At 38.6% G+C, this 144,179-nt stretch overlaps 2 protein-coding genes across 2 annotated transcripts in view; both read right to left on the reverse strand.

Moving 5' to 3' along the window:
* Positions 1-2,864: 2,864 nt before the first annotated feature.
* TMPRSS11D (transmembrane serine protease 11D) lies at positions 2,865-64,614 on the reverse strand. The gene is made up of 10 exons (XM_055434572.2): positions 64,495-64,614; positions 37,024-37,145; positions 35,057-35,175; positions 20,852-20,919; positions 17,148-17,302; positions 14,014-14,052; positions 10,865-11,042; positions 7,723-7,982; positions 6,434-6,576; positions 2,865-4,410 (listed from the first exon to the last, which is right to left on the reverse strand). Exons 1-10 carry the CDS (start codon positions 64,500-64,502, stop codon positions 4,249-4,251), a joined length of 1,254 nt encoding a protein of 417 aa, XP_055290547.2. The 5' UTR covers positions 64,503-64,614; the 3' UTR covers positions 2,865-4,248.
* A 20,715-nt stretch (positions 64,615-85,329) lies between these two features.
* Positions 85,330-144,179, reverse strand: part of TMPRSS11A (transmembrane serine protease 11A) — a 63,809-nt gene continuing 4,959 nt past the window's right edge. The window contains exons 2-9 of the mRNA XM_055434504.2: positions 135,653-135,774; positions 133,840-133,958; positions 107,796-107,863; positions 105,694-105,854; positions 98,262-98,433; positions 93,898-94,157; positions 89,662-89,804; positions 85,330-87,818 (exon numbers count right to left, since the gene is read on the reverse strand). Coding sequence (XP_055290479.2) covers positions 87,657-87,818; positions 89,662-89,804; positions 93,898-94,157; positions 98,262-98,433; positions 105,694-105,854; positions 107,796-107,863; positions 133,840-133,958; positions 135,653-135,774 — 1,207 coding nt within the window. The 3' untranslated portion in view covers positions 85,330-87,656. The remainder of the gene's footprint in view (positions 87,819-89,661; positions 89,805-93,897; positions 94,158-98,261; positions 98,434-105,693; positions 105,855-107,795; positions 107,864-133,839; positions 133,959-135,652; positions 135,775-144,179) is intronic.

Below are 144,179 nucleotides of genomic sequence, written 5' to 3' on the forward strand. Positions count from 1 at the left end.
AGGCAAACTTAAGGGGAGGGCTGCAGGATGCATGACTTTCTTCTGATTGGTTGGTAGTGAGGTTATAGGGTGGTGGTCCAGGAATCCTAATCAGCAGCCTTCTGGTTCCAACCAATCTGAGGTCTACATGCTTGTTCTCAGCCTGAAGTTACCATCCTTTACCTGGGTCAGGGCCTTACTTCCTGTCAAAGTACTCAAAGAAAAGTATCAGATTGTTATGTATATAATTTAGAAAGGAACTAATATTCTTATTTATCATTACATTATTGTTTCTTGGCTGCTTTTCCTTTGTTTTTGCTTTCCCTCACATTCCTAATTATTAGCAGTTTAAATGTGCTCTTTGGAACTCAGGGAAAGTCTTTGAGCAAGAAACAGAGGGGACAAGGAAGTGCTTTTGTTCCCAGGAGGACACCACAGGGTCCTGCTCAATATCAGTCTCCTCTTTTCATTGAAATTCCATAATAGGTATGGGGCAAGAAAGGAAAAATAGTTTTGGATAGAGAGGTTAATCATAAATTTGGCAGAGGAACTCAGCTTCAGGGGGACTTTGTTTCATATTCATGAGATGGCCAAGTGAGGAGATGGGAGAACAAAATATCAAATTGGACTTCTCAAAGGGAGGGATTTGGGATAAGCAAACAGGGTGGTCTGAAGTGTGGGGCAAATGGGGAAAGATAATTGGAAATAAGGAAAAGATAAGGTAATTGTGGTTCTGCACAGATGTAACTAAGCTACAGCCTTCATCATAGAACTCATGGTCATAAAATGGTGGTGTTGGCATGTTCTGAGGGTGGAGCACCTGGCCCTCTGACATCAAAATGTCACTAAGTGGTCACTCAGGCATTCCAGGTTGGTGGGTCTGCCGTCTCCACCAGTCTTAAGCAATTGGAGCTTGAACTGGACACAACTTGGGGAAACATTATATGTTTTAGGTTACATGCCATGTGGAGGACACACAAGTTTTGTAGTAGCAATTAAAGGGAGTTGGATCAGTGAAGGTAGGTTCCAGGTTTAATGGATCCAACTGATGATTAACCTCAGTTTCACCAGTGTAGACTTCAGAAAATAGAAAAATTTTAAAGACTTTTTTGATGTGGACCATTTTAAAGTCTATTGAATTTGTTTTAATATTGCTTTTGTTTTATATTTTCTGGCCTCAATGCATATGGGATTTAGCTCCTTGACCAGGGATCAAACCCATGCCCCCCACATTGAAAGGTGAAATCTTAACCATTGGACTGCCAGGGAAGTCTAGAAAGTAAAAAAAATAATAATCTTCATCATCAAATTTCCCTTCAGAATTTTGCCTTTGCGTTTATTTCTTCAACCTCCCCTAACACCAGTCTTTATTAGTTTCGCTCCAGTCATGCTGACTTTTTGTGTGTTAGTTGCTTAGTCATATCTGACTCTTTGTGATCCCATGGACTGTAACTGGCAAGGCTTCTCTGTCCATGGGATTTTCCAGGCAAGAATACTGGAGTGGGTTGCCAAACCTCCTCCAGGGGATCTTCCCAACCCAGGGATCAAACCCACGTCTCTTAGGTCTCCTGCATTGGCTGGTGGGTTCTTTACTACTAGTGCCACCTGGGAAACCCCTTCAATTCAGTTCAGTTCAGTCACTCAGTCGTGTCCAACTCTTCGAGACCCCGTGAATCACAGCACGCCAGGCCTCCCTGTCCATCACCAACTCCCGGAATTCACTCAAACTCATGTCCATTGAGTCAGTGATGCCATCCAGCCATCTCATTCTCTGTGGTCCCCTTCTCCTCCCGCCCCCAATCCCTCCCAGCATCAGAGTCTTTTCCAGTGAGTCAACTCGTCGCATGAGGTGGCCAAAGTATTGGAGTTTCAGCTTTAGCATCAGTCCTTCAATGAACACCCAGGATTCATCTCCTTTAGAATGGATTTGTTGGATCTCCTTGCAGTCCAAGGGACTCCTTAGTGTTCCTCAAACCCATAAACTTGTAATCACCTCAGGACTTTTGCATCTTCTGCTGCTTACCTTATTCTTTCCTTGAAGTTGACTCAGCTGGCCAACAATTTTCCTGGCAAATTGGAAATGCTCAAAATCTATTGGTAAACAAATAGATGAGTAAAAAAATGAATGACTTGTTAGATGGATGAATTTTGCAAGGAAAAAAATCATTTATTAATACTTAATCAACAGATTTTTATTGCATAAGTAATTCCAGTCTAACTTATATGATTGGAGGTAGGAAAATGCCTGAGCTTTGTTTGCTTTTTAAATTAATTTCTCATTTAGTTCAGTTCTCTTTTTCATCAGAATGGCTTTCTACTTAATTTGAATTCTAATCAGCTTGATTTCTTTGCTCTGGATAATTTGTTTTGTTTCTGGTGAATTTAAAGTTTTTGCTTCATCATGAGAGAATTTGGAGATGAAGTGATATGTGAGAGGCAGATTTATTCAAATGTCTCTTCATGAAGATATGAATATTTGCTAAATATTTTAAAGAAATAATCGAATCTGCTAAAGAAGTACTTTCCTTTATAAGTTTCAATAAATAGAAACTATTATGTTTATGATTATGTGAAGGCACACACACAAACATGAAAACACACCAACATTCTTGCACAAGCACATTCCCTTGAGACTTACTCTAAATGACCAGTTTAATATTGTCCTCATTGGGAGCAGCCAGGAAGTGTCAAGCTAGATGCTTGCTTAGTTATAGAGCTTGATTATAAGGCAGTTGAAAGTGCCAAGACTCTAGAGTCTAATTGTCAGTTCTCTTGTTGGAGAACCAATTAAATAAATTGTTTTGGATTGTCCTTCCTAAACCATAACTTCCAATAAATACTTAGGCAGAGAAATGATTTTAAAATAGTTTATTTGGAATAACGTGTACCAGTGCTTATTTGTACATTTCACTGAGAGTCAGTTAAATTTTCAGTTTCTATAAAGTAAATGATTTCAGTGGAGGTCTCTTCACAATTTTACATGAATAAATACAAGACATTTTCATCACAATGCATGTAGTTGTTCTGACATCCAGGTGTCATAAATTTTAAAAGGTCGAAGCTCTGACACATAGATGATCATGCTAGAATCCCATAAAAATTCAGTAACATTCATAATTCATATTACATAAATTGCTGTGCCATTAAATGTTATTACATTTATGCATGTTCTTTGGGTGTACATGTATTAAAAGAGGGAGGGAAGGAGATGGGGAGAGAGAAGGAGGGAGGGATGGAGGGAGGGGGAGAAAGAGGGAGGAAAAAGGAGAAAGAGAAAAGTTTCTTCACTAAGATAATTGTATTGAAATAAAACTATTTACCCTTTTTATTTTTTGCAAACCAATCCTTCCCATTTTTTCCCCTCATGACTTTCAGTTCGTTACTTGAGTTTAGCTACAGAGGATCCCTAAACTTTCAAAAATAACTGCCACTGGTGATCTTCAGATCTTAAAGTTACTCATATTTAGTTGTTAAAAAGCAATGTGTATGTACACAGTTGTAAGTTACCTGAGAATGTTGTATAGGTATATTTACTCAGTTTCTCTGTGGAGGAGACGAATTCTCTCTTTCACATAGATGAAGGTATTTTAAAGAATAGTTATGAAAATTATAATTCTTTGGTTCTCTGATGAGGAGTGAATATTCTAGTTTGGATTGTTAAGTGCCTGAAATTCATTGGTTAGTTCTCATGGGAGCATGTTCCTACAGGATCATTAAGATTGCTGTATGACTCTACAGTGACTTCATACATAACTTTTGGATTCACATCTCATATAAAATATTAAGTAACCAGGAATTTAAAAAACTAGTACTTTTCTCGCCTCACGGTATTCTGTCCTGAATGTTATCTACAAGTTTTTCCTTTGCAAGTTTCTATACTTTGCCCCTTTCTCAGCTTCAGTGAGACTTCCTTAGAGGAAACTCCTCTGACCCTGGAGACTTGTGCGGTTGCCTCTAGTTTCCACTCTCCGGGTACCTGCTTTTCTCACTAGTAATATTTAGGTTATCAGAAGTATAGCATAATTGTTACCTCTGTAACTAGTTTACTATTTTTCCCCCCGGCACATAGCCCTAGTACTATGCAACATTCATGAAATTTTCTTGAGAAAATATAAACCCATAGTAACAGAGAAAGATTAAATAGTGTGAAACGTATTTATGTAACAATGTTAAAATAGGACACTTAGTTTCTTTTGCAGCTGGAAAGTTTTAGAATTGTAGACAGGCATGTCTGCTTTCAGACTCTTGAACCAAGATGTATTTATTGCACTAGATCCCAGTTTGTTGGGTTATCCAGTCACGGTAGGCTGTCACTCGAGTGTACACTCCTGGCTTATCTGGCAGACCACACTGATACCCCCAGCTTACTATCCCCATGATGAACCAGTGTTGCCGTGAGTCTTCTTGTACTAGAGGGCCACCAGAGTCACCCTGAAGGAAAGAGAATGATAGATTATTTAAGCTTGAAGACAGCCCCAAGTATGAAGAAGTTTATTTCTATGATAGTAGAAATCACATACATAATGACAGAAAATTTAGTCTTACATTTCCTGTTGAAATACTGTATACTAAGTCTTGCAAAAATTAAAAAAAATCCTCCAAGTACACATGTTGTTCCTTCAGCAAGTGTGAGAAGATGAGAAGCACCTCTCCTAGACTTCACCAGCCTGCTGCCCCGACCAGACTCCCCTCCTTCAGGGGCTTACCCCTGACTTCCACCTTTCCTCCCCGGTGTCACCCCTTCTAGCTTTGGGCTAGATTATTTTAACTGCCAGTGCTCCCACACCCTGTGTATATCTCCTTCATTGCTACTTCATTATTTTATACAAGCACATTTGCATGCCTTTTGAATTTATTCCCACTGAGTCAGCTCCCCTCATAGCAGTTGCACATCTCTGCAACCCTCACTGCACTTATGGTACTTGTTCAGTGTCTCTTTTTCAGGCTATACTGTAAGGTTCATCAGGGAAGGTGGGCATACATGTTCTGGACACTGCTATGCTCTAAGCTTCTCGCCCAAAGGAGATGCTAAGAAGATATTTATTGAATGAACATATTTTTAGAAATGTCGTGTATCTTCCTATTCATAGCATAATGCATGGTGTTTCATGTATAGTATTGATATATCAAAAATATCCTTTTGGTGAATAATAGAAAAGAAATTTATATGGCAATGAGTAAAGCATTCCTTAGGAAATGTTTATGAGCCACTTATAACATTGATAATAAATCAACCAACTAAATATTTGTACATGAAATAGTCCATATGGAGAGAAAAATTGGTATTTCTTCCATGTTGCATGATGGGTTAAGTCTGAAGTTCTTGAATGGGTCTAGGTTTTAATCCTCTACTTAATAGCTATATGATTTCCAGTAAGCCACATAACAGCCCTCTGTATTTCAGCTTCTTCCTCTGTAAATAATAATTTTTTGTGTTTAATAGAGTTTAACACACCTAGTACTCTGAGTACATCCTGCTAAATGGTCAGTACTAATAAACGTCAGCTATTATTACCTAGCATGCTTCTACAATAGTTTGGTATTCATTGACTGCTCTTAGTAGTTAGTTCTTCCATGAGTGCTTAATCACTGGTTTATATGGGGAGGAGGGTTTATTGTCTGAATCATTAGCTTGCATGACAATCCCTGTGTGGAGCCGATTGGCTCCTGGCTCCTTTAGATAATGCATATGTGCTCCAGTTTGCCAGTTCTCATCACTTTCCCATCACTGTGTTTTTCTGCTATTTCTTGTATAGTAAGAGATTTCTTTGCAAAACATGTTACCAAGAGAGGGCGAGCAAATATTAAACTAAGAGGGACTTAGTTTAATAGATGCAATGTTTCCTATATTTGACCAGCTCTACTGCCTCACTGAACAGACATTTAGGCCTGTGTTCTCTCTTCTAGACCATAGACCTGCTGAGCTCAAGTGATATTGTATAAGTACAAAGTCTGGCACATAGAAATTAAGTGATACAATTAAAAAAAATGAATGAATGAACAAAAACAAATAGGATCTCATAAATTCTTGTGTAAAGTGCTATTTTGAGACATAAACTCTAGGCATTATAGTATTTTAGCTGAAAATCAGTGAGGCCCAGAGTGGGAACATGCAGGAAAATTTCGTAAACGAATCTGTAAAATCTAGATATTTAGGGTAAAATTATGTTGTAGCTCAGATGGTAAAGAATCTGCCTGCAATGCAGGAGACCTGGGTTTAATCCCTGGGTTGGAAAGATCCCCTAGAGAAGGGAATGGCAATCCACTCCAGCATTCTTGCCTGGAGAATCCCGTGGACAAAAGGATCCTGGCAGGCTACAGTCCATGGGGTCACAAAGAGTTGCACATGACAGCAACTAACACTGCTACTACTACTATGTCTATCATGGTAAGACATGCTGGTAAGTGCTTATAAACTTGAACAATGACATGGATAAGGTTGTCTTGAACTTACCTGGCATGCGTCCACTCCACCTTGAGGTAGTCCAGCACACAGCATTCCAGACAGGACGGCTCCGTTATAACCAGCTGGTGTGTTGCATATATTATTACTTATTATATTGACCCGTGCTTGTTCTAGATCTGAAACCGTGCTGCCTGTTAAGTATAAAGGGGGAAAGAAAATGGACTTCAGGGTAGATGAATTAATGAAGCTACGGTGAATATAGAAAAGAATATTTGTACTCCAAATATATCTCTTATTCAGCAAAGAAGGCTACTGAAGATGTCCTAAGAGTGTTTTCCTTAGCAATGATTTCTTCATTAGAGATGGATAACCCCTTTACATACATATCTTTGTTTTATTTGTTTTATTTGAGCTTTGTGATATAGTGCCCCTTAGTCCATAAGGGAAAAGCATCTGCTTCCTTAAAATAGATTAGTAGAATCTGAAATATCCACTGAGTGACTCTGAATTAGAAAATTACATGTTGAGTAACCTTTAATCTAGTAACAAAAGAGTAACCAATCTGGTTTCAAGGCTCAAAAATGAATTTATTGCATATTGATGTTCCTTCACAATGGCATTGCCATTTTTTCTCATTGGCACAAATTTTATCTATTATACCAAATTGCTTTGGATCATGAAAATACAATGCAGTTGTTTTTTAGGACAATGAGGCTTTTGTTTTATTCCTTGGAGAGATGGTCTACAGCATGGATGGAAACATGCACATATTGTTAATTCTGTCCTTCCACTCCCTAGCTGATACTCTTGTTTTCCCTTGGTCATATTTGCTCTTTCATGTCATCCTTATTTTTTGTCTGATTTTATTCACTTCAAAAACAAGTGTGAAAACACTTATGCACATACAGAATTTCTTGCTGTAAAGGCAAAATTTTATTTCATTTCAGAATAATTTAAATGGCTGGTAATACCTTAAAGGTTGTTAAAACCCTTAGAGGATACCTATCTAAATTCTATCTTAAATTTAAAAAATTTTCTTTTTGGGGGAGCCACTTGAGTCCTTATAGAGTCTCTGGATCATTGAAGAACTCATATTTCTTCGTCACTTCCTTTCACATTTCCCTATTACTATATTTGAGAATTTCCTGTAGTTTCTAAGGATAGCACTTTCCTTTGCTGAGGGAACTCCTGTTAGAGCTTAGGATGATCAAACTGTAGGATGGTTCTCTTTGTAGAACCTGCCTTTAAGGTGTCCCTTGATTAGAAAAAAATGCATAGTGGCAAGTACCAGGAGATATTGCTGTTATCTTTGTTTTTATTTTTCCTGAGATACTTACCGCTATAACTCCGAGATCCCCATCCTGTTACATAAGCAGTGGAACCGGGTGAAATGGCCTGGTTAACCTCTGGGAGACACACTGTATGAATATATCTGTTATAGGTGACTTCTCTATCAAGTTGTACAAGTGCAATATCGTTTTCATGAGTATCAGGTTTATAATTGTCATGGATTAAAATACTCCTTACTCCTACTCTCTGTTGAGGAAATGTTGTGGAAATACCAAAGGTGGCAATCCATTGACGAGGATCAGAGTAGCTAGAAAATATGAAAACATGCTATTTGAATAGAGAACTTGTGAGAATTTCCAATGTTTGGATTTTGCGTTTGTCATCCAGCCCTCCCCCCCGCCCCCAATCTAGGAACTATTTGATCGACATTTCTTTGAGATCTATTTCTGTAACTCTTCACTGGCACAATGATCATTGGTCTAAAGAAATACAGAAATGCTTTAGCAAACATATCCTGGGGTGATGAACATCCTGGTGTTCTGTTATTCCAATGAGGATATCCTGGTACTTTGATGAACACTAGTATAGCAAGACTTTTCTTTGATTTCTCCCTTTTCTACATCCTTCCATTCAAGCAACTAAGAAGTCTGAAACAATGTTCACTTTAGTTTTAACTGATTCCTTCTGTTATTTTTTTTCCTTTCCTTTAGGCAGAAGCTCCATTTAAATAGTAGTGATGAATGTGCTCCTTATCAATGGATAAATGATTTTTCTGTACTAAATATGTTGCTTGTTGAAGATTTTTGTGCATATGTTTGTGTGTATGAATACAGGGAGAGACAAAGAACTAATATATACAAAATGTAAGGCATTATCTTTATGATCTAGGAATAGGGACTTTTTGCCAAACTCCCAAAATACAAACTGGACAGTTAAGAAAAATGAATTTCATGAATCAATATTAAGTGTGCCGTACATAGAGCGCAAACTAATGGTTACTAGGGGGAGAAAGAGAGGGAGGCACAAGATAGGGCAGGGGATTAAGAACTGTAAACTGTTATGTATAAGATAAATAAACTATAAGGATATATTGTACAACACAGGGAATGTAGCCAATATTTCATAATGAATGGAGTATAACCTTTAAAAACTGTGAATTACTATGTTGTGCACCTATAACTTATATGATATTGTACATCATCTATACTTCAATAAAAAGGTCTGTAACATTAAAAAAGAAAGTCAATTAAATGATATATAAAACTAAAAACACAATTAACTGTACCATAGACATATTTATCAGATGAATGAAAAACCATGAGAAAATACTTGCAATGTTTAACACCTAAAATTTTTGTAGAATAAACAGAATTCTATAAACCAACAATAAATGGAAAGAGAACCATTATAAAATGAACAAAAAATATTAATAGGCATTTATAGGAGGAGAAGGCCAAATGTCAGCCCGTAGATATGAAAAATACTCAAACTCACTAGTAAGTGGAGAAGTGAAAATTATAAGGTAATGAGCATCTAATATATATTCATATGAATGGAAAAAATTGAAAAATAATAATATTGTGTTGGTTAGAAAGAAGTTCAAACTCTTTTGCATTAAATTTGAAGATACAAAATTCTGGAAAGCACTGCAGTGTATTTAACACACTGTATATACACTTCTGGGTGCATGTGTCAGAGAAATTCTTGAAGGTTTATTTGTTGTTGTTCAGTCTCTCAGTCATGTCTGACTCTTTGCGACTCCATGAACTGCAGCATGCCAGACTTCCCTGTCCTTCACTATCTCTTGGACTTTGCTCAAACTCATGTCCATTGAGTTGGTGCTGCCATCCAACCATCTCATCCTCTGTCATCTCCCTCTCCTTCTGCATTCAGCCTTTCCTAGCATCAGTCTTTTCCAGTGAGTCGGCTCTTTGCATAAGGTGGCCAGAGTATTGGGGAGCTTCAGCTGCAGCATCAGTCCTTTCAGTGAAAATTCAGGGTTGATTTCCTTGACTAGTGTGATCTCTTTGCAGTCCAAAGGACTATCAAGAGCCCTCTCCAACACCACAGTTCGAAAGCATCAATTCTTTGGCACTCAGTCTTCTTTATGGTCCAACTCTCACATCCATACATGACTACTGGAAAAACCATAGCTTTGACTATATGGACCTTTTTTGGCAAAGTGATGTCTCTGATTTTTAATATGCTGTTTAGGTTTGTCATAGCTTTCCTTCCAAGGAGCAAGTGTCTTTTAATTTCATTGCTGCAGTCACCATATGCAGTGATGTGATGAAGGTTTATAGAGAGGCACATATGCAGGCATGAGAAAGAGTTGTATGTGCTGCAATCTGTGGCTGTGGGAAGTTGGCACAGCCTAGCTGGATGAAGGGATATGGTGGATGCAGTTGTGGACCAGATTAAAATTGCCAGGGTTGAGCAAAAACATTAACGAACAATTTGAGACTTATACACAGTTTTACTTATATAAATTAAAGAAGCACACACACAAACTAAAGGTTTTACAGGTAATTGCATATTTAAAGACATGTCGAGTATATGGGTGAGGCCTATGGGGGCAGAGAAGGCACTAGAATTGGAATTCAGTTATGACAGGAGAAAATAAAATGAGAGAAAAGTCTTATACAAACTGATGAAAATAAGGTTCTGTGAATTGGAAGCTGATAATTTCAACATGCTCTTAAGGTTGAATGAAAACAAAATGTAACCAAATAATTTGAGTGTTTTGTGGAGTTTTGCTAGTGGAGATACATGAAAAATAGAAAGTATATATATTGTCCAGGAGATACTTTTGTGAGGTATAGCAATTTGCAAAACAGTAAGTGCTAGTTAGAAATTCTAAAGAAAAAATATTTGACAACAAACAAATACATGGATTTTTTTTTTACACTAAACTTCTTTTACTCAGGTCGTTTTAGTGAAGATGCCGAAAGGCACTCTTCTTCTCTGTCTGTCTCTCTCCCACCCTTCTTTTCCTTTCTTTCAGCAGGTTTTGGAACCAGTTGAATTTATATATGAACCTTACCTGTGTTGCACATTGGCAGTGTTATTCTGGGCAAGTTACTTAATATCTGTAGTACTATGTGATTGACTGATACCCTCTAACACAGACGTAAGTATTCACGGAAACAACTAGGGCAAGCTAAGATGGATAGGGAACTGCAATCTTACCTTCTGAAACAGTGAGCTGCTGACAGGATCCACCTGTTACTGATCAAGGCTCCTCCGCAGCGGTGAGAACTACTCCATTGTAGACTGACTTGCCATGGCCAGTCTCCTTCCTCAGCTTTAGTGCCTCCCATGATTCTCTCCTCAGACAAGGTTATCAGGTCTGAGCGGACCCCACATTCTAATGGGAAAGGGAAGTAATGTGCTAGGAAGATCATGACACTTACATCTGGGAGATGCTGTAAGAGTTTCACCATAATTTATGATTTTTATGTCTTTTATGTATTCTTTCTCAGGTTATGCTAGGCTTTCCAAAAGCATGATCAATATGTTATACTTTTAGAGTACTTATCTGACTGTTACCTATAGACTTCATTTTAGAGAATATTTCTGAACTTGATTGTCATGGAGGCTTCAAATTGTGGAGCAGATTCAGAGTTCTTTGGAATTCATCATGAGTGGGGGTTAAGGTAGGTCAGTGCTAGAAGAACTAGCTGAGGCCACAGGTTCCCTGGGGATTATCCATCTTCTCAATAGCCTTGCTACTCAAAGTGTGGTCTGTGGACCTGCAATGTGAGTGTCCCCAAAAAGCTTGATAGAAATGTTGGCTCTGTGTGGAAACAACCTAAGTGTTATCAGTAGATGCGTGGATTAAGAAATAGTGTGGTATATATGCACATAGAAACATGCACATACACTGGAATGTTTTTCAGCCTTAAAAAGGAAGGAAATCCTGTCACTTGCAACAACATGGATGAAACTGTAGGGTATTGTCCTAAGGAAATAAGCCAGACAAAGGCAAATACTGCATGGTATCACTTCTATGCAGAAATAAAAAAAAAGTCAAACTCCTAGAAACAGTAGAAAGTGGTTGCCAGGGTGTAGGGGAAATAGGAAGAATTTGGTTAAAGGACATAAACTTTCAGATATAAACTGAATAAGGTCTGAGAATCAAATGTGTAACATTGTGACTATGTCTGACAGCACTGTATTATATAATTGAAATTTGCTAGACAGTAGAACTTAAATGTTCTTGCCAAAAAAAGGGAGGGAGGTAATAAATACATGAGTTGATCAATGTGTTAATTAGCTAGATGAGGGAACTCTTTTCATAATATATACATATATCAAATCATGACATTGTACACTTTAAATATATTACAATTTTCTTTGTCAGCTGTACCACAATTAAGGTGAACAACAACAAAAAGAAATGTTGACTCTCAGACACACATTAGGGAACAAATAAAAAATTGCATTTTTCCTCCAGCTTTACTAAGGAATTGACAAAATTGTATATATTTAAAGTGTACAATGTGATGATATGATATATAAATACACTGCAGAATGATTACCAAGTTCAAGATAGTTAACACATCTGACACCTCACACATGCATGCATGGGTATGTCACTTAGTTGTGTCCAACTCTTTGAGACCCTATGGACTGTAGCCCGCCAGACTCCTCTGTTCATGGGATTCTCCAGGCAAGAATACTGGTGTAGGTTGTCATTTCCTCCTCCAGGGGATCTTCCTGACCCAGGGATTGAACTCAGGTCTCCTGCATCTTTGCGCTGGCAGGTGGATTCTTTACCACTGAGTCACTTGGGAAGACCACAATACCTAACACAGTTAACTCATTTTTGTGTGTATATTTGGTGAGAATACTTATGACCTCCTCTCAGCAGCTTTCAAATGTATAATATCATATTACTAACTAGAGTCACCAAGCCATATGTTAGGTTCCCAGAACTTCTTAGCAGCTGTATTTAACAAGTGATTCATGTGCATAGTGACGTTAGAGGGAAACTGCTCTTATCATGAAGACTGTAGTGGTAATGCAGTTCATCATGGATAACACAGTCCACATCCATAACTGACTCTATCTTACCAAATGGGCCCTAGAAAAGGAATTACTTTAGGTCCACAGAATATTCTCGAGGGTGATTGAGGGTTTTTAAGTATCTAGATTAGGTTTATTTAAACACCTTAAGAAAGCCCATGACACTCCAGTGGCCAAAGCTGAAATGAGCTGGAGTGGGCTTGATCACTCAACTCGTACCTTCATGGTTTATTTCCTCTTGGTTAGTATGTTGCTAATAAATTAGCGGTAAATCAACATGAAAAATTTAGCAACAGAAATATTACTTCAATAGTATGCCATCCAAAGGCATTTATTTTCTAACAGATCTCCCAGATAGAGGGGAGGAATAGACTTCTATTAAGAATATAAATGGCATATAGGTTCCTTTGCTGCATATTCCAAGGAAGTTCTCTAATAAATTATTTTGTCCATGGGATTCTGCAGGCAAGAATACTGGAGTGGGTTGCCATCCCCTTCTCCAGGAGATCTTCTCGACCCAGAGATTGAACCTGGGTCTCCCAGTTGCAAGCTGATTCTTTACCATCTGAGACACCAGGGAGGCCCCTAGTAAATTATTTAAGCACATTCTAATAAAAAAGAAGCATTAATTATTAAAATAAATATACCTGAAGTTGAAAAACACCCATAGAGGAAGTATTAACTTATAATATCATTTAAATATCTGAGATAGGCCAGCTATCAAGATATATTAAACTAATTTCTAACTACATGTTATCAATCCAAGGAGCAAACTACTCTTTTCTAGGGGCTATTTGTCTGCTATTCTAGCCTGAGAGTATATATAATTACATTGGAAAGCCCTGACTTTTCTGTTATAGAAATAAAACTCATAATGCTTTTTGTAATTTTTTTATTATACTTTATGATTAACTTAAATCTATCACAAAGAAAACTATTCTGGTAGTTAGTAAAAGCTATATAAATGGTGCTGCCAAATGTAATTTGCAAGTCTGCTAAAATGCTACCATAGAATCAGGGCTGGAGAAACTTCCCAAAGCTGCCAAACTTTAATGAGACCAAACTTGATACAGAGTGGGTGGAATGGCGCTAATACTTCTTCCTCCTTCTAAAAATAGAAGAAAACCTAAACATCACTTCATAGCCCAATGAGGTCAGCAGTGTCTAATCTCAACAACAACCTACATGAGTAAACTAAGAATACCGATACCATCTCAATAGATCCTTCCTTGGCAAAGAGTACAAATCACTTGAACATTTACCCTTGTTATTTTGGTAAACCACATTTACAAAGTAATTTAAAATCTTACCTCGAGTGAACAATTGTACTGTATCTTGGCCAGTTATTGCTAGTGTTAAAAAAGAGGTGGAGTCAGATCAATACAAAAAAGACTGTATATCATTTCACATTAATCTCTTAAAGTGTAGTCCTCAGACAACCATAATCAGAATCATTTGCAGGACTGCTAAATTTAGATTCCTAGGCTCCACCCCAGACCTGCTGAAAGAATCTGAATCACAGGCTCCAAAAAACTACGTTTATTATCTTGCCCAATTTGTCATTAATCACACTAAAGTTTGTGTATTAACTTCTCATCAAACAGTTAAAAGATAGTTAAAAGATATGTCTGTTCTCAAGTCACTCAGTTTACTTGGGAATACAGAAACATAGTCATTGAGATACAAAGTGATAAATTCTCTAAGATAAATTAATTTTCACTTATTCTAATACATATATATACATATAACTATATCTGTATTCCTCGACTGATGTTATTTGTAGTACTGCAGGTATAATAAAACATGGGTTTGCTCTCACATAATTTATAGAAAGAAATTAATTAAGGAATCATTCAAATAAATTTAAATGCAAAGTAGAGAGGCGAAAGGAGAGCGTTACTAATGCTGTCTGATTCACGGATGTTATCATGGTGAAAATAATCTTTGAGTTGTATTTTGAATACCTAAAAGCAATTTTTTCAGGCAGCCAAGAGGTGAAAGGCATTCCAGGTGAAAGGTGTAGTGACACAAATGCATGAAGATATAAGATGTTTGTGGAGCAATGAAGTCAGTAGAGATAATACACATGTTGCATGTAGGAAAGTGATGGGAGAGCACAGAAAGAAACTATGTTGGTACCAGACACTGAAGGCCTATCTATTCCAGTTCAATTTCTGCTTACAGAGCAGTTTCCTCTGAATGTCCTACAGCCATCTCAAACTCAGTGTCACCAAATTGTAGCCCCAATTTACTACTTCCCTGGTGGCTCAGATGATAGAGAATCTGCGTGCAATGCAGGAGACCTAGGTTCGATCCCTGGATTGGAAAGATCCCCTGGAGAAGAGAATGACAACCCACTCTGATATCCTTGCCTGGAAAATTCCATGAGGTCTCAAAGAGTTGCACACGACTGAGCCGTTGCACACGACTGATCCACTACACACACACACACACACACACACACACACACACACTTAGTAAATAACATCACTTCCACCAATAGCTAGAAATCTGAAATGGTCTCTAACTCCTTTCTCATTATTTCCCACATCTTATTGGCTTCTGGATTTTGTACCTTCTAGAATCTAACTCTCCTTTGAATTAGCCCCATCTTTCCCATCCCTTTAGCTACTACTTGAGCACATGCTTTCATCATTCGACACCTATATTCTTTTTTTTTTTTTGACACCTTTGCTTTTAACAATAGCCTTCATCCTGCCTATATATATGCCCTGGACAATTATCTAACTTTTCTGAGTGGGGACAATAGAAAGATCTATAGTATGTGGTTGTTGTGGGAATTAAACAAACTTGAATAAGCATCAGCAAAGTCAGGCAGGAGACAACCACCCACAGAGCTGGAGCAGTGTCGTGGAGGTCCTTTCTGTGCTAAGCATCAACTCTGTAGTTTCAGGGTCAGGAGCTGGGAGTCCAGGATAGGGATAGGAGAATTTGGAGGGGTTAGAGAGGCAACTTTGTGGGCCTGCTGTAGTGGTTATTTGCCAACAGATAGGAAAGAATTTCATTGTTTTAACAACTGGTAAAATGATAAAAGTGAGCTTATTATGAGGTGAATCATGGTTTCTTAAGATAGTAGTACATGACAAAGTTGGAGGTGTGTCTATACATGAACTGAGTAATTTCTTTTTTAAAGGTTATGTGACAAATATTAATAGAGTACTTATTGTGTACTAGATACTGAGTAAGAGAAGTAAGGAGGATTAACAAGGCAGACTGGTTCTTGCCTTCAGAAAACTTAGAGTAGGATGAAGACAATACAAACTCATGGGAACAAGTTTGTAGTTTCGATTATGATAAATGCTGTGAAGGAAAATGAAGATGTCTGTGACAGAGGTAAACAGTTTAGTAGTGGAAGTCAGAAAAGGCTTATGTTAGAAAGAAATGATCCAGATGATACTTGACAGATGCAAAGGAGTGATCTAGCAAGTGTTATAAGAAACTGGACCAGTGTATGCAAAGGCTTGGGGCAGGAAGGAGAGAATCTGTGCAGATGGAGATGGTAAAGGTGTGGCCAGATTGTGGTAAATGAAGAAGAGAATAGCATAATAAATGGCTGCAGGGGTAAGCATGAATGAGATCATACAGTGCTTTAGATGAGATCACCATATCATTTATTGTCCAAATCAGAGCATGTAAGGGGTAATATTAATAATGGTTCTTAGACAATTGACATGGTCCCCATTACTGTCCTGAGTAAACCAGGAAATACAGTATTCTGCTTACAGGTGGTGTTTTTGTTTCATTTTGTGGGAATACATGGGAGACTTTTAAGCAAGACTGTATTTATATTTTAAAATATTTCCTTGATCAATATGTGGACAATACATTGGAAGAGCTGTGAAAGTAAAGAAGGGTGTAGCTTGGAGGCTAGTGTAATAGTTCAAGTAAGAAATGATGTTGGCTTGAACCACTGTGATCGCAATAGGGATGGAAAACAATGGAAAATAGAATTCCATTCCAGGCAGAAGTAGTGTGGATTTTCAGAGAGGAGATAGAGATGTTGATAAATCTAATTTCCTTCTTTATTCTACAAGTATTTACCAGACACCTTCCAATTACATACTCTTTTCTCAGTGAGGTGGATCCTAAATTAAACTGTTCTCTGACCTTGAACAGCTATTTACCATTCTTATAACATACCTACAAATTGAACATCTGACAGCAATGTCCCTCATAAAGAGCATTGAGAGGGAAAAAAATAATAAAGAATTTTTAGCAAATAAAAGTTATGATATGAATATGATTATTTAAAACATCAGAATATTTCATATTAGAGAACTATATATTACATTTAACTTCATAGTAAGTTGTTTTCACAAAATTTAATTCAGGAAAAAGGAGTCCCTCATTAAGTAAAAACATGAAATAGAACTTGTGGAGGGATACACTGAAATGAAATGGTATATAAAAAAGTGATACTTGCATATTAACTGAGTTGGATTCATTGTCAAGTCTTCAGAGTTATTCGGCATTTGGTGCAAAATAGACTCAATTCTGCTTTTCATTGATGCTTCATTGTTTCTTCTGGTGAATGTAAATTTCATGATAATATCTGCTATCACATCATTGCCACTTTGCCTGAATAGCCATAAAAATATTTTTAAGTGTACAATTATGATAATTTTCTGTTCTTTTTACATTTTCTTCTTGATTAAGCATTTCAAAAATTACTTAAGAAATTTAACTTTAGAACAGATTCACACACAGTGTTTGTATATGTAATGGTATATCACAATAGTATCCTACAAACACTTGATTTCAGTGCATAGGACACTGTACCCACCATTCAGGATAGCTTGTTTTTGAAGGCAGAATGCCAGAGTTTGCACACCAACTCTACCATTTACTGCTGGACTTTAAGGTGGGTTTTTTTTTCCTCTTTAACCTATGTCTGTCTCCTCACATTAAAATGGGTTATCAAGAAGGTTATATGAGTTAATATATGTAAAACTTTTGGGAAGATTACATAGCATACAGTTGGAGTCCAAAAATAGACTCATAGACATATATAACAATATATTATAGAAGTAGTATCACAAATCTGAAGGAAAATAACTCATGCAAGAAATCTCTGCTTATACCACACATAAACAAAGCATTTGAATATGAACAGCACAAATTTAAAACTTACAAGCAGGTATGAGAGAATGTCTTTACATATAAGAGAAGGAAGGGATTCATAAATAAGAAACAGTGTCAGACTTCATTTTTGGGGGCTCCAAAATCACTGCATATGGTGATTGCAGCCATGAAATTAAAAGACACTTACTCCTTGGAAGGAAAATTATGACCAACCTAGATAGCATATTAAAAAGCAGAAACATTACTTTGCCAACCAAGGTCCGTCTAGTCAAGGCTATGATTTTTCCAGTGGTCATGTATGGATGTGAGAGTTGGACTGTGAAGAAAGCTGATCGCTGAAGAATTGATGCTTTTGAACTGTGGTGTTGGAGAAGACTCCTGAGAGTCCCTTGGACTGCAAGGAGATCCTACCAGTCCATTCTAAAGCAGATCAGTCCTGGTGTTCATTGGAAGGACTGATGCTAAACCTGAAACTCCCATACTTTGGCCACCTCATGTGAAGAGGTGACTCACTGGAAAGGACTCTGATTCTGGGAAAGATTGAGGGCAGGAGGAGAAGGGGACAACAGAGGATGAGATGATAGGATGTCATCACCAACTCAATGGACATAAGTTTGGGTAAACTCCGGGAGTTGGTGATGGACAGGGAGGCCTGGTGTGCTGTGGTTCATGGGGTCTCAAAGAGTCGTACACCACTGAGCAACTGAACTGACTGAACTGATGTTGTTCTTTACTCACCAGTCCCACTAGATTGCTTTCAGTTTTTCACTCTTTTTAACCTCAGAAACTTTCTACATAATGTATTCTTTCTGCCTGAAATACAGATAAACACACTCACACCACTTTTCCCCTTCCTCTTCTATTTTAAAATATACTGTTACACATGTACATATATGCACATATAATGTTATACCTACAGACATAATATATATTTATATATCGTAGGGGTAAGGAGTGGCAGTTAGAAGAACTTTAAGCAAATACTATGTTTAGTTTTATCATTTCAAAGAAATCTTACTGGCTGCTATGTAAAATGTGGAGTGGAGCAAGACTAGAGGAGAGGAGATTCATTAGGAGGTGGTGCAAGTCCAGAAGAGAGATGTCTGAGGACAGTGTGTTTGAAGATACGGATCTTAAACATTTTAAGAAACAGAACTGTGAAGGTTAGATGATTGTATGTATGGGTTGAGGGAGATACAGGAATTAAAGGTAACTCTCATATTTCTTTCTTGAGCAACTAGGTTGAAGGTGACACCACTGACAGAGGTTCAGTTCAGTTCAGTTCAGTTCAGTTCAGTTCAGTCGCTCAGTCGTGTCCGACTCTCTGCGACCCCATGAATCACAGCACGCCAGGCCTCCCTGTCCAGAGGTAGGCAGCACTAAATAACATATTTGATTGGGGAGAGAGGATAGGTTCAGGTCTAGATGTATTAAAAGTTGTGTTATCAAGATAGCCATATTATGATATCAAGTAGATGGCTGTATATGTTCACATCTAGAGATGAGAAAAGAGGTCTGGCTCCAGAGATACAACTTTGATAATAATTAGTATATAGGGGGTAGTTCAGTCGCTCAGTTGTGTCCAACTCTTTGTGACCCCATGGAGTGCAGCACACCAGGCCTCCCTGTCCATCACCAACTCCAGGAGTTTACTCAAACTCATGTCCATTGAGTTGGAGATGCCATCCAACCATCTCATCCTGTTGTCCTGTTCTCCTCCTGCCTTCAATCTTTCCCAGCATAGGGTGCAGGGGAGCCCCTAAAAAGAGCTTCAGTGTGATGAGAGGCTTACTGCACAGTCAGACATTTGAGGAATGTAAAAAGAAAGAATAAGAGCTAACAAAGAAAACTGAGAAGAAATAACTGAAAAGTGAAAGGAAAATCAGAGTGTAGAGGGTCATGGAAACCAAGGGATGGCACTATTTCAAAAAAGAATAAAAGCTCAACAGTGCTAAATTCTGTTGAGAGGTTCAAGAATAGGACTGATACGATTTTTTTGGAATTTGTGGTTCAAATGTCATTGTTGAACTTGGGAAGAACAACTAGTATTTTGTGGTGAGATCAGAAGCCAGAGGGCAGTGGATTGAGCAGTAAGTGGGAAGTGAACAAAAGGAAAATACAGATTCAGTTCTACAAGTATTGCCAGCTAGTGGCTAGTACGAGACTTGCTCAAGAAAGTACTGAGGTGAATGTGCACTGAACTGACTGAAATACATTTTGAAACAAACTCTTCCCATGAATTCTTCTTACTTCTCGAGTTCCTCAGCAAAACTGACCAGAGTGGCATGCTTGTACTTAACTAGGTGACTCTACCAAGAATAAGAAAAATTAATCTTTTTGTGGTGTTAGTATTTGAGAAAGAATTAGTATAATTTCTCTTTCTTCTGAAGAATTTTTTTATGTTATTTTAAGGACTGAGCAGTGTGGACCTTTGAGACATTTGTAGTAGGGCCAGTCACTTTTACTTTCACTTCAGTAAGGGTAACTATTTTAGTTGGGAGAGATATCACATCACATCACATCACAAGAATAGGTCTGTATTCCATTCAGGTAGGAATGGAAAATAATAAATATGCATGCTGCTACTTCCCCTATTACTGATTCATCACAGACATGTCTGTATCTGGCCACAGCATCCTTTAAAACATTCCAGGGAGATATAAACTGAAAAGCCACTTTTGATGCTGGTTTAGCATTCTGATCTTGGATGAATATGCCCAGGATCACAGCATTCCACATCTCAAGGCAGTGTTTACACAGACTGCATTGTGAATAGTATCCCCTGAATTTATAAATAGCCTTGGTACCGTACCGTCACCCAACTGTCTTCCTTTTCCCATGAAGGATTGAAGTAACAGTAATTCATATTACTAGATATATAGACCATATGTGATAATTTGACATTGTTTTTTAAGTTGCCCATGATACTATTTTCATGACATTGCAACACATTGTATGAATGTTTCTTTCATTATCTATGCTATGAACAAAGTCAAATGAAGCAATTTGTATCTAGGCTTATATATATATTGTAGTTCCACTTACCTCAGTTTGACAACATGAGCTTTGATGAACTGATTTTTTAAATCTGACTCTTTGAATGTTTTAGTAATCTGTAGAAAGGGAAAAAAAAAACCTTTCTGTAATTACAGTTCTTTCTCTCCTTCCTCTGTTCAACACTGATACATGGGACTATGTTAATGAGGAATATATACTGGAGTTTTTTTAGTTCAATTTAGTTGAGTTCCACTTCAGAACACCTGGGATCGATTTAGACAGGCTAAAAACCTTCTCAAGCAGTGTCTGTTCATCATCTATTACACAAAGATAATAATGGACAGGATGCATCTTCACTAGAAGCCATTCTAAACACAGCAGACATTTTGCTCAGTGAGAGCCCATGTTATGTGATTTTGTGGCTGTTTCTAAAGAGGCTGGGGCATGAGCCAACCCAACACTATACAACTTACACTGTGATCCTGCAGCAGCGGTTCTTAATAGGTTAAAACCAGATTAAAATGAATAGCAGTGGAGAGCCTAATGAAAAGGAGGAAGAGAAATAAAGGACAATCTTTTCCTTATTGTTTCTGATTAATGCTTAAACATCCTAAGTTATTTTTAACATCAGTTGTTATTTCCTGACCTAACTTTAACCTTCCCCCTGAATCACTGCTCAGTGCCAGCATGGATGGTTCTCTTGCGGTATAAGGTTTAGCTTCACAGAGAACTAGTAGTGATTCTGTGACTGGAACAGTTCTACCAAGATACACGGTGAGACGTACTAAGCCATCATATTGTGGAGTGGATTCTGTTGGCTAATAATGTGAGGTTGGACCAAGGTTGAGGTGAACGTGAAGAAGTTCAAATCGGGAAATTAAGTAGCATGCTGAATATTATATTAAGCCAGGATTTGAAGTCAATTCTCGAGACTGTAAAGTTTACATAATCTCTGTCACACCATATTAAAAATCTTGTTTTTTCAGTATCCATTTCTTTAGGCTGATATTGGACCAACCAGTTGTTAGAAAATATGATAACTTTTTTTCTTTCTAGAAGTCTTGAACATTTTTAAGAATTATGAGGTTTTTAGTTTTATCAAAATAATTTCCTTTTTAAAAAATTCAAGAATTACTAATAAGTGTTAAGAAGAAAGCAAAAAGTCACTCAAAATTCTATGATCTAGAATTATAGGATGCTACCATTTGGTCAGCCATATTCTAGTTAACTTTGTAGAAGGATGGATTTTAATGTGTTTGTTTATATGGTATATTGTAGGAGGTAGTTTAGTAAACTGATTTAAGTTTAATATTACTTGATTTTAACAGAAGTAGAAAGAACTGACCTAAAACTGAAGGAATTGCTAAAATTTAAGTAAATGTTTCTTTTAATTATATTTCATGATTTAGTATTGTACCAGCACAGGCTAGACTTGACCAAAGGGTTAAAAACCCACTTTAATTGTTACATTTTTGCTATATGGAAAATACTGAGGTAATTCGGTGAAGATAATAAGCAACATAAAGAAAGTTGATTAATTGGCTGATATCCATATACGAGGATAAAAGAAGAAGCCTATGGATAAGATTCTGTACTTCATAGAGAACATGAAAATTTTGTCGACTTTTTCATTAGAACTTATCAAATGCTTGGTAGAAAATCAGTGAGCAGATGTTTGAATAGGAAGACAGTAGGCTAGGTGTATACACAGGGCTATGCTCCATATACACAGGGTATATGGAGAGAAGTTAGCTTGCTCTGGGAACTTGAATGAATCTTGTAGCTTTTCTTCCTCTCATTATCTTCATCTGTAAGAGGAGAACAGATCAAAGTGTGTTTAAAAAATCGATCTGTGCACAGTTGGCTGCTGCAACTCCTAGAGGCTATGCATCTACTTTCAGTGAAGTTTATATACAACCTTTTGTCCTTTTCCCCTCCCTTCAAAATTTTTATTTGTTTAATGGGTCAGATGAGTTTGTTTTCACACTTCTTTGATTTTGGAACATGTATTATTGGCCCTTTTATTACAACAGGCAAAAATTAAGTAAACAATGAAAAAAGAACTATTTTATGTTTCTCTCCTAGTTGACAATACTAACTTTGAAATATAGAATAGCCTTGGATCCTTAAACCTCAGTAATATTCATAATTGATAAGAATTGAAGTGAGATATGGATTATTGAGGTAAATTCTTGCAAAGTACCATCATTAACCTGTTAACAGATGAAGTCATATGAAGGATAAAACATTATACATATTATGCCTACAACTGTTACATATTTTTCACCTTGATGGGGAAAAGATCTTGTTAGCTATTCCAAAAAGGTAAATTACTATCTCATTTTCAATACCTCCTAATTTGATGGAGCTTTTGTTTTCTTTTCTCTTTTGCTCTTCTAAGAAGTATATTGATTTAGTTAAGACATTGCTTTACCTGGCAGTGTGGCTGTAGCCAGGAATAGAAGAGTGTCAGTTCTTGTACTACCTAACTAACTGTTCATTTACTTGTTCATTATTGTGCATGCATGTTAATTAAGATCTTAAAGAAAAATCAGAGTGAGCTGGTTGAAGAGGAAGGAAACAGCTATGCAGGTAGAGTGAATGGCACATGAAAAACCCTTACGTGGGAACAAACACTTTGTGTTTAAGGAATGAAAGGGCAAGGCGATTGTAGCATAGAAAGCAAGGAGGCTAGAGTGATGGAAAGACCAGACCGTGAAAGTGTTGTTAGAGTGTGAAGCATTCAGTCTTTATCTTAAATAATGGGAAGTCTCTGAAGTGTTTTAAACAAAAGAGTAATAAAATCAGATTTGGAATTGGAGAACAATTTCTCTGGCTGCATCTGGATAAACAATTTGAGGTACAAAATAAGACATTAGTTATGGTGCTATTTTGGTACTTCATTGTAGAGGTGATGGCTTGGATAGATATGATGGTAGTAGATATAGAGGGAAATGAATGGATCTGAGGGGAAGAATAGGGGATGAAACCTATAGACTGGGTATTTGGAATGATAGAGAGCAGTATATCAAAGATGAGTTTTAGGGTTTTGGTTTGGAAAACAACAAATGGCATTTTAATTAATGGGGATAGAATTATTGGAAGAAGGCTAGTGTGGCATGGGATGATCATGAGTTTGATTTTGAGACAAAATATATTTGAGGTGTTTTTACATGAGCCAAGTAGAGCTATTAGAATGGCAGTTGGGTGTAAAGGTCTGAGGTACAGAAGAAAAGTTTGGGCTGGAGACAGAATGAGACATTAGTATATAAGTGTTGGTAGAAGTTGGTCAGGGTTGAGATCATCTAGAGACAGAAAATAGTGAGAGAAGAGGAGGGCATAGGTCAAAGAGTTGGGGAATTCTAACATTTAACGTCAGTGTAGAGGAGGATGAGACTATAACAGGTACAGAGGAAGAATGGCGAGAGAAGCAGCATGAGAAAAACAGGTGAATGGGAAGCATGGTATCTTGTGCAAAAATCACATAATCATGGGCTTTTTGAGTTAGGATGTATTATTAAAATCATCTAGTCAAATGATTTTATTTTACTAATGAATGAACTGAGAACCAGGAAAGAGTAGTGACTTATTTGATATAATAGAAAGTTCTGAGGTTATTCCACTGCTCATTAAGTATAACACTACTGACTATGGAATAAGAATAATGATGTGACTCATATTAATTACCACTGGTGAATGCTATGATTCTTATATTCAAAATCAGAAGACCTTGGTTTGAATTTTTTTTCTAGCACTTTCTAGTTGAATGGCCTTTGACATGTTTCTTAAAATAATATACCTATTATGAACTGAAGGTTAGATGATATATGTAAAAGTACTTTATAAACTATAAAGCACTATATTAGAGTATTATTCAAAGTGTTTCTACAGAAGTATCAATAAGTGAGATTAACTATGGAAATCACATGTCAAAAGAATTTCAAGGGGAATTTTTCTCTGCCAGATGTTCAATTATAAAGCCACAGTAAATAGTTTGGTACTGGTACAGGAACAGATGAGTCAGTGAAAGAGGGGAATACAGAAAAATAAAGGGAGAATTTAGTGTTTGATAAAAGTGGTACAACAAGTAAATCCATTACGCTGTTTAATATACTTTTTTGGTTCTACCACCTAGTTATTTTTTTGGGAAAAAGCTAGATTTATATCTTATTACAAATAAATTACAGATGGATTGATAATTTTGGCTTCATAAAAAATGAAATCTATTTGGCATTAAAAAAATCCTAGATTATAAATGGGGTTGAAAGTCAAATCACAAGTTAGAGAAATATATGCACATGAAAAACGCAAATTCTGATGTTCTAACAAGGAAATAATTTTTTTCCAGATTTATATGAAAATACAAATGCTCCAGTAAGAAAGTGGGCAAGGTCATGACCAGGAAATGCACAAATGAAATTGTAAAAATGACCTTTTAATATATGGAGACAGATTAAATCTTACTAGTAAATCAAAGAAATGCAAACCAAAATAGTAGTGACATATCACTTCTTTCTGTTTGATTAGCAGCAATGAATAAGAATTACAATGTATAGTATTAATGCTCTGGGAAAATAAACATACCTACTCCAGTCCCAGAAAACTAACCAGTCTAATCACATGGACCACAGTCTTCTCTAATTCAATGAAACTATGAGCCATGTTGTGTAGGGCCACCCAAGACAGATGGGTCATGGAGGAGAGTTCTGACAAAATGTGGTCCACTGGAGAAGGAAATGGCAAACCACTTCAGTATTCTTGCCTTGAGAACCCCGTGAACAGTATGAAAAGGCAAAGAGATAGGACACTGAAAGATGAACTTGCCAGGTCAGTAGGTGCCCAATATGCTACTGGAGATCAGTGGAGAAATAACTCCAGAAAGAATAAAGAGACAGATCCAAAGCAAAAAAAACCCACCCAGTTGTGGATGTGACTGGTGATGGAAACAAGGTCTGATGCTGTAAAGAGCAATATTGCATAGGAACCTGGAATGTTGGGTCCATGAATCAAGGCCAGTTGGAAGTCATCAAACAGGAGATAGGAAGAGTCAACATCAACATTTTAGGAATCAGTGAACTAAAATGGACTGGGATGGGTGAATTTAACTCAGATGACCATTATATCTACTACTGTGGTCAGGAATCCCTTAGAAGAAATGGAGTAGCCATCATGGTCAACAAAAGAGTCAGAAATGCAGTACTTGGATGCAATCTCAAAAACGACAGAATGATCTCTGTTCATTTCCAAGGCAAACCATTCAATATTACAGTAATCCAAGTCTATGCCCCGAACAGTAATACTGAAGAAGCTGAAGTTGAATGGTTCTATGAAGATCTACAAGACCTTCTAGAACTAATACCCAAAAAAGATGTCCTTTTCATCATAGGGGACTGAAATGCAAAAGTAGGAAGTCAAGAAACCCCTGGAGTAACAGCAAATTTGGCCTTGGAGTACAGAATGAAGCAGGGCAAAGGCTCATAGATTTTTGCAAAGAGAATGCACTGTTCATGGAAAACATCCTCTTCCAACAACACAAGAGAAGACTCTACACATGAACATCACCAGATGGTCAACATCGAAATCATATTGATTATATTCTTTGCAGCCAAAGATGGAGAAGCTGTATACAATCAGCAGAAACAAGACCAGGAGCTGACTGTGGCTCAGATCATGAACACCATATTACCAAATTCAGAGTTAAATTGAAGAAAGTAGGGAAAACCACTGGACCTTTAAGATAACACCTAAATCAAATCCCTTAAAATTACACAGTGGAAGTGAGAAATAGATTTAAGGGACTAGATCTGATAGAATGCCTGGTGAACTATGGACAGAGGTTCGTGACATTGTACAGGAGACAGGGATTAAAAACATCCCCAAGAGAAAGAAATGCAAAAAAGCAAAATGGTTGTCTGAGGAGGCCTTACAAATAGCTGTGAAAGAAGAGAAGCCAAAAGCAAAGGAGAAAAGGAAAGATATACCCATTTGAATGCAGAGTTCCAAAGAATAGCAAGGAAAGATAAGAAAGCCTTCCTCAGCGATCAATGCAAAGATATAGAGGAAAACAATAGAATGGGAAAGACTACAGATCTCTTCAAAAAAATTAGAAATACCAAGGGAACATTTCACGCAAAGATGGGCTCAATAAAGGACAGAAATGGTATGGACCAAACAGAAGCAGAAGATATTAAGAAGAGGTGGCAAGAATACACAGAAGAACTGTACAAAAAAGAACTTCACGACCCAGATAATCATGATGGTGTGATCACTCACCTAGAGCCAGACATTCTGGAATGTGAAGTCAAGTGGGCCTTAGGAAGCATCCCTATGAACAAAACTAGTGGAGGTGATGGAATTCCAATTGAGCTATTTCAAATCCTGAAAGATGATGCTGTGAAAGTGCTGCACTCAATATGCCAGCAAATTTGGAAAACTCAGCAGTGGCCACAGGATGGCAAAAGTTCAGTTTTCATTCCAATCCCAAAGAAAGGCAATGCCAAAGAATGTTCAAACTACTGCAAAATTGCACTCTTTGCACATGCTAGTAAAATAATGCTGAAAATTCTCCAAGCCAGGCTTCAGCAATATGTGAACTGTAAACTTCCAGATGTTCAAGCTGGTTTTAGAAAAGACAGAAGAACCAGAGGTCAAATTGCCAACATCCGCTGGATCAATAAAAAAGCAAGAGCGTTCCAGAAAGGCATCTACTTCTTCTTTGTTGACTATGCCAAAGCCTTTGACTGTGTGGATCACAATAAACTGTGGAAAATTCTGAAAGAGATGGGAATACCAGACCACCTGATCTGCCTCTTGAGAAATCTGTTTGCAGGTCAGGAAGCAACAGTTAGAACTGGACATGGAACAACAGACTGGTTCCAAATAGGAAAAGGAGTACGTCAAAGCTGTATATTGTTACCCTGCTTATTTAACTCATATGCAGAGTACATCATGGAAAATGCCAGGCTGGAAGAAGCACAAGCTGGAATCAAGATTTCCGGGAGAAATATCAATAACCTCAGATATGCAGGTGACACCACCCTTATGGCAGAAAGCGAAGAACAATTAAAAAGCCTCTTGATGAAAGTGAAAGAGGAGAGTGAAAAAGTTGGCTTAAAGCTCAACATTCAGAAAACAAAGATCATGGCATCTGTCCCATCACCTCATGGCAAATAAATGGGGAAACAGTTGCTGACTTTATTTTTTTGGGCTCCAAAATCACTGCAGATGGTGATTGCAGCCATGAAATTAAAAGACGCTTACTCCTTGGGAGAAAAGTTATGAAAAACCTAGACAGCATATTAAAAAGCAGAGAGATTACTTTGTCAACAAATGTCCGACTAGTCAAAGTTTTTCCAGTAGTCATGTATGGATGTGAGAGTTGGACTGTGAAGAAAGCTGATTGCCAAAGAATTAATGTTTTGAACTGTGGTGTTGGAGACGACTCTTGAGAGTCGCTTGGACTGCAAGGAGATCCAACCAGTCCATCCTAAAGAAAATTAGTCCTGAATGTTCATCGGAAGGATTGATGTTGAAGCTGAAACTGCAATACTTTGGCCACCTTATGTGAAGAACTGACTCATTGAAAAATACCCTGTTGCTGGGAAAGATTGACAGTGTGTGAGAAGAGGAAAACAGAGGATGAGATTGTTGGATGGCATCACCGACACAATTGACATGAGTTTGAGTAAACTACAGGAGTTGGTGATGGATAAGGAGGCCTGGCGTGCTGCATTCATGGGGTTGCAAAGAGTCGTACACGACTGAGCAACTGAACTGAACTGAATGCATACCTATATACTGATGGTAAGAATGTAAGGTGGGGCACTTGAGTGCTATCTATTAATTAAAATAATTGTTAAAAATGATTAGGCTACTATATTGATCTAAACAAATGGTTGAACAAATACATGGAGAGACTAGACAAATAGAAGAATTTCAAATATACTTTAAATATTCAAAGCATGACTTTTCACTCTATTTCTTGGGTGTGGCCTGTACATAGTGTTTTTTTCTTTCCAAGAGTATAGTATGGAAAAGGGAGGAACTTTAGTGTATTAATAGAAATCTGACAAACACTACTTAAGCCAAGTGATCAAGGTCAACAGTGATAAATCATGTTGATATTATGTACCCCTACTTCATACAGTGTAAAGAAAGTGAAATTTTTCCTCTATAGTTTTCCTCCCTAAATCCCCATGCCCCAGTCTAGTCATAAGCAAAAACATCAGAAAACCCCTAGTTGTGGGATATTTCTATAAAATACCTCACTAGTATGCCTCAATGTCAAGATTATCACCAACAAGGAAAATCTGAGGAACTTTCAGAGCCTAAAAAGACATGACAGTTATTTAATTTGCTATCCTGGATGGGATCAGGAAACAGAAAAGAACATTAAGTAAAAGAAGAGGAATTCTGAATAAAATATGAAATTTGGGTAATAACAATGTATTAACATTAGAGTTAATACATTAAAAGCAAGAGAATTCCAGAAAAACATCTATGTCTGCTTTGTTGATTACTCCAAAGCCTTTGACTGTGTGGATCACAGCAAACACTGAGCCATTCTTCAAGAGATGGGAATACCAGACCTCCTGACCTGACTCCTGAGAAATCTGTATGCAGGTCAAGAAGGAACAGTTAAAACAACAGCCTGGTTCAAAATCAGGAAATGAGTACGTCAAGGCTGTATATTGTCACCCTGTTTATTTAACTAATATGCAGAATACATCATGAAAAATACCTGGCTGGATGAAGCACAAGATTGGAGAAATATCAATAACCTCAGATATGCAGGTAACACCACCCTTATGGCAGAAAGCAAAGAACAACTAAAGAGCCTGTTGATAAAAGTGAAAGAGGAGAGTGAAAAAGCTGGCTAAAAACTCAACATTCAGAAAACTACGATCATGGCATCTGGTCCCATCACTTCGTGGCAAATAGATGGGGAAAAAATGGAAACAGTGACAAACTTTATTTTTTTGGGCTCCAAAATCACTGCAGATGGTGACTTCAGCCATGAATTTAAAAGACACTTGCTCCTTGGAAAAAAAGCTACAACCAACCTAGACAGTATATTAAAAAGCAGAGACATTACTTTGTCAACAAATGTCCATCTAGTCAAAGCTGTCGTTTTTCCAGTAGTCATGTATCGATGTGAGAGTCAAACTAGAAAGAAAGCTGAGTGCTGAAGAATTGATGCTTTTGAACTGTGGTGTTGGAGAAGACTCTTGAGAGTCCCGTGGACTGCAAGGAGATCCAACCAGTCCATCCTAAAGGAAATCAGTCCTGAATATTCATTGGAAGGACTGATGCTGAAACTCCCAACATTTTAGCCACCTGATGCGAAGAACTGACTCGTTGGAAAAGACCCTGATTCTGGGAAGCATTGAAGGCAGGAGGAGAAAGGGATGACAGAATGAGATGTTTGGATGGCATCAGCGACTAGATGGATATGAGTTTGAGTAGGCTCTGGGCGTTGGTGATGGATAGGGAAGCCTGGAAAACTGCAGTCCATGGGGTCTCAGAGAGTTGGACATGACTGAGTGACTGAACTGAACTGATTAACATTAGATCATTAATTGCAATAAATGTAATTTTGTAAGGTGTTAGACAGCATCTTTGACTCAAGGGACATGAATTTGAGCAAACTCTGGGAGATGATGAAGGACAGGGAAGCCTGACATACTGCAGTCCGTGGGTTCACAAAGAGTAGGACATGACTTAGCAACTGAACAACAGGGTGTTAAACGCAGAGGAAACTGGGTGTGATGTATATGAGAATTCTATATTATCTTTGCAACTTTCCTATAAATCTGAAATGCTTCCAAAATAAAATACTTGTTAAAACTGAAGAAAAAATTTGAAAATCTTTAGAGAGAAATAAATGTGAAACCTATATTCTGATTATTCTAATTCTGGGAATATGTCACAATAATATAATCATTCAGGTGTGCAAGTATGTATCAACAAGAATGGTCATCAGAATATTGAATATAATAGTGAAAAACTGGAAACAGTTTAAACGTCTGTCAACACAAGAGTGGTTTAATGAAATATTGTATCTTTTTACACTATAATACTGTTTTAGTTCAGTTCAGTTCAGTCACTCAGTCGTGTCCGACTCTCCGGGACCCCATGAATCACAGCACGCCAGGCCTCCCTGTCTATCACCAACTCCCGGAGTTCACTCAAACTCATGTCCACAGAGTTGGTGATGCCATCCAGCCATCTCATTCTCTGTCATCCCCTTCTCCTCCCACCCCCAACCTTTCCCAGTATCAGAGTCTTTTCCAGTGAGTCAACTCGTCACATGAGGTGGCTAAAGTATTGCAGTTTCAGCTTTAGCATCAGTCCTTCCAATGAACACCCAGGATTGATCTCCTTTAGAATGGACTGGTTGGATCTCCTTGCAGTCCAAGGGACTCTCAAGAGTCTTCTCCAACACCACAGTTCAAAAGCATCAATTCTTCGGCGATAGCTTTCTTCACAGTCCAACTCTCACATTCATACATGACCACGGGAAAAACCATAGCCTTGACTAGACGGATCTTGGTTGGCAAAGTAATGTCTCTGCTTTTTAATATGCTATCTAGGTTGGTCATAACTTTCCTTCCAAGGAATAAGAGTCTTTTAATTTCATGGCTGCAGTCAGCATCTGCAGTGATTTTGGAGCCCCAAAAAATAAAGTCTGACACTGTTTCCACTGTTTTCCCATCTATTTCCCATGAAGTGATGGGACCAGAGTCACTCAGTCTTAAAATGGTAGATTTCTTCATTGATGTTTAAATACTTCTATGACACACTTCTGAGAAAAAATAAGAAAAAGAAAGCATGTGTAGTCTTATTACATTGACAGAAAATTATATGTGTTTGTGCATGTATGATTATGAAGTTTATGTGAAAGATACTTGGAATATCAAAATATTAATTGTGGATATATGACTGTTGGATTTCGTGCATGTTTCTGTTTTTTTTTATATTTCTTGAATGCCCTGAATTTTCTACATTTGTGTTTTATCTTTACAACAAAAGACACTACTAAAATTATTTTAATTTTGATAACAAAATTTATACATACATTATGATTTGCTTTATAGACCATTTTTGAGAATAAATTAAAAATAACAAGTTAGATTGTACAATTTTTTTTGGCATTGGAGATTGTATTTTAAAGACTTACTGAATATCTTCCAAAGGTACTGGTAGTACTTTTCAAAGAAACTTATTTAGTTTATGTTTTCATATTGCTGAATATGCTATATGTTGTGCTTTATGCCTTATGCCATTTCTCTCCAAATTAGTGTTTGGCAATTTTACCTGTGCTCTATGAAGGATGGACTCACCTAACATATGTAGTCTCTCCGACAGAAACTGAATGACCTCTTTAGGGCTGAGGACATCTCTGGCATCTTGCTGTAATGACTGGTAGCTTCATTCCCTAGAATGAAGCTGGGATTCTCAAAATATACACTTTCAGTTTACTCACTTTTATTAAACTAGGTACACAGCTGAAACATTACAAGATGTCTTTGTGTGGGTATGAGGGCTTCATTGTGAATAATGGTCCTCAGACTCGCTTCCTGAGATGTTTATCTCTATCAGCTTCTTCAAGAAATTTAAGAATGACCATTGGTTTGATGCCTAAACAACGGGCTTTCATTAGCAAATGATATGACTAAATATTGTTAATGATTTTTTAACAATAGGTTGGGAAGTGATAGTAGGAAGTTAGGGTTCAGTTCAGTTCAGTCTCTCAGTCATGTCCGACTCTTTGCGACACCATGAACCACAGCACGCCAGGCCTCCCTGTCCATCACCAACTCCCGGAGTCCACCCAAACCCATGTCCATTGTGTTCGTGATGCCATCCAACCATCTCATCCTCTGTCGTCCCCTTCTCCTCCTGCCCGCAATCTTTCCCAGCATCAGGGTCTTTTCAAATGAGTCAGCTCTCCGCATCAGGTGGCCAAATATTGGAGCTTCAGCTTCAACATCAGTCCCTTCAATGAACACCCAGGACTGATCTCCTTTAGGATAGACTGGTTGGATCTCCTTGCAGTCCAAGGGACTCTCAAGAGTCTTTTCCAACACCACAGTTCAAAAGCATCAATTCTTTGGTGCTCTTACATCCATACCAGCTGCTACTGCTGCTGCTAAGTCACTTCAGTCGTGTCCGACTCTGTGTGACCCCATAGACGGCAGCCCATCAGGCTCCCCCGTCCCTGGGATTCTCCAGGCAGGAACACTGGAGTGGGTTGCCATTTCAAAAAACCATAGCCTTGACTAGACAGACCTTTGTTGGCAAAGTAATGTCTCTGCTTTTTAATATGCTGTGTATATTGGTCATAACTTTCCTTCCAAGGAGCAAGCGTCTTTTAATTTCATGACTGCAGTCACCATCCACAGTGATTCTGGAGCCCAGAAAAATAAAGTCAGCCACTGTTTGCACTGTTTCCCCATGTTTGCCATGAAGTGAAGTTGGAGAGGTAAGCCTAAAATACATTTCCACATTTTCTGGAATATGGCCTAATTCAAGCTTTCAACCCCTCGGTTTTCTTCTGGACCAGGGTATGAGCTTCTAACTAGTCTTACTGTGTGCAGGCTCTTCTCTTTATAATCTAATTTTTACATTCTGAACGTGAATCTATCAGATCCTGTTTGCATCATTCTGCCTGTAGCTCAAGACTTTTTGTCTACAAAATAAAACCCAAATTTGTTAATAGCTAAGGACATTCTCTTCTGTATGTCTTGGCTCATGTTTTAGCTGTGGTATGCCTTACTCATTCTAAAAGTCAGCGTGAAAATCATCTTTTATAAGAAACAATCTCTCATCTCCATGACTGGATATAATTTATCCTCTTAGCACAAACTTACATCCAATATCTAATATCTACTCTACTTTCTGTGTATCCACTGCATTTGGCAGGATTAATGTTTAATAAACATTTATTGAAGGAACAGGAGGCTCCCACTTCTGACATAACCAACTGATGTTCCCCTATATTAGCCCTACCTCTGCCTCCTGGCCTAGATTCTGTTCCCAAATTATTCTGGTTCAGTTGTTTATTCTGATCTCATTAAACACTTAAACAATACACCTAACTTCCCTTGCTCTAATTTTATGCTCACAAAGCACTTTTCTCATAACTTGGCTCCTAGTGTAATTTGTTTCTAGGGGTAAAGGTCGTCAGACAAGCAGATGACTCAATCCCCAGTCCATCATAGGTGTTGTTATAGATTAACTCAGTGATTCCAAAGTAAGGTCCCTGGACAATTATCTTCAGCATGACCTGGGAACTTGCTGAAATGCAAGTTCTAACTACTGAATCAGAAATTCTGACTTTGGGGCCCAGAGATCTGTTTTTTAATAAGCCTACCAGATGATTTTGTTATATGCCGAAGTTTTAGAACCAGTGGATTAGTTTATATTCTTAAGAATTTCAGAAAAGTTAGGGTAAGTGAGCTGAGATTGGTCAGCTCTGATTCTGCAGGGCTGAAGGTCAAACCCTGGTCTATGATGATAAACTAAGGGTCTGCTTGTGAGATTTCTTGGCAGGCAGCCTCGGGGCCTTTACATTTGTGAAACCAGACTTGCTTTGTTTATTTTCTATGTTGATCATTGAAGCAAAGTATGATTTGTCCAAACTATATTAACATGTATTTTAACACTTACTACCTGTGGACTTCCCTGGTGGCTCAGATGGTAAAGCATCTGCCTACAATGTGGGAGACCCGGGTTCAATCCCTGGGTTGGGAAGATCTCCTGGAGAAGGAAATGGCAACCCACTCCAGTATTCCTGCCTGGAAAATCCCATAGACGGAGGAGCCTGGTAGGCTACAGTCCATGGGGTTGCAAAGAGTCGGACTTGACTGAGCGACTTCACTTTCACTTTCACCTGTGTGTTTAGTTGCATAAGAAAAAAGGAAAGAAGGCAAAATGCAAATGATTTAAAAAAACAAACTCAAGGACAGAGAAATGCTCAAATTGCCCAAACAATATTCCAAGTTTTGAAGCCATAATCATAAAAAATATACTTACCCACGACCTAAAGCTCTTCACTCATGATGTAAGAAAATGTGAATAAGAACCAATGTACAAGCAAATTGACTTGGAAGAAGTATGATGAAACACATCCTTCACCATTCAGGGAAGGAAAATATGCATCTAGCAGTTGTAAATATACCACAAAATATTAGGTTTATGATCATATTGGTTTTATGATAGAATAAAGAACAAAGGCAAATATTAACTTACCATAGATTCAATATTTCCACTCAAAGTCCTATATTTCTCTGTAGCTGGTGAACTTAACTCATCACTATATTGAACACCCACGATTTGAATGCTGCTTTGGTAAAAGGAAGATTTTTGATCTGTAAAACAAGGAAAAGGCAGAATCAGTCTCACATTACTAAGTACTTTAATTTTTATTTCATATAGGATTATTTAGGCTATGTTATATAATTTAAAAAAATTTAATTCCTTTAAAAGGAAAAAATTCTAAACTTAGTAAAAATGTAACTGTAATAAAATTATTTTCTCTTTCAGTCTTTAAAAAGATTGGCAAAGCTGAAACATTAAAAATGCATGAAAATCAGACAGCATTATTTGAGAAATTAAATTGTTCAGTAGTATCATAATTTTCACTCCTACTATATTTTAGGGATATTTGTGATTGCAGATATATTCACTCAAGAATTATTGATGTCTATAATATGCTATTATTATTCATTTATCATTATGAAATAATCCAAAGTGATTCTGAATAGTTTTAAAATACTATTCTTTTTAGAGGAATTAGTGACCTATCAGTTTTCTGGACTAAGCTAGTCCAGAAAATAACTATTCTGACAAGATAGCTAATCTGGTTGTTCATCGTAAACTCTATCAAAAATAAATGGTCTTCCAAAGGATATGTTAAGTTTTATGAAGGAAATGAAAATTCCTAACACACTTGTACATATCTTAGAAACATTATGAACATGGATATAACCTAATCTGTCTCAGGAAAAAAATCCTTTCTTCCATCTGATCATGCATATACATAATTTACACAGAGAAATGTCTCAATCAGGGAAAGCATTTGAGATTCCGGGGATAGGGTAGTGTGGTCCTTTGTGGCAGAAGGACAAGTCTTTCTAGGGCCACGAGTGATCATTGAATACACTTTGAAGAGCACTTAGGCTCCTGTCTTTGTGTTTAAGTGTGACAATACAGTGTTGTTAGGAGGGAAAATTCATTAAATCTGAAACTTGATGTTGGTTTCTCCTACTTCTGTAATTCACCTTGCACATAGTAGTCTCTAGGTGATTTGATAGCAAAATAATAGTCCAAAGTAAAATTTAGCTACAGTTTTATAATTCAGTTGACTGAAAAGACTATTACTAGTTACTGGAATAAATATATTCTCACTTAGTCTCTACCCTTATACATACCCGTATACCTTCATTCTCCTCCTATCCAAGCCCCAATGATTTAAATAATGCCATGGGATTATAGTTGAAATTAAAAAAAAACAGATTATAGCATATATTATCTAGTGAAATTTGACACATTTTATCTACATTAAAACCTCTGAAAGGATATTCACTGGGATATTAAGTTGTGTGTTAATGAACAGTATATATGCATTCTTAATATTGTTTCTTTGTTTCCTATTTTTAATAAAAAATTAAAGAAAATAAGAGAAACAAAAAAGAACAGAATCATTTTTAAAGTTTGTTTTTAACCTCTTTCTACTTCTTAACTGCAAATTCATCTCCTATCGTAACTGTCTTGCTCCTAAGATTGTTTTCAGGACACAGATCATGAGTTAATGAATATTTAGGTACATCCAACTTTTGGATTTTGAAACTTAAGGTCCTTTGCAATATTTTAAATAAAGAAGGAAATTATAGGATTAATGAAAAACAAAACAAGTGAACTGTAGCATCAGATAAATATTGTCTTTTTCGTCGGCTAGAATAACCCCTGACTGGGTAACAATGTTGTTTGGTATACTAAAATAGGCCAAAAAAAAAAAAAACTAGAAGAGAAAAAAATACTGAATTATAGAAAATATAAACATGAGAATATATTTAGAGGTATATAAATAAAATATATAATCATGTTGTATTAAAAAATAAAAGTGGCAATAAAAGAGAGAAGGCCAAACTTTGAATCTGAAAGTATATTCAGTTAATTTATTGGAAAAGTGGTATTTCCTATCTTTTGGTACTTACCAAAAGCTAAAAAATAGACAAGTAGACCTATGATCACTGCCAGGATCACCACCACTGCGACGACAACAAAAAATACTATGTATGGATTCAGGGATCTTGAGGCTGATGTCACTCGTGCTGGCCTTAGAACAAGGGGAAAAGATCAAAGCCCATTCATTTCACTCAGAGAAGCCATCATTTCAGCACTTCCGAAGTCTCTTAGGTTGCACATAGCTCCGTTATAGAAAATTGATTGGTTCTTTTTTTAATTTACTTAATTATTTGGAGGATAATTGCTTTACAATATCATGTTGGTTTACACCATATAAATAGGAATATGATTCTGAAATGAAATCAAACTGAACAATACTCTCTAATGGTATTTCTTACCATTTTTTAAGCACTAAAATGTTGACATTTAGGTAGTTTGATAGAAGAATAGGGAAATATGATTTATGGTTTGCAATTGCTTTTCCTTCTTCTGATAGTTAATAAGTTTCTCAAGAATAACAACTCTTTTCTGTTTTATTACAACTTCTAAGACCCTTGTTGGAGACTACTGTAGTAAGCTCCCTTACCTGGGCACCGTCCCTAGGGATGTGCTGAAGAGAGATCATTTTTGGTGGGAAGAGGGGCAGAGGGAGTCTGAATAGTAGCATTTCTCACAGTAATAGCCTCTATATTATTAAAATGAGGTTATGGCTAGAGGCTAAGAGCTGAGATCCAGGATAGTAACAAGCACTTATAATTAATTAGAACTGTACTAGCAGCAGAGGATTTGTGTGATTTTGTTCACCCATGAGTTTATCAATAGCAGTGTAAGCCAATAGATTTGTACTAACACAGTATCTGGTTTCTAGATTGTAGTATCTGATTTCTTGGATTATATTAGGCATATAATCCAAGTACTTCTTCACTGTCTCCTTTCCCACCACACACACGCACACTGGGAAGGTCACCAGAACTACTGTGTATGAATTCCTATTTTATCCCCGTTTGCTTGGAGATCATATTGTCATTTATTTGAGATTTTCTGCACCTGAAAAATGGGACTAACACTTCCTTCTTAAGGCTGTTTTAAAGATCAATGAGGTTATGTTATGTAGGCTATGTAAAGTGTATAAAGTAGATATTTCTACTAAATACGTTATCTACTAGGCTGTGAGAACTTTGAAGATAAAGTTGGTATTCATGCATATATTTCTAACACTTTGTAGGCTACTTGGCATATATAGATGGTGCATGCAAGCATGTTAAGTCATTTCAGTCATTTCTGACTTTTTGCTCCTCTGTCCATGGGATTCTTCAGGCAAGGATACTGGAATGGGTTGGCATGCTCTCTTTAAGGAGATCTTCCTGATCCAGGGAGCGACCAGGGAGCAAACTCACATCTCTATGTGTACCTGCTTTGGCAGGCGGGTTCTTTCTAGGACCACCTAGGATTTATGATATTTATAAATATTTATTGTATATGTTAACTCCTGGGTGTGTTTCAGTTTTAAAAGCCTTAACAGAACTGAAAAGCAGTTACATTTTGCCAGAACACAGTCAGACTTCCATTTCTTTCTATTTGTTTTGCTAACATTCTGGTGTATATGGGAAGGGGGTAATCTAAGAGTCAGTGAATCTCAGAGTGTAGGTTTCACAGCAGGTTTGCCTGGTGTTTGGGCTTTACGCAACTCACACTGATGAAGGGGCATCTCCTGGTGTTTTACTTTGTATCACCTGTACATTGAAGGCTTTGGAAATGGGACCAGTATCATTTCAGAGGAATTCCCTGGTAGTTCAGCTGGTAAAGAACTGCCTGCAATGCAGGAGACCCTGGTTTGATTTCTGGGTTGGGAAGTTCCTCTGGAGAAGGGATAGGCTACCCATTCCAGTATTCCTGGGCTTTCCTGGTGGTTCAGATGGTAAAGTATCCACCCGCAACGTGAGAGACCTGGGTTTGATCCCTGGGTTGGGAAATTCCCCTGGAGGAGGGCATGGCAACTCACTCCAGTATTCTTGCATGGAGAATCCCTGTGGACAGAAGAGCCTGGTGGGTTGCTGTCCATGAGGTTGCAAAAAGTCGAACATGACTGAATGGCTAAGCACATCATTTCAGAAGACTGTTGGAGGTGGGCATAGATTTGCTGACTTTTTTGTTGAATAAACACATTAAACATTATAAAAATTGACCAGCTCAAATATTGTTTAATAAAAGGGCATTTGAATTCATGAAAATAGGAATAACATAATCTCAGAATAACAAAAAAGATGAATAATTTAGCCTTAGCTTAATGATGTCTTTTTACTACATTGCTCTTTTTAATTTTGCTATGCTGGTGAAAACTGACTTTCACTAGCACTGGTCCAGAGTCCAATATTTGGGAATAACTAACTGTATGCTGGGAAAGATAGAAGGCGGGAGAAGAATGGGATGACAGAGGATGAGATGACTGGATGGCATCACCGACTCAATGGACATGAGTTCGAGTAAACTCTGGGAGTTGGTGATGGACAGGGAGGCCTGGCGTGCTTCAGTCCATGGGATCACAAAGAGTCAGACACAACTAAACAGCTGAACTGAACTGTAGTCATTTTCTATGTAGGATAAAATTGGTACATTGATATTTGCTGACTTTTACAGCCTCAATTTACTCTTCTGTTTCTTTGTGGGCTTGCTGTGGCTGGTGACACGTGGTCACAGTTGCACACTGTTTGACATTTGCAAGTTCAGCGAATGTCAGTGGGTGCTCAGCAGGGCAGAGCCAAAAGAAGAGCTGGAAGCAAGCCATCCCAAAGTGTCACCTCAACTACCAGGAACCAGCTGTATTTCCAGAGATGAGTAGAAATGTCAAGATTTATTAGTGTAGAGTGAGAAATTCCTAAGAACTAGGCTTAAGTTGGAAGCTGAAATAACAACAAAAAAACCCAACCAAAACAAAACCCCAAACCAAAGCCTAGAGTCAGCATATGCTTTAGCTTGGATGAGCCTCTCATGGGAATGGTTTTCGAGGCAACTTTGCTTCAGTTCATGGAAAACATCTTAAAACTCAGTGGCTGAAAAGCACCATGAGACGTATGACTCAATAGACAAAGGGTGTGGACCTCAAATTAGCTTAATCTCACAAGCTGTATTTAATTACATCAATGCGTTGTTCCACTTTGTAGAAACAACTAAAGAAGTATCTGTTCTCTTGTTGGTATCTGTTCTCTTGTTACAGGTTCAACTTGTCATTGAACCTCTGTATGTGGCTGATTAATAAAGCTTATGACAACACACACTAAATTGTGTCCAATGTTTGCTTTGCAAATTCTTAGGGAAAATAAGTTTGCTAACACTGTCTGAAATTTGACTCATAAGCAGTGGAGATCTGCAAGTAAATACTTTGCTTTTAAAGCAGGATCTTAATCAATGAAGTTTTTAGTGCTTGTGTTTAAACAGCAACACGTGTGACATATTTAACCAGCTTCCGGCTCCTTCTTTCTCTCATTGACTTGGAAAATTACAAGAATGTTGAAAAACATATTCTATGCTCGTATGAGAACCTAAGCAGCAGACTTTATACATGTTTATTGCCAATCTTCATAATAGTCTTATAAGGTGGATATTATGACCCCTGTTTGGAAGACAGAAAAACTGAGGCTCAGAGAAACATAAATAATTCATAATTTCTCAGGAGTGACAGAAACTGGAAATAGAAAGGGCGGTGAGAATGTAAGAACATGGACTTCCTCTGACGTACACTTCCTCCCTCACACTACAAGAGACAGAAAATCTTTGGGACTCTTATCTCTCCTGATATCACTTGGAGGAAGCAAAGGGAATCAACATTTATTGAGTTTTTAGTTTTTATTAAATTGAGCACTAGGATTTTGTTCTTACACATAGTATATGTGCAATAAAATAATTGTTGGTTTAATTTGAGAGTACATCTTAGATTAATATATCAGATTTATGTAAGAATACTAGTTAATTTTGTCCATCAACACATAGTTAGAACCAATATATGGTTGTTGATTAATAGAGTCACTTGGCAATGGCTTTCCATTATTTGTAATAATAGAGGAAAACAGGGAAAGGTAATTACAAATTCAGATATACATAGTATATCTGTAGAAGACTTTTAGACAGTTTTGTGTCTCTTTGAATTAGGTTTCAGGTATGATATAAAGGTTTGGTCCATGATTGTTTTTTCCTCATATATATTCTTCCTCGTTGATCTCATCCTACACCCTGGTTTCAGGTAGCATTTAGTAAGGTGATATTTTCTGAGATAGATCTTCCCCCTCAGAGCTCAGTCTCTGAGCTCTACACCATTATTTCCAGCTGTGCATTGGCCATCTTATGGATGTTTTATAGCCTCCTTAAGTATAACAGTTCAGTTCAAAACTGAACTTGCTATCTTTTTCTCCAGGTTTTTCTCCCTGCTATTTTTAATATTGGGAATGTCCCTACCATCTATCTGGTACCATAAATTAAAGACCCAAGATTTAGTTGTACCTGCTCTCTCTTGATAATTTTCCACTTTCGAGAGGTCATTGAATGGTGTTTATCCTACTGTCTAAATCTTTATGTTCATTCCCTCTCTCTTAATTCTGGATGTTATCATCTTGTATTATGTGAAATGTCTATTAACTGGTTTCCTTTCTTCCATTACCTAATTAAGAGACATTTGGTGAGTGCCTGCAATGATCTAGGCAAAATTTAATTGCTGGAAATACAATGAAAATAATCATAGCAGTCCAAATAGTGAGAGGAGAGAAATGAGTAAGATAAGTAAGTAAAATAAAGGAAAAATAAAAGCAAAAAAAAAAAAAAAAAAAGCAGAGAGATGAGAAAGGGAATATATATGGGATGCTGAATATTGAAATAGAGTGACCAGGAAAGGCCTTGCTGAGGAGTTGACATTTGTGTAAAGACCAAAAGGAGGTGAGTGAGCAAGCCATGAAGACATCAGGGAGAATTATGTAGGTGGAAGAACAGCAGTTTGAAGGCCTTGAGCCAGGAACTCACAGGGTAAATTTGAGGACCATTAAGAGAGGCAACATCCGCTGGACATGGAGAAAGCAAGAGAGTTCCAGAAAAACATCTATTTCTGCTTCATTGACTATGACAAAGCCTTTGACTGTGTGGATCACAATAAACTGTGGAAAATTCTGAAAGAGATGGGAATACCAGACCACCTGACATGCCTCTTGAGAAACCTGTATGCAGGTCAGGAAGCAACAGTCAGAACTGGACATGGAACAACAGACTGGTTCCAAATGGGAAAAGGAGTACGTCAAGGCTGTATATTGTCACCTTGCTTATTTAACTTATATGCAGAGTACATCATGAGGAACGCTGGGCTGGAAGAAGCACAAGCTGGAATCAAGATTGCCGGGAGAAATATCAATAACCTCAGATATGCAGATGACACCACCCTTATGGCAGAAAGTGAAGAGGAACTCAAAAGCCTCTTGATGAAAGTGAAAGAGGAGAGTGAAGAGGTTGGCTTGAAGCTCAACATTCAGAAAACAAAGATCATGGCATCTGGTCCCATCACTTCATGGGAAATAAAACAGTAGAAACAGTGTCAGACTTTATTTTTTGGGGCTCCAAAATCACTGTGGATGCTGATTGCAGCCATGAAATTAAAAGACGCTTACTCCTTGGAAGGAAAGTTATGACCAACCTAGATAGTATATTAAAAAGCAGAGACATTACTTTGCCAACCAAGGTCTGACTAGTCAAGGCTATGGTTTTTCCTGTGGTCATGTATGAATGTGAGAGTTGGACTGTGAAGAAAGCTGATCACCGAAGAATTGATGCTTTTGAACTGTGGTGCTGGAGACGACTCTTGAGAGTCCCTTGTACTGCAAGGAGATCCAACCAGTCCATTATAAAGGAGATCAATCCTGAGTGTTCATTGGAAGGACTTATGCTAAAGCTGAAACTGCAATACTTTGGCCACCTCATGCGATGAGTTGACTCACTGGAAAAGATTCTGATGCTGGGAAGGATTGGGGGCGGGAGGAGAAGGGGATGACAGAGAATGAGATGGCTGGATGGCATCACTGACTCGATGGACATGAGTTTGAGTGAACTCCGGGAGTTGGTGATGGACAGGGAGGCCTGGCGTGCTGTGATTTATGGGGTCGCAAAGAGTCGGACACGACTGAGCGACTGAACTGAACTGAACTGAAGAGAGGCAAGTGAACTGGAGTGGAGTGAGTCAGTTAGGGGTGGGGGACATTGAAAGAAAGTAAGGCCAGAAAGTTAAGGAGCAGGGAGTCAGTGGTTGGGGTAAATCATTTAGGGTTTTGCACTTAAGGACTTTGATGTTTATTCTGAGTGAGACAGGGTCTTTGAGGGTTTTGAGCAAAGGCATGACATCAGATCTATTTCTTTAATAGGTGCCCACTCTGGGTACTTCATGGGGAGTAGTGGGCCTGGGATGGAGAGGGAGACCTCTTGCATGCATGCTAAGATGCTTCAATTGTGTCCAACTCTTTGTGACCCTATGGACTGTAGCCTGTCAGGCTCCCCCGTCCCTGGGATTCTCCAGGCAAGAACACTGGAGTGGGTTGCCATTTCAGGAGGTCACTAAATAACTACAGTGAGAGATTATGGTAGTGTAGAAAAGGGCGGTAGAAGTGGAGATGATGAAAAGTGGTCATAATCTATATATATATTGAATTTAGGCCTTAGAGGATTTGCTGATAATTCACTTACAAGATGTGGGAAAAAGAGGAATCCAGACTGAATTCAGGATTTTGCCTCTTTCCAATCAATCCTTTAAAATCCTTCAAGTGCTTAAAAAATGTGAATCTTAGGGTCCGATATCCTCCCTTCCAATAATACCTCAATTTAAATGTATCTACATATATTGCTTTTATTATGTTGAGGTATGTCTCTTCTATTCCCACTTTCTGGAGGGTTTTTATCATAAATGGCTGTTGAATTTTGTTGAAGGCTTTCTCTGCATCTATTGAGATAATCTTATGATTTTTATTTTTCTGTTTGTTAATGTGGTGTATTACGTTGACTGATTTGCGGATATTGAAGAATCCTTGCATTCCTGGGATAAAGCCCACTTGGTCATGATGTATGATCTTCTTAATGTGTTGTTGGACTTCAGGCTCTACTACAAAGCCACAGTCATCAAGACAGTATGGTACTGGCATAAAGACAGAAATATAGATCAATGGAACAAAATAGAAAGCCCAGAGATAAATCCACGCACCTATGAACACCTTATCTTTGACAAAGGAGGCAAGAATATAAAATGGAGAAAAGACAGTCTCTTTAACAAGTGGTGCTGAGAAAACTGCAAGCCACTCCAGTACTCTTGTCTAGAAAATCCCATGGATGGAGGAGCCTGGTAGGCTGCAGTCCGTGGGGTCGCTAAGGGTCAGACACGACTGAGTAACTTCACTTTCACTTTTCACTTTCACACATTGGAGAAGGAAATGGCAACCCACTCCAGTGTTCTTGCCTGGAGAATCCCAGGGATGGGGGACCCTGGTGGGCTTCTGTCTATGGGGTCACACAGAGTCGAACACGACTGAAGTGACGCAGCAGCAGCAGCAGCAGCAGCAGCAGCAGCAGCTGGGAAAACTGGTCAGCCACTTGTAAAAGAATGAAACTAGAACACTTCCTAACACCATACACCAAAATAAACTCAAAATGGGTTAGAGAGCTAAATGTAAGACCAGAAACTATAAAACTCCTAGAGGAGAACATAGGCAAAACACTCTCCGACATAAATCACAGCAGGATCCTCCAAGACCCACCTCCCAGAATATTGGAAATAAAAGAAAAAATAAACAAATGGGACCTAATTAAAATCAAAAGCTTCTGCACAGCAAAGGAAACTATAAGTAAGGTGAAAATACAGCCTTCAGAATGGGAGAAAATAATAGCAAATGAAGCAACTGATAAAGGATTAATCTCCAAAATATACAAGCATCTCCTGCAGCTCAATTCCAGAAAAATAAACAACCCAATCAAAAAATGGGCCAAAGAACTAAACAGACATTTCTCCAAAGAAGACATAAAGATGGCTAACAAACACATGAAAAGATGCTCAACATCCCTCATAATCAGAGAAATGCAAATCAAAACCACAATGAGATACCATTTCACGCGAGTCAGAATGGCTGCTATCCAAAAGTCTACATGCAGTAAATGCTGGAGAGGGTGTGGAGAGAAGGGAACCCTCTTACACTGTTGGTGGGAATGCAAACTAGTACAGCCACTATGGAGAACAGTGTGGAGATTCCTCAAAAAACTGGAAATAGAACTGCCATATGATCCAGCAATCGCACTCCTGGGCATACACACTGAGGAAACCAGAACTGAAAGAGACACATGTACTCCAATGTTCATTGCAGCACTGTTTATAATAGCCAGGACACGGAAGCAACCTAGATGTCCATCTGCAGACGACTGGATAAGAAAGCTTTGGTACATATACACAATGGAGTATTACTCAGACATTAAAAAAAATGCATTTGAACCAGTTCTAATGAGGTGGATGAAACTGGAGCCTATTACACAGAGTGAAGTAAGCCAGAAAGAAAAACACCAATACAGTATACTAACGCATATATATGAAATTTCCGTTCCGTTCGTTCCGTTCCGTCACTCAGTCGTGTCCGACTCTATGCGACCCCGTGGACTGTAGCCTACCAGGCTTCTCCGTCCATGGGATTCTTCAGGCAAGAATACTGGAGTGGGTTACCGTTTCCTTCTCCAGGGGATCTTCCCGACCCAGGGATCGAACCCGGGTCTCCCGCATTGGAGGCAGACGCTTTAACCTCTGAGCCACCAGGGAAGCCCATATGAAATTTAGAAAGATGCAAATGAGAACCCTGTATACGAGACAGCAAAAGAGACACAGATGCATAGAACAGTCTTTGGGACTCTGTGGGAGAGGGTGAGGGTGGGATGATTTGGGAGAATGGCATTGAAACATGTATGTTTTCTTTTTTCTTTTTTTTAGATGGATCAAGTTATTAGTTTATTCAGTTAGTACTGACATAATCACAGTCTCAGAGAAAAAACAAACAAGTTTGTTTGAAATAGAAAATGCTTTGTAGAATAGCCCTTAATCAGAGTAATTGTTTGGAAATATTCTATCAAAAATGTATATGTAAAGCAGTACCTCACCTCAGGTTTGAAATTTTCCAGCTAATCATGGCAAGTAAAATTTTCATATCAATCCATGGAAATAAAATTGGAGTTGCCAAAACATGGCTGAAGAAGTCTACATGATGCACAAATACAATGGCATAAATCTCTCTATGCTCTGAATGTAATTTAATTTCAGTCACCATAGATAATATCTTTTCTAACTTATCAAAGATAATTATAGTCAGAAATTTCTCCTCACTGAGACTAAACTTTACACTACATTAAAAATCAATCTATGCTGAGTAATACTCCATTGTGTGTATGTACCACAGCTTTCTTATCCATTCATCTGCAGATGGACATCTAGGTTGCTTCCATGTCCTGGCTATTATAAACAGTGCTGTGATAAACATTGGAGTACATGTGTCTCTTTCAATTCTGGTTTCCTCGGTGTGTGTATTACCAGATGGGAAACGAATCGCCAGTCCAGGTTCATTGCATGATACAGGATGCTCGGGGCTTTTTTGTTTTTTAGTTTTTTTTTTTTTATTATTTTTTCAAAAACAATTTTAGGAATCTTTACTTAAAAACAACCTTATCTTAAAATGGAGTAACTTTGGTTTTACGAGCAGCAAGCAAAGTACAGAAGCAAAAATGCATTACAGGAGCATTAAGTTCTACATTAGGTCACAGCGTCTAATCTGAAATCACACCCAAAATATCATTTTTCAGGATATCTGGGAAATAGTTATTTCCCAGGATGTCTGAACCATAGCTACTCTATTTTGACTTTTAATTGTAAAAAAAAAATTTTTTTTTTAATAGCCAAAGCAGATTTCACCATTAATGACGTCAGTGTTTTTCTAGGTATGAGAAGATGCAAGAATTGGAACTCATAAAACCTTTTTCTGAAAAGATCTAACTATCTGAAGGCCTTTTCTGCCAGTTTTTTTATTTTTTTCAGAGCACAGAGTGCCTCATTCCTGATTTTCACCCTGAACTTCTTTCAGGGGATGTTGAAGGTCAGCAGCTTGCAATGGTCATGCTGTAATCTTTGTAGAGGCAGCTGGCAAGTACCAACTTCCAGTCAGCAGGGTCCCTTCATAGCCACATATCTGACCATGTGACACCATTTCATGGCCATTGTGTCCCACGGTGCTGGGAAGGCTCATTCCCAGGTCTAGGGAAGTGATGGGCCACTCAGTGTGCTAAAATTGGACCAGGCCTTGCAAGTAGCAAAAGTCTCTGGACCACTGTCTTACTAGCCTCCTGGTCCAGGAAAATATTTCCTCTTGTTGCTTTTTCCCATACCCAGAGTCACATTATTACAATTATTGATCTCATATGGAACTGTCAGTTCAGCATTATATCACAGGCTCAGTGAAACAAGTGACATAGAAAATAATATAGCCATAGCTGGAAGTTATTAGTAAAATAAGAATTATAAGTCAAGAACTTTCATTAGATAAAGCCTGGTATACCCCAAGTCACCTGACTTCATTCGTTAAATGATTATAGTCTGGTGTTAATCTCCTGGTTGTACATTATGGAGCATCCGACCTTTATCTGAAGATTGGTTACTGAGATAAGCCTTAGAAACTAACCTAGAGTGTCCTTTTTAATAACTTAATTAAATCTTTAGGAACTGCCTCAGCAGTGAGTCTTAGTAAACTCTAGACATTAACAAAACTAGAAACTTAATTTAACAATTTACAAAACTTAATATTCCATGATTTTTCATTATAAAGGCCCTGTAGCCAGGGAGGCTTTAACCCATCAAATAAAAAATGAGGTTTGTCAGGGAGCTGGGAAAAGCCAAGCAGCCATCTTGGATTTCCCAAATCAGAGTCAGGGCTATGAAACATGTATGTTTTCATATGTGAAACGAATCACCAGTTCAGGGTTGATGCATGTTACAGGATACTCGGGGCTGGTGTTCGGGGATGACCCAGAGGGAGGATAAAGGGAGAAGGGAGGTGGGAGGGGGATTCAGGAGGGGGAACTCATGTACACCCGGGGCAGATTCATGTCAATGTGTGGCAAAACCAACCAATATAATATTGTAAAATAATTAGCCTCCAATAAAAAAAAATAAATGTATCTACAGCTCATCAAAAATCCTCAGATGGCATTCAAACTGTCCATGGCATTTATGGCCAACCTCTGCAACTTTATCTTCTGTCACATCCTCACCTGTCCACCTGACCTCATCCATATCAGATGTCACAGTCACTTCTGCATGTGATGTCTTTTGCCTGGAGAATGTCATATCTGTATAATTCTCATTTTATCCTAAAATAATTAAAGCATCTTCCATTTCCCACCAGGTAGTTACCCTTTTCTCCTCTTGCTGCCCCTCATCTGATCTCATAATGCTCAATGAATTTCTCTACTACAATCCTTATCCCTTCATATGCTTGCATCCACATCTAGGCTGTGACTCAGCAGTGCCCAAGCTTTCTTTTACCAGGAGCCAGTTTTTTGGAAGGCACTTTTTCCACAAATGGCGGGGCGGGGTAGGGGGGAGGTTTTAGGATGATTCAAGTGCATTACAATTTTTATGTACTTTATTTCTGTTTTGTGGCAATCTCAGTATGTTGTGCCTTGACTTCTGGGTTAGGGTTCACTTTCTTTCACACTCTTATAAGGATCTAATGCTGCCACTGATCTGACAGGCGGCAAAGTTCAGGCGGTTATGCGAGTGATGGAGGGTGGCTGTAAATACGGATGAAATCTCACTTGCTTACCCACTGCTCACCCTCTGCTGTGCAGCTTAGTTCCTAACAGGCCACATACCAGTACCAGTATGTGGCCTGGGGGTTGGTGACCCTTGCTGTAACTTATGAAAAGTAGAGATGCATCTTTTCTGCTAGAATATGCCTCATTCATATACAACACCTATTATAGAGTGAGTCCACATCAGGCATTGCAATAGAAAAATTGATGAATGACTGCAAAGAGGGATTTAAAAAATAATTTTACTATTGTTTGGAAGGACTTTAACACTGTAGTCTGTGCATTCTTATTTTAAATACTAAAATAATACAAATCAGAGAATAATCTCTGCCATCTATTGAGTGCTTACAATGTACTGGCTGAACTTTTCAACATCATTTAATTTAATCCCTGTTAAAAATCCTTGTTCAGGTGCTCCGTCGTGTCTGACTCTTTGCAACACCATGGTCGGCAGTACACCAGGTTCTCTAGTTTACAGATAATAAAATAGAAGCTTAGTTAGCTAGTTAGAGGGCTTGAATGCAAACCCATATCTGTCAAGCTCAAACTACAAAATGACCACTTCAGATGGGAAGAAGTTTTCTGTTAATTATTATGTTGTTATTAATTTCTATCACATTTACTACTTTGTTGGTACTAAGAAACAGAAAGTTCAAAATATTTCTATAGCTTTTCTATTACAGGATATACAAAGACAGTTATTTGAGTGTGTGTATTAATATGTTGGTGTTACGCAGAATATGAGAAATAGTTCCAAAGACGAGGGACTTTTTATTTTAGTCCCTTTCATTAAATCTCGATGGTTGTCACGAGGCAGGCATTAGAGACTATACAATTCAATGATTTAATTTTTTAAGTTGAGGAATGCTTTGTTCAAAGAAGGTCTTAAAAAACTTGAAAGCTTAATGATTAAAACAGATGAAAATGGAATAGCTTCTCTGTTTGATTTTGAGTTATGGGAAAAGGACCCTTTCCTATTTCTAACAAATCACTGATATAGCCCAACACTTTTTATTAAATTTTTAAGTGTTTTTAAGAAATTTGTTGTTGTTCTTGATAGCTTTAGTTGTGCTCTAAAAGAAAAGAGAGACACAGAATTATTCAAGATTGCGCAACTGGATGATGGTAGAGTTGGTGCTCTAGTTTTAAGATTTTTTTGATATATTTGCTTTATTAAAATATGATGCATTCTTAAAACACTGGGTTAATATGGAAGATGAGATTCCTATCCTTGAATAGACTATATGAGACTATATGTGCATATACCTTTGGAATGCACTGCATTACTTTCTTTTAATTCAATGATTTATTTTCCAACTTAATCTTGGGTAATAAATAAGTTTATATTCATTGAGGATATAAATCACATATTGTTACTCTGCTTATTTAACTTTTATGCAGAATACATCATGCAAAATGCCAGGCTGGATGAAGTACAATCTGGAATCAAGATTGCCAGGAGAAATATCAATAACCTCATATATGCAGATGACACCACCCTTATGGCAGAAAGTGAAGGAGAACTAAAGAGCCTCTTGATGAAAGTGAAAGAGGAAAGTGAAAAAGTTGGCTTAAAGCTCACCATTCAGAAAACTAAGATCATGGCATCCGGTCCCATCACTTCATGGGATATAGATGGGGAAACAGTGTCAGACTTTATTTTTTTGGGCTCCAAAATCACTGCAGATGGTGACTGCAGCCATGAAATTAAAAGACATTTGCTCCTTGGAAGAAAAGCTATGACCAACCTAGACAGAATATTAAAAAGCAAAGACGTTACTTTGCCATAAAAGGTCTGTCTAGTCAAAGCTACGGTTTTTCTAGTAGTCATGTATGGATGTGAGAGTTGGACTATAAAGAAAGCTGAGCACCAAAGAATTGATGCTTTTGAACTGTGGTGTTGGAGAAGACTCTTGCGAGTCCCTTGGACTGCAAGGTGATCCAACCAGTCCATCCTAAAGGAGATCAGTCCTGGGTGTTCATTGGAAGGGCTGATGCTGAAGCTGAAACTCTAGTAATTTGGCCACCTGATGCGAAGAACTGACTCATTGGAAAAGACCCTGATGCTGGAAAAGGTTGAAGGTGGGAGGAGAAGGGGATGACGGAGGATGAGATGGTTGGATGGCATCACTGACTCAATGGACATGAGTTTTGAGTAGGCTCCAGGAGTTGCTGATGGACAGGGAGGTCTGGCGTGCTGCAGTCCATGGAGTCGCAAAGAGTCAGACACGACTGAGCGACTGAACTAATATCAATTGAGGATACAGAGACTGGGCAAGTGGTACCTGAGCAAGCCTGTGCAATGTTTTTGTGAAAATTAGAAAACAAGCAACTTCTCTGAGAAACAGACGTAAGGTGTTCCTTGGGCTGCGTGCAGCTCTAGTCTGAGCCAGACAGCTTGGCAAGGAGCATAGGCACAATCTTGGCTTCCTGTCTCCCCTGAACCACCATTTTTGTGCATTTATACAAGCTGCATAGCTGTATACAACAGACCAGAAATGATGTATCAAAACTTTGGAATCTGCTGCTTGTGGGAAACACCAACCTGAGATTCATTTTTCTCTTCTAAAGTTTGCAAATTGATACAGACAAATGGCTAATAGGTATGTATGTAAGCATGTGTGTATGTTGGCATGTATATAGTAGTTGAACTGGGGCTTGAGGGTTCAGGAGAACCTACTGCCAGTGAAGTCAAGAGTGTGGGTTCAGTCACTTCATAGGCTAGTCAAGTTCTTCCTTTCCTAGACTCAGGCTGTGTCCTGGAACTCAGGCTCCTTACAGAGCACTAAGCTTAGTCCCTGTGCTTTATAACATGTTCCCACTAGCTATCTATTTACATAGGGCTTCCCCAGTTGACTCAGTGGTAAAGAATGTGCTTGCCATGCAGGAGCCACGGGAGCCCTGGGTTTGATTCCTGGGTGGGGAAGATCCCCTGGAGGAGGGCATGGCAACCCACTCCAGTATTCTTGCCTGGAGAATCCCCGTGGACAGAGGAGCCTGGCTGGCTACAGTCCATAGGGTCGCAAAGAGTCGGACACAACTCAGTGGTAAAGAATCTGCCTGCCAATATGGGAGACATGGGTTCCATTCTTTGGTCAGGAAGATCTCCTTGGGAAGGAAATGGCAACCCACTCCAGTACTCTTGCCTGGGAAATCCATCTATTTCTGCTTCATTGACTATGCTAAAGCCTTTGACTGTGTGGATCACAATAAACTGTGGAAAATTCTGAAAGAGATGGGAATACCAGACCATCTGACATGCCTCTTGAGAAACCTGTATGCAGGTAAGGAAGCAACAGTCAGAACTGTACATGGAACAACAGACTGGTTCCAAATAGGAAAAGGAGTACGTCAAGGCTGTATATTGTCACCCTGCTTATTTAACTTATATGCAGAATACATCATGAGGAACGCTGGGCTGGAAGAAGCACAAGCTGGAATCAAGATTGCTGGGAGAAATATCAATAACCTCAGATATGCAGATGACACCGCCCTTATGGCAGAAAGTGAAGAGGAACTCAAAAGCCTCTTGATGAAAGTGAAAGAGGAGAGTGAAGAAGTTGGCTTGAAGCTCAACATTCAGAAAACAAAGATCATGGCATCTGGTCCCATCACTTCATGGGAAATAGATAGAAAAACAGTGGAGACAGTGTCAGATTTTATTTTTTTTGGGCTCCAAAATCACTGTGGATGCTGATTGCAGCCATGAAATTAAAAGACGCTTACTCCTTGGAAGGAAAGTTGTGACCAACCTAGATAGTATATTAAAAAGCAGAGACATTACTTTGCCAACCAAGGTCTGACTAGTCAAGGCTATGGTTTTTCCAGTGGTCATGTATGGATGTGAGAGTTGGACTATGAAGAAGGCTGATCGCCGAAGAATTGATGCTTTTGAACTGTGGTGCTGGAGAAGACTCTTGGAGTCCCTTGTACTGCAAGGAGATCCAACCAGTCCATTCTAAAGGAGATCAATCCTGGGTGTTCATTGGAGGGACTGATGCTAAAGCTGAAACTGCAATACTTTGGCCACCTCATGCGACAAGTTGATTCACTGGAAAAGACTCTGATGCTGGGAAAGGTTGGGGGCGGGAGGAAAAGGGGACGACAGGGAATGAGATGGCTGGATGGCATCACCGACTCTATGGACATGAGTTTGGGTGAACTCCAGGAGTTGGTGATGGACAGGGAGGCCTGGCGTGCTGTGATTAATGGGGTTGCGGAGAGTCGGACACGACTGAGCGACTGAACTGAATTGAACTGAAACATTTGTAAGGGTAACCCAACTGACTCAGTGGTAAAGAATCTGCCCGCCAATATGGGAGACATGGGTTCCATTCTTTGGTCAGGAAGATCTCCTTGGGAAGGAAATGGCAACCCACTCCAGTACTCTTGCCTGGGAAATCCCACGGACAGAGGAGCCTGGCAGGCTACAGTTCATGGCTTTGCAAAAGAGTCAGACATGACTTGGTGACAAAACAACAACAAAATACATGTAATCATACCATTGTCCTAAGTGAAATAATTTTTATGTATGAGGCTAAAAATGCAATAAACCATGACCCAGAATCTTATTGTGGCTTACAAATAGAAAAATACTAATTGTTTTCTGTACTTCTTTTACTAGCCTATGCTTTAAAGAGGCAACAATAGTCAAATGAATGAAACAACATAAATGACTATTCATGCTGGGTGCTTGGGTATATGATGATTTAAACAATTGACTGATGGTTTAATGGAGTAGAAGTGGCCCTTCAGTGGCTAATTATTTTATTACTTATGGCATGATAGAATGAGACCAATATCTCAATAATTTCATTGTAGATAGATTTTCCCAACCAGTTCACAGCTATAGGCTGAGACTTTGTTCTTCTTTGCTATTCTGAAAATTTGCTTATTTGCTATTTTGGTTTAGAAGCTTCATGAAGGTGGGGATTTTTCCTTCTTTCCTTCCTTCCTTCCCTAGGTTTTTCCTTCCTTCTTTCCCACTTTTCCTTATACCTTCCTTCTTGTGAATAATGTCTTTATTTTAAGAAGACTGGCCCCATTAATCTGGTTTCTGTGTGTTCAACATATTCAAGAAATCTTTCAAGAAAGGCCTCGACTAGACACAGAAACTGATTCTAATATTGAAAAGACTATAAAAGAATGTGACATATACCAAAAACAAGAGTCTTTGTTCATAAGTCAGGCTGGTTTCAAAGACCTTTTCAGGGGAATAAATTCTTGACTGTGGAGGACTTATCCAAAGAAAATCAAAGTTCTTCCTGTTCAAATCAGAGCTCTAATACAACCTTGCTCCTATTATTTTAAAGTAAGCATTTCCAGATGCTTGTTTCTGATCTCTGTTTGATATTTATCTTATTTTAGACTAAGGAAGGAAATGATTTATCTGAATTGTCCCACTCATGCTTCATTTTTCTCAAGCAGACGGTCTGGTTATTTGAATGGAGTAGACCGCTGAGGAGGGTTTGAGGAATGCTCCTGGACTGAGATCAGTAAAGTTTGCCAGGTTTCCCTTACTCAGAATATATCTCTATATTCAGTAATTGAGTTAGACTTGTATAATTATTAACAGAAGGCATTTGATGACTCCATGCTAAAGCTGAAACTTCAATACTTTGGCCACCTCATGCGACAAGTTGACTCACTGGAAAAGAGTCTGAGGCTGGGAGGGATTGGGGGTGGGAGGAGATGGGAACGACAGAGAATGAGATGGCTGGATGGCATCACTGACTCGATGGACATGAGTTTGAGTGAACTCTGGGAGTTGGTGATGGACAGGGAGGCCTGGCGTGCTATGATTCATGGGGTCGCAAAGAGTCGGACACGATTGAGGGACTGAACTGGACTGAACTGACTGAAGTGACAGAGTCAGCTAAAGACTTAAAGGCATTTTTGTTTTTCAAATTGCTGCTCTGCTAAACTCGGGCCTCCCAGATGGCCCTAGTGGTAAACAACTCATCTGCCATTGCAGGAGACATAAGAGATGTGAGTTCGATCCCTAGGTCTAGAAGATACCCTGGAGGAGGAATTACAACCCACTCCAGTATTCTTGCCTGGAGAGTCCTATGGACAAAGGAGCCTGGTGGGCTATAGTCTGTAGAGTCACAAAGAGGGGGACATGCCTGAGTGATTCAGCACAGTGCTGCTAAACTTAATATGTATGCTTCTATAAGGAAAGTCAATTTTGCTGGAACTGTACAGTTGCCCAAAGGGTAGGTTCTGCTTTCATAACTGAGATGATGGAGCCTTTTCAGTGTGCAAACCGGCACAGTGGTGCTATGGTACACAGTGACACTGTCTGCAAAGGTGAGCCTGCCTCAGTGATCTGAAACAACAGAACAGGAAGCTACTTCTGGAACTTGAGATGCTGATGTTTTAAGAATATTTCTCTAGGAATCACCAAACCCACCGTCATGGGAGTCATGCTCTCTTGGCTCTACCACTGTTGAAACATGTGTACCTGGTGTTTCAGTACAGACAGTTGTAATGGAGAAAGTCCTGACACAGGTTCCCTGTCTTCTTGGCTGATTAATGTTCGGAAAAGCCTAGCATATGCTCTGGAGGGCGCTGCTGTCCGTGTTAGTACTGCGTCTGAGCTCTAGAAAGTGCAGGTGGCTACTGAGTCATTGAGCCAGAGTAGTCCCAGAGCAAGAAATAACTATTTAGTTGAAGATTTGCTTGTCTGCATTCCTCCAAATAGTATTTTTCCTATATAGATTTAGTTTTTAAAGACTAGATTTTTTTCTTCTTTCCTTGTCTTTCCTTTCCTTTAAATTTTTTTTTTTTTAAACTAAAGTGCAGGGAAAGTCACCCCACCACGTCTGACTCTGTGACCTGGTGGACCATACAGTCCATGGAATTCTCCAGGCCAGAAACCTGGAGTGGGTACCCCTTCCCTTCTCCAGGGGATCTTCTGAAGCCAGAGATTGAACCCAGATCTCCCGCAATGCAGGCAGATTCTTTACCAGCTGAGCCACAAAGGAAGCTTAAAGATGATATTTAACCTTTATTGGCACCAACATTATTTTGCCATCTTTCTGCAAATTGCAAAGAAATATTCATGATACTATATGCATGTGATATTTTATTTTTTATTGGGGTATAATTGCTTTAGAATATTATGTTCATTTGTGCTATACAACAAAGTGTATCAACTATGTGTATACATTTATTCCCTCCCTCTGGCACCTCCCTCCCATACCCTCTTCCTACCCCTCTAGGTCATCATAGAGCACAGAGCTGAACAAATTGTGTTATACAGCAGATTCCTACTAGCTAGTTATTTTATGCGTGGTAGTGTATGTATGTCAAGCTTGTGATATTTTATTGTCAAAATGCTCTTTTAAAAATGTATGTTTGAAATTATTTTTTTAAATTTAATCTATTAGGATGATGAAAATATTCTGAAATTTGATTTTGATGATGGTTGTACAACCCCATAAGTATACTAGAAACCACTGAATTGTACACTTCAGTTCAGTTCAGTTGCTCAGTCGTGACCAACTCTTTGCGACCCCATGAATCACAGCTCGCCAGGCCTCCCTGTCCATCACCAACTCCTGGAGTTCACTCAAACTCATGTCCATTGAGTTGGTGATGCCATCCAGCCATCTCATTCTCTGTCGTCCCCTTCTCCTCCTGCCCCCAATCCCTCCCAGAATTGTACACTTCAGTGAACTTTATTATACATAGTTACATTTCAGTAAAGCTGTTAAAATTGTTTATCTTTTATGATTCTCAACTTACTGCAATAACAAAATTACCAAACTTTCAAAGAATGATTGACAGTGAGGGTGGACTTGAACTCACAGAGACAAAAGAGAACTCAATAACCCATTGAGTTCAAGTTTTAGTGGTGTTTCCTCCAAAGCAATTCTCAGCTAGGTATTAGAATGCAGTGGTGTGTTATCGTTAATGAGGACAACAATAGCAAGAGAATTGTTACAAGTAATAGTTAAAGCATCGGAGTTTTGAAATTGTTTATACACAATTTAAAGCATAATTCCACCATAACATTGCTCTCACTCATTTGTGTTTTCCTTTTATTTATTTATTTTTGAGTGGAGTTACAAGGAGTGCATTGGGAATTGCTTATAAGCCTGGTTAGATCTACAGAAGTCTGTCACACATATTACTGTTACTTGTCAGGGTAGGAAAAAAAAAGGTAAGAAGTCCTAGAGAAAAACTTATATTTAAATTCAAGCTGCTCAATGACCAAAAAAACCCATTCATTTTCTACACATTCCCCAATTCTCCCATTTCTTCCTTTCTTATGCAGCCTGAACCGACTAAATAGATGTCCCCCAGATTTTTTGAGTGCAGAAACATTTCTTTCTGAAGTACCTAACATTTTGAGGAGCACAGTGTTCCTGGAACTCAGTTAAGAAAATGTTCCTCTGTGAGTTCTGACTTGCCTAACTAAATCACTCAGTGTTTCTGCAGGAAAGGAATGGGAGAGCTACTGCACACCCAGCTTAGAGGGCATGCTCATTCATATGTAAATACACAGAAGTACGTCTTGCTGTAACTCTCTTTCCATTTTGAATAATACTTGGGAAACTACCTTGTAGCTGTTTAGTTTCAGTTGGTTTGTTTAGTACTTATATTTCAATGAATATATAAGTTGCCTGTTAAAATGCAAATTTAAATAGTGAATCTGGGATTGGGCCCAAGATTCTGCATTTCTAACAAGTTCCAGGGTGATGCTGATGTTATTGGTTCAAGGACCACACTTTGTGAAACAAAGGTTTTGGATACAATTAGATCAGAATAGCTCCAAGGCAGAGAGGAACGATTTTTAGTAAAGGCATCCTAGTTTCTTCTCAGTTTCCTGAAGTCCAAGTACAGTGGGGACAATCCTCCTATAAGGTCATTATGAAATGTTGAAAACCTTAGCTTACTGCTTTGTCAAATATACTGACCCTAATATAAAACCAGATATGTCTTTGTTTTCTTTAGGAAATAAATGAGTGTAGTATTTAGAGGCTCTTACTCCTAACTCAATGTGATCTGATTTGTAATTACCAAATTGAGAGCATCAGGATATTTCCAGTTTCATTGTTTCTACAAAGCATGTCCCAGTGAGGTGAGGAATTTGGTATATCACACTCTGGCGAAGCACAAGAAAGCATTTTTTTTGTGTGTGCTCTAAATGTGTTTATCCTACAGTGTTTGATTTGATTATTCTTTATAGACCCAAATTTTAAAAATTCTAACAATTGCCAATGAGACAATCCAGTTTAATTTGTGTGGAAACATATATACTAGATTTTTAACATTGTTTACTTGTGGGGGAACAGAGGAGGTACAGTGAATGATGGGGTGGAAGAAAGAAAAAAGAAATGTACAAGTTAAATAAAAATGTATTAGTGTAGGTTCTAAAGCAAGAAAGACATTTCAGCACAAGCTGGATAGAATAAGTTAGTGGGCATGATAGAATAGAAAATCTGGAAATTGACTGAACTGTTCTCTCAGAGCTACTAGTTAAGAGTTATTACCCATTACTTGGAAAGAGTGGAAACTGAAATCAGAACCTCATATGTATTCTTCATGGTTAGTTCTATTTAACTATATCCAGTACATGATAATTGTTCTCATAGGGAAAAGAAGTACCTTTTAATGAATCATGGACCAAACCCAAGATTAGTTGTTTCAAATGCTCTTGAGTAATATTTAGTTGCATCAGTATATTTTTTAAAGCAACATCTTGAACTCAAACCCTTCAGAACTTAATCCTAGTGGCTTCTTGCCCAGATTTTCTAAAGAAGCAGAGGGAAAAATTGAGATTCTCTGTATCATTTTCCCAGGAGGATTCTGTGTCATATGAAATGAGCAGAATTCCAAGGTATTAACTTTTTTGAAACCTACACAATAGAATATATTCCTCAGAACTTAGTAAAAATGCTGCAGATATATCTCTTTTCTTGGGAAGCAGTTTACATAGTGTGGAGGAAAACACTTGAAGAGATCAGCAAAGCTCCTTGACAGTAGGCAAATCACTTCTATGAACTTCAGTTTTCTCCTTTGTCGTTGAAGGAAGAATCGGTGAGTTTCCTGATCACCTTCCCAGTGTTCTCTCCTTTCTCCTGCTTCACATAGGTGGTTCCTTCTCACTCCATGACCACTCTATTTGGTAGATTCTCTCACATCTACTACACACTAAAATTTTGCAAATACTTTATTCCCTTAAGAATGTCTGTCTGCTTACATTTTTCTTATCTCCCCATTCCTATATCACCTCCCTCCCCTCCCTGGTAGATTAAGTTCTGTGAGAGGAGCCACAGTTGAGAACATAGACTCTGAAGCTGGACTACATGAGTTCAAGTTCTATTTTTGCTATCTACTTGCTGCCTGGCATCACTGACTCTGTGGACATGAGTTTGAGTGTACTCCGGGAGTTGGTGATGGACAGGGCGGCCTGGCGTGCTGTGATTCATGGGGTCGCGGAGAGTCGGACACGACTGAGCGACTGAACTGAACTGAACTGAACTGAACTTGCTGCATGAACCTGGGAAGTTACCTTCCTTCTCCTTATTACCTTATCTGCAAAATAGAGGAGATAATGGTACCTACCTCCAGGTTGTTGTGAGGATAAAGAAGTTAAAACTGTGTTAACACAACTAGAGTTATTGTCTGACATTCGGCCCTTTGTCAGTGTGCAGCCAATCAAATTCATGAGGGAGGGACTGACTGTGGTTAGTTCTCCACTGTGTCCCCTGAAGTTTCTGATGGTCTGTGTTTAAGTGTATCTGTACAGCGGAGGTGGTTAGATGGTGGAAGTGAGGCCCTGTCTATTCTGTGAACGTTGTTAAGGCTTCTAGCATGGGCATGAAGAGCCTTAAGAGATCCCTCTCTGTCTCCTGGATAAATGGATCTATTTACTGAGTTTTTTTCTATTTTATTTTACAAGTAATATAGAAAGATAATATAGTACAGTCATGATAATCACGAGTCTTGTATCCAGACAGACACAATGTGACCATGGGTTAGCGACAAAAAAATCTTTCTAAGCCTTTGTTCCTCATTCATGGAATAGGGCCAATCACATGCCTCAAAGGGTTGTGAAAATTAAAGCGGTTTCTGTTTGTAAAGTACCAAGAACTCTGGCCTGCCTTCAATAAATGGCAAATTTTATATTCTTCTTGTAGGTAAAACCCAACTTTAACTGCAGGTATCATTTTATTTATTTATTTTTGTAATGGGATTTTGTAAGAGTGATAACCTTCTGCAGTATCACAGAATGTTACCAGTAGAAAGGAACTGCAGGAATACCTACTCCACTTTATCCATTATCTAGATGAATAAACTGATCTAAAGAGAGATGAAGTGGTGGTATGAAGTTGTCTCTTAATTTTTTTGTCTGTGCTCTTTTAAATTAATTAATTAATTAATCAACCTAGGATATTGTGGGCATTCTCTTACACAGAGTGGATGACGGAAACATTAAATTGAATGTTTACTGAATGAATGGTGGAAAAAACCAATACATATCAAGTACTAATTATGTCACTCTGTAAGACAGTGGGGACATTTAAAAAATGGCCAATTGTCCTTGCTTTAAGGCCCTCATGACTTTCTAAGGGAAGATAAGATATAGAATTTTTTTAGGTATTTATTTATTTATTTGTTTTAATTGGAGGCTAATTACTTTACAATATTGTGGTGGTCTTTGCCATACATTCACATGAATCAGTCATGTGTATACATGTGTTCCCCATCCTGAACCCCCCCACCTGCCTCCCCATCCCATCCCTCAGGGTCATCCCAGTGCACCAGCCCTGAGCACCCTGTCTAATGCATCTAACCTGGACTGGCGATTTATTTCACATATGATAATATACATGTTTCAACGCTATTCTCTCAAATCATTCCACCCTTGCCTTCTCCCACAGAGTCCAACAGTCTGTTCTTTACATCTGTGTCTCTTTTGCTGTCTCGCATATAGGGTCATCGTTACCATCTTTCTAAATTCCATATATATGCGTTAATATACCGTGTTAGTGTTTTTCTTTCTGGCTTACTTCACTCTGTGTAACAGGCTCCAGTTTCATTCACCTCATTAGAACTGATTCAAATGCATTCTTTTTAATTGCTGAGTAATATTCCATTGTGTATATGTACCACAGCTTTCTTATCCATTCGTTTGCCAATGGATATCTAGGTTGCTTCCATGTCCTGGCTATTATAAACAGTGCTGTGATGAAATATTGGGGTACATGTGTCTCACAGACCTTTAGCAACATTTCACACCCTCGACCATTCCTTTTTATTTAAACATTCTGGTCTGGCCCATTGGGTAACTCTTTCAGCTTGTGGCTTGAGGTTCTTATGCATAGTGTCTTGTACTCTAAAAGCACCGTTTTGGGCTCTGTTACTGTAAAGATAAGTTGGTATCCACTTGCCTAATTTCTATTGAGAAATATATCCTTTGCCTAATGGTTTACAATTTTAACCATAGTTTTTGAAAATTAAAATAGCAATTCATAAACCAGAATTGAATCAACAGGCAGAATTTGGAAAGTAATTCTGACAGTTATAGCTTTTTTCCCCATGTCATTTGACTGACTGACACATCTATGTGGTCAGTTAATCATGAGCATGAACAAAAAGGAAGAAAATGGAAATAAGATTTGTTATGGTGGGAGGAGTCCTTCTAAGACATGTCTGTTCCTGAGCTGAGATATTCTCGTTTACCTTAATCTTTCCTTAAACTGCATGCTAAATTCCAAATTTGAATCTTCATCCTATTTTCCAAACTTCATTTCATACTTTTCATGTAATCCAGCGGAAAACACACTCTCTTAGAGGATCTGAGGAAATCTGGGATACTTAAGGATTTGAAAAGAATAATAATTATATCACGATAACTCCACTGCCCAGCTTCCTGGGTCCCCTGATAGGATTTCCCTTTTCAGAGAGAGGTGAACAGGTAGGTTAAAAAAAGAAACACACCATCTTTGCAAGCTTTAGGAGAGGACAACCTAAAAGAGGTCTTAGAGTTTATGTGCAAGTAATCTAACCGCTTAAGGAGAAGGAAATGGCAACTCACTCCAGTACGCTTGCCTGGAAAATTCCATGGATGGAGGAGCCTGGTAGGCTGCAGTCCATGGGGTCGTAAAGAATCAGACACAACTGAACAACTTCACTTTCTTTCTTTCTATAGTTCCTTTTGGAGAAGGAAATGGCAACCCACTCCAGTGTTCTTGCCTGGAGAATCCTGTGGACAGAGGGGCCTAGTGGGCTACAGTCTATGGGGTTGCAGAGAGTCGGACACGACTAAGCAACTAACACACACACACACACAAACCATTTAAGAGACCCCATTGTCAGCCAAAAGTATCACAAAATTACCTGATTATTTTACCTAAAAATGACCTGCTGCTGCTGCTGCTGCTGCTGCTAAGTCACTTCAGTCGTGTCCAACTCTGTGACCCCATAGACGGCAGCCCACCAGGCTCCCCTGTCTCTGGGAGTCTCTAGGCAAGAGCCCTAATTACCTAAAAACATTACTTTCATATCACTTCCCCTACCCAGTTGCTCCCTCAGAGCATATGGAGGAACTGGAAAATAGTAAAGCTTGAGTTATTTATTTTTTTAAATTGAAGATTATAGGGTGTATCTTTATGCTGATGGGGATATTCCAGTAAAAGGAAACTGAAAGTTTTAATTAATTCTTCCCACCATTAAACTCAGGCATTGTCTTGTCAAAATAAAAATTTGCTGTTTTTAAATTACCCATGCCATTTGAGTAACAGGTTTCCCGTTTCCACTGAAAATTCTGTTTACTCAAGTTGACAGGGACATTGTTTCCTAGTCATGGGTCCTCAAATTGATGAACAAGGGTTGATATTCTCAAAATTCACCAATTTGGCATAGTGACTCTGATTATCTTACAATAAAAATCAACCAACCAATGAGCAAAACTAATTTCTAGTGATATACTTTTAGGTTAATAAAAAAGGAAAAACTGATTATTTGTAGATGCAGCTTATTTTTAAGAGAGAAAATAAAGTATGCTGCATAGAAACCAAGTTCCAAAAAGAGCTGTTGTTTGTTATTGTTTTTTATTTTTGTAACTGTAAAGTTTGGGTCTTATTGAGTGTAAGGATGGATCAGTTTAGAAATTAGATTGATTCAAGGCTTTCTGAAATTGTACAATTTCATTATTTACATTGTTTACAAGTTTCCCTTTATTTCTTTGAAAGACATTTAGCTATTTATGAGGATACTTTTTTTAATCAGAGGAATTTCTTCACAAAATTAAAAATATTTTAGCAAAATAATTTCAAATTGTATTGTGATTATTAGAACAATTCCACATTGTCATAAAAAGTTTAGGAATAACGGGAAAAACATAATTCATAAATTCATCACTGTAACACGACAAACATGATTAATATATTTCTAATTAGACATTTTCATATGTATAGTTTTTCAGAGGTAAGTCAATGAGTAAATACAATTTTGTGATTCATTTTCACATAAATGAGAGCATACAATATATGCTATTTCATAGATTTTATCCTAGTTTAATATGTTCTTATACTATCCCTTGTATAAATATGAAATTATTTTTATTATTTTCTTATATTATTACTTGTTAATTAATACTTATTTTTGAAAGCTTGGGCTACTATGCATGTTTGTTTTTTTAAGGCTACACCATGTGGGATCTTCGTTCCCCAACTAGGGATCAGATCTGTAACTCTTCCATTGGGAGCATGGAATCTTAACCACTGGATCACCAGGGAAGTTCCTGCCACCCATTTTTTATTGTTTTATATATATATTTAAATGCATATAATTGTACATATATTTTATTAAAATTTTTGAATTTTGATTGGATTTCTTCCTTCCTAAAGTTCAGGAGATTTAAAATAAACTCAACTACATTTGACATGGCCAACTATCCATACTTCATTTATTTCCCTTTTAAAATGACTTATTTGTATCACACTTTTTTGTGTTCATGGGAAAACAAAATGAGCAATATACTCACAGATGCAAGCACAAACATCTCAAATTATATAATTTTGAGATTGTACCATCTGACTCCAGATTGTGCTACAATTTATTGCTTTTTAATGTGGAAGTATGTGAAGATAAGCAGCTATTGAAAAGAAAACTAGGCCAATACTATTTTTTCTTAAGTATCAACAAAAACTTGCTTGAAAGTAATATCATAGTATATAAAAGGTAGACAAATACAGTTTTTCTTTCTTAAAGAGGACTTCAGAATTCACTTCGTATTTAATAGCTAAAGTGATATTGTGACAGAACTAAAAATACAGAACCCTTGAAAACTTTAAAACAGCAAAGGAGTTTTTTACTGATTACATTTTAAAACCACACATCAGTTTTCTAAGAAGTTAAACATAAGAAAACAAAAACACTTCCTTATTTAAATATGTTTTCATAACACTAAGTCATCTATTTGGATTTATTCAATTTGTTAAAAATTCAGTCAAGCAGCCAAGCACCTTATTTAAACAATATCAAGCATATTACCTAGACATTAACTAATAAGAGTTTCAATGAAGTTTTGAGAAAAGTAACTAGAAGAAACTAACAACCAAAATTTCTTAAGCTTCTGTATACTTTTCATATGCTTTATGATACAGTCAAAATTTCAAAACAAAAACAGAACTTACCTATACATTTTAATCCTTAAAAATGAAGAAGTCCTTTTTTCTGCCTATGCAACTGCTCTGAGATTTCCACTCAGATGAATGACTCTCATATGTTATATGTGATCTATGAAAGTACTGAAGCAAAGGAGGAAATCCCACACAATTAAAACCTAACTTGTTAAACAAGTCTGAAGGAATCAACTTGAACCAATCATATGACTTGTGGAATGGACAGGAAATCTTACAAATCAGGAAAAAAAATTTTTTATACTGCGTGCTGTGATTCATGGGGTCGCGGAGAGTCAGACACGACTGAGCGACTGAACTGAACTGAACTGAACTGAACTTGTGATTAAATATAACAGGTAATATGTATTTTGTGAGAGGCTATAACTACTCCATAGTCTGCAGCATCATAGTTTTTGATTTAAAAAGGATGTGACACTCTTGCCCATGGTATCAAGTTGTCACACACCTTATTTTTTTGCCACAGCAAGCCAATCAGAAATGCTTTCCATAGATTAATTGGTAATACTCCCTTCTCTTTGATAAAATTCTCTTTTTCTCATAGCATTTGAAATATTCAGAGAAGTAATTGAGTATGTATACAAATTTGTGAGATAAGCAAGAACAACTGAAACTAAAATTCACTTAGTCTTTCTCTGAATATGTCTTTAAAAAATATTCGAACTCAGTGTTGCAGTAGATGAGTGGGCAGCAGAGTGTAGAACAAGAATTCCATGTGGAATAGCATGGAAGTGAGAAAAGCTGTTTCTATGTATTGTATTGGGAAGGATAGGACATAAATTTGGAAGGTTATGCTGAAATTACTTTGTGAGAAATAATGAATACTAAATTATTGGAAATTTGAATTTGGGTTTCAACTTTTTCACCAATTAATTGTGCTTAAGCAAAAAATTACTTATACCTTTATGAGTCTCATTTACTTGATGAAAAAATTAGGTGCTGATTACATGGTCTTCTATGACTATCATGTAAATCATGGATAGCTAGTGAATTCACTCCAAGACTGTAACTCAAGAAGTGTTCAGTTGTGCCTTTTTTAAATATAATGTGCAAAGCTTTGCATACAACAGGAATAGGAATGCATGGGCTCCTCCCTACCATTCCTTTATACATTTTCATATCTCATGCCTGACATTCTGACATTTCTTTTTTTAGTAAAAAGAATAAAACAGTATATCAAAACAGTTGAACAAAGTTACCTAAACAAGCCATTTTCATTTTACATGTTAACCTTGAATGTACAGATCTTTTTCACAAGTTATATCATAGTGTATAACTTTGTATTGTGCTTTTTATGCTCAATATTATTTCATAGGCATATCCCTGTGTTACTAATTTTTATTTCTAATGGCTTCTGTGTTATTTCTAGTAGCTATGTATGTATCCAGTAGCTGTATTATAACTTATTACATAAGTTATATACAGCATTATACATATACTAAATTATATATATGATACTATGGATTATATGAAGCTGTATTTTAGTTTTTTATTTTAATACAATTTCAAGTTTACAGAAAACTTACAAATATAGGACCTATATCCATCAATTGTTAAGAATTTTAATGGCTGCATTTTAATCATATGCAACCAAATAGAATCATATTACACCAAATTGATTCATCATAAAATACTGAAACTATCTCCTAATATGAAGTATTTTGACCACCTTCATGAACATTTTTTTAACCCCATTGGTAAATATTTCCTTGAAATAAATGAAAAGAAAAACTGTTTATTGGGGCAAATTATTTAAATATTTTAATGATCTTTAAAATTTGCTTTTGTTTCAGTACTTTTTTTAAAGATGTGAAGTATATTGTCTTCTGGTTTATGTTGACAGCACTTTCTTCCAACTATACGTGTTCTTTCTTTTCCACCTCTGTACTTCCTAGAACAATCAGCAAAGTCCTTTTTAATGAGAAGGTGCTTAGTCAACACGTATTATTTGAATGTCTAATAACTAAATGGATTAATGCAGAGTCTGGTGTCCCATCACTATTCACACAGAAATTGGGAATGTGTCAGGGGAAAGGCATGGGGAAAACTGCATTTGGTCTGAAAGCATCTTCCTGTTTTCCTGTGATGAACTCAACACGGAAGGAGAGGTGGAGCATGAAATTAGGGTTTGTGAAGCAAAGGGATTGCTCTTAACAGGGACTAATTCAAAAGATGTTGACTCTTAATTTTCAGATCCTCAGGGAGTGGCAGGATAGGGCTTGACCTTTTCTATCCTATAAGGGGTGGCCATTGCAAGAATAAGGTATGTAGAATGACATTGTACAAAAAATATCAGAATCCTTTTCTTGTCTGCCATGGGCTTGATTTTATTCTTACAACTGTACATTCATAAGACTAAGATAGTGTGACTTAGGACTGACAGGAACAGGCTTCAAGGAAATAGATGAGATCATTTATTTAGATGGAGGATAAATCATGTAGTGTACACACTGCTGAGGTTGGTTCTTTTGTCTGCCTAAGCTGAGGGGGGAGACCATGGTAAAGACAGTATCTCCAGGTACACAAATGTCTGAAGAAACTTCTAGCTTTGAGAGAAGTATGAGTCATTCAATTGAACCCGTCATAATAATAAGAGCAGAAGAAAGCAACCAAAAGGCAGATGATCTAAGAAGGTGTGGGCCTGGGTATTTTCTTTAAATTTGGAGTTTGCTTAGTCATCATGTTCATGGCAGCACATTCATATGGCTATAGTTGGTAATGAATTTGTTATGACCTCCTTCATAGAGTTATTATAGAGATAGAAAAGAAAGATAATGGATGGGCTCACCATTTGAAAGTTGTAAAGTGTTGTTTAAATATGCGTGTTTATTTTTACTGTAAGTGTAAATTTAAAAGATGGGTAATAATTTGATTTTTTCAGTGTGGCCAAGTTTAATTTTGTGGGTTATGACCTGTAGGCAGTGAGAGGTAAGGGGACATATGCAGTTAAGTATGTTCTATTATGTTTCAATTGGTGAAGGACATGGCAACCCACTTCAGCATTCTTGTCTTGAAAATCCATGAACTGAGGAGCCTGGGGGCTACAGAGCCTGGCAGGCTACAGTCCATGTCCATTGCAAGTCGGACACAACTGAGGGACTGAGCTCGCACACATGTGTTATGTTTCAAAGGCTTTTGTCTATTCAAAAGACATGTGATAGTGTACATTCTTTGGAGTTAGAATATACCTGGAATCAAATCTTGGTTCTTCTACTTACCATCCAACAGGGTTCAGCAAAATTATTTATCTGTGTCTGCCTCAGGTTTCTAACATGTATAAATGATGTTAAAGTACCATTCTCATGGAGAAGTGAAAATGCTAAGAAATCAAATGAACTAACCAAGATAAACTACCTGGCAATGAAACAGTTATGTAGTCATTCCTTCTGCACTGATTCTCAAGGCAGTATTTTTGTACATGTGCAGAAGTCACAATTATTGAGGGGTGGAAAGCACATTTTGAAAATGGCCCTGGCTGTTTCTAAAATACACTCTTTCCTAGATTCACATTTTTGGCTGTGATTCTCCAAAATAATCTTATTTCTATAGCATTCCTTCAAACGTGGTTTAAGAAATCCAAAGCTTATTAAAAATCTGTAATTGCTTTTATGTTGAAAGCCAACTATTTTCTTATGCTTTTCACATGTAAAATTTTTAAGCCAGTTTCTGATAGTGAGAGGTCAAAGAAGCATCTTGGTCATAAGCCTTTTTATCTTGTTAGAGGAAAAAACTTGTATTCTTTACCCTTCGCCTAAGTTCTCTACATCAGTTGCCCTTGGGCTGCCTAGACTTGTTTTCTCCTATAAAGAATAATTTCTATCATCTTATATATATATGAAAATTTGATTCTTGCCCTTTTCCTCCACATTCAGAGAGACAATCAGGGAAAATAAATATAATACATATTAATACACAAGGTAAATCATCTCATCAATTCAAAGGTCTGGCTGGTAAACTCAAATTAAGTGATCTTTTATTTGGTTGATAATAAGAACAGTTGGTGGCACTAGTGGTAAAGAACCTGTCTGCCAATGCAGGAGATGTAAGAGATTGGTGTTCGATTACTGGGTTGGGAAGATCCCTGGGGGAGCACATGGCAACCCACTCCAGTATTCTTGCCTGGAGAATCCCATGGACAGAGGAGCCTGGAAGGCTGCAGTCCATATGGTCTCGAAGAGTTGGACACGACTAAAATGAATTAGCAGCAGCAGAAACACTACATAACCACTGTAAGTATCTATTTTAAAATTTATCTCATTATCAATTTATGACTTTTAGTCTTAGCTGGCTTTTCAGTACTACCCAACAATACAGCCAGGTTTCCCTGATCAGTGCTTTGTTGTTGTTGAGTTGCTAAGTTGTGTCCGACTCTTTGTGACCCACGGACTGCAGCATGCCAAGCTTCTCTGTCCTTCACTGTCTCCCAGAACTTGCTCAAACTCATGTCTGTTGAGTCGGTGATGCAATTCAACCACCTCATCTCCTGTCGTCCCCTTCTGTTTCTGTCCTCAGTCTTTCCCAGCATCAGGGTCTTTTCCAATGAGTTGGCTCTTCACATTAGGTGGCCAAAGTATTGGAATTTTGGAGCTTCAGCTTCAGCATGTCTTTCCAATGAATATTCAAGGTTTAGTGTTTATAAAAACATTTCATATCTTATCCATTCTTCTCCAAGTGTTTATTTTCTATCCCTTGTTTCTACCTTTGCTTTCAATGGATGACTTACATTTCTACCTTTGGAGAAAAAGATGGAAGCCTCCAGGTGGACACTCCCTCAACTACTTGTCATTGAATCTGTAAATTTTATGCCTCTGCCTGTATCCTTCCTTTTATAGTGGAAGAGGTTTTTGTCCTCTGTTGGCCATTTTTTTCACTTGTTCTTTATATGCACATCTTTGTGCTTCTTCTTCCAAATCTGCTTCTCCAGTACTTTCCATCTCTATAAGTCACCTCCCATTCACCTAGTTTCTCAAACTAGAAATCTGGGTGTCATCCTTGTCTCTGTCTCATTTCTCAAAGCCTTATGTGCATAAATAGCTATTGAACCCATTTTCCCTTGTTCTTATACCCACTGCCAGTACATGACTCCAGCCGCTCTGATCTTTCAGCTGGATTACTGCCACAGTTTCTGATTGGCTTTTCTGCCCATAATATTTTCCCAAACTAGTCTCTTCTTAACACCACGAGAGTGATCATTACAGACTGAGTTATGTTGCTACCCTCTTAAAAAGTCTTCAGTCGCTTCCCTTGCAGTTAAGAGAGTTCATTCTCCTCAACACAGGTGGCAGAGCCCTGAAGCAGCAGTAGGACCTTGGCTGCCTTCTCACCCTCCTTCCCACCCTGCTTCTTGAACTCTGCAGTCTATACCCTGAATATCCTTTGTGACTTGAATACACTCCCCTCTCTGTCTCCTTCAGTTCTGTTCCTTCAGTTCTCCCCATTGGTTTATGTCTCTTTTGATACATTTCTTAGTTTCCAACTCTAAAGAGTCTGTCAGGACTGCTTGTATGCTTTCCCTCTATGAGGGCTTCTTCACCCTTAGGATAGGTTGCATGCTTGGACTTCAGACGTGTTCAACTATGCCAGGCTACTCTGTCTATGGGATTCTCCAGGCAAGAATACTGGAGTGGATTGGCATTCGATTCTCCAGGGGCTCTTCCAACTAGGGATTGAACCCTCATGTCTTAACGTCTCCTGCCTTGGCACACAGGTTCTTTACCACTAGTGCCACTGGGAAGCCCCAACAAATAATTTATTATTATTATTGTTTGTGTTGTTCAGTCACTCAGTTGTGTCCAAATCTTTGTGACCTCATGGAATGCAGCACGCCAGGCTTCCCTGTCCTTCACTGTCTCCTGGAGCTTGCTGAAACTCATGTCTATTGAGTCAGTGATGCCAGCCAACCATCTCATCATCTGTCATCCCCTTCTTCTCCTGCCTTCTATCTTTTCCAGCATCAGGGTCTTTTCCAATATTTTACTATTTACTTGGATGTGCTGGGTCTTGTTTGTAACATGTGGGATCTAGTTCCCTGGCCAGGGATTGAACCCAGGCCCCCTGCAGTGGGAACATGGAGTCCTAGCCACTGGACCACGAGGGAAGTCCCTAGGATAGGCTGGTTTCTCTCTAATGTGATCCCATATTTGTTTGCTTCTCCTTTCATGCTCATTACAGCACACTTTTATTTTTATTTTTAATTAGAGGACAATTATTTTACAATATTGAGTGACTGAACTGAAATGATTTTACTATATTGTGATGGTTTCTGCCATACATCAACATGAATTAGCCATAGATATACATATGTCCCTTTCCTTATGAACCGGCCTCCCACCCCCACTCCCCATCCCACTCCTCTAGGTTGTCACAGAGCACTAACTTTGGGTTCCCTACATCATACAGCAAATTCCCACTGGCTATCTATTTTACGTATGGTAATGTATATGTTTCAGTGCTCTTCTCTCAAGTTATCCTACCCTCTCCTTCCCCTACTGTTTCCAAAAGTCCGTTTTTTTTTTAACTTTTTTTTTTTGGAGGCTAATTATTTTACAATATTATATTGGTTGGTTTTGCCATACATTGACATGAATCCGCCCCGGGTGTACATGAGTTCCCCTTCCTGAACCCCCTTCCCACCTCCCCCCTCCCCTTATCCTCCCTCTGGGTCATCCCCGCACACCAGCCCTGAGCATCCTGTAACATTAATCGACCCTAAATTGGTGATTCATTTCACATATGATAATATACATGTTTCAATGCCATTCTCCCAAATCATCCCACCCTCACCCTCTCCAACAGAGTCCCAAAGACTGTTCTATACATCTGTGTCTCTTTTACTGTCTCGTATACAGGGTTATCATTTGCATCTTTCTAAATTCCACATATATGTCTTAGTATACCGTATTGGTGTTTTTCTTTCTGGCTTACTTCACTCTGTATAATAGGTTCTAGTTTCATCCACCTCATTAGAACTGATTCAAATGCATTCTTTTTAATGGCTGAGTAATACTCCATTGTGTATATGTACCAAAGCTTTCTTATCCATTCGTCTGCAGATGGACATCTAGCTTGCTTCCATGTCCTGGCTATTATAAACAGTGCTGCGATGAACAAAAGTCTGTTTTTTATGTCTGTGTCTCCTTTGCTGCCCTACAAGTAGAATCATCAGTACTATCACTCTAGATTTCAAAATATGTGTTAATATATGATATTTGTTTTTCTCTTTTGACTTACTTCATTCTGTATAATAGGCTCTAGGTTCATCCATCTCATTAGACTGGATTCAAATACATTCATTTTTATAGTTGAGTAATATTCCATTGTATATATGCACCACAACTTCTTTATCCATTCAACTGCCAATGGACATCTTGGTTGCTTCCTTGTCCTAGCTCTCGTAAATAGTGCTGCAATGAACATTGGGGTACATGTGTCTTTTTCAGTTATGATTTTTCTCAGGGTATATGCCCAGTAGTGGTATTGTTGGGTCATATGGTGGTTTTATTCCTAGTTTTTTAAGGAATATCCCTATTGTTCTCCATGCTGCTACTGCTAAGTCGCTTCAATCGTGTCCGACTCTGTGCGACCCCATAGACAGAAGCCCACCAGGCTCTTCTGTTCCTGGGATTCTCCAGGCAAGAACACTGGAGTGGGTTGCCATTTCGTTCTCCAATGCATGAAAGTGAAAAGTGACTCCATAATGGCTATCAATCTGCATTCCCACCAACAGTACAAGAGAGTTCCCTTTTCTCTATATGCTCTGCAGCATTTATTGTTTGTACAAATTTTGATGATGGCCATTCTGACTAGTGACAGAATGTGACAGATTCTACTGACAGATTTTATTTTCTTGGGTTCCAAAATCACCTCAGATGGTGACTGCAGCCATGAAATTAAAAGATACTTGCTTTTTGGAAGAAAAGCTATGACAAACCTAGACAGTATATTAAAAAACAGAGACATCACTTTGCCAATAAAGATCCATATAGTCAAAGCTATGGTTTTTCCAGTAGTCGTGTACGGATGTGACAGTTGGATCATAAAGAGGGATGAATGCCGAATAACTGATGCTCTCAAATTTTGATTTGAAGCAAGAGTCTAGAAGGTGCTTGGGAGTCCCTCGGACAGCAAAGAGACCAAACCCATCAATCCTTAAGGAAAATCATCCTGAATATTCTTTGGAAGGACTGATGCTGAAGCTCCAATACTTTGGCCACCTGATGCTGAGGGCCAACTCATTGAAAAGGCCCTGATGCTGGGAAAGATTGAGGGAAGGAGAAGGGGCAACAGAGGATGAGATTATTGGATGGCATCACTGACTCAATGGACATGAGTTTGAGCAAATTCAGGGAGATAATGAAGGAGAGGGAAGCTTGGCTTGCAATGGTCCATGGGGTTGCCAAGAGTTGGATAAGACTTAGCGACTGAACAACAAGTCTGACCAGTGTGAGATGATAGCTTATTGCATTTTTGATTTGCATTTCTCTAATAATGAGCAATGTTGAGAGCATTTTCATGTGTTTATTAGCCATATGCATGTTTTCTTTGGAGAAATGTCTGTTTAGATCTTCTGCCCACTTTTTGATGGGTTGCTTATTTGGCATTGAACTGCATGATTTGCTTGTATATTTTGGAGATCAATCCTCTGTCAGTTGTTTCATTTGCTATTATTTTCTCCCATTCCGAGAGATGTCTTTTCACCTTGCTTATAGTTTCCTTCATTGTCAGCACATTTTTGAAATCATTTCTACAGTAGACCATAATGGCCTATGGGGAAAAGAACTGCTATGCTTAGAGAGCCAATCATCTGTAACTAGCATGTGTAACTAGGTTAATTAAAAAAAATTGAATGAAATAATGAATAAAAATTTACTTCTCTCTGACGTATTATGGATATTTTTGGTCTGCTTAAAAAAATCACTCCTGTAATACACATGGAGGTAGCTTTCAGATCATCCTTTGAGACAACCTACTCAGCTGCAAAGAGTATGAGTGTGTGTGTTTTATAGCACAGACTTCATTTTTATTTAGTAAAGTGAGGCTAGCAGATCAGGAGATGATTGTCATTTATTGCTCCTGAGAAGGGGACATGCACATCACACAGGGTCACATGGGGAAGCACAGGGTCACTCAGAGGTAGAGGGAAAAAGGAACAACTGTGTACGAGAGCCTTCATTGTGATTTCCATCAGAAGAATAGGCAAGTTAGGGTAGCAGGCTTAAGATGGCTAGTTTGAATAGTTTCAGTGGGCTCTGTGACACAGGGGCTGTGGCCAGTTGTCTGGTATCTGACTCTGGCATGGGTACACTGTAATTGTGTGTACACTGTTCCCTGGCAGAGGAATAATGGCCTAGAGTGTAAGACCTCAAAAAGGGAGGAGTATAGGCTCTGGATTGGTCGGTTTGCATTTGGAGTACATACTCACTGTGTAGTTATTTGCTGTCTCTGGGAATTAGCTAGCCCTGGAAGAGGCAGTCCATCCAAAGGTCGGCAAGCCCTCGGATATTGAAGTATCAGAATAAAAATATATGCTTAAAATAACCTGACTCTAGCTGTTAACTTTCTCAAGGTTTGCCTCAGTTTTCAAGCTCAAACCATTTTTTTTTTCTGGGTAGCCCTCAGCCAATGATTGAGCAAGGTAGTGGCATAAAGGTCTTGTCATTTCCACCTAGTGTGGATTTCTCAAACGGGTAATATTTACTCATTGGAAGGACTGATGCTGAAGCTGAAGCTCCAATACTGTGGCCATCTGTTGCATATAACTGACTCATTAGAAAAGACCCTGATGCTGGCAAAGATTGAACACAGGAGGAGAAGGGGAAGACAGAGGATGAGATGGTTGGGTGGTATCACCGACTCGATGGACATGAGTTTGAACACACTCTGGGAGTTGGTGATGGACAGGGAAAACTGGCGTGCTGCAGTCCATGGGGTTGCAAAGAGTTAGACATGAGTGAGTGACTGAACTGAATGTTTACTTCAGAGTTTCCCAGATGATCTGAAAGACATTTTTTGTCAGGTTGGTGTTGCCATCAGATAACTTTCCCTGACAGATCCTTCTTCTCTTTTCCTTTCACAGGTTTTAGTTCTCAATAAACCTTTTCTCTTTTACTTTGTCAAAGTTTCTGCTACCCAGAATTTATAGTAGGTAGTACTGAAAGAGCTCTAAGGAAACAGAAGTTAAGATGAGATTTGGGAACTGGATCAATCACCACTCAGCTGGTAGTGAGAACTGGATACTAGGTGGCATGCCAATAACTTCCAGCACAAGGTGGTGGTATGACTGTATGATTGTTACAACTTTCAGCCCTGGTGCCAGGCCAGCATGACAGTAGAGGTGAGTGCATGGACCAGTGCTCAGTATATGCATTGAAAGGAATGAGTGTGAGGATGATACATATACAGACAGTGGAATTGCATGGTTGCTACTAGTTTGCATGTGTGTGCAAGAGGTAGATAATGAAAAGTTGAGGGAAATTAACATAACTGAAAGCTGAGTATGAGATCCAGAGATTATCCTCAGTGGATTGAGAAGTTCTCATCTAATGCAGTGGGTGAGCAGGTAAAGCTGATTATAAAGTGCAGGATTGGATAGAGTGTCTGAACTCCAGTGATAGTTGGATGCTCAACATAGACAGATCTGTTGATCCAGTCAGAGACCTAGTTGGTAAAACTTGGGACCTGAACATGGGATGTGGCTACTGGGCAAGATAACCTGAAGTTTTTGACTCTGTAGACTTTGTTTTTGTTTGAGCCTTCTGAGTCTGCAGAAATGAGTTTTCTCTCCTTTGAGAGCTAGCATTGTCCAGGGATTGGTTTCCCAGGTGGTGGTAGTGGTAAAGAATCCGCTTGCCAATGCAGGAGATAAGAGACACAAGTTCAATCACTAGACTGGGAAGATCCCCTGCAGGAGGGCATGTCAACTCACTCCAGTGTTCTTGCCTGAAGAATCCCATGGACAGAGGAGCCTGGTGGGCTACAGTCCATGTGGTCATAAAGAGTCGAACATGATTGAAGCAACTTAGCATGCATTCACGTTGTGCAGGGCCTTGGCACAAGTTTCTTCCTCACAAGTTGATAGCCATTCTCTCCAGGAGCAGCAGATATCTCCTCTCCTGGCTGCCAGACCTGTTACCAAGGTTAAGTCACAGTAGGGAAAATTTCTCTGGAGAGGTGAGGCAAGTAGGAGTGTTTTGTGAGATAAAATTACATTCAGTTCAGTTTAGTTCAGTCGCTCAGACATGTCCGACTCTTTGCGACCCCATGATTCACAGCACACCAGGCCTTCCTGTCCATCACCAACTCCTGGAGTTCACTCAAACTCATGTCCATCGAGTCAGTGATGCCATCCAGCCATCTCATTCTCTGTCATCTCCTTCTCCTCCTGCCCCCAATCCCTCCCAGCATCAGAGTCTTTTCCAGTGAGTCAGCTCTTCGCATGAGGTGGCCAAAGTATTGGAGTTTCAGCTTTAGCATCAGTCCTTCCAATGAACACCCAGGACTGATCTCCTTTAGAATGGCCTGGTTGGATCTCCTTGCAATCCGAGGGACTCTTAAGAGTCTTCTCCAATACCACAATTCAAAAGCATCAATTCTTCGGTGATCAGCTTTCTTCACAGTCCAACTCTCACATCCATACATGACCATGGGAAAAACCATAGCCTTGACTAGACGGACCTTGGTAGACAAAGTAATGTCTCTGCTTTTTAATATGCTATCTAGGTTGGTCATAACTGCAAGTATTAGCTAAAAACTTTTTTAATTTTTGTTTTTAGAGGCTTTAAAGGAAATAGTATATACATGTCTAAAACAGAGTGATTAGCCTATTATGATTAAGATATATGAAATCTCCCACCAAGGGAAGAAAGTACCTAGAAATATTTATTAAGGTCTTTATTTATGAGAGTGGGTGCATGTTTGGGGAATAAAATAAAGGTTATGAAGAAATTAGCTCAAAAACATGAGATAAATGATAGAAAGGTGGTGGCGTTACAACAAATGTAAAAATATGCCAATATACATGAGTAGTTTCAACAGATGCAGTAAAAAGTAAAGGCTCTCTGATGGCTTTATTTTTTTTGCTTTGTGTTTTATTATTTTTTAAAGTCTAGACAGGGATTTTGTTTTTAATTTTTTTTTAGTATTTTAAAACTTTCTCTTTTGTATTGAAGTATAGCTGATTAACAATGTCATGATAGTTTCAGATGCACAGCAGTTGGATCCAGCCATACACATACATGTATCCAATATCCCCCCAGCTCCCCTTCCATATACATATATAAAATATTATATATGTGTATATATGTTAACATTATATACATATAATGTTATATATATATAACATTAACATAACATAATGTTATGTTAGACTGCTACATAGCTTTTTGTTTGTTCAAGATTATTTAAACCTATATTGAATAATCCAGTTGATTTAAATTAACATCAGTGTACCAGCTTTGTATTAGTAATGCACTCTTTCACCAATGTGTGAAATATGTGATAGTAGAGGGGTACTTGAACAGAGTTTGAGGTCATTTGGAACCATGAAAGTGCATCATAACATACTTTTGACACAAAGATAACAGTTCTCACTTACTGTTTAAATAGCTTGTACTTGAGTTGTTTTTTTTTTTTTCAGTAATACTAGTGATTTTATACTGATTCATCCTTATTTGTTTTCCAAGGCTTTTGAACAAAAACATTTAATACTATGATCGTTTTGAGGATTAGGAATAGTCTGTAGTCATGGAACAGGGAAAAGCTACAAGCTCACCTTGGAATTTAGTCTTTTTTAAAATTTGTTTGTTTTATTTGTTTTATGCTAGAATCTGTTGATGTGATTTTTTCCAGAGGCATCTAAACGAGAAGGAAATAAGGAATGCGGCTGAATTAGGTGAAGGCATCTCCTATTTGATGGTTAGTTAGTTCAGTTAGTTAGTTCAGTCGCTCAGTCGTGTCCGACTCTCCGCGACCCCATGAATCACAGCACGCCAGGCCTCCCTGTCCATCACCAACTCCCGGAGTACACTCAAACTCATGTCCACAGAGTCGGTGATGCCATCCAGCCATCTCATTCTCCGTCGTCCCCTTCTCCTCCCGCCCCCAACCTTTCCCAGCATCAGAGTCTTTTCCAGTGAGTCAACTCGTCGCATGAGGTGGCCAAAGTATTGGAGTTTCAGCTTTAGCATCAGTCCCTCCAATGAACATCCAGGATTGATCTCCTTTAGAATGGACTGGTTGCATCTCCTTGCAGTATAAGGGACTCTCAAGAGTCTTCTCCAACACCACAGTTCAAAAGCATCGATTCTTCAGCGATCAGCCTTCTTCACAGTCCAACTCTCACATCCATACATGACCACGGGAAAAACCATTGCCTTGACTAGACGGACCTTGGTTGGCAAAGTAATGTCTCTGCTTTTTAATATACTATCAAGGTTGGTCATAACTTTCCTTCCAAGGAGCAAGCGTCTTTTAATTTCATGGCTGCAATCAGCATCTGCAGTGATTTTGGAGCCCAAAAAAACAAAGTCTGACACTGTTTCCACTGTTTTTCCATCTATTTCCCATGAAGTGATGGGACCAGATGCCATGATCTTTGTTTTCTGAATGTTGAGCTTCAAACCAACCTTTTCACTCTCCTCTTTCACTTTCATCAAGAGGCTTTTGAGTTCCTCTTCACTTTCTGCCATAAGGGTGGTGTCATCTGCATATCTGAGGTGATTGATATTTCTCCCAGCAATCTTGATTCCAGCTTGTGCTTCTTCCAGCCCAGCGTTCCTCATGATGTACTCTGCATATAAGTTAAATAAGCAAGGTGACAATATACAACCTTGACGTACACCTTTTCCTATTTGGAACCAGTCTGTTGTTCCATGTCCAGTTCTAACTGTTGCTTCCTGACCTGCATACAGGTTTCTCAAGAGGCAGGTCAGGTGGTCTGGGATTCCCATCTCTTTCAGAATGTTCCACAGTTTATTGTGATCCACACAGTCAAAGGCTTTGGCATAGTCAATGAAGCAGAAATAGATGTTTTTCTGGAACGCTCTTGCTTTCTCCATGATCCAGCGGATGTTGGCAATTTGATCTCTGGTGCCTCTGCCTTTTCTAAAACCTGCTTGAACATCTGGGAGTTCACGGTTTACATATTGCTGAAGCCTGGCTTGGAGAATTTTGAGCATGACTTTGCTAGCGTGTGAGATGAGTAGCCATCATGGTCAACAAAAGAGTCCGAAATGCAGTACTTGGATGCAATCTTAAAAATGACAGGATGATTTCTGTTCATTTCCAAGGCAAACCATTCAATATTACAGTAATCCAGGCCTATGCCCCAACCAGTAATGCTGAAGAAGCTGAAGTTAATCGGTTCTATGAAGACCTACAAGACCTTTTAGAACTAACACCCAAAAAAGATGTCCTTTTCATTCTAGGGGACTGGAATGCAAAAGTAGGAAGTCAAGAAACACCTGGAGTAACAGGCAAATTTGGCCTTGGAGCACGGAATGAAGCAGGGCAAAGGCTAATAGAGTTTTGTCAAGAGAATTCACTGGTCATAGCAAACACCCTCTTCCAACAACACAAGAGAAGACTCTACACATGGACATCACCAGATGGTCAACACCGAAATCGGATTGATTATATTCTTTGCAGCCAAAAATGGAGAAGCTGTATACAGTTAGCAAAAACAAGACCAGGAGCTGACTGTGGCTCAGATCATGAACTCCTTATTGCGAAGTTCAGACTTAAATTGAAGAAAGTAGGGAAAACCACTAGACCATTCAGATATGACCTCAATCAAATCCCTTATGATTATACAGTGGAAGTGAGAAATAGATTTAAGGGTCTAGATCTGATAGATAGAGTGCCTGATGAACTCTGGACGGAGGTTCGTGACATTGTACAGGAGACAGGGACCAAGACCATCCCCATGGAAAAGAAATGCAAAAGAGCGAAATGGCTGTCTGAGGAGGCCTTACAAATAGCTATGAAAAGAAGAGAAGCGAAAAGCAAAGGAGAAAAGGAAAGATATAAGCATCTGAATGCAGAGTTCCAAAGAATAGCAAGGAGAGATAAGAAAGACTTCCTCAGTGATCAATGCAAAGAAATAGAGGAAAACAACAGAATAGGAAAAACAAGAGACCTCTTCAAGAAAATTAGAGATTCCAAGGGAACATTTCATGCAAAGATGGGCTCGATAAAGGACAGAAATGGTATGGACCTAACAGAAGCAGAAGATATTAAGAAGAGGTGGCAAGAATACACAGAAGAACTGTACAAAAAAGATCTTCCCGACCAAGATAGTCACGATAACGTGATCACTGACCTAGAGCCAGACATCTTTGAATGTGAAGTCAGGTGGGCCTTAGAAAGCATCACTACTAACAAAGCTAGTGGAGGTGATGGAATTCCAGTTGAGCTATTTCAAGTCTTGAAAGATGATGCTGTGAAAGTGCTGCACTCAATATGCCAGCAGATTTGGAAAACTCAGCAGTGGCCACAGGACTGGAAGAGGTCAGTCTTCATTCCAATCCCAAAGAAAGGCAATGCCAAAGAATGCTCAAACTACCGGACAATTGCCCTAATCTCACACGCTAGCAAAGTCATGCTCAATTTGATGGTTAGGTTCTTAAAATGACACCATGAGAGGCAATGTGAGGGCTAGGCTGTTTTTGGAGTGGTTTTCATGAAAAGCCAGAAGAAAAAGTTGTGCCTTTGTACCAGAAATAGTGTTCATTGCATGAGAGAGAGGAAACAGAACTGTGGTCAGCTGTGGCACGACTTTTGACCTAGAATGGTCTCCATCCAACTTCCCAGTTGTCCCTCCCGGGAAAGGAAGAGGAACTTTGGGTATTGGAGACCCAGCTAAAGGCTTGTGCTGACCCCCACTGTGCAGTATATCGTGAGCCAGATTATGTTACTGTTTATATTACAGTTACCCACTACAGTGTTCTTGCCTGGAGAATCCCAGGGAAGGGGGAGCCTGTTGGGCAGCCGTCTATGGGGTCGCACAGAGTTGGACACGACTGAAGTGACTTAGCAGCAGCAGCAGCAGCATAGTAGTTTCAAGAAGAGCACTGATAGGAATCCTGAATGCTGTCTCTATCCAGACATGATCTCAGCAAGATGATTGACAACAGTTTAATATGTGGGAATCGTCAAGTTTGAGTGAAAAAATTTAAGGTTCCCCAGTGAGTCATTTCATACTTTTCTGCTTTGGTCACTTAAACAAAGCAGCAATGAGCTTCTACATGGCAGATCTTCCTGAGATGACCCTGGGAGGCCCAGAGTGCAGAGGTGGTTGGCCCACTCTGTGAGGGCAGTTACCACATAATTCAGTCAGAGAGGTGCTCAATCTACTGTTTTTTTCTGTACCATGATGTTACCCTAATTGATCATTATAGCCCATGCAAAATATTCAACAGGTTATGCAGTAATTTTCAGGGGCCCTGTATATGACATAACATCATCTATATGCTTTAACCCATAACACCTGTTTCAAGGCTAAACACAGTGTAGGGTAATCTGAAGAACTCTTCAGTTCTTTCTTTTTCTGACTCCTGAAGCCTACATTTTTATCTTTGATTTTCCCTCACTTTCTAAGTGACATTTGGGATTTCCTTTCACTTTTTTAAATTGACTTCTGGTGTGGGAGGAGTCTCCTGAACTTAGAAAACAACAAAATCAGTTTAAAAATGTTAGTTTATCAGTTAAATCTTGATTACTAATGAAAAGGAAAGGACAGGAATATGGATAATTAAAGTTGGTGAACGAAATGTCATCTTTTTTTTTTTTTGAAATTCCAATCTTTTTATTTCTGTGAGCATTCAAAAGTGGATATTGTTTATGAATTTTAGTTTTATCTGTATTATCTCTCATTGGGCAAATTTAACAAAGATGAGCCTAAACTGCGAAAATACAATCATGGAGACCTAAGGTGGCCTTTTGGAAGTACCCATATCTGTGAGGTCCATGAAAGAAAAGAGATGAAAGGACAGTCCTCGTAGATCAAATAAAAATGCAAAAGAGAAAATGGGAGATGTGGTTTTTGATCTTATCTCCAAATATTCTTATAGGTTTGCAATGTTCAGTTAAGGGAATATGGGGAAAAGTTTTTGATTTAGAGGGGCTCCTGAAAGGTTAGTGACTTGCCTTTCTGTGTTTCAATTGCTTCTAGTGTACACGGAGAGCCGGAACTCCTTAGAAACATTCAAGAATGTGCTAGGTGGGGCCAGTACAGATTGGAAAGCAGTGTAAAAGAAAGTCAGCAGAGGAAAGCAGTTAGTAATTGAGAACTGAGGTGTCTTTTCTTTATAGAAATAATAATTAGCCTGTTAATTTATTCTTTCATGAACCATAATATATACAGATTATTGTCCTAAAAGCTGTGGGGAATACAAAAATGAATAAAGCAGTCTTTAACCTAATGGAACTTAGTATGCTTTTAGAGATAATAAACGTGCATAAAAGTTATAATACAAAGTAAAGTATGAGAAAAGCTCTAGGGAAAGGAAAAAGCATTCAAAAAAACTTTGGATGAAGAATAATTTTTTTGGATCAGTTCAGTTCAGTTCAGTTCAGTCGCTCAGTCGTGTCCGACTCTCCACGATCCCATGAATCACAGCACGCCAGGCCTCCCTGTCCATCACCAACTCCCGGAGTACACTCAAACTCATGTCCACAGAGTCGGTGATGCCATCCAGCCATCTCATTCTCTGTCGTCCCCTTCTCCTCCCGCCCCCAACCTTTCCCAGCAAGATTCTCTTCATTCTACAAGATCTAGCTCAAATATCACCTGAGCTAGATCTTGTAGAATGAAGAGAATCTTGCATAACCTACTATCTATGTGTTATTCAGTGTTACAAGAACACAGAATGAGTGAAACAAAATTTTACTTGGTTGTTAGCAGATTGTAAAGGGCCTTACAAGCTATGGTGATGTGGATTTACACTCTTTTTATGAAGCAAAGGGGAAATCAGTGAAGATTTGAGTGCATGGGAATAGCAGTATTGAACAGCGTCGTAATCTAGCTGTGCTGTGCTGTGCTAAGTCGCTTCAGTCATGTCCATCTCTTTGTGATCCTATGGACCTTAGCCCGCCAGGCGCCTCTGTCCATGGGCTTCTCCAGGCCAGTATACGGGAGTGGGTTGCCTTGCCTTCCTACAGGAGATCTTCCCAACCCAAGGATCAAACTTGAGTCTCTTATGTCTTCTGCATTGGCAGGCAGGTTCTTCACCGCTAGCACCACCTGGGAAGCCCCATAATCTAGCTATAGATTGCTAAAAACAAAGTTTGAAGGTAGGGAATGTAGTGGGAACAGGTGAGATAATAAGACTATGGCATTAATAATGGTGAATGATTATTCCAGAATGTGTTATAGGAACCGCAGGTTAAAACCTGTTATTAATAGATTGTGAAATCAATTTAGTTGGTGGGGCAAGCATTTTTAAAAACCAAAATAAAATAGAAATATTAAATTTTATTGTATTTAGTAAGAGAGGCATTGATTTATGAATCTTCTATTCAATATTTAATCTATATATGTATTTTGTTACATATTTATGGAACTGTGATATAAGATATATTTCTTACTGTGAATTGTGGTCAGTGTAGAGAAATTCTTACTAGAGGGTGTATTCATAGAAAGCCTGTCTTCCTAACAATAGCTGATGGTGCTCTATGAATTTGCTGTAAGCAGGAGTATGAGAAACTCTCCAATCACATTGTGTGTGAGGTGATCACTCTGTATCTGAAATAGTCACTGACTAAAGTATCTGTCACTTATTCTGCCATTTCTTTTAGGAACATGATAGTGAACATACAATTTGACCAGCAGACTATAGTTTTTGAATACTCTAAAAGTTTTCAGATTATGTCTGGCATTTTTGAAAATAATCAAATGCCTTTGGAATAATAGTTCTCAACAAGGAAGAAGTTCACCCCTTACGAGACATTTGCCAACATCTGGTGATATTTTCAGTTAACGTAATTTGGACAGGGTGGAGAGAAGTGTGTTTCGAATGTCTAGAAGGCAGAGGCTAGGGATGCTGCTAAAATTCTACAGTGCGCAGGGTAGCCTCTCAAAACAAAGAGTTTTATCTAGTCCAGAATGTCAGGAGTGCTAAAGTTGAAAAATCCTGCTTCAGAGTGACCCAAATTCAGTTCAGTTCAGTTCAGTTGCTCAGTCGTGTCCAACTCTTTGTGACCCCGTGGACTGCAGCACGCCAGGCCTCCCTGTCGATCACCAGCTCCCAGAGCCTACTCAAACTCATGTCCATTGAGTTGGTGATACCATCCAACCATCTCATCCTCTGTCGTCCCCTTCTCCTCCCCCCTTCAATCTTTCCCAGCATCAGGGTTTTTTCCAATGAGTCATTTCTTCACATCAGGTGGCCAAAGTACTGGAGCTTCAGCTTCAGCATCAGTCCTTCCAATGAATATACAGGACTGATTTCCTTTAGGATAGACTGGTTGAATCTCCTTGCAGTCCAAGGGACTCTCAAGAGTCTTCTCCAACACCACAGTTCAAAATAGTCCAATTCTCACATCCTTACATGACTACTGGAAAAACTATAGCTTTGACTAGACAGACCTTTGTTGCCAAAGTAATGTCTCTGCTTTTTGATATGCTGTCTAGGTTGGTCATAGGTTTTCTTCCAAGGAGCAAGTGTCTTTTAATTTCATGGGTGCACTCACCATCTGCAGTGATTTTGGAGCCCCCCAAAATAAAGTCTGTCACTGTTTCCATTGTTTCCGCATCTATTTGCTATGAAGTGATGGGACCAGATGCCATAATCTTAGTTTTCTGAATGTTGAGTTTTATGCCAACTTTTTCACTCTTCTCTTTCATTTTCATCAAGAGGGTCTTAGTTCTTCTTCACTTTTTGCCGTAAGGGTGGTGCCATCTGCATATCTGATGTTATTGATGTTTCTCCCAGCAGTCTTGATTTCAGCTTGTGCTTCATCCAGCCTGGCATTTTGCGTGATGTACTCTGTGTACAAGTTAAATAACCTGGGTGATAATATACAGCCTTGACGTACTCCTTTCCTGATTTGGAACCAGTCTGTTGTTCCATGTCCAGTTCTACTGTTGCTTCTTGACTTGCATACAGATTTCTCAGGAGGCAGGTCAGGTGGTCTGGTATTCCCATCTCTTGAAGAATTTTCCACAGTTTGCTGTAATCCACACAGTCAAAGGCTTTGGCATAGTCAATAAAGCAGAAATAGATGTTTTTCTGGAACTCTCTTGCTTTTTTGATGATCCAACTGATGTTGGCAATTTGATCTCCGGTTCCGCTTCTTTTTCTAATCCTGCTTGAACATCTGGAATTTCATGATTCACATACTGTTGAAGCCTGGCTTGGGGAATTTTGAGCATTACTTTGCTAGCGTGTGAGATGAGTGCAATTATGAGGTAGTTTGAGCATTCTTTGGCATTGCCTTTCTTTGGGATTGGGATGAAGACTGACCTCTTTCAGTCTTGTGGCCACTGCTGAATTTTCCAGATTTCTTTCTGGCATATCGAGTGCAGCACTTTCACAGCATCATCTTTTACGACTTGAAATAGCTCAACTGGAATTCCATCACCTCCACTAGCTTTGTTTGTAGTGATGCTTCCTAAGGCCTACTTACTTCACATTCCAGAATGTCAGGCTCTAGGTTGGTGATCACACCTTGTGATTATCTGGGTCATGAATATCTTTTTTGTACAGTTCTGTGTATTCTTGCCACCTCTTCTTAATATCTTCTTCTTCTGTTAGGTCCCAAACTTGTTTGAGTGACCCAAACTAGTTAATTAAAATAAATGTAATTTTTAAACAAAAGTTGAAAGATTTATTCAATTGGCTTAACACAGATTCAATGATATTATTTGTAGAATGCTCTGATCACCAACTTTATTAGATTTTAAATTATACACCAATGTTTGCTTATATGTGATCCAGGATTAAATGTTTCACAAGACTATTTAGAAACACAAAGTTATAACTCTAAGATCATTCCTTGAACCTTAACACTAGAAACCAGAATTGTCTTACCACCATAATATTGAATAATTTATTTGTCTATGTATATCTTTATGTATGAAGAAGCAACTTTATCCTGAAGTGAGTTCTGAGAATTGGCAGCCAGCTGCCTAAGTGAATCACATCATTTAAAATTCTTGAGTTTCTTAATTTAACAGATTCAGTAGAACTCACTGAAATTTTTATACTCATGATTCAATAATATAGATGATCATAAAGATACGTTGTAAGAAAAGGGTATGTGAAACTGCAATACTTTGGCCACCTCATGTGAAGAGTTGACTCATTGGAAAAGACCCTGATGCCAGGAGGGACTGGGGGCAGGAGGAGAAGGGGACGACAGAGGATGAGATGGCTGGATGGCATCACCAACTCCATGGACATGAGTTTGGGTAAACTCTGGAAGTTGGTGATGGACAGGGAGGCCTGGCATGCTGCGATTCATGGGATTGCAAAGAGTAGGACACGACTGAGCGACTGAACTGACTGAACTTAGGCCCTGGGTCCTAGGCCCACTGGGGATACAAATTACCTACAGCTTCACTAAGTCATTTACTTTTCCTGGCTTCAGTTCTCTGAACTCTAATAACTATACTGGCCTACAGGACTTGTAGTGTTTCCTATGCTTCAAATTCTATGAGTCTAATTTATGGATTAATTTTTATGGTGAATAAAATTTAAATCTCCTTTAGATTATTTTAGGATTATTTTTATGCCTTATCAATAGCACATGAGGGGAATTATAAAATAGCTCAATTTTCTAATGGCTTGGTTTATATTTGGGTTACGTGAGTAAATGATGTATAACCCTGATGTTTAACCAGTATTGTCACACAGAATAACAGTTTCTACAAAATCATCATCTAATTATATTAATATTATGGAATACGTGAGCATGACTCTCCTAATATCTTCATGAGACACTTTACTTATGGGTTCATTTGCTATTTCAAATCACTTTGTTCATATCTTCTGTATGGCAGGTCATCAGAATCTACATTTATTAAATTAGAAAAAAATACTTAGTATTTCATGGTTGCAATAGGCTATTGCCACAAGCCTTAGGAGTCAACTGGCTACAGTAATACAAAGGAATAAACTTTTATACTGGAGTGAGTAGCCTATCCCTTCTCCAGCGGATCTTCCCGACCCAGGAACTGAAACAGGGTCTCCCGCATTGCAGACAGATTCTTTACCAGTTGAGCTACCACGGAATCCCACGTGGAAAGACAATGCTCATTAATTCTTCAACATATTAACAAATTCTCAATTTTTTCTAGGCATTTAACCTTAACAATAATTTACAAAGCTTCCCCCTGGTGGTCAAAGCTTGTAAATGCACCTATGAAATGTTCAATTTTTTGTGCTATTGTTTTGGGACCGCTCATGAAGTTACTATCACATTCCCCAAATATTTGAAACAAAAATACATTTTTGCCTAGTTCATTACTGTCTATCTTTATCAATCATGCTTTTCTGGAAATATCTAAAGATAAGGATATTCTGTATGTGCACGTGTGTGGGGGGTATGTGTGCGTGTTTATATTTTTATCACTGAAAAATTAGGGAGATTTCACAGCAGACAAAGGTCAGGAGACCTCTGGTTTGATTTATCACCGTACTTTGTTTCTTAGATATAACTTTTAAAAAAACTAAAATCCTTCCAATGGATTTATAAATAGAAAATATGTAAAATCTCTTTGGAAAACATGAAAGAACAAGAGTGAAAGGGAAAAATAAGTATTTGTGAGCTCTGGAGAAGTGGTAGAAAGTTATACATGGGCTTCCTAAACTCTGAGAGTTTAAAAAGTTTCTTGTTTAAGAAGACATCCCTCACAAAGATATCCTAAAAATGTTATGGATTATCCTCAAAAATTTGCATTGCTTCTCTTCTATACTCTAGCTCACTGACTTAAAAAGCTCAGTGTCTCTACTGTATTTTTCAAACCAGGCTAAACTGGCTTACTCCCTTATAAATTTAAATCCTTTACAAATTGGCCATGGGTTTTTTGGTGATTAAAGTGATTCGGAAATAAATCATGTCATTTAATCTCACTTCATTGTACTACAACCACAGAATATATGGATTCTCATGCATGTATGACCTGCATACAGCTTTCGGTGTTTAAGTTGTATAGTGAATTAGAGGCCTGTTTTTGAAGTAATCCAGTTTCGGTAATAAGTCACTTTTGTGTAGACTCCAGGTTTGTTCCTTTGACCACAGTTATCTCCCCAGCTCACAATTCCAATGAGATACCAGGTATCTTTAAGGTCCTTGCCAACTAAAGGTCCCCCAGAATCACCCTGAAAAGAAAACAAGAGAAAGAAAATGAATTAAATTTGAAACTTATTACTTAAGATATTTTCAGGAACCACATATTTCATTATTAGAAAGTATATTTATAAACTACCAATTATAGGATAATTCACTGAAACATGGGTTTCAGTAATTATAAAATCCTTAAAGTTCAATTTCCACATTTAAAAATTATTTTTCGGTTTTATAGATGTATAATTCATGAATAAAATCATATATATTTAAAGTGTACATTGTGATAATTTGACATGTATACTTTGTGAAATGATTACCATGATCGGGTTAATTAACACATCCATCGCCTCACATAGTCACTTGGTGTGTATGTGTGCATATGTGCGTGTGTGTGTGTGTGTGTGTGTGTGTGTGTGGTGAGAATGCTTAAGGTCTACTCTTAGCAGATTTCAAGTATACAACACAGAAAGTCAAGCTGTGATGTTGTTTTTTCCTGACTCCAAGTAGGGTGCCTGGGCTTCTGTTTTATCAGATAGACCAAACCCCTCCCTATGAACCCTAGTAGCCATCCTTGTATTCCTGCTTCCATTGTGCCTGAGTCCCTTCCTTGATGATTTCCCCAACTTTTTTATGACTAGAACTGCCTAGAGCTGCCTTATTATGCACTGCATAGTCACAAGGCAGGAATCTTCCCTGTGCTATCCAATAAAGAGTGAAAGCTCTTTATTTTATTACCACCACTCTATCCAGAGACTTACCACCAATCTCACCATTCACCTAGATTCCCATGTCCTCTGTGTTCCAGTCACCGCCTTCCACTTGTCTGTCATAGCATGAACCTCTCTTTGGAATCCCTGAATGCTAGCTGCCTCCCTCCACACACTTGGCGACTGGGGCTAGATGTGAACCGGATTCTGCTCTGGCCCAGCCCATGTGCTGCACGACTCCCTGCTGGTTTTCTGACAGAGGTTGTCTATGCTGGCTAATCTGTGGGGCTCTGGCCAGGGTTTTCTGCCACCTGATGACAATACAATTCCCATCATTTCACCATATGGAATCACTTCCTTGGAGTTTTAAAGAGCCCCCACATGTTATTGTAAACACTTATAAAGCAAGTGCCTACAGGATGAAACACATGTTACAAATGCATTTGTCTGAAAACATACATGCAGGACAGATGCTGGACAAGAGGAGGGCCCTGGAAAGGGGGCTAGATACAACTCACCTAATCCACCTTACCGTTAACTGCTTCTCACTTCTCATCCTCCTTAGGCTGAGACCCAACAGATTACTTGCAGTTGCCTCAAATATGAATTGTAATTTCACACCTTCATAATATGGCTATGCTTTATCTCTTTTCTATAATATTCTCTGCTTATTCTATAACCGGCTAAATGTTCTTTATCCTTCAGGCCTCACTGAAGTATTATCTTTCATATTTGTTCCAAAGATGTTCCCTTCAAGCTAAAAATGTTTATTCTCCACATCTGAAATTAACATTGAATTGTAAATCAACTACACTTTAAACAAAAAATTGTTCTCCGTTATATAACTTACTACATCATAGTTTATTGTTTATGATTATTTCCTTTTTAGATGTTAGCTCTTTAAGGAAAGAGACTCTGCTTTATGAAACTTTGGATTTCTGGTATTAAAATTAAATTTTATTGGTTAGTTTGATAACATCAAGGGATCTTTTTGGTTATTTTGTTTTGCTTAATAAAACATTAAAATGTTTGTGTTTGAAATTAGCATTTATAAATTTTTTCATGGACATAATCTCTGTATTTTACTAATATAAAGAGCATAGAACATTTTTGAGCCAGATGAAATATTTTTGAGTTAATGAAATCAAAATAATCTCTCTCCACCTACCCTGCAGGCATCATATATTCCTTCCAGATATCCAGCACACATCATTCCAAATTTTATATCACTGCCATACACATGTGGCTGCTTGCACACATCATCACTTATGATTTTCAGTCTGGCTTCTCGAAGATCATTTTGGGATTCCCCTTAAAGAAAAGCAAAGTAATTTTAGTGTTTACAACCAGTATTCTTAGCTAGAATGAAGTGCAGACCTTTTTATTTCAAACTAAAGTTGTCAATCCTAAAGGAAATCAGTTCTGAATATTCATTGGAAGGACTGATGCGGAAGCTGAAGCTCCAACACTTTGGCCACCTGATGCAAAGAGCTGACTCATTAGAAAGGACCCTGATGCTGGGAAAGATAGAAGGCCAGAGGAGAAGGGGATGACAGAGGATGAGATGGTTGGATGGCATCACTGACTCAATGGTCAAGAGTTTGAGCAAGCTCTGAGAAATGGTGAAAGACAGGGAAGCCTGGCACATTGCAGTCCATGGGTTTGCAAAGAGTTGGACATGACAGAGCGACTGAACAACAACAAAAATTGTCAAAGAAGATGAAGTTAATGTAAGTTCTATTTATTCTCTGGCAAATGTAAATGAAAACTGTCCTTATCTCATTTTAAAATACCTATACTAGCAAGGAAAACATTTTGTTTCTTTTTTCTGGAAAACCTTTGTACCTTTACTTAAAAACAATCAGTTTGTATATTTAGGAAGGTATTTATTTTTTTTTAATAAGTTTTTATTTGTAGATTGCAGATTGTTCCCAGAAACTTTGTAGGCCTAGACAGTTTTGGCTTCATAAAATAACTATATATCTTTATTTTATCCTTTACATTTTATGGGGAACTCTCACATACATAATGACACGTAAAGGCAATGATTTCATTATGTATTCTAATTTTGGAACCCCAGGTGATAAACTAGAGCCTGAGTTATAGAAACCGATACTAATGCAGAAGACAACTATTTATGATAGAAACCAATAATATCACAAGTATTCAGAGTTTCTTTGTATCAGCCACATGCTGGTTGGGAAACTGACCCTGCAGTAGACAAAATTCTACTATGATCCCCAAGATTCCTATATGATCTCTTTTCCTCTAGGTCTAAGTGGGATCTGTGAATATTATGGATGTCATTCTCAATAGGTGAGGGAATAGTGAAGATTAATTAAGATGTAGTCAGCTTGACACTGAGTTCATCAAAAGGAAAATTATTCAAGGTGGGCCTGACCTAATCAGATAAACCCTTTTAAAAGGGGTTGAGGCCTTCTGCTGAAGCTCCAATACTTTGGCCACCTGATGTGAAGAACTGACTCACTGGAAAAGGCCCTGTTGCTGGGAGAGATTGAAGGCAGGAGGAGAATGGGATGACAGAGGATGAGATGGTTGAATGGTATCACGAACTCAATGGACCTGAGTTTGAGCAAGCTCTGGGAGTTGGTGATGGATAAGGAAGCTGGAGTGCTGCAGTCCAAGGGGTCATAAATAGTTGGACATGACTAAGCAACTGAAATGAACTGAACTAGGCTTTCCCTAAGTTCAGAGACTTTTCCCAATGGTGTTGGAGAAGCAAGCTGCCATAAACTCTGTAGGTGCAAGAAACTAAATTCCATCAACAACCAGTGAGCTTGGAAAAGAGTCATAGATGAGACCTCAATCCCAGCCAATACTTTGCTAATTTGTGAGACGAGAGGAGATGCCAGCTATGCTATGTCTGGTTTTCTGACCCATAGAAACTGTGAAATAGTAAATGCATTTTCTTTCAAGTTGTTAAATTTGTGGCGATTTGTTGCACAGCAGTAGAAAACTAATAATGGACACTAATTTCTGTATAATGTCAAGTCAGGATTTTTTTCTGGACAGGTATTTGCTAAAATGTTTAAAAATGCTCAAGATATTCTGTTCTTTGAGTACAACTAGTGTAATTTTTTTTGGCTATTACATTATCAATGAAAAATAATTCATGCCCAGTGCTGGGAAAAGTACGATGAAATGCGTATTGTAGGTGACAGTGTAAATTCATAGCTTTTTAATAAAACTCATTGGCAAGGAGTTATAAAAAGTTTAGCCTACAAATCCTGTACATCTCTGAACTACTGCTCAACTATCGTGAGAATGCTTAATGACATTTCCCAGAGAGTATTGATCTTTTTTCAAGGAATCAGTTTTTAAATTTAGTTTTCTCCATTTTTTCATTTTGATTGTATTCATTGCCACTCTTACTTATATTATTTCCTTCCTCGTGTTTATTTTAGGCTTATTTTCTCTTCTTTACTAGTGTCTTAAAAGGAGAGCTTTCTTATTTTATAAGAGATGCATTTTGCTATGTTTCCCTGTCTTTGTACAGTTTTAGCTGCATCCTTCTTTCATTTCATTCTATTAATGCTTATAACTATCTTCAAGATTTCCTCTTTTATCTATGGATTATTTAGAAGTGTGTTGTTTAATTTTTAAGCATTTAGAGATTTTCCTATTATCTTTCTGTTACTGGTTTTTAGTTTGATTGCGTACTATATATGATTTCCATTCTTTTAAGTTTGTCAGAGACTGTTTTACAGACCTAGATATAGTCTATCTTGGCAAATGTTCCAGGGGTGCTTTAAAAAAGTAGGTATCCTGTTGCTAATTATAGTGTTCTACATAAATTCTATTGCTATTCAAAAACAATTATGGAAGATATATTTCTATGCCAATCTTAGACTCCAGCTCAGAAATTATTTCTTTCCATCAAGCCAAAGGGAATCTGAGATTCTCCTCTCATTAAATGAAGAATGTAACTCTAACTTAGGAGAAGATCCATTAGAGAGAGAGAAGACATATTGTAAGGCTTACAGCTCACTGGGCTTATTAAGCTATGGATAATAATTTCTGTGATTGGAAATATAACCTTAAAGAAACCACATGGGACATCTGGAGAAAAATCTAAAGACTATCAAGCCCATCATCAACCACATTAGTGAAAGATATTCCTGGTTCCTTAGTGAAGAATGAGAATTAATGATTTATTCTTTAGAGTTTATTGGATATTAATAAATTGTAGAGCTCTGTGAATGAATTTTGTCATTCTCAAAAAGTCCTTTCTTATCTTCTCAAGCCTAGAGTCAAAGGAATCCTGTCGCTGTTGTTATATGTATGCTCCTGGACCAGATTTTAGAATCCAGAGTGTGTCTAACTATGTTTTGAAAGCCTTAAAACATGAAGCCAATTTTATTTCTTAGGAGATTAGTATAACAAGTTAAATCATTTTAGAGAGGTCAGTGGAAGCTTTATTATCAGAGATGATTTGTCTCTATACAGTATTCTTACCCCTAATCACTCTTAATTAGCCTCTTTAGTTCTGAAGCAGATTTTGCTGCAATTGGAGATTATAGCTGAGCAAAGGAAACATTTTTGAAGTGACTGAGAAAAGTGAAACTAAGCGACGGAGCAAACTAAGGGGAAGGGGAAGTGAAAAAGAGAGGAGGCTCACAGAGGTGAGGCTCACAGTGAAGGAGTCAGAGTGAAGGTGGGCACGAGTATCTTAGCATATCTAGTGTATACCTGGCATTGCATAGCATAGACAGTGGTACATAGAGATAGGCTTTAGTGTTTCTGAGGGAGCCTTCTTTCCCTTTATATCTTCCTTGAAGCCTTTCCTGTAGGAGGCTATTACATTATCCTCGTTACGTGTGCTTCTGACCAGGCTGCCAGTCACATATCTGCCTTTCTTTCTGTAGGCGTAAGGGTGAGAATTGAGTCAACCAGTCAGTCTAGTACCCCTGGACACAAGCTGGGCCCAAAAGAGACCTTTTCAGGGATTAACATAGATTCTGGCAAAGAGAGAGACATGTTCTTCTTCCCTGGCATCAGCTAGGTGAAGATGTACACGCTGAACTGCTGTTGGCCACTCTGACCACTATGTGGAGCTAGAATCCCTTGTAATGAAGGTGACCTGGGGAAAACCGAACCAACCCATGGAAAATCTCGAGATTCAGAGCCTGATGACATCACACAAACTCCTGAATCCACATGTATCTGAAGTCGAACTCATCTCACCTCTTGATTCCAAGTTACAAGGGCCAAATTTGCCGTAATATTGTACTTTAGTTAATTTGTGTTGAGTTTCTGTCACTTGCAAAACAAGAGCCCTAATCCAAACTGTTTGGAAAAGTCTGACAGGATATTACTGATGGACATTAAATAAGACTGCCATAAATAGAGCTTAGAGCTCCGTGATTCGTTTTTCGATACCCACCACCATAAAAAAGTGCTCCAAATCCTGTGATATAGACAGTTGAATTTGGTTGGAAGGATGCAGAGGCTTCTGGCAAACAAATTCGACGGATGTCATCAGTAAAGGTGACTCTGGGAGAGAACTGCACAACAGCAATGTCGTACTCTCTTGCTGGGGAGCGGTACCTCTCATGGATAACAATTCTTTTGATGTTTCTTTTCATTAATGGAGGGTTGATTGTTGTTCCAAAGCTAACAGTCCACTGATGTGGGTTTGCTTTACTGGAAAAGTTTAGATATGAACAGAATGTATGAACTGCATTACAATAATTGCATGTAGGCTAATAAAGAAGAAAATTCCACCCTAATACACTTGGATTCAATGATAGCTTTCTTTGACCATATAGTCTACTGCTACTGTTTTGAAAGATAAAATATATACAAAGAGCATCTTTGAGCTGGAATCCAGTACAGAATTATTGAATTTTAGAACTGTAAAGCCTATAAAGTATTGTTCATTCATTTCTTCAGTAAATATTTATTGACCATCTACATATTGAACCTTATTTGAAGTACCAGGAATAAAGTGGTGAACAAGTCAGAAAAGCCCCTGCTGGTGGGTACATTTGATTTCAGGGAAGGAAAAAGAGCAAAACGAATGAATAGATCAATAACTTAGAGCAGCGATAAGGACTGTAAATAGGGCAGTGGACTAGGGTACAAGAGGGTAGTTAGATAAATCACTTTTGAGAATATTGCACTTGGGTTGAGACATGGTTGATGAGCAGTCAGCTATGGGAAGATGGGATGATAAGTTTTCAGGCAAATATCCCAAGAACAGACTGGCTGCAGTTCAAGACACAAAGGAAGAATGGTGGGAAATGAGGTTGGCAAGAGCCAGATTTTAGAGTGTTTTTTTGGTCAATCAAAAAAAGATGCTTGCTCCTTGGAAGAAAAGCTATGACAAATATAGACAGTATAAAAAGCAGAGACATCACCTTGCCAACAAAGGTCCTGATAGTCAAAGCTATGGTTTTTCCAATAGTCATGTATGGATGTGAAAGTTGGACCATAAAGAAGGCTGCGTGTGTAAGAATTGATGCTTTAAAATTGTGGTGCTGGGGAAGACTCTTGAGAGTCCCCTGGATTGCAAGATCAAACCAGTCAATACTAAAGGAAATCAACCCTGAATATTCACTGGAAGGACTGATGCTGAAGCTGAAGCTCCAAGACATTGGCCACCTGATGCGAACAGTTGACTCACTGGAAAAGACCTTGATGCTGGGAAAGATTGAGGGCAGGGAGAGAAGGGGGCAACAGAGGGTGAGATGGTTGTATGGCATCACTGACTCAATGGACATGAGTTTGAGTAAACTCTGGGAGATAGCTAAGGACAGGGAAGCCTGGCATGCTGCAGTCTATGGGGTTGCAAAGAGTAGAACATAGCAACTGAATGACAACAAATAGGTCTTGAATAAAGTGCTTAGATTTTACTCAAATAATATGGGAATTCACTGGATGATTTTAACTGAGAGTAATGTAGTCTCATTTACATTAAAAAATCACATTGGTTCTTTTCAGAGAATAGACTGTTAGAAGGTAAGAGTGGGTTAGGTAGAGCTGTCAGAGGTCCTATGAGAGATAATTATAAGTGACTTCTAGCTTGTGGGCTTGAACAGCTGGTGGATCATGGCACATGTAGGGATTGGAAAGATCATCTAGTAATGAAAGGTCATCTAGTAAAGCCTTTGTTTTATACTTAAGGAAAATAGAGTTTAGATGTTTTAAATTATATGCCTAGTATCACATGTCTGTTTGCCTCTCTCTGTTCTTTATTGGATACCATCTCCCAGTAAAATCTATTATTAATAATAATATTAAAGTTCCTTGGCAACTAACCGCCTCCTTGCCTGCCTCCTGAGAAATCTGTGTGCAGGTTAAGAAGCAACATTTAGAACTGTACATGAAACAACAGACTGGTTCCAAATTGGAAAAGGAGTACGTCAAGGCTATATATTGTCACCTTGCTTATTTAACTTATATGCAGAGTACATCATGTGAAATGCCAGGCTGGATGAAGCACAGATTGGAATCAAGATTGCTGGGAGAAATATCAATAACTTCAGATATGCAGATGACACCACCCTTATGGGAGAAAATGAAGAATAACTAAAGAGCCCCTTAATGAAAGTGAAAGAGGAGAGTGAAAAAGTTGGCTTACAACTCAACATTCGAAAACTAAGATCATGGCATCTGGTCTCATCACTTCATGGCAAATAGATGGGGAAACAATGGAAACAGTGAGAGACTTTATTTTCTTGGGCTCCAAAATCACTGCAGATGGTGAGTGAAGCCATGAAATTAAAAGACACTTGCTCCTTGGAAGAAAAACTATGACCAACCTAGAGAGCATATTAAAAAGCAGAGACATTACTTTGCCAACAAAGGTCTGTCTAGTCAAGGCTGTGGTGTTTCCAATAGTCAAGTATGGATGTGAGAGTTGGCCATAAGGAAAGCTGAGTGCCAAAGACTTGATGCTTTTGGAATGTGGTGTTGGAGAAGACTCTTGAGAGTCCCTTGGACTGCAAGGAGATCAAACCAGTCAATCCTAAAGGAAATCAGCCCTGAATATTAATTGGAAGGACTGATATTGAAGCTGAAGCTCCAATACTTTGGCCACCTGATGCAAAGAACTGACTCCTTAGAAAAGATCCTGCCTGATGCTGGGAAGGATTGAAGGAGGAGAAGGGTATGACAGAGGATGAGATGGTTGGATGGCATCACTGACTTGATGGACACGAGTTTGAGCAAGCTCCAGGAGTTGGTGATGGACAGGAAAGCCTGGAATGCTACAGTCCATGGGGTCGTAAAGAGTCAGATATGACTGAGCGTCTGAACTGAACTGACTAATGCTCCTTAACTAATTAACTGAACTGTTAATAACATCATTGAAGAGGAATAGGCAAAGATACCGATGCTGTGCATATAGACACTTATCAACCTAATTATTTCTTTTTTTTAAAAAAAAATTGAATTATAGTTGATGTGTACTATTTTGGGCTTTCCTGGTGGCTCAGACAGTAAAGAATCTGCCTGCAGTGTGAGAGACCTGGGTTTGATCCCTGGGTTGGGAAGATCCCCTGGAGGAGGGTATGGCAACTCCCAGTATTCTTGCTTGGAGAATCCCCATGGACAGAGGAGCCTGGTAGGCTGTAGAGAGTCAGACACAACTGAACGACTTTTACTCACTCAAAATGTTTAAGGTATGCATCAAATAATTCAGCTTATATATATATATATTCTTTTTTTCAGATTCTTTTACACTGTAAGTTATTACAAGTCATTGAATATAGCTCTCTGTGCTATAAAGTAGGTCTTTGTTGTTTATCTATTTTATATATGGTAGTGAGTATCTGTTAATACCAAGGTCTTAATTTATCCCTCCCCACATTTCCCCTTTGATAACTGTAGGTTTGTTTTCTATGTCCGTGAGTCTGCTTCTGTTTTGTAAATAAGTTCATTTGTACCTTTTAAAAGATTTCCGATATAAGTGATATCAAATGATATTTGTCTTTCTTTGACTTACTTAGTTTAGTATGATAATCTCTAGGTCCATCTATGTTGCTGCAAATGGCATTATTTCATTCATTTTTTATGGCTGAATACTAGTCCATTGTACATATATACTGCATCTTCTTTATCCACTCATCTGTTGATAGACATTTCGGTTGCTTCCATGTCTTGGCTACTGTAAGTAGTGCCGCAGTGAACATTGGGGCACATGTATCTTTTAGAATTAGAGATTTCTTTGGATATATGTCCAGGAGTGTGATTGCTAGATCATGTGGCAACTCAATTTTTAGTTTTTTTTTTTTTTTTTACAGTTAAAAGTATTTTTATTAAAAAAGCACAAATGCAAAGAAATGAACAGAGGAAAATTTATGCGTCGAACCTGGACTGGTCACTTATGATAATATACATGCTACAATTCCATTCTCCCCAATCATTCCACCTTCACCCTCTCCCACAGAGTCCCAAAGACTGTTCTAAATGCCTATGTCTCTTTAAGGAACTTCCATAGTGTTTTTCATACTGGCTGCACCAATTTACATTTTCACCACCAGTGTTATATCCAAACCTTCTCTAGCCATAATTTCTTTGTTTAAAACCCTAAGGACCTGATTAGCATATACTAGGATAGTGGTTACCACCCCTACAAATTTTCCAAATAAGTTCAAGTACCACACTATACTTTAGAAAAAGACGTGAAAGATGCTTTTCTTATTTTACCTCAGCAATACTTGGGGACGTTGATTATTGCGCAGAAGACAATAAAACTCAGACGGTTTTTTAGGTAGCAGTAGTAAGTTAAGATCAACCACTTACTTCTTAAAGCAGTGCGCTGCAGTAACAAGCCAAGTATTACTAATCAAGGTGGCCCCACACTGATGTACATTATTATGCTGAAGAGAAGCTTGCCAAGGCCAGGCAGCCTTGCCCGCAATCTCTCCGGACATTATTCTGTTGCTTACTAATGGAACAACTCGTTTACCACAACCTGAAAGAGATGCGATCATTACATTGTAAGAAATGTCTCTATAACTCTTGATACAGAGAAATTAGTAGAGTGCTGCAGTGCAGTGTTTGCATCTGTCATTATATAAACATGTACAATATGAATATCCACCTTCTCCTCATTGATGTTTTGCTCAGTCCCTCTATTTGTACAATGGATATACATTGCCCACTGAAGCTATGCAAGTCTGAGAAGTATTGACACACCACAAAGTGTATGTCTTGAGGACTTGCAGTGTCAATTATCCAGATGTTCTGGGAGCTCCTACTAAGATTATTGTTTCCTAGTTTTAGGTGATCCCACCATGTTATTTTGACATAAAAGTCCTCACCGGAAGAACTGACCAGAGATGTAATTGCCAATTCCTTGGAACTCCTTCTCTCATACATTTTCCTGAGTGACTAGTTCCTAAAGGGGCATGGTTAATGCATCATGATCAGTCTCTTACTCTTTAGGATGGAGGATTCTATGTTTCCACATAAATATTACATTCACTATAGGTGGGGATAAATAAGTACTCTATTGTATGTGTCAGATCAGAGATTAGTTTGCTGCTTAGGATTCCTGCTAAGAATAAAGCCTGTTTAAAGCATGCTGCTAATAAAGAAAATATGGTAGTTTCAATTTTTATTCCAAAAAATTAGGTATCAAAGAGGAAATTCACTTTACTGGTACTGATGACACTCCTACTGTGGCCAGTCATTTAGAAATTCCCATCACTTCCATCTCTAGTTTAGACACTGTTTTTCTTACCTGGAGGACTGCAACAGCTTCCCTGATCATCTCCTTGCCTCCAGTGTTGCTCCTCCAATCCATTCTCCACCCTGAAACCTGAGTGGCCTTTCTGATGTGTCTAAAACCCTTTAGTGACTTTTCATTGCCCTCCAGATAAAGTTGAAATGTTTTAGCATGATTTTACCTTGATGACTATTAATCACACCCCTTTCTCATGTCCCCAACCCCCAATCCTATATTACAGCCACACTGACATTTTTCAATTGCAAGAAGTGATCATATTCATGCTTTTCTAGAGACATTTTTACATACTATTCTCCCTGCCCAGGGCATCCATCCCACTTGTCACTTGATTTGTGGTTCTTCCTTTCTCCTCTCTCAAGGATCACTTTCAGACCCCACAAGACCAAGTCAGGTTAGCTGATTCTGTGATTGACTTTCACTGCACTATATCTGTCATAGCATTTATCACACTGCTTTAACATTTCCTGATTGATTTATGTCTTCCTCTAAATTCAAACCCCTAATTTTAGAGGAGGAATCATGTCTTAGTGATACTTGTATTCACTTTCTGACATTTGGTAGATTTTAAAAGGATATTTATTGAATGAATGAATAAAAATGTATTTGCAAGACAGATGAAAATGAATGAACACCTTTGCTCAAAGTCATCACCAATTTAAAAAAATTCTTTCAAAATTTAGGCCACAGTGATATGAAGCAAGTTATGATATGAAGCAAGTTATGATATGAAGTGAGTGAGTGGAGCTGCTGTCAACCATGAAGACGAGTATGATCAGTAAATTGTATAGACAATCACAAGTAAAGGGGCCTATCTCTTCCATTATCACTTTCTCATTATTTTACTTCTCAGTAGAAAGCATAATTAGTAGCATTTAAAAATTATCAAGGCAAGTCCATTTATTCCAAATCAGAAATATAAAATTTCTTCAAATTGCTCCTAGATTTCCACCATGTAAAATATTTTTCTTGAAGATGACAAAAAAGGTTGGTTTTAGAGTTAGAATAAAAAAGTATTTTCATTTTTTACACAATTGTTATTCTCTCCAAAAGAAAATGTGGAACATGAGTGGGAAATTATGAGCTAATATTTGAAGATATTATCCTTTCTGAGATGGAAATGGAACTTGTGTTTATAAGCTAACTAGACTTACATGCTTGGACAGTTAGCTTCCCTGTTGATGAGCTCATTGCTGAAAAACAAGATAGAACAAAGAATGATAATTTGATATTCTCCTAGTTGGTCTCAATGACCAGAAATTATCAGAGAATACTCATCATATATGGAGTCCAGAAATTTGAGCATATGGATGAGTCAGGAAAACAGCTGATGTAACAGGATATATGTACGTTTTTTGTAGAGATTTATAGGCAACCTCTAGGCTTCCCGGGTGGCTCAGATGGTAAAGAATTCTCCTGCACTGTGGGAGATCTGGGTTCAATCCCTGGGTTGGGAAGATCCCCTGGAGGAGGGCATGGCAACCCACTCCAGTATTCTTGCCTGGAGAATCCCCATGGACAGAGGAGCCTGGTGGGCTACAGTCCATGGGGTCGCAAAGAGTTGGACATGACTGAGTGACTAAGCACTGCACATATAGGCAATAAGCAGTGAGTGATTAAGGCTCAAATATGGAGAATCAAAACTCACGAATCGTATGTAGTAATACAGAACAGTGGCTTTCCAGTGGCTTAGGATAAATCTTTGGATTTTACTTAAGAATATAGAGAAAGTGGGGAAAGGGAACAACTAATGGAGTCTTTAGGTTCCAACTCAGCCTCAACTAGAACAAGTCTGCTTTTATCTCTTCTGTTTAAGGTTTCACGTAAGCTTTTCTTTGGTGCAAGGGTTTAAGGATGAAAAAAAAAACACTTTGAAAACTACCACATAAAGTATATTTTAAATACTTCTAAAACACAGTTCTTAAATTATCAAAATGTTCCCCCCACCCCGAGGAATAAACTACTATATATTATTATCAAACACCTGCTGGATACTGGTAGAGGCTAATTATTGGACAGAATCTAAGATAAAATTCTATCATTTCCAACAAAGTAGGTAACCTGATAAAGGAAATACAAACATTTAAAATTAAGTTGATGAATGGTTGCATGAAAATGGGATGGTTTTCAAAATAAAAGTGCTTAATAGGTAGAATGAGGATGGATGGTTTTACTTATTTCTACCTGTGCTACATGTCTCAGACTCATATTCTCTACATTTAACTTCCCATTATGCACAATAAGAATGTTTCTTTCCACTTACTTTCTATAAATTTACCTGGGAAACTAATGATGATGAACTATACAAAGTGGGAACTCTTGAGAATATCCAATAAACTCATAAAAGGCATGCCTAAATCATTATATAGTGAAGAATCAGTTGCTCAGTACAGATCCTCAGTCTTTATTTATAGAAGAAGCTCAACTTTTGGTCAAATGTAGTTTTAAGGTAGTAAATTTCTTGTTTTATTTTTTAAAACTGTAGGCATACTTTGGAGATATTGTATGTTCGGTTTGAGACCATTGCAATGGGCAAATATCACCATAAGGCAAGTCAAAATTTTTTTTGTTTCTCAATACATTTAAAAGTTTATGTTTACACTATTCTGTAGTCCATTAAGTGTGCATTATGTCTTAAAAAGCATTATACATACCTTAATTAAAAAGTACTTTACTGCTAAAGCATGCTAACTATCATCTGACAACCCAGGATTGCCACAAATCTCAGTTTGTAAAAAAAAACAAAAACACATATGTGAAGTGCAGTAAAGTGAAGTGAAATAAAATGAGGTATTTGAATATGCCCCATGTTAGTAATGCATTCAGTTCAGTTCAGTTCAGTCACTTAGTCGTGTCCGACTCTCCGCGACCCCATGAATCACAGCACGCCAGGCCTCCCTGTCCATCACCAACTCCCGGAGTTCACTCAAACTCATGTCCACATGAGCTTCTTCTGCTTATTTTGAGCAAGATGCAACTCAGCCCTTTCTAGGAATGAGACCAGGGTACATTTAATAGTTGGGAGTTTCATTGGATTTTTGAGGAAAGAATTTTAGACAGAATGATTATACCTGGAGGTAAACTGCCCATATATAAGTGACTGACTATTGCAAATTACCAATTTTGACAAAATGGTTTTATTTTCTATGTTTAGGAGTGAAAACAAACACTAACACCTTAGTTTTGAATGTGACCCTCTAACACACTTCTGAGTTGAGAGTAATTGTATTCAGGGCTGTACACACTACAAGTAACACGATAAGGACTGGGGCCCATATCAGCCCATGGGTGATGAGCTGCCCTTTCACAGCCATGGCATTTGCAGTTCAAAGGAGTCGATATTAATTTTGTTCTGACATCACATCACAGGAAGGGTGCATACTGCACAGTTATTTGTCAAACCAAAACACAGATTCTTGCCAGATTAGGGATAAATCTAGGGCTGCAAGGTTATTTCTAGACTTTGTCTAGAATTTCTGCAATTTTCCATTCTTTGAAATCCCCCAAATTAAGTATTGCTGGAGGATTCTAATCAGTTTTCTACCAAGTGAGCCTCTCCTAAGTGCTAGTAAACACTGCTCTTTTCACATTTGGAAATTTGGAAACCTTCAGATTTCTAGTTTTTTCTACCACCAATTATTTGCATTAATGTTTTCAGGTTTCCAAAGCATATGCACAATTTTCCAGCTTTCTAATAGTCTATATCTGTGAAGAAAGCTGAGTGCCGAAGAATTGATGCTTTTGAACTGTGGTGCTGGAGACGACTCTTGAGAGTCCCTTGGGCTGCAAGGAGATCCAACCAGTCCATTCTAAAGGAGATCAATCCTGGGTGTTCATTGGAAGGACTGATACTAAAGCTGAAACTCCAATACTTTGGCCACCTCATGCGAAGAGTTGACTCACTGGAAAAGACTCTGATGCTAGGAAGGATTGGGGGCGGGAGGAGAAGGGGACGACAGAGAATGAGATGGCATCACCGACTCGATGGACATGAGTTTGAGTGAACTCCGGGAGTTGGTGATGGACAGGGAGTCCTGGCGTGCTGTGATTCATGGGGTCGCAAAGAGTCGGGCACGACTGAGCGACTGAACTGAACTGAACTGATATGTTAAATATTATATTTTCTGTTTTCTTGTATATATTCTTGATATTTCTGTGACTTCAGGAAGAACAAATATTATAATTGCAAGATTATAGATGAGAAAATGGAGGAAAAGGCATGGTAGTCCTCTGGTGGACTTTGTAAATACAAATCCTTTACAGAACTTGGGTAGTCCTGTAGTGACTCAGTGGAGTTAGAATCAGGTAACTCTCAAATCAGGTTCTTCATCAGCATGTCCTGCCCTTTAATCTACTATAGTCATTAAAACAGACTACAGGTCACAAGCTGAACCTGTAAGAAACAAAAAGCCCAGGTACCCGATGACCACTTCGTGCTTCATTTCTGGTTTCAGATAGCTCAGGCTTTTCAGTTCCTTGCAAATTAACTGGTTATTTAAAATTATGTAGAACACATCTTGTAACTTAACAGAACTTCCACTCTTTCACAACCTCAATTCATTTGTTTCTCCAGAAAGGAGAAAACAAAGAAGGCGGATTAAGCCCTTGAGAGGTTCTTCCCTCCTGGGTTGGGAGAGGTTCCCAGGTTCATTTCCTGACTAACTGACTCTTTGTCTCATCAGCAAACCCCTGCCCATCCCATTCCCACAGATTTTATTTCCTGGTCAGGTTTCCTCCTAAAGAGTCAGCCAGACCCTTGAAAGGGCAGGGCTTTCTGTTTCATGTCTGATATGAATCACACTTACTCTGATTCTCTTCTGTGACTCTTAAGTCTGGTGTCCACTGGAATGTGTAGGGGAAATCTGTACTTGTTTTTCAGGAATAAATGCTTGTGGAAGCAACGTAATGAACAGGGGTAAACAGGTTTTCAGGTTTCACTAGTGGCTTGAATCCATCTGTGATGCAGGACAGCTGGGTTCAATCCTTAGGTTGGGAAGGTCCCCTGAAGAAGGAAACAGGAACCCACTCCAGTATACTGACCTGGAGAATTCCATGGACAGAGGAGCATGGCAGATTACAGTCCACGGGGTCACAAAGAGTCGGACATGACTGAGTGACTTTCACTTTCAAACAGATTTCTGTCTGGGTGGACTCCTGAGAGTTTTTGGTATGCTAATGTAAGGGGTCATGTATGGATGTGAGAGTTGGACTGTGAAGAAAGCTGATTGCCGAAGAATTGATGCTTTTGAACTGTGGTGTTGGAGAAGACTCTTGAGAGTCCCTTGGACTGCAAGGAGATCCAACCAGTCCATTCTAAAGGAGATGGATCCTGGGTGTTCATTGGAAGGACTGATGCTAAAGCTGAAACTGTAATACTTTGGCCACCTCATGTGAAGAGTTGACTCACTGGAAAAGACTCTGGTGCTGGGAGGGATTGGGGGCGGGAGGAGAAGGGGACAACAGAGAATGAGATGGCTGGATGGCATCACCAGCTTGATGAACATGAGTTTGCGTGAACTCTGGGAGTTGGTGATGGACAGGGAGGCCTGGCATGCTGTGATTCATGGTGTCGCAAAGAGTCGGACACGACTGAGCGACTGAACTGAACTGAATGTAAAGGGTTAATTTCTAAGAGGTCAATATTGTAGACTGCATTTCTAAAAGGTGTTTGACCAAAGAACAGTTTTTTCCCCCCATAAAACCTCTCAAGAAATTAGCAATCTATCAATAGACTTGAATCTCTGCCCCTTTTAATTAGTGGAGTCCTTAACTAAATCTTTGCCCTTTTTAGTTACCAGAGTCCTTTCACTATAGATAGAAGGTCTAAAGCCCCTCTTTCACATCTCTAAAGATGAATTTGCCTAATTCATAAAAATAAAGAAGTTAAATGCTGCATGTAAAGGGCATAGAGAAGGGCCTCGATAAAAGTTATTTCTTTTAAAGAAGCAGTGATGATATAATGGTTCCTATGATTTCTAGTTTTGTGATTTTTTAAATCATTACTTGTAAGATGGCTTTAGTGGTTCCAAAGTTAATTTACCATTTTCCCACATGCCCACAGGAAAAAACTTAACACAAACTTCACAATTTCACTATTCACAGAAACTATTCCTATTTTTAAAGGGCAGCAACTGGGTTTATGTTTCTGAAACAGATAAACAGCCATTGCTCAACACTTGGTGTTTTCACTTGCTTAGTCATGGAGGGAGTGGCTGGGTCAGATGAACTCTGTTAATGGTAAAGGTTTGCTTTTATTTCAGGATGAGTGCCAGTCAATTACTACAGGAAAAGCCACTTGACTAATTTCAGATATGCTTTTATCAGAGAACAATAAAACCTTTAAAAGTCACTTTTTTAACTTGAATTTTTTTTCCATTATAGTTCTAGCTATTATTTGGAATGGAAATAATAGTAAATAAATTTATGATTAGATGTAAAATGGACTTAGTAGAGAACTTCACATCACATAGAAAGGTACCTACTTACCATTAACTTCAACTGATGAGGTGTTTATTGAAAAGGCTCTGGTGTTCTTTATCTTCTCATCTAAGATGCTGCGGATTTTCCTATTTCTCACTGCACTTGACTCAGCAGAGGGGAACTGGAACACCATAATGACATCTACGAACGTCCCATCTTCCTCTGGACTATGACACAGAATAGAAAGGTACTTGTTCAAAGAATACATCCAGTGTTATCCTACACTCATTTTTTAATATTTTATTCCCTTGAATTATGCCTCAATTGAAAGTGTCAGCAGCTGATTATCTCACATTGCTGTTCATTTATGTCACTCTGACTCAAAATTGTTTCATGTATTCCCTCTTCATGTTCTCTTTTTGCTTTAAGTGAATTTTCCCATTAATTTGAAGGCTTGTTATAGCATTTGTATAAGACTCAGACACTAAAATGTTATCAGCAAAATCATAAACCCTGAAGATTGGAAAAAACTTCAGTGGTGTCTTTGGTCTATCACTCATGTGATAACTTCATCAGCTCTACAGCCTACATGATAAGTGGTCATCTCACCCCAGCAAGTAATTAAAATAATGAGTAATTTACTTCCCTAAAGAGGCTATTTCTCTTTGGTCAGCTTTCATTTTAATAAAATTCTTCACTTGGAGTTGAACATATCTTCCTAAAGTTCCATTCCATAGGATTATGTCTACCAGTTGGGATAAACAAAAAATATCAATTCTCTCTTCCATGTATAATATTTGAAGACTGATATTCTTGGTCTCTGAGTATTCTCCAAATTAAGTATATCCAATTCCTTGAACTTTTTTCATACAAACACATCTAAGCCCCTTCACTTGAAGGGCTGAATTTTCATATACACTTAAAGTATGAAAATCAAACAGTTGAAGGTCTTTTAAAAAATGGAAACCTATATGTTGATCTGCCACATCTCTTATTTTTACACTTCAAAAGATCAAAGCTATAAAAAGCATGAAAGCCCTATTTTCCTGAATCCCTTGACTTTAAAAAAGAGGAAATGGTATCAATTTGAAGGGATTTTATATACTGTGGTTCATTTAGGCTCTGGAATGTGAAGATATAAATAATCAGAATTTTATGTCAAATTGGCAAATATTCCCTCTTCTTAAATCAGAGGGAAAACATTGTTTACCAGGTGGAATGCACCCACACAAAAATTTACAAAATGATAATGACTACACATTCAAAGGAGTGCATAAGGCTACGAAAATTTTGATAGGATGTTATGGCAAGTCAGAATTTGAAAATGGAGGGCATGAAATCTAGAAAGTTTCAGCAAAAACATGCTTTTCCTCTCCTAGATATTACAAAATACATCGAATTTATATTGTAAAATCCTTCTGGAGGTCACTAGTTACTCGGTAAAGGTGTAAGAAACTTGGAGTCATTCTGCCAATAGGGCATTAGCCTATTGGTAAGAAAACTGATTATTATTTCCTTCAAATATATCCATCTGAATATTCTCATTTTTTTAGAAGATGAGTCACACAGGCCCATAGGTTATATACATGCTACATACATGTTCTGCTATGAACTTTCCAAATAAGACAGCTGAAACCTCTGAGCAATTTCTCAGCCTATGAGTCTCCTCCTCCACCACCACAAATGGAAATTTATATCAACATTTATTTCAAATTTATTTCTTTGTGTTTGGGCATGCCTCCTGTCCCTAGGGGTTCAATACAGGAAAGACTTGTGACCCCATTCTGTAGTCAACTTTGGCTCCTTAATATTTTTGAAATGACATATATATTGAAAGAATACAATTTGGTGCATGCAGTGACATGCTGCTGGGTTTTCTCAAGGCCCTGGTTTCTGGTAGTCTCAGGCCTTACCATCACTTGATGGGATTTGAATCCTGTTCTGTCACTTGGGGAATTTTGAACATTTCACTTAACCTCCCAAAGTCTCAGTTTTTGCATTTACAAAATGATGGTCACCTCTATATCTTGAGACTGTTGTTGCAATCATATTAATAAGAAATCCTGGCCAAAAGCCAGTCTCGTAGAGGCAACAGTGTATAAAGGTTCCTGTCTCCTGTGCTTTTGTCACTCTAGACTGTGAAGTCACCTTTGCCCAAGCATACATACGTCAGTTTCACTACTTGGTTCTTGATATAATGCTTGTTCAAGGCCGAATCTATAAATGTCTCATCCACCTGTTATTACAATAAAGAGAAACTATGTGTTAATAAGGTATTTTATAGTAAGAATACACCACTGATTAAATGTTAAAGCAATATAAAAATATTGAACATGAGTAATATCATTATTTAAACCAGTGGTTCTCAAATTTAACAGTGCAACAGAATCATTAGCAGAAAAAAAAAAAAAACACTTAAAGACGCTGGAGTGCCTCTGCCAGAGTTTTGGTTATAAATGACTCTGAAGAAACCTAGGCATTTGTAGTTGTAAAAATCTCCCAGGTGACTCTAATATGCTGATGCAGGTATTTGGGGCAGACATCATGTTCCTAAAACTCCATAGAAAGTGAAGCAGAAAGATTCAGAGCAGAGATGGGATATAGAGGGAGTCCTTGAGAGGTGGTGGAGAGAACCCTGGCTTAGTACTGGGTTTGAAGCCAACCTATTCTGCTACTCATGAACTGGGTGACTGTGGAAAAGTTACTGAGCCAATTTGAGCCTCAGTATCTTAACATCTAAAACAAAGATATGCTATGCTATTCATAGGATTGTAAAGATTAAACACGTATAAAATGGTGGGTATATTTTGGTAGTAGTCTGTCAGTGGATCAGGTTAACCCCCATCCTGGCATTGCAGGTCTCAGATTTCTTTGCAGGTCCTTGGATGTGAGTACAGGGAAGAAGTATTAAAGATTTAGGAAAGAGCCAACAATTTTTTAATTTTGTTGACTGTGAGCCCTAGAGTGGGCAAGGGAGGAAGAAAGAGTAAGGTGGTCTTGCAGGTTTAGGGCAAAGTTGTGTTATTCAGTTTATGTCAACAGGGAAGTAGAAGGTAAACTACTGTTTTGGGTCTGTTTGAGCAGAATTTTAATCACCTGCTCAGCCATCATATTAGAACTGGACATGGAAGAACTGACTGGTTCAAAATTGGGAAAGGAGTATGTCAAGGCTGAATATTGTCACCCTGATTATCTAACTTATATGCAGAGTACATTATGAAAACTGCCAGGCTAGATGAATCAAAAGCTTGATTCAAGATTGTTGGGAGAAATATCAGCAACCTTGGAGAAGGAAATGGCAACCTACTCCAGTATTCTTGTCTGGAAAATCCCATGGATGGAGGAGCCTGGTAGGCTACAGTCCATGGGGTCGCAAAGAGTCAGACAGGGCTCTGCGACTTCACTTTCACTTTCAGATATGCAGGTGACCCCACTCTAATGGCAGAAAATGAAGAGGAACTAAAGACTCTCTTGATGAGAGTGAAAGAGAAGAGTGAAAAAGATCCCTTAAAACTCAACATCCAAAAAACTAAGATCATTGCATCCAGTTCCATCACTTTCATAGCAAATAGAAGGGAAAAAAGTGGAAGTAGTGACAGATTTTATTTTCTTGGGCTCCAAAATCACTGCAGACTGTGACTGCAGCCATGAAATTAAAAGATGTTTGCTCCTTGGAAGATACGCCTTGACAAACGCAGACAATGTATTAAAAAGCAGTGACATCACTTTGCTGACAAAGGTCCATACAGTGAAACCTATTGTTTTTCTAGTATCACGAACAGATGTGAGAGTTGGTTGATACGAAAGTTCAGCACCAAAGAACTGATGCTTTCGAATGGTGGTGCTGCAGGAGACTTTTGAGTGTCCCTTGGACTGCAGAGATCAAACCAGACAATCCTAAAGGAAGTCAACCTTGAATATTCATTGGAAGGACTAATGATGAAACTGAAGCTCCAATACTTTGACTACTTGATATGCAGTGCCGAGTCACTGGAAAAGACCCTGATGCTGGGATAGATTGAAGGCAAAAGAAAAGGGTGACAGAGGATGAGGTGGTTAGATCTATCACTGACTCAGTGGACATAAATTTCAGCAAACCCTGGGGGTTGGTGGAGGACAGAGGAGCCTGGCGCGCTATAGTCCATACAGTTGCAAACAGTAGGACACTACTTAGCCACTGAACAACAGCAGGAAAGCACCATGATGCTGTGACTTATCACATGTAGATTTTGGCTTGCAGTATCCCCTAGTGACCAGTGTCTTCTGAATCCAGGCACTGCTTTTCATATTTGATTGATGAGCTGAATGTGAAAAAACTATGTCCTAAATCCTTAAGGAGGAGACAGGAAAAGTTTAACTCTTAATGAAAATAAAAAGAAGACTGTTTCAGAGATCAAGGAACAAGTTATGACTTTCTTAGCACTACCAGGCACTCATAAAAAGCTTAATTAGGAAACAAAATATATTTGATCTCCCTTACTCCTTATAATAACTATGAAATAAGAATTGTTTTGATTCTTATTTCATTTGAAGACATATCTAACACTTGGAGACATTGTGTGAATTTCCCTAGCATCATGTGGATTAATAAACTGGGATTTAAATGTAGGTTTCTGTCTTTACATTCATCTCTTATCAATCACACAACCTCCTTGTTACATATAACGTACATTTTACTTCAATTTCTATCAAAGAACATATGACAATAAGTTATAGCATAAATAGTTGATTGAGTTAAAGTGTAAAACTTGTAAAGATATATTTGGTAATATATTTTTTACACTTTCCATCCAAGGCAGTATTTAGAAAACAGAGAAATTGCTTCTATCCAGAATATAAACTTATTTGACTTTAAATAAAAAAAGTTTAAATGGGCTGAAGAAATATGGGGCTCGTATATTAGAAATGAAATTGTTTGGTAAGATATGCTTTTGTAAGAGTGATAGTCAGAGCCAGTCCTGTTACTCAGTATCTGGGGGAAATACAAAAGAAAAGAAAAGGCTAACCAAAAACAAAGGGGAGAAAAGTGACCAATATTAAAAGGAATAAAAGTAAATTTCTTTAGGCATTTAAAGAAGTCTGGTTTGTAGTTATCCTCTCAAATTCTACCCACAGTAGATCCCTTGGCTGTTTGTGACTTGTTGGTAAAAGTATTGGATTAAATTTTTGACTCCAGATGACATCATTCATCTGGCAAAGTGCCTGCTGAGAAGAATGTTGAGCCCCAGCATACATTCCATTTTTGAATAGTTCAGGTGTCTGGGAAGGCAAGCGATAAAAGAATAACACAGGAAGAATCTAGAATTAACTTTTGTAATCTAAGAAGTAACTTTTGTAATCACAGAAATATAGAAGTTTCTTCTCCATAGTTCAAATTCCAGGATCTGTCCCTGTAGTCTCATTGCTTGGGTCTGGGGTGAAGCCTAGAATCTTACATGATCCATATAACCTGGTCTGGTGCGAAGCCCAAAATCTTAAGGTGATCCATGTAGCCAGGAAAACAGTGTGAGAAATACTGGGACACAGAGACTGGCTAAGAAGTTCCTACGCCAAAGAAATTTAAAACAGGGGAAATCAGAGAAAACATGAATGTAAACTTTATTGCTGAATAGAGTTTATCTATGAACCTGCTTTCTGCTGCTGCTAAGTCGCTTCAGTCGTGTCCAGCTCTGTGCAACCCATAGACGACAGCCCATCAGGCTCCTCTGTCCAAGGGATTCTCTAGGCAAAAATACTGGAGTGAGTTGCCATTCAGTTCAGTTCAGTTCAGTTCAGTCGCTCAGTTGTGTCTGACTCCTTGTGACCCCATGAATCACAGTAGGCCAGGCCTCCCTGTCCATCACCAACTCCCAGAGTTCACTCAAACTCATGTCCATCGAGTCGGTGATGCCATCCAGCCATCTCATTCTCTGTCGTCCCCGTCTCCTCCCACCCACAATCCCTCCCAGCATCAGAGTCTTTTCCAGTGAGTTAACTCGTCGCATGAGGTGGCCAAAGTATTGGAGTTTCAGTTTTAGCATCAGTCCTTCCAATGAACACCCAGGATCGATCTCCTCTAGAATGGACTGGTTGGATCTCCTTGCAGTTGCCATTAGAGACCCCCTAAAAATGTTTCTCTGGCAGATTAAGGCCTCTTTCATCAAATAATCTGCCAACACTTTGGCGTTCTAATTCTGAATTCTCAGAAGTTTCAATAAATTTATCATAAATTTATTGTTATAAATTTATTATTTATGTAATAATAAATAAATAAATTATTATAAATTTATTATTTCTCCTAACATTGAACAAAAGACCCTTTTTCAGGGTAGTACCTCTTTATGTATGATGATTTTGAAATACTGGAAGTTGAACTGAGATTAAGTTATAAGAGGGCAATTGAAGGTTAGTTGTGTATTTAATGATAGAGTTAGGGAGAGGCTTTCAACTCAAACAAACAGACACACCCAGCCATTGAACTCTCATTCCCATCTAACTTTGTTCACACATGTAGCCTGTCTTTCATTTTAGATGCTTTTACCATCTGCCACTGATCCCCCCTGCCACCCATCAGCACCACCATTATCTTTCATGCTTGGGAGCACTGTTCTCAGGCATGGCTCTAGTTTCCCTGCATGCTTGTCTTTCTAAGACTATTCCTTTGGTCTGTGGCTCCCTCTCTCATCCTGATAGCTCTGCTTTTCTGAATCTCCTTCAAGGTCTATTTCAGATAAGACCTCAGTTCAGTTTAGTTCAGTCGCTCAGTTGTGTCCGACTCTCCGCGACCCCATGAATCACAGCACGCCAGGCCTCCCTGTCAATCACCAACTCCCGGAGTTCACTCAAACTCATGTGCACAGAGTCGGTGATGCCATCCAGCCATCTCATTCTCTGTCGTCTCCTTCTCCTCCTGCCCCCAACCTTTCCCAGCATCAGACTCTTTTCCAGTGAGTCAACTCGTCGCATGAGGTGGCCAAAGTATTGCAGTTTCAGCTTTAGCATCAGTCCTTCCAATGAACACCCAGGACTGATCTCCTTTAGAATGGACTGGTTGGATCTCCTTGCAGTCCAAGGGACTCTCAAGAGTCTTCTCCAACATCACAGTTCAAAAGCATCAGTTCTTTGGCGATCAGCTTTCTTCACAGTCCAACTCTCACATCCATACATGACCATGGGAAAAACCATAGCCTTGACTAGACGGACCTTTGTTGGCAAAGTAATGTCTCTGCTTTTTAATATACTATCAAGGTTGGTCATAACTTTCCTTCCAAGGAGTAAGCGTCTTTTAATTTCATGGCTGCAATCAGCATCTGCAGTGATTTTGGAGCCCAAATAAATAAAGTCTGACACTGTTTCCACTGTTTTTCCATCTATTTCCCATGAAGTGATGCGACCAGATGCCATGATCTTTGTTTTCTGAATGTTGAGCTTCAAGCCAACATTTTCACTCTCCTCTTTCACTTTCATCAAGAGGCTTTTGAGTTCCTCTTCACTTTCTGCCATAAGGGTAGTGTCATCTGCATATCTGATGTTATTGATATTTCTCCCAGCAATCTTGATTCCAGCTTGTGCTTCTTCCAGCCCAGCATTCCTCATGATGTACTCTGCACATAAGTTAAATAAGCAAGGTGACAATATACAGCCTTGACGTACTCCTTTTCCTATTTGGAACCAGTCTGTTGTTCCATGTACAGTTCTGACTGTTGCTACCTGACCTGCATACAGGTTTCTCAAGAGGCATGTCAGGTGGTCTGGTATTCCCATCTCTTTCAGAATGTTCCACAGTTTATTGTGATCCACACAGTCAAAGGCTTTGGCATAGTCAATGAAGCAGAAATAGATGTTTTTCTGTAACTCTCTTGCTTTCTCCATGATCCAGCGGATGTTGGCAATTTGATCTCTGGTGCCTCTGCCTTTTCTGCTTTGGGTTAATTCCTTAAACCTCAAAGTAATCTTTCCTTTTCCTCTCTTAATTGTTCTTATCCCTCTTATATCTTTTACTGCTAATATAGTTGCTTATGCAAATACATTATCTCCTCTGAAGGTGAAAGTCGTTCAGTCGTGTCCAACTCTTTCTACCTCATGGACCATACAGTCCACGGAATTCTCCAGACCAGAATACTGGAGTGGGTAGGCTTTGCCTTATCCAAGAGACCTTCCCAATCCAGGGATTGAACCCAAGTCTCCTGCTTGCCAGCAAATTCTTTACCAGCTGAGCCACAAGGGAAGCCCTCTACTAAACTGCAAACTCTTTATGGATGGGGACAATCAGTCTTTTCATACTCTACAATATGTAGGAATGTAGCATGGTTTTTTGAATGAATTAATAAAAGAAAGTGAGAATTGATTAGAAAGCCTTGCATTTACCTTGCATTTGGATCACACCTGGTGGCTCAGTGGTAAAGAATCTGCCTGCAAAACAGGTGAATCTGTAGATTCAATTGTGGGTTCATTCCCTGGGTTGGAAAGATCCTCTGGAGAAGGAAATGGCAACCCACTCCAGTATTCTTGCCTGGAAAATTCCATGGACAGAGGAGCCTGGTGGGCTACAGTCCATGGGGTCACAAAAGAGTTGGACATGACTTCGCAACTAAACGACAATATTGCTTGCATTTATTTACCAGGAAGTTTTTAGTAGCATTTTTAATGAGATTTAGCCAGATTGAGATCAATATTCCTAGAGAAAAAATAAAACTGCCCATGACTATTTGAGGGGAATTTTTTCTCCTAGTTGACTTTATCAGTAATTTGATTCCTGACGTGTACAAGCAATGTTTAATGATTACTCCTCTCCAAAGGCAGTCTATATTCTTTGCCCTTTAAAAATAAGGATGATAATCTTGATAGCCCTTATTGAAATTCTTTAAGGTTGCTAAGCTGTCTATATAAAGTCCAGACTTTTTCAAAATCCAAGATTTAAGAACTGTGAATGATTATCCTAAGCCTGTATGGAACATGGCCAACTTGAGCACTGGTGGTGCTCACAGGATTATAGAGACTTATTGGTCTCTTGGTCTCTTTAGCCCTCAAGGAACTAGAAAAAGAACAAACTAATCCCAAGTATAGCAGAAGGAAAGAAGTAACAAAAATCAGAACAGAAATAAGTAAAATAAAGATCATAAAAAGAATAGATAAGATCAGCAAAACTAAGCTGTGTTTTTGAAAGGATAAAATTGAAAAATTTTAGTGAGACTATCTAAAGGAGAGAAGGCTCAAATAAAATCAGAAATGAAAGAGTAGATGTTATAACACAGAAATACAAAGGATCATAAAGACTACTGTGAACAGTTCAGTACAGTTCAGTTTAGTCATTCAGTCATGTCTGACTCTTTGTGACCACATGGACTGCAGAACGCCAGGCTTCCTTGTCCATCACCAACTCCTGGAGCTTACTCAAACTGATGTCTAGTGAGCTGGTGATGCCATCCAACCATCTCATCTTCTGTCGTCCACTTCTCCTCCCGCCTTCAATCTTTCCCAGCGTCAGAGTCTTTTCCAATGAGTCAGTTCTTCGCATCAGGTGGCCAAAGTATTGGAGTTTCAGCTTCAGTATCAATCCTTCCCATGAATATTCAGGACTGATTTCCTTTAGGATGGACTGGTTGGATCTCCTTGCAGTCCAAGGGACTCTCAAGAGTCTTCTCCAATACCACAGTTCAAAAGCATCAATTCTTCAGTGCTCAGCTTTCTTTATAGTCCAATTCACACATCCATTCATGACTACTGGAAAAGCCATAGGTTTGACTAGATGGACCTTTGTTGGCAAAGTAATGTCTCTGCTTTGTAATATGCTATCTAGGTTTGTCATAGCTTTTCCTCCAAAGGGCAAGCGTCTTTTAATTTCATGGCTGAAGTCACCATCTGCAGTGATTTTGGAGTCCCCAAAAATAAAGTCTCTCACTGTTTCCATTTTTACCCCATTTATTTGCCATGAAGTTATGGGACCAGATGCCATGATCTTAGTTTTCTGAATGGTGAGTTTTAAGCCAACTTTTCACTCTCCTCTGTCACTTTCATCAAGAGGCTCTTTAGTAGTTCTTCACTTTCTGCCATAAGGGTAGTATCTGCATATCTGAGGTTATTGATATTTCTCCCAGCAATCTTGATTCCAGCTTGTGCTTCATCCAGGCTGGCATTTTGCATGATGTACTCTGCATACAAGTTAAATAAGCAGGGTGACAATATACAGCCTTGATGTACTCCTTTTCCTATTTGGAACCAGTCTGTTGTTCCATGTCCAGTTCTAACTGTTGCTTCTTGACCTCCATACAGATTTCTCAGGAGGCAGGTCAGGTGGTCTGGTATTCCCATCTCTTTAAGAATTTTCCACTGTGAATAGTTATACACCAGCAACTTGGGTAATCTAGAAGAAATGGATACATTCCTCAAAAAATACAATGAAGACTGAATCTTGAAGAAACAAAAAATCTGAGACCAATGATGAGTAAGGAGATAAAGCGGTAATAAAAAAGGAAAAGCCTTTTTCTCAAAAGGAAAAGTCCAGGACCTGAAGGTTTCACTGGTGAATTTTACCAATCATTTAAATAAGAATTGATGACATTCATTCTCAAACTCCCAAAAAATCAGAGAAGAAGGAACAACCCCAAACTCAAATTGAGTGGCCAGCCTTACCTTGGTATCAAAGCCAGTAAGGATACTATGAGAAAAGAAAACTACAAATATTCCTGGTGCAAAAATTCTCAACAATGTATTAAACAAAATTCAATAGCATATTGGGAGGATAATGCACCACAATTAAGTGGGACTTATTCCTTAGAAAAATTGATTAAACAGTCAATCCTAAGGGAAAACAACCCTGAATACTCATTGGAAGGACTGATGGTGAAGCTGAAGCTCCATTACTTTGGCTACATGGAGCAAACAACCAATTCATTGGAAAAGACCCTGATGCTGGGAAAGATTGAAAGCAAAAGGAGAAGAGGGTGGCAGAGGATGAGATGGTTGCATAGCATCATTGATTCAATGGACATGAACTTGGGTGAGCTCCAGGAAATGGTGAGAGATAGGGAAGCCTGGCATACTGTAGTCCATGGGGTCACAAAGAGTTGGACATGACTTATTGACTTAACAACAACAATCTTTGGGATGCAACGTTGGTTCCACATATGCAAAACAATAAATGTGACACAGCTCATCAACAGGATAAAAGGTGAAAATCATATGATCATCTCAGTAGATGCAGATAAAGCATTTGATAAAATACAAGGTTCTTTTAAAATAAAAACACTAAACAAATCACGTATACAAGGAACATAAAAAAATAAAGGCCATATATGACAAAGGCACAGCTTATACCAAACTCAACCATAAAAGATTGAAAACTTTCCCTTTATGATCAGGAGCTAGACAAGAATGGTGCCCATTCTCACTACTCCTATCCACTGTGGTACTAGGCATTCTAGCCAGAGGAAACAGGCTAGAAAAATAACAAAAGCATCAAAACCAGAAAAGAAGAAGTATAATTGCCTTATTTGCAGATAATATAATTTTACATAGAAAATCTTAAAGATGCCACTGAAAAGCTGTTGGAACTGTTCAATGAATTCCACAAAGTTGCATACATATCAATGGAGAAATCAAACATATAGAATTCACATATAGAAATCAGTTTTGTTTCTATACACTGACAACAGAATATCTGAAGAATAAACAAAACAGTCTCATTCATAATAGCATCAAAAACAATAAAATAACTTGGGATAAATTTAACTGAGGAGGTGAAAGATCTCAACACTAAAACTGCAAGACTTTGGTGAAAGGAACCCTTGCACATTCTTTTTGGGAATGTAAATTGATATAGCCACTCTGGGAAAAAGCATGGACATTCCTCAAAAAATTAAAAATAAACTATCATATGAGCCAGAAATCTTCAGTTCAGTTCAGTTCAGTCGCTCAGTCATGTCTGACTCTGCGACCCCATGGACCACAGCATGCCAGGCCTCCCTGTCCATCACCAACTCCTGGAGTTTACCCAAACTCATGTCCATCAGTGATGCCATCCAACCATCTCATCCTCTGTCGTCCCCTTCTCCTCCTGCCTTCAATCTTTCCCAGCATCAGGGTCTTTTCAAATGAGTTAGCTCTTCGCATCAGGTGGCCAAAGTATTGGAGTTTCAGCTTCAACATCAGTCCTTCCAATGAACACTCAGGACTGATCTCCTTTAGGATGGACTGGTTGGATCGACTTCTGGGTATACATTCAAAGGAAATTAAAACAGGATCTCAAAAAGATATTTGCACTCCCATGTTCCTCACAGCATTATTTACAATAGCTAAGATATGGAAACAGCCTAACTGTTCATGAAAAAATAAATGGTTAAAGATATAGTTGACCCTTGAAAAATGTTGGGGCTAGGGGTGCTGAAGCTCTGTGCAATTGGAATTCCCCATAATCCACAGTTCCCATATATATGTTTTCTTTCTACTCATGGCTCTGCATCTATGGATTCCACCAACTATGGTTGAATCATGTAATCCTACTGAATTTGCTAATGAAAAAAAATCTGCATATAAGTGGGCCCTTGCAAATCAAGCCTGCATTGTTCAAAGGTTAGCTGTACATTCTACAGCCACGAGAAAGAATGAAATTCTGCCATTTATGACAACATGGATGGATTTTAAGGACATTATGCTATGTGAAATAAGTCAAACAAAGACAAATACTTTACTATCTTACTTACATGTGGAATCTAAAAAGTTGAACTCAAGAAACAGGTAGCAGAATGGTAGTTACCAAGGCTAGAGGATGGGGAAAGATTGATTAGAGTACAAGCTTCTGGTTATAAAACGAATATGCTCTGGGATCTCATGTACATTGTAGTGATTATACTTAACAACATTGTGTTATATATCTGAGCGCTGCTGAGAGAATAGATCTTAAATGTTCTCACCCAAAAAGGAAATGATAATTATGTGATATGATGGAGATGTTACAGTGGTAATCATTTTGCAACATAAGTGTATCATATCATCAAATTCCACACCTTAAACTTATACAACGTTATATGTCAGTTATATCTTCAGTTCAGTTCAGTCGCTCAGTCGTGTCCAACTCTCTGCGACCCCATGAATCACAGCACGCCAGGCCTCCCTGTCCATCACCAACTCCCGGAGTCCACCCAAACTCATGTCCACAGAGTCGGCGATGCCATCCAGCCATCTCATTCTCCGTCGTCCCCTTCATCTCCCACCCCCAACCTTTCCCAGCATCAGACTCTTTTCCAGTGAGTCAACTCGTCGCATGAGGTGGCCAAAGTATTGCAGTTTCAGCTTTAGCATCAGTCCTTCCAGTGAACACCCAGGATTGATCTCCTTTAGAATGGACTGGTTGGATCTCCTTGCAGTCCAAGGGACTCTCAAGAGTCTTCTCCAGCACCACAGTTCAAAAGCTTCAATTCTTCGGCGATCAGCTTTCTTCACAGTCCAACTCTCACATCCATACATGACCACGGGAAAAACCATAGCCTTGACTAGATGGACCTTGGTTGGCAAAGTAACGTCTCTGCTTTTTGATATACTATCAAGGATGGTCATAACTTTCCTTCCAAGGAGTAAGCGTCTTTTAATTTCATGGCTGCAATCAGCATCTGCAGTGATTTTGGAGCCCAGAAAAATAAAGTCTGACACTGTTTCCACTGTTTCCCCATCTATTTCCCATGAAGTGATGGGACCAGATGCCATGATCTTTGTCTTCTGAATGTTGAGCTTCAAGCCAACCTTTTCACTCTCCTCTTTCACTTTCATCAAGAGGCTTTTGAGTTCCTCTTCACTTTCTGCCATAAGGGTGGTGTCATCTGCATATCTGAGGTTATTGATATTTCTCCCAGCAATCTTGATTCCAGCTTGTGCTTCTTCCAGCCCAGTGTTCCTCATGATGTACTCTGCATATAAGTTAAATAAGCAGGGTGACAATATACAGCCTTGACGTACTCCTTTTCCTATTTGGAACCAGTCTGTTGTTCCATGTACAGTTCTAACTCTTGCTTCCTGACCTGCATACAGGTTTCTCAAGAGGCAGGTCAGGTGGTCTGGGATTCCCATCTCTTTCAGAATGTTCCACAGTTTATTGTGATCCACACAAAGGCTTTGGCATAGTCAATGAAGCAGAAATAGATGTTTTTCTGGAACGCTCTTGCTTTCTCCATGATCCAGCGGATGTTGGCAATTTGATCTCTGGTGCCTCTGCCTTTTCTAAAACCTGCTTGAACATCTGGGAGTTCATGGTTCACATATTGCTGAAGCCTGGCTTGGAGAATTTTGAGCATGATATTACTAGCGTGTGAGATGAGTGCAATTGTGTGGTAGTTTGAGCATTCTTTGGCATTGCCTTTCTTTGGGATTGGAATGAAGACGGACATTTTCCAGTCCTGTGGCCACTGCTGAGTTTTCCAAATTTGCTGGCATATTGAGTGCAGCACTTTCACAGCATCATCTTTCAAGATTTGAAATAGCTCAACTGGAATTCCATCACCTCCACTAGCTTTGTTCGTAGTGATGCTCTCTAAGGCCCACTTGACTTCACATTCCAAGATGTCTGTCTCCAGGTGAGTGATTACGCCATCGTGATTATCTTCATCGTGAAGATCTTTTTTGTACAGTTCTTCTGTGTATTCTTGCCACCTCTTCTTAATATCTTCTGCTTCTGTTAGGTCTTGCATATTTCAATTGTACATCACTGCCATATACTTGTCAGCCTTTCAGACTTCCATTTCTAAAAACTGCCAGTTCTTTGAATTTGAGTCAGTTCTAGTAAGGTGGATGAACCTACAGCTAGTTATACAGAGTGAAGTTACTCACAAAGAGACAGATAAATATCATATATTAATACATATATATGGCATCTAGAAAATGGCACTGATAAACCTATTCACAGGGCAGGAATAGAGACTCATACATAAAGAATAGACTTATGGACACAGCAGAGGAAGGAGAAGGTAGGATGAATTGAAGGAGTAGCATTGAAATACATACATTACCATGTGGAAAATAGATAGCTAATGGGAAGTTGCTAAAGAGCAGGGAGCTAAGCCTGGTTCTCTGTGACAACATAGAGGGGTGGGTTGGGGTGGGAAATGGGAGGGAGGTTCAAGAGGGAGAGGACACGTGTATACCTATGGCTGATTCATGTTGATGTATGGCAGAAACCAACAAAACATTGTAAAGCAATTGTCCTCCAATTAAAAATAAATACATTTAAAAAACTGTTCTTATTGTTTGCCTATTTTTCTATTATAGCTGTTTTATAAGATTATTAAAATCTTGCTTTGCAAGATTTTCTTATGTTTTGTACATGGGAACAGTTTTTTGTAGTAGACATTTCACTTATCCATTCCATTTTTTATTAATTTGAGCCACATTGTCCTTCATAAAACAGAAGTCCATAATTTTAAAGTAATCATATTTACTGCCCATAAGATTTTCAAAGAATTTACTTCCTCTTTTTAAGTCATAAAATTATTTTACCATGCTTTCATTCTATTATACTTTTACCTTTTACAGAAGGTTTTTAAACGCATCTTAAGTCTACCTTTGAATGTGATGTTAGGTAGGAACCCAGGTAGTGAGCTAGTTTCCCCAATGTAACTAACTAAACAATCTATGAAATATATGATTATTCATCTCATGACAATTCTTAGCCCCCGATTCTTACAGTAAAGGAAACACAATCCACCTCTTCAAACTCCTTTCCATCTCTTTGGAGTAACGATAGTAACACATTAAACTGAACAGCATGACATGATATAATTAAGGACTAATTGTACATTAAGGACAATAAGTGCAGAAGAACTTCAAAGAAGAGGATCAACTAGGGTTCACACGGTCAAGAACGGCTGTGTATTATTTAACCCTGTTTAAGTTAGATGGTGTCCTTTTCCCTCCACTCCCCAAGAATTTACCTTTAGGAGAATTCCAGGAAGTGTTCAGGCCTCATCTGGAGCCACCCCTGTGTATTGTTGCTAACTCCCAATGAATAAACCAGATTCTTCTCTCTGATCTATGTGAGTGCTAATTAGACAGCCAAGAAAGACAGGTTGTAGATCTTGTTCTTCCTCATATTTGGGGATTTACTGATTTGAATGGAAATGGAGATGCAAAACTGAAATGAGTTCATGCTCAGATTCTAAATCCATTCCATTTACTAGATAGCAACAAGGACATATCTCATCTTTCATATTATTCTTCAGATAAGACTCCAGTAACCAGACACTATGATATTCCCAAATAGGTAGATCTTTTTCATTATTATTATAAGTTTGCATAGGATCACTGACTAAGGGAGTACTTCATTTGAAGAAATATATTTCAGAAATATTTTTAAAGTATAGCATCATTACAAATGTGAAAATCAAAAGCTTGTAACACTCTAACAATAACATTAGTTAACATATGTTGAATGCCAAGCTCTCAATTAGCTTAGCATCTTAACCACTGTATCTGTATTATTTTAGTTAATCCTCAAAAACAAACTTATGAAGTAAGTACAATTATTATCACAGTTTTATAGATGAGAAAATCAAGGTATCAAAGTTAATTTACCCAAGATCATTCAGCTAGTAAGCAATGTAGTTAGGATTTGATATTACATTTTCTTAATAAATTTTTATCATCTGTAAGAATCATCTGCATGATTTTATTTCCTATCTACCATCCCACAAAATACCAGAAATCAAGTAATTATCCGTGTTTTATTTTTCTCTTTCAATTACAGCTGACCTTTGAACACATGGGTTTGAACTGCACAGACCCACTTATATGCAGATTTTTTAAATAAATACATGCTACAGTGCTGCATGATTTGTGGTTAGTTGAATTCACAGATGCAGAACCAAGGATACAGAGGACCAACTATGAGCTATATGCATATTTTTGCCCTAACTCCCCACATTGTTCAAGGGTCAACTATGTGACCACCATCTGAATTGACAATGGCATCGGTTAGAAACTTTCTTTTGGGTTGTCTCCAAAAATAAAAAGAAAAACACATGACTCCTATACCCAAAGCAGTTCTAAATTTTATCTTCTTTGTGCCCAGGAACACCAGAAACAGGGCCTAAAATGAGCCTCAAACTATCCTTGAGATTATGTGTCTAGAGTTGTCGGGATTAAGAACTTGGAAACAGAAAGTGATGTAAGGAGATAACATAGTTTAGGAACACTCTATAAGGATTTGAAGAACCAGTGAGAGACTTGGCTCTCTGAAGCAGGATGTTCTCTTCTTGAGAAAAGGCAACCAGGTCAAAGTAAAAAATTTAGCAAAGGTATTAGACTATCTAAAATTTGTAGTTGCATAAGGTAATAGGAGTAAGAGGCCCACTGCCTGGTGTAGGGCTGTGGTCCTGTTCTGAGAGGAGTGATTGAACTTGAAAGCCTAGAGAAGAAAATAAGCAGCAAGTACTTAAAAACAAGAAGAACAACAAAAGCTTCCTGTTCAGAGGTTCAGAAAAATTGGATGAAGAATGTAACTGAATTCTTACTTGGGAGCTCAAACTCACATTCATTTTGTAATTGAAGATTAGGAATGACTAATAGAGGAAAATGTGTATCACAACCTCTGCCTTCGGTGTGTTTAATTTGAATTCTGAAAGAAAAAAGGTAATTGTACATTTCATGTCTGATCTTCAATAAAACATCACAAAGGAGGCATTGTTATTCACACTTTACAGATAAGAGAATTAAGCTCTTGAAGCTAAAGTCCACAGTTTGTAAATCATTTGGAACGTATAGGTTAACTCTAACATGTGCTCTGTCCACTAAATTTTTCTACTTGCCAGGAAGGGACTCAACTATAATAGAAAGTTCAGTTTTACATCAGTTCTTCTCCCATTTAATTTTTAAATCATATATATTATAAATCTACATGTTGTATTAGATCACTTTTACTTAACCAACACATTGAGATTACATTACTAATTATGTAAAGATGTCTTCATCTTTAGTTTCTTCATATTCTTGTATCAATTTTTTCAGCTTTATTAGGGACTGGAATGCAAAAGTAGGAAGTCAAGAAACACCTGGAGTAACAGGCAAATTTGGCCTTGGAGCACGGAATGAAGAAGGGCAAAGGTTAATAGAGTTTTGTCAAGAGAATGCACTGGTCATAGCAAACACCCTCTTCCAACAACACAAGAGAAGACTCTACACATGGACATCACCAGATGGTCAACACCGAAATCAGATTGATTATATTCTTTGCAGCCAAAGATGGAGAAGCTCTATACAGTTAGCAAAAACAAGAACAGGAGCTGACTGTGGCTCAGATCATGAACTCCTTATTGCCAAATTCAGACTTAAATTGAAGAAAGTAGGGAAAACCACTAGACCATTCAGATATGACCTAAATCAAATCGCTTATGATTATACAGTGGAAGTGAGGAATAGATTTAAGGGACTAGATCTGATAGATAGAGTGCCTGATGAACTCTGGACAGAGGTTCATGACATTGTACAGGAGACAGGGACCAAGACTATCCCTATGGAAAAAAAATGCAAAAAAGCAAAATGGCTGTCTGAGGAGGCCTTACAAATAGCTGTGAAAAGAAGAGAAGCGAAAAGCAAAGGAGAAAAGGAAAGATATAAGCATCTGAATGCAGAGTTCCAAAGAACAGCAAGGAGAGATAAGAAAGCCTTCCTCAGTGATCAATGCAAAGAAATAGAGGAAAACAACAGAACAGGAAAAAGAAGAGATCTCTTCAAGAAAATCAGAGATTCCAAGGGAACATTTCATGCAAAGATGGGCTCGATAAAGGACAGAAATGGTACGGTCCTAACAGAAGCAGAAGATATTAAGAAGAGGTGACAGGAATACACAGAAGAACTGTACAAAAAAGATCTTCACGACCAAGATAGTCACGATAACGTGATCACTGACCTAGAGCCAGACATCTTGGAATGTGAACTCAAGTGGGCCTTAGAGAGCATCACTACGAACAAAGCTAGTGGAGGTGATGGAATTCCAGTTGAGCTATTTCAAATCTTGAAAGATGATGCTGTGAAAGTGCTGCACTCAATATGCCAGCAAATTTGGAAAACTCAGCAGTGGCCAGAGGACTGGAAAAGGTCAGTCTTCATTCCAATCCCAAAGAAAGGCAATGCCAAAAAATGCTCAAACTACCGCACAATTGCACTCATCTCACACGCTAGTAAAGTCAAGCTCAGAATTCTCCAAGCCAGTCTTCAGCAATATGTGAACCGTGAACTCCCAGATGTTCAAGCAGGTTTTAGAAAAGGCAGAGGCACCAGAGGTCAAATTGCCAACATCCGCTGGATCATGGAGAAAGCAAGAGAGTTTCAGAAAAACATCTATTTCTGCTTCATTGACTATGCCAAAGCCTTTGTGTGGATCACAATAAACTGTGGAACATTCTGAAAGAGATGGGAATCCCAGACCACCTGACCTGCCTCTTGAGAAACCTGTATGCAGGTCAGGAAGCAAGAGTTAGAACTGTACATGGAACAACAGACTGGTTCCAAATAGGAAAAGGAGTACGTCAAGGCTGTATATTGTCACCCTGCTTATTTAACTTATATGCAGAGTACATCATGAGGAACACTGGGCTGGAAGAAGCACAAGCTGGAATCAAGATTGCTGGGAGAAATATCAATAACCTCAGATATGCAGATGACACCACCCTTATGGCAGAAAGTGAAGAGGAACTCAAAAGCCTCTTGATGAAAGTGAAAGAGGAGAGTGAAAAGGTTGGCTTGAAGCTCAACATTCAGAAAACAAAGATCATGGCATCTGGTCCCATCACTTCATGGGAAATAGATGGGGAAACAGTGGAAGCAGTGTCAGACTTTATTTATTTGGGCTCCAAAATCACTGCGGATGCTGATTGCAGCCATGAAATTAAAAGACGCTTACTCCTTGGAAGGAAAGTTAAGACCAACCTAGATAGCATATTAAAAAGTAGAGACATTACTTTGCCAACCAAGGTCCATCTAGTCAAGGCTATGGTTTTTCCCGTGGTCATGTATGGATGTGAGAGTTGGACTGTGAAGAAAGCTGATCACCGAAGAATTGAAGCTTTTGAACTGTGGTGCTGGAGAAGACTCTTGAGAGTCCCTTGGACTGCAAGGAGATCCAACCAGTCCATTCTAAAGGAGATCAATCCTGGGTGTTCATTGGAAAGACTGATGCTAAAACTGAAACTGCAATACTTTGGCCACCTCATGTGACGAGTTGACTCACTGGAAAAGACTCTGATGCTGGGAGGGATTGGGAGTGGGAGGGACGGGGACGACAGAGAATGAGATGGCTGGATGGCATCACCAACTCAATGGACATGAGTTTGAGTGCACTCCGGGAGTTGGTGATGGACAGGGAGTCCTGGCGTGCTGTGATTCATGGGGTCGCAAAGAGTCGGACACGACTGAGCGACTGAACTGAACTGAACTGAACTGAAGATACACTTTTAATGCCTATTACACTAGCAGTAATTAGAAATGCAAATGTTACCAAGTGTTGACAAAGGTAAGGGGACATTGGAATCCTCATGCACCACAGATGGGAGTGCACACTAATTCAGCCATTTTGAAGAGCAATCCAGCATCAGTTAGTCAGATTAAGTGTATGCACATCCAATGAGCCAATAATTCTGCTTCCAGAAGAACTGGAATGGATCCATAAAGGGATAAATAGGAGTATGTTTAATTCAGTCTTTCTTGAGATGATAGACAAGAGATCAGTATTGCAGATATACACTTGTTTAGTTGCTAAGTCATGTCTGACTTTTTGCAGCCCACCAGAATTCAATGTCCATGGAATTTTTTCCCAGGCAAGAATACTGGAGTAGGTTGCCATTTCCTTCTTCAGAGGATATTCCTGACTCAAAGATCGAACCCACACTTCCTCCATTGTGGATTTTAGTGACTGTAATTATAGGGTTAGGATTCCAAAGAATACAAGATTTTATTGTTGTTGTTGTTTAGTCCTAAGTCATGTCTGATTCTTTGCAATCCCATTGACTGTAGCCTGCCAGGCTCCTCTGTCCATGGGATTTACCAAACAAAATACTGGAGTGGATTACCATTTCCTTCTCCAAGATATACACTATAGCTCATTATATAGGAGTTAATAGAAATGATTTGAATGTACATTTATCAGTATGGATAGAGTTTATAAAAAACAGATCTGGGTAAAAAAGTATTAAACAAAAATTATGCAACGGTCAAATATTTGCTTCCTGTCCAATTCATGGAAGCCCCCTTGTGGCTCAGATGGTAAAGAGTTCTGCCTGCAATGCAGGAGATCTAGGTTCTGTCCTTAGGTTGGCAAGATCCCCTGGAGATGGAAATGGCAACCCACTCCAGTAATCTTGTCTGGAAAATCCCATGGATGGAGGAGTCTGGCAGGTACAGTCCGTCGGGTCGCAAAGAGTTGGACATGACTGAGCGACTTCACTTTCACTTTTCAATTCATATGTTGAAGTTCTAACCCGCAATGTGAAGGTCTTAGAAAGTGGGGCCAGTAAGTGAGATTGGAGAAAAGATTGCAGAATAGAATGATGTGAGTTCACCTTCTCTCACAAAAACACCAAAATCACAACTAACTGCTGAATAGTCATCCACAGAAAGAGTTGAATCTATCAGAAAAAATATTCTACCTGCAAAGACAAAGAAAACATATCACAGGATGCTAGAAAAAGCACATTCACTATATAATCAAACCCCATACTGGCTGGGTGGGCTTCTAACAAACTGGAAAATGAATACATTGCAGAAGTTCTCTGATAGGAGTGAAAGTTCTGAACCCCACATTAGACTCTGGGGGTCTGGCATTGAGAGGGGGAGGCCCCAGAGCATTTGTCTTTGAAGGCCAGCAGGGCTTGAATGCAGGGTCTCCACAGGACTTGAAGAAATAGAGACTTGACTCTGGGACAGTGCACACAAATTTTCATATGCACTGGGACCCAGGTCAGAGCAGTGACTCCATAGGAGCCCATAAGTCTACCTGCAAGTCTTACAGAGTCTCATCTCTTGGGGAGCCAAGGATCAGGTGTGGCCCACTGGCAGGGCAAGGACTTTGATGATGGAGGCCCTAGGGAATATTCCTTGGTGTTTGCTCCCAGGGATTGCCATTTTTGCACGGAGACCTGGCCCCACCCTACAGCCTGTAGACTCCAGCGCTGGAATACTTCAAACCAAACAACCAGCAGGGTGGGCTCAAGCCCCATCCATCAACAGATGGGCTTCCTAAAGCTTTCCAGAGCCCACAGCCACATCTAAAGATTAACAGTAACACAGTGATGGTGGGGGACTTTTACACCCCATTTACATCAGTGGACAGATCATCCAGGCTGAAAATCAGTAAGGAAGCACAGGTCTTAAATGATGCATTAGGACAAATGGACTTAAATGATGTTTATAGAGCGTTCTGTCGGAAAACAACAGAATACACATGCTTCTCAGGTGCACATGGAACTTTTTCCAGGGTAAATCACATGCTGGGTCACAAGGCAAGCCTTGGTAAATTTAAGAAGATTGAAATCACATCAAGCATCATTTCCAACCACAACAGTATGAGATTAGAAATAGATCATGGCAACCCACTCCAGTATTCTTGCCTGGAGAATCCCATGGACAGAGGAGCCTGGTGGGCTATGGTTCATAGTGTTGCAAAGAGTCAGACATGACTGAAGTGACTTAGCATGCACATAAGAAAAATACTAAAAATTACAAACACATGGAGGCTAAACAATATGTTACTAAACATATTGGGGAAGTTCAATACAATATTACCTCAGGAAATAAGAAGAATCTCAAACAACCTATGGAGAAGGCAATGGCAAGCCACTCCAGTACTATTGCCTAGAAAATCCCATGGATGGAGGGGTCTGGTAGGCTGTAGTCCATGGGGTCGCTAAGGGTCGGACATGACTGAGCAACTTCACTTTCACTTTTTACTTTCACACATTGGAGAAGGAAATGGCAACCCACTCCAGTGTTCTTGCCTGGAGAATCCCAGGGACGGGGGAGCCTGGTGGGCTTCCATCTATGGGGTCACACAGAGTCGGACACGACTGAAGTGACTTAGCAGCAGCAGCAGCAGCAGCAAACAACCTAACCCTACAGCAAGGCAACTGGAGAAAGAAGAGTAAGCAAAACCCAAAGTCAGTAGAAGGAAAGAAATCATAAAAATCAGAGTAGAAATGAATAAGAAGAAAAGAACATAAAAGATCGGTGAAACTAAAAGCTTGTCCTTTGAAAACATAGAAGTAACTAATAAACCTTTAGCTAGACTTATTAAGACAAAAAAGGAGAGGGTTTAAATCAATAAAACTAGAAATATAAAAGAAGTTACACAGACACAGAAATACAAAGGATCATAAAGAGACTACTGTAAGCAACTATATGCCAATAAAATGGACAACCTAGAAGAAATGGAAAAATACTGAGAAAGGTACAGTTTTATAAGACTAAACCAGAAAGAAAAAGAAAATATGAACAGACTAATCACAGGTACTGAAATTGAAACTATGATTTAAAAACTCCCAACAAACAAAGTCCAGGAGCAGATAACTTCACAGGTGAATTTTATCAAATGTACTTATTCTTCTGAAACTATTCCAAAATTTGCAGAGAAACGAATACTCCCAAACTCATTCTTTAAGACTAGCATCACCCTGATACCAGAACCAAAGATATATTTTAAAAAAAGAAAATTACAGACTATTATCACTGATGAATACAGATATAGAAATCCTCAACAAAATACTAGCAAACTGAATCTAAGAATATATTAAAAGGATCATACACCATGATTTCATGCAGCCATGAAATTTAAAAATGTTTGTTCCTTGGATGACAAGCTATGACCAACCTAGATAGCATATTAAAAAAAAAAAATCTCCAGATAGTGGGCATTTATTTTTTTGGAAAAAAAAAAAAAAAATCCTTTCTAGATAGTGGGTATAGACGGAACTTAACATAACAAAGACCATGTACAGGAGGTGGCTTTCTCTCTGGTGACTCAGATAGTAAAGAGTCAGCCTGCAAGACAGAAAACCATGATTCGATCCCTGGGTCAGGAAGATCCCCTGGGGAAGAGAATGGCAACCCACTCCAGTATTCTTGCCTGGAGAATTCCATGAACAGAGGAGCCTGGTGGGCTACAGTCCATGGGGTCACATAGAGTTGGACACGACTGAGCAACTAACACTTTCATAGGAGGTGGGGCCTGTAGGAAGTGATTAAGTCATGAGTTGGATTCAGTTCAGTTCAGTCGCTCAGTCGTGTCCGACTCTCTGCTATCCCATGAATCACAGCACGCCAGGCCTCCCTGTCCATCACCAATTCCCGGAGTTCACTCAAACTCATGTCCATCGAGTTGGTGATGCTATCCAGCCATCTCATTCTCTGTCGTCCCTGTCTCCTCCCGCCCCCAATCCTTCCCAGCATCAGAGTCTTTTCCAGTGAGTCAACTCTTCGCATGAGGTGGCCAAAGTATTGCAGTTTCAGCTTTAGCATCAGTCCTTCCAATGAACACCCAGGATTGATCTCCTTTAGAATGGACTGGTTGGATCTCCTTGCAGTCCAAGGGACTCTCGAGAGTCTTCTCCAGCACCACAGTTCAAAAGCATCAATTCTTCGGCGATCAGCTTTCTTCACAGTCCAACTCTCATATCCATACATGACCACCATAGCCTTGACTAGACGGACCATGGTTGGCAAAACCATAGCCTTGACTAGACGGACCTTGGTTGGCAAAGTAATGTCTCTACTTTTTAATATGCTATCTAGGTTGGTCATAACTTTCCTTCCAAGGAGTAAGCGTCTTTTAATTTCATGGCTGCAATCAGCATCTGCAGTGATTTTGAAGCCCAAATAAATAAAGTCTGACACTGATTCCACTGTTTTTCCATCTATTTCCCATGAAGTGATGGGACCAGATGCCATGATCTTTGTTTTCTGAATGTTGAGCTTCAAGCCAACCTTTTCACTCTCCTCTTTCACGTTCATCAAGAGGCTTTTGAGTTCCTCTTCACTTTTTGCCATAAGGGTGGTGTCATCTGCATATCTGAGGTTATTGATATTTCTCCCAGCAATCTTGATTCCAGCTTGTGCTTCTTCCAGCCCAGTGTTCCTCATGATGTACTCTGCATATAAGTTAAATAAGCAAGGTGACAGTATACAGCCTTGATGTACTCCTTTTCCTATTTGGAACCAGTCTGTTGTTCCATGTCCAGTTCTGACTGTTGCTTCCTGACCTGCATACAGGTTTCTCAAGAGGCAGGTCAGGTGGTCTGGGATTCCCATCTCTTTCAGAATGTTCCACAGTTTATTGTGATCCACACAGTCAAAGGCTTTGGCATAGTCAATGAAGCAGAAAGAGATGTTTTTCTGGAACTCTCTTGCTTTCTCCATGATCCAGCAGACTTCCCTTGTGGCTCAGCTGGTAAATCTGCCTGCAATGCGGGAGACCTGGGTTCGATCCCTGGGTTGGGAAGATCCTCTGGAGAAGGGAAAGGTTACCCACTCCAGTAGTCTGACCTGGAGAATTCCATGAACTGAGTTGGATTAGTAAAAGATATCCCAGAGACCTCTAGCCTCCCTGCTTTCCACCATGTAAGGATTCACCAAGAAGTCTGAAGTCTGCAATCTGCAAGATAGTCCGTTCCAGTACTTGAGCATGTTAGTGTCCTGACTTCAGTCTTCTAGCCTCCATTACTGTGAGAAATAAATTTCTGTTGTTTGTAAACCACTCAAACTATGGTGCTTTTTTATAGCAGTCCAACTGACTAAAACAAGGGATTTATAACACAAAGAATAAATTAAAAGCATGAGCTATACACAAAACAAAAACTGTACTTTTGTAAGAATTATTACAAACAATAGAATATATGTGAAATATATTATGGTTGCCTGCAAGGGGAGGGGAATGAGAATAAAGGAGAAGAAATAAATAGTAGCAACTAGAGAAGGAGGGCTTCCTGACGATACAGGAGATGCAGGAGACGTGAGTTCAACCTTGAGGTCGGGAAGATTACCTGGGAGAGGAAATGGCAACCTACTCCCATATTCTTGCCTGGAAAATCCCATGACAGAGGAACCTGGAGGGCTACAGTCCAAGGGGCTGCAGAGTCAGACTTGACTGAACACACACGCAAACTCAAAAAAAAAAAAAAAAGAAAAAAACAACCAGGGAAGGGACTTGCATGCTCTCATGATGGTAATGTGTTATCACCTAACAACCTTTTTATCTGTGGTTCTTTCACATTTATAAATGTATGCTTTACTGAAGTTTTGAAGTCCACTTTCTAACACTTATAGATGAACCTCTATAAGTGCGTTTCTTTCACTTTCTTTGAAAAGATATACTGCATTCCTCTCCATTTACTTCTAAACAATGTCAGCCTAAAGCAACACCAACAATGTTGACTGTAAAACATAAAACAAATTTTAAAATTTCCTGATAAATTATAACTATCTCTCAATGTTCAAAGAAATTGTGTGTCTTTTTAACTAAGATTAATTAATTATTAGTACTTTCACATTGAGGAGGTTTTGTGGAGTCACTCAAGGTCAGAAGAAGAAAAGGGGTACTGGGGTATATAACCAAGTATTTTTCTGGCATTCCTCAAGAAATGATTGCTAAAGCTAATTTTTAAGGTACTCTGAATTTAGAAGAATGGAGGGTATATACCAATCTATAAATGTGGTTATTGATTTGGGGGAATGAGACTGCAAGATAGAACATATGTGAATAATTTACTGAGAATTGAAAATATAAACTCCATCAATAATATTACTGTTAATATGCTGTAATTGGGTATCCACATGGACAAAGATCAAATAGTGATATGAAAAAGTGAAATTGGTTTGAGAAAGAAAGGAAATGTCTTGAATAAAAAAAGATTCTTTGACTAAAACAAACCAACATACCTGACATTTCCACTCTTTTAAAATAACTCTATCCTCTGTGGCTCCTTGTCAAGGAAGTTAACCTTGACAAGTTGACCTTAGTTTTTGAGTGAGGGTTCACACACATCATGAGCAGAGTTATTATACAAATGAGGTTACTTTTGAGGGGATGTAAGGGCTGTCCTGTATGTCAACAAAGTTGTTGGCATTACATTTCAGTATTTCACAATATGTCTATGATTTCTATTTTAATTAGCATGTTTATGAGATAAAATGAACATTTATAATCCTCTTTCCTGTTTTCATTCATAAAAAATTGTTTAAATCTTAAAATGTGGTCTAAAAAAAGCATGTGGTTTTACATATAACCACTTCTGGTATGATTAAGCTTTTCATTTGGGTAATATTGTGGTAGGATGGAGGAGTGATGGATTGGGATACCTTGGCTTCTCTTCTCTCACTCTTAAGTGAGGTGGTTGAGCTCTATAAAGAGTGATTTATCAGAATCACCCATTTGCCAGATTGTAGATTTCCTTAGCCCCCTCTCCCCACCCATCCATCCCATCAGACACCAACTCAGAAGGTCTAGAGTGGGGCCTTGGAATCTGCAAGATGATTATGGTGCAAGTGGTCTTAAAATCATGTTTTAAGAAATAGTAGGGGAAACAGCTAACAAAAATTCCCTCCACCTGCATTATTTTTTTTGTGTGTGTGTGTGTATAGGGGTCTTTTCCCAATTGTTTTTATTGTAGTAAAATACACAACATAAAATTTACCACCTTAACCATTTTAAGTGTAAAGTTCAATGTTAAATATGTTCAAAATATTTTGCAACTATCACCAGCATCCATCTCTAGAACACTTTTCATCTTGTAAAACCAAAACTATCCATTAAACAATAATTCTTCTTGTTCCCCTTCCCTCAGGTACTGACAACCACCATCCTACTTTCTGTCTCTGATTTTGACTGCTGTAAGTATTTCATAAAAGTAAATCACACAGCATTTGTACTTTGTCACTGGGTTATTTCACTTAGCATAATGTCTTCAAGGTTCATCCTGGTATAGCATATTGTAGAATTTCCTTCCTTTTTAAAGCTGAATAATATTACATTGTATGTATGTGCCACATTTTGCTTATCCATTCATTCACTGATGGACAATTGGGTTGCTTCCACATTTTAGCTGCTATGATCCTGCTATGAACATGGATGTACAAATATCTTTTCAAGACCCTCATTTTATTTTTTTTTATTTTATTTACTTTTTTTTTTTATTATATTGGTTGGTTTTGCTATACATTGACATGAATTCGCACCTGCATTATTTTATGATAGAATTTTATCTGACTTACCAGGTTTTCACTAATCTCTCGTAATTCCATAAACTGATATGGGCTGTTTTGTCCAGAATTACGGTTGCCTCGTAGATCTGAAATTTTAAAAGTGGCATGATAATACTCCATTTTCTGGTCTGTGATGAAAAAAAAAGTCATGAAATTAAGAGGTTTTGAGGATAGATTTTGGGATCTAAGGCTCAACTGTGATGGGGCCAATATGAAGTCTTGATTATATATCTGAGATTTTACTTTAGTTTAATAATAAATACAGTAAAAATAATGATTAATGCTCTATGTTAATAATAGTTTTTGTTGTTCAATCACCAACTATAAGATTGGCATCACCTTCATTTTACAGATGAAGAAAATGAGGCATGAGACATTGAATAACTTGTTCTGAGCTATACAACTAGTGAGTGGCTATCCAAGTTTAAACCCAGATAAGTATAGCTCTAGAGGTGGCCTATTTAATTACTGCATTGCTTCTTGTTGAGGTGAAATGTATACCACCTTATACCTTACTGAAAGTAGAGGTAAATAAGTATTTTTGTAAATTTTGATTGTAACGGAAGAACCGGACACTAAGAAAGATGTGAAAAGAAAGGCAGGGAAAAGACTGTCTGAGGCCGGAGGTGAGAACAGTGTGTAATAGGAATGAATCAGATCTCTACTTGTCTCTCAGGAAAGGTAAGAAAACAGAGCAGTGAAGACTCCTGAGGAATGTGGTAATCTTAGGAGTATGGTACTTGTGGGCAAGAAATCTACAGTTAAAGATAGAGAATGGAGCAACCACAGAACTACCTCTCTCCTTAGGAAGCCGTGGATCTAGTTAAGAAAGGGGACCTCAGGATGGTCTGTCTCCGAGGGACATCTCTGGACTTGGTAGCGCTTTTTTTGGCCCCTCCAATAACTAATCTATATGGTCCATATTATAATTGAACATTATACTCATAGTAAAGGGGCTTCTATGTGTTAAATGAACTGATCTGAGAATCTTTTGCCATTGGTGTAAACTACAGATATTATATGGGGCCCAGAACTATGTTTTTAGAAGCCCTGTAAAGCTCCTAAAATCATCTTCAGTGTTTCACCAAGTCTGGGGAAGATTACAACAGATAAGTCCATTCCAGTAAAAACTAGTTGTTTTTATCACATACATCTGTATGAGATTGACATTGTGGGCATTTATCCAGAATGTTTTGCATTCTACAAAGTAATGAAATATAAAGAGAATTCTGAAATGACTTTTTGTGGAATTATAAATATATCATGTAATAGAAAAATAATCCCTGAATATTGTTTTTGAAAGAGTAAATATTTTTCTGTAAAAATAAGTAATCATATTGCATCTTACTTGTCATTCATTAATCACTTCAAAATTCATTATCTCATTGGACATGTATTTTTTTCCTGTAGAAATGCTAATAGACAGAAAATGTTGAGTAAAAAAGCCAATTTTAAACACTAATTCATCAAAATTTTTCACTTGCATATACATGAATGATTAGAATTTATTATGATTATTGGTAAATTTTAGACAATTATTATTTTGATCTTTTGTGTAGACTATCAAAAAAATACTAGATTGTGAGCTCCAAGGAGGTGAGAAATTTATCTGCCTTGCTTAATGCTGTTTCTTGGTGCCCTGAAAAATACTTGGACATACTAGACAGTAGGTGAAGAAATGATTGAATAAATTAAAACATTCAAAATGTGGACATTTACTAGTGTCCACATTATTTTTGGATGGAATTAAATTTACATATGTACAAATGAAACTTTACAGAAAAAGTGAATCAAACTGAGCGAAATCCATAATTTTACCTACCAGAGACTAAGAAGTGAACCAGAAGACCAATAGCCACAGCCACCACTGTCAGTAACAATACAATGAGAAGGGCAATCATCCATGGTTTCAACCCTCTGCTTCGGGTGTCAAATCCTGCCGCTCTGCAGAAAGGAAAACTCACCAGTTATTCTTATGCTGCAATGGTTACAGGCTTTCTGGTTCTCCTTGGATAAGCATATATTGCTTTAGTCTACCTCAGCAAGAAGACAGTTGTCTTGAATTTATGTCAAGTTTGGGGCTTCACAGGTTGTGCTAGTGGTAAAGAATCTGTCTGCTAATACAGGAGATGTAAGAGAGGTGAGTTTGATCCCTGGGTCAGAAAGATACCCTGGAGTAGGAAATGGCAACCCACTCCAGTATTTTGCCTGGAAAATTCCATGGACAGAGGAGCCTGGTGGACTAAAGTCCATAGGGCCATAAAGAGTTGGACATGACTGAGCGACTGAGCACTTAATCAAGGTCACATTGGCATTAAGGGAGGTATTAAGAAGATCTGCTGCTGTTGCTGTTAAGTCACTTCAGTCGTGTCCGACTCTGTGTGACCCCATAGACGGAAGCCCACCAGGCTCCCCCATCCCTGGGATTCTCCAGGCAAGAACACTGGAGTGGGTTGCCAAAACACTGGAGTGGGTTGCCATTTCCTTCTCCAATGTGTGAAAGTGAAGTCGCTCAGTCGTGTCTGACCCTTAGCGACCCCACGGACTGCGGCCTACCAGGCTCCTCCATCCATGGGTTTTCTAGGCAAGAGTACTGGAGTGGGGTGCCATTGCCTTCTCTGTCTGGCTCCCTAGGTGTCCCCAAAGAAACAGTACACACTGTAAAGTTATTCCATTAGCCCAGTCAGTATTATCAGAAGATCAGGATCTGAGAATCAATGCTAGTGCTCCTTGGTTCTATTTCTAGAGGCATTGGGTGGATCGCTGTGGTGGCCAGCCTTAGCATATGGTACAAAGTAGTACCTATGCTTGAGAAAGAACTATTCTTTCTTTCTCCAATAGTCTTTTTAAAAATCTCTTTATCTATCTGTAGTTTTAAAGTTTACAAAGTGATTTCACATCTATTGTCTTATTTACTTTTTATCTCTCATGTTTAACTATTATAAAAAATTTCAGATACAGAAATTTAGAAAAAATATTATACTAGAACATCTCTATATTCATCACATCATTTTATCAGTTGTTAACATTTTGCTATAATGGCTTTATCATTTTTTTTTTTCTGTATTTTAATGTAAAATAGGAAATCATGATTTTTCATAATACCAAATCCATCTTCAGGTTTCCTTTTTTGTCCCTATTATATTTAGAGATGGTTTGTAAAAATCAAGGACCTCATAGTAGCATGGTTGTTATGTCTTTTAAGTCTTTTTTAATATTTGCGTACTGATCACTTTTTAATTTTTAATGACATTGACTTGTTGAAGAGATAAGCCAATTTTCCCTAGAATGACCAGCTTCTGGACTTGTCTGAATGTTTTCGTGTGATCTCATTTAATTTGTCATTTCTTGTGAGTTTAAATTTAGATATAAAATACTTGATTACATTTAAATTCATTTGCCAAAATATTTCAAAAGTGATACTGTATATTTTATATTGCATCACCTCTAGATTAGAGGAAATTACCACAGTTTAGGAGGAAAAAATAAACCTTTGCTCTTCCTCCAGATATGCTCAAGAATAGTGATAATCACATTGTATTAACTTTATTTTCATATATATTAACCTATACATGGAAAAGAAATGCAAACAAGCAAAATGGCTGTCTGAGGAGGCCTTACAAATAGCTGTGAAAAGAAGAGAAGTAAAAAGCAAAGGAGAAAAGGAAAGATATAAGCATCTGAATGCAGAGTTCCAAAGAACAGCAAGGAGAGATAAGAAAGCCTCCCTCAGTGATCAATGCAGAGAAATAGAGGAAAACAACAGAATGGGAAAAATAAGAGATCTCTTCAAGAAAATTAGAGATTCCAAGAGAACATTTCATGCAAAGATGGGCTCAATAAAGGACAGAAATGATAGGGACCTAACAGAAGCAGAAGATATTAAGAAGAGGTGGCAAGAATACACAGAAGAACTGTACAAAAAAGATCTTCATGACCAAGATAATCACAATGGCATGATCACTCACCTGGAGCCAGACATCTTGGAATGTGAAGTCAAGTGGGCCTTAGAGAGCATCACTACGAACAAAGCTAGTGGAGGTGATGGAATTCCAGTTGAGCTATTTCAAATCTTGAAAGATGATGCTGTGAAAGTGCTGCACTCAATATGCCAGCAAATTTGGAAAACTCAGCAGTGGCCAGAGGACTGGAAAAGGTCAGTCTTCATTCCAATCCCAAAGAAAGGCAAAGCCAAAGAATGCTCAAACTACCGCACAATTGCACTCATCTCACATGCTAGTAAAGTCATGCTCAAAATTCTCCAAGCCAGGCTTCAGCAATATGTGAACCGTGAACTCCCAGATGTTCAAGCAGGTTTTAGAAAAGGCAGAGGCACCAGAGATCAAATTGCCAACATCCGCTGGATCATGGAGAAAGCAAGAGAGTTCCAGAAAAACATCTCTTTCTGCTTCATTGACTATGCCAAAGCCTTTGACTGTGTGGATCACAATAAACTGTGGAACATTCTGAAAGAGATGGGAATCCCAGACCACCTGACCTGCCTCTTGAGAAACCTGTATGCAGGTCAGGAAGCAACAGTCAGAACTGGACATGGAACAACAGACTGGTTCCAAATAGGAAAAGGAGTACGTCAAGGCTGTATATTGTCACCTTGCTTATTTAACTTATGTGCAGAGTACATCATGAGGAACGCTGGGCTGGAAGAAGCACAAGCTGGAGTCAAGATTGCTGGGAGAAATATCAATAACCTCAGATATGCAGATGACACTACCCTTATGGCAGAAAGTGAAGAGGAACTCAAAAGCCTCTTGATGAAAGTGAAAGAGGAGAGTGAAAAGGCTGGCTTGAAGCTCAACATTCAGAAAACAAAGATCATGGCATCTGGTCCCATCACTTCATGGGAAATAGATGGAAAAACAGTGGAAACAGTGTCAGACTTTATTTTTTTGGGCTCCAAAATCACTGCAGATGCTGATTGCAGCCATGAAATTAAAAGACGCTTACTCCTTGGAAGGAAAGTTATGACCAACCTAGATAGCATATTAAAAAGCAGAGACATTACTTTGCCAACCAAGGTCCATCTAGTCAAGGCTATGGTTTTTCCCATGGTCATGTATGGATGTGAGAGTTGGACTGTGAAGAAAGCTGATCGCCGAAGAATTGATGCTTTTGAACTGTGGTGTTGGAGAAGACTCTTGAGAGTCCCTTGGACTGCAAGGAGATCTAACCAGTCCATTCTAAAGGAGATCAATCCTGGGTGTTCATTGGAAGGACTGATGCTAAAGCTGAGACTGCAATACTTTGTCCACCTCATACGACAAGTTGACTCACTGGAAAAGAGTCTGATGCTGGGAAAGGTTGGGGGCGGGAGGAGAAGGGGATGACCGAGAATGAGATGGCTGGATGGCATCACCGACTCTGTGGACATGAGTTTGAGTGAACTCCGGGAGTTGGTGATGGACAGGGAGGCCTGGTGTGCTGTAATTCATGGGGTCGCGGAGAGTCGGATACGACTGAACGACTGAACTGAACTGAACTGAACCTATACTTACCTGTGAACTCCTCCATGTTTTGGGCTTCCCTGGTAGCTCAGATGGTAAAGAATCTGCCTGCAATGCAGGAGACCCAGGTTTGATCCCTGGGTGGGGAAGATCCCCTGGAGAAGGGAATGACTACCCACTCCAATATTCTTGCCTGATGAATTCCATGGACAGGGGAGTCTGGTGGGCTACAGTCTGTGGGGTTGCAGAGTCAGGCACACTTTCTGTGTGTTAGTTGCAGAGCAGCTAACACTTTCCTCAATGAGTTAAACTAGTCTTATTCACTTTTTTTTTTTACTATTAAGATCTAATAAGGTATCTAGTACAAAGAAAATTTTATAAATCCATGAGGCAAGTATTACATTAGCCTTACATATGAATTGAGTGAAGTGGAGAGAGAGGATATGGTATTTGTTAGAGTCAAGAGTCTTGAAAGGACATGTAACTCATTTTCTAGTGTCCCTTCTCTGCAATTTGCCTTTGTAGTCAATTTATCCCTTTCATTAGAATTTATATTTGTGTGTGTGTGTATTGATAAGCTAAATTCTTTGGGGGCAGAAGCTATTTTTCATGTTTTACAAAATTTAGTGCATTGCTTTACTCTAAGTAGTAGATATTGTTTAATCACTAAGCCATATCCAACTCTTTGCAACCCCGTTGACTGTGTCCAGCCAGGCTCCTCTGTCCTTGGGATTTTCCAGGCAAGAATACTGGAGTGGGTTGCCATTTCCTTCTCCAGGGGATATTCCTGACCTAGGGATCAAACTCGAGTCTCCAGTATTGCAAGCAGATTCTTTACCACTGAACCACCAAGGAAGGCCACTCTAATAGACTTTTTAACAAATGTTAATTGATTTATAGGAAGTCTTTTAAAATATAAGATATTTTCATCTATAAATGCCAGCTTTATACAAACTATTTGGATCTAAATAGTTAAGGTGATAGTTTGGGCATAAAAATTACATTTAGCCAATAAAACCTAGTAGAATTTGAGAGACCTGAATTCTGTTGGTTATAGAAAATACTGACAATGCACATTTGACTGATTAGAAAGAATCTCGACAACTCTCTGTTGAAAGCTCTTGCCACAAGAGCTAAGGTGCCAGGACATAAAAACAACAGACAGAAGCTTCAAGAGATATTATATTACTTAGCCTCTTAGTTGACTTAAAATCTAAATTCAGAAATGAAGGATAACTTATAGACTATTTAGTACAATGCAGGACATTTTCCAGTTAAGGAAGCTGAGGCCTACAGATGATTAAGTGACTTCTTCAATATAGAAGAACTAGCAATCATCTCAAACTCATGTCTTCTAACTTCAGGGACACTATTTTTTTCTCAGTGCCAGAGTAACACCCCCTCTCCTCAATGCTGAATGCGTTTTAATACTTAACTAGATTGATATTATATATATATATTCATATCGGACTTCCCTGGTATATCAGATGGTAAAGAATCCGCCTGCAATGCAGGAGACCCAGGTTTGATCCCTGGGTGGGGAAGATCTCCTGGAGAAGGGAATGGCTACTCACTCCAGTGTTCTTGCCTGGAGAATTCCATGGACAGAGGAGCCTGGTGGACTACAGTCCATGAAGTCGCAAAGAGTCAGTTCATTCTTCATTTATGATCATCTATGATCATTTATTTTCTTAGGGAATCTTATCAGTGTATCTTCACTTCATTCAAAACTAAAAATAGACCAAAGGAGAAAGGCTAGATCTCAAGGAAATTCACGAACTTTCAAGTTTATCTTCCCATCATGACATAGTTCCTCTGAGTTGTACAAATGGAGAAAGTAGACACAACAAGATCACATCCCTGCCATCAAGAGTTATGCAGACTCACACTATTAGAGACTATGAGACAGTCGGCAGGAGAATGTTTCAACACTCATTGACATGCTTCTTCAAGTGCCCTGGCAGTCATATCCACAAATCCCATACAAGGAGCTGTGAACACTGGGGGGAAATGGTGGCCAACAGACAGGGAGGATACATTGTCATTTAGAGCATGTCTCCTTTTTCAGAAAACCTGTGGGGTATATATTGGGTGCACAATGCCAAATTGCGAAAGCTGCAGGGTTCATAGGTTAAAGCCATAGCTACTTAATCCTATATGAATAAACTTCAACTCAATGTTGACTTTGATGAATATGAACAAGAAATGCATGAAAGCAAATATACATCATCAACCACCCATTATGGAGAGATTCTGCTAGTGATTTGCATCATATCACTTCAGATTTGAAAAAAAATATACTTCATAAAACCTTTTGGAATCTAGCCTGTTTGTAAGTAGAGATGCTTAAGCATGTTTTTTCACCTGCTTTACCTGCACCCATTAAACAAACACTGGTGTATTAATTTTCTGTTGCTGTAACAATCACGGCAAAGTTAGCAACTTAAAACAACCGTCACTTATTCACTCACAGTTCAGTACATGGCATGGCTGAGTTCTCTGCTCAGGATCTCGTGAAGGTGAAATCAAGCTGTTGTTTGGGACTGCAGTCTCATTTAACATTTGTGATCCTCCTCCAAGCTCACTTAGGTTTTAGGCAGAGCTCAGTTCCTTGACACTGAACCAGGATTCCTATTCCCTTGCTGACTGTATAGTCAGAGGCCTCTCTTGGCTCTTGGAGGTTACCCATGTACTTTTCCATGTGGCCCACTCCATCTTCAAAGCCAATTATGGGGAATCTTCCTCCCATCAAATCTCTCTCACATTCTGAATCTCTTTCTCTAGGTAGAGTCTTGTTCTTTTCAAAGGTGTCATCTGATTCGGTTAGGCTTACTAATTGTCATCTCTCCATTTAAAAGTCAACGGATTGGGAATTCCCTGGTGATACAGTGGTTAAGAATTCACCTTACAATGCAGGGAATGTGGCTTCAATCCCTGGCTGGGGCACTAAGATCCCACATACTATGGAGCAACTAACACTGTGTGTCTCAACTACTGAACTGGTGTGTTCTGAAGCACACGTGCCACAACTAGAGAGTCCATGCACTGCAAGGAAAAATCCTGAATGACACTATGAAAATCCTGCATGCTACAACCAACTAAGACCAGATGCAGTCAAATAAATAAATATTAATTAAAAAAAAGTGATTTAAGATCTTCATTATATCTGCAAAATCCTCTCACAACAACACCTAGATTAGTGTTTAAATGTGAAGGAATGCATACACAGATGTATGGGAATCTTGGAGGATCTTAGAATTTTTTTCACAATGGAAAATATAACTTTCATAAAAAGGGGCAGAAATCTGCAGCCTTCCAAGAACAGCATGTGAGATATAAAATATTCTGTAATTTTTGTGGAGTTTGGAGAAGACTATTAAAAGGGAATTCTATTTTAATGATACAATTATAAGACTATTTTATTCAAGTAATGACTTGGGAGACTACAAATACAAAGTCAACTCTTATAAAGTAGGAAAAGATCTGAAAATAATCCCTCGTCATGAGCTAATTAGCACGTTGCATTCCTTTAAAGAAAGCACAAGTACAGAAGACATTTATTTAGAGTAATGGAGGCCTTGCGTGCTGTGATTCATGGGGTCGCGGAGAGTCGGATACGACTGAGCGACTGAACTGAACTGAACTGAACCTATAATCTGTGTGAAATCCAGTTTATCCAATACCTTCATTAAGTTTGATTATTCATTGTTTAAAAGTTTATTTATTGTATGATTTTTCCAAAGATGTTACAAATAAAAACATGGTGATAATATGAATAATTTTGTGACTTTGCTTTACGCAAATTTAAAGACTGAAGTATATACACCTTAAAGAATATACAGAGCAGCATGAACTGTTAATGATCAGAGTTGGGATGTTCATTTTCTCAGTAACCAAACTCTCAGCTAATGACTTTTAAATATGTGAGTTCAAAGTTGACTTGAGTTAGCAAAAGACATCATGGATCCCCTCCTCCATTAAGATCCTCCTCCCTTCCTAAAAAGACCTCCCCTGAAGGCAGTCACTTTGGTTTACTCCATAGTCAACTACATGCCCTTTATCATTTTATCTACAAGCTCTAAAACTTTACATTTAGCGTTAGTTTTCTGCTTTCTTGTAGTTGCATATTATCATTATACAAATCTAGATACATGTGATCATTATACAAGTGCCAATTTACAGGCAGGTTCAGTTCAGTTCAGCTGCTCAGTTGTGTCCGACTCTTTGCGATCCCATGAATCACAGCACGCCAGGCCTCCCTGTCCATCACCAACTCCCGGAGTTCACTCAAACTCATGTCCATCGAGTTGGTGATGCCATCCAGCCATCTCATTCTCTGTCATCCCCTTCTCCTCCCGCCCCCAACCCCTCCCAGCATCAGAGTCTTTTCCAGTGTGTCAACTCTTCACATGAGGTGGCCAAAGTATTGCAGTTTCAGTTTTAGCATCAGTCCTTCCAATGAACACCCAGGACTGATCTCCTTTAGTATGGACTGGTTGGATTTCCTTGCAGTCTAAGTATCTCTCAAGAGTCTTCTCCAACACCACTGTTCAAAAGCATCAATTCTTCAGCGCTCAGCTTTCTTCACAGTCCAACTCTCACATCCATACATGACCATGGGAAAAACCATAACCTTGACTAGATGGACCTTTGTTGGCAAAGTAATGTTTCTGCTTTTTAATATGCTATCTAGGTTGGTCATTACTTTCCTTCCAAGGAGTAAGCATCCTTCAATTTCATGACTGCAATCAGGTTCTGAGGTTTAAGATATACTAAATTATTTGAAAAGGTTTATTATTGCTAACCTTTTGATTATTGGTTAGCTTCCCAGGCCAAACTATAGTCTACTTAACTGGTAACATAATTGTCAAAGGTGCTAAATGCATT

Source organism: Moschus berezovskii, chromosome 5 (assembly GCF_049115385.1).
Source record: "Moschus berezovskii isolate FMDL1 chromosome 5, NW_MosBer_1.0, whole genome shotgun sequence".
Taxonomy (NCBI): Eukaryota; Metazoa; Chordata; class Mammalia; order Artiodactyla; family Moschidae; genus Moschus; species Moschus berezovskii.

Excerpts from the sequence above, each read along its gene's own strand:
- TMPRSS11D (XM_055434572.2), bottom strand. Across the intron at positions 11,043-14,013 it reads AGTACAATTGTTCACTCGAG|AATGTGGGGTCCGCTCAGAC; the intron begins GTAAGATTTTAA and ends CTTTCCCATTAG. Across the intron at positions 6,577-7,722 it reads GGGATCTCGGAGTTATAGCG|GCAGCACGGTTTCAGATCTA; the intron begins GTAAGTATCTCA and ends TATACTTAACAG.